General features: G+C 37.3%; 6 protein-coding genes and 1 long non-coding RNA gene across 9 annotated transcripts; 3 read left to right on the top strand and 4 right to left on the bottom strand.

Annotated features, from left to right (window-relative positions):
* Window positions 1-13,569: 13,569 nt before the first annotated feature.
* LOC145058222 (uncharacterized) lies at window positions 13,570-17,862 on the bottom strand. Its single transcript, XR_013686274.1, has 3 exons — window positions 17,593-17,862; window positions 14,144-14,289; window positions 13,570-14,011 (listed from the first exon to the last, which is right to left on the bottom strand). It is a non-coding gene; the product is annotated as an uncharacterized LOC145058222 (long non-coding RNA).
* Window positions 17,863-18,225: 363 nt separating this feature from the next.
* On the top strand, window positions 18,226-21,795 carry HMA5 (heavy metal atpase 5). The gene is made up of 4 exons (XM_079006487.1): window positions 18,226-18,609; window positions 18,858-20,501; window positions 20,587-20,709; window positions 20,784-21,795. Exons 1-4 carry the CDS (start codon window positions 18,301-18,303, stop codon window positions 21,678-21,680), a joined length of 2,973 nt encoding a protein of 990 aa, XP_078862613.1. The 5' UTR covers window positions 18,226-18,300; the 3' UTR covers window positions 21,681-21,795.
* Window positions 21,796-23,624: 1,829 nt separating this feature from the next.
* Window positions 23,625-25,404, top strand: LOC145058608 (two-pore potassium channel 1-like). 2 transcript variants are annotated; one of them, XM_079006489.1, is made up of 3 exons: window positions 23,625-23,809; window positions 23,958-24,952; window positions 25,031-25,404. In XM_079006489.1, exons 2-3 carry the CDS (start codon window positions 24,054-24,056, stop codon window positions 25,176-25,178), a joined length of 1,047 nt encoding a protein of 348 aa, XP_078862615.1. In that variant the 5' UTR covers window positions 23,625-23,809; window positions 23,958-24,053; the 3' UTR covers window positions 25,179-25,404. The 2 variants fall into 2 exon arrangements, with proteins under 2 accessions (XP_078862615.1, XP_078862614.1); XM_079006488.1 differs by having other exon boundaries at window positions 23,626-23,809; window positions 24,047-24,952.
* Window positions 25,405-26,078: 674 nt separating this feature from the next.
* Window positions 26,079-27,886, bottom strand: LOC145058609 (glutathione S-transferase T1-like). 2 transcript variants are annotated; one of them, XM_079006490.1, is made up of 7 exons: window positions 27,737-27,886; window positions 27,310-27,383; window positions 27,182-27,242; window positions 26,984-27,037; window positions 26,770-26,849; window positions 26,468-26,676; window positions 26,079-26,365 (listed from the first exon to the last, which is right to left on the bottom strand). In XM_079006490.1, the coding sequence occupies exons 1-7, from the start codon at window positions 27,799-27,801 to the stop codon at window positions 26,174-26,176; spliced, it is 735 nt and encodes a 244-aa protein (XP_078862616.1). In that variant the 5' UTR covers window positions 27,802-27,886; the 3' UTR covers window positions 26,079-26,173. The 2 variants fall into 2 exon arrangements, with proteins under 2 accessions (XP_078862616.1, XP_078862617.1); XM_079006491.1 differs by having other exon boundaries at window positions 27,310-27,374; window positions 27,737-27,883.
* A 1,189-nt stretch (window positions 27,887-29,075) lies between these two features.
* Window positions 29,076-29,823, bottom strand: LOC145059496 (zinc finger BED domain-containing protein DAYSLEEPER-like). Its single transcript, XM_079007343.1, has 2 exons — window positions 29,217-29,823; window positions 29,076-29,140 (listed from the first exon to the last, which is right to left on the bottom strand). Exons 1-2 carry the CDS (start codon window positions 29,821-29,823, stop codon window positions 29,076-29,078), a joined length of 672 nt encoding a protein of 223 aa, XP_078863469.1.
* A 2,845-nt stretch (window positions 29,824-32,668) lies between these two features.
* LOC145059495 (two-pore potassium channel 1-like) lies at window positions 32,669-62,742 on the top strand. The gene is made up of 5 exons (XM_079007342.1): window positions 32,669-32,698; window positions 32,776-32,814; window positions 32,925-33,449; window positions 52,503-52,507; window positions 62,374-62,742. The coding sequence occupies exons 1-5, from the start codon at window positions 32,669-32,671 to the stop codon at window positions 62,519-62,521; spliced, it is 747 nt and encodes a 248-aa protein (XP_078863468.1). The 3' UTR covers window positions 62,522-62,742.
* Window positions 62,743-63,083: 341 nt separating this feature from the next.
* LOC145057906 (glutathione S-transferase T1-like) lies at window positions 63,084-65,383 on the bottom strand. The gene is made up of 7 exons (XM_079005817.1): window positions 64,677-65,383; window positions 64,324-64,397; window positions 64,157-64,220; window positions 64,010-64,063; window positions 63,773-63,852; window positions 63,492-63,694; window positions 63,084-63,408 (listed from the first exon to the last, which is right to left on the bottom strand). Exons 1-7 carry the CDS (start codon window positions 64,739-64,741, stop codon window positions 63,217-63,219), a joined length of 732 nt encoding a protein of 243 aa, XP_078861943.1. The 5' UTR covers window positions 64,742-65,383; the 3' UTR covers window positions 63,084-63,216.
* Window positions 65,384-105,242: the final 39,859 nt, after the last annotated feature.

The raw sequence follows: 105,242 nt of genomic DNA, 5'->3' as shown, positions 1-105,242 counted from the left end.
CATAAATTGGTTCATTTTTTCTCATGTATTCTTAGAATTTATGCATTGCCTCTTACTTGCATCTCAAATTATCACACTTGTGTTTTGGCTTCACATAAATCTTTACAAACTGAAGCAAGCATCTCCATCTTTTGACGATCTATACCATCATTTACCCTAATTAATATTGTTCATAATTTAACTCCCTTATTTATAGTTTTTGGCTTCAATATTCAAACCTGTTCAATTTTTTCTTTTTTAAAAAACTCATCTTTAAATATTATTAAAAGAGAACCTTTAGTTCACCAATCAAACAATCAGGGTCCTTGATTGTGTTTTAATCATATATTTTCCACCATTAGACCTACCGGTATACGTTGCACGAGAAGGTCCGTGGTCTAGGTGGCCACGAACCACGGCCGTGCACACCACCCCGGTGGTTCGTGGTGGGTCGTGGTCGTGGCCTTCCGTGTCCCGGACAACGGCCCTAAACGACCAATGAGGCTACGATGCAAAAATTCGACCGTTTCTTTTGTTTCTTTTTTGTGTAGCCGTTGTTGAACGGCTAGATTTAAAAAAAATAAAAATAAAAATAAACAATTTATTTACCTATAAATACTATATTTTTACTCCTTATTTTTTACACCATTCTTTTCTTTCTCTATACACAAACTACACACTACATCTTCACAACCAAAAATCATGGATCCCAACCAAAATACCCCTCCAAACTACCGAAATCGCAAACGCTTTTGCGTTAGATACAACACCTCGACAATTCCCGACTATGGAGTCACCTCAAGGCGGTTTTATCAATCTACTTTAAAGTGGTTCCCCTATCCAACAAACACCACTTTTCCAACAACAATATCAACCTTTTCCGGCTTTCCAACAACAACAAATGCAACAACAATACCAACAATTTCAACAATTCCAACAACTACAACAACTCCAACAACAATCGTCACAACAACAACAACCACCAAGCTCACAACCACCACTTTCGCCGGATTTTGTTCCGGAAACGCAACCTTCACCACCACCTCAACCAAAAAAGAAAAAAGGAAAAAAACGGCCCGACCCACTACCACCCAAGAAAGGGTCCCATGGACAAAAGAAGAAGAAGAAAAGTTAGCGGAGGCATGGGTGGCGGCTTCCGAAGATCCAATTGTAGGAGATAGCCAGACTTACGGAAGTTTTTGGGAAAAAGTCCGAGTCATTTTTTACGAGTTAATGGAAAGTCAAACTCGAAATGCCGATCAAATTACGTCGAAATGGCGAGATATTCGACTAAAATGCACCGATTTTGGAGGAATCTACAACAATCTCCTAAACATACGCAAAAGCGGCTCGAACGATTTTGATGTTTTCAAGGCGGCCATGGACCAATATGAAAAAACAACGCCTACACGCAAAACTTTTCCGTATATGAAACCGTGGCTAAAATTGAAAGACGCCCCAAAATGGAAAGAGCAAACGGAAGGAAGTTCCCAATTTTCCGGTTCAAAGCGTTCGAGAAACCCCGATGAAACTTCTCAACAATCGGACGACCGAACACACATCGACATCAACGACGATCCGATAGATCTTGAAAACGACCAACCTCTTCGTCGGCCCGTTGGAAGAAATAAAGCAAAAAAAGCGGCGTCAACATCTTCGAATTCTAGTGTTATGGATATGTTCGGCGATAAATTTGATCGATATGTGCAGCTTCAAGAAACGAAGGCCGAGGTGATGACTCGGATGGAACAAAAAATGATCGAAGCACAAACATCATTTCAAGAGGCACAAGAGACACTCCAAACAAAAACCGATATGAAAATCTTGAAAATGAAAGCGGACGACCTTGAGGGCGAAGACTTAGAACTTTTCCAAGCAATGAAAGAGTCGGTTCGAGCCCGATGTAGGCGTAGGGGGTAGTTTATTTTATGTATGGTTGAAATTTTTAGTTTTTTTTAATGTTTTTTTTTTAATTTTTTTAAAATTAACTAATGTAATTTTTATTTTGATTGTTATTTTTATTTTATTTTTTAATTTCAATTAATTTAGTTTTTATTTAATGTAATTTGGTATTTTAATTTAATGGAAAAACTAGTATTAAAAAAATGTTTTTAATGTATTTTTGAATTAAATTTAAATAAAAAAATGAGGTGGAGTGGTGTGTTTAGTGGTAAGTATCCCATGTATGTGGTAGTGGAATGTGGTGCTGATGTGACACCCACCACATATGTGGTATGTGGTAGGTATAACGGATGACCTTAGATCAAACTGCTGACATCATCTTACCCAAATAAAATTCAAACAAAATTACATTTAATTATAAAATTTATAATAATTATAACATCTTTAAATTCAATAATTATTTTATCAATTGAAACATATAATTCTATTTATATACATGATATCAGTTTCTCTAATTAATATTGTTCCTAATTTAACTCCTTTATTTATAGCTTTTGATTTCCAAATTCAAACCCGTTTATATTTTATTTTTTATTTATTTATTTTTTAAAAAACTCATTAAGCAAGAATATCAATAATTAAGTTATTAACCAATAAATCTAATATAATCCCATTAAATCAGCAAAATATTTAAGAGTCAAAATTAAAATCAATATTATTCATAATTTATCTTCCAGTATATCCCATATAAAATGAACAAAGCTAGTGGAACGGATCAAAAGCATGATAAAGAAGTTTTTTTTATTGTTACACTTCAACTTGCATGAACAAAGACGTATCTGTTGTTCCAAGGTTTTCAATAACTCTTTTATACATATTATTATAATCTTCGATTAAATTTTCAAATGTTATATTATGAATTTGTTTCTATCAATGGTTTTAGTTTCAAAATCACCATTATAGTACAAAACTTTTTTATCGGCGTGGTGTCACTTACGTTATTTGATCGTGACGCAAAGAAACTTCTGGAAAAAAAAAACACACTAGAGTTGCTTCAAAAGTTTAATGAGGTTATCGGTATTAACTTCATTTACAGAAAACTAATTCTTACTTTTTGTTTGTCTACTTTTATAATCGTTAATTTTTTTCATTTTTAGGAGGGTAATATAAAGATTTATCCGTCTGATTTAAAATTACTTTTGGATAAAAAGTTGTCGTTCAAAATTCAAATTTCTCATTATAATTTAAAGAACAATGTTGATGGTTATGCAATCTCAAACTTCAATGTTGATAATAAAATCACTTTTGACTTGGGAAAAAAAATTAACATCGAACAGGTAACATTCTTTTACGAAACATACTACAAACACTACACTTATTAGATTCGTTTTTTTTTATATTTTAGTTGATCAACTAACATATGTCTATGTACTACAATTATAGGCATCGTTATCTGATTCATTTAATGTTTTATCGGCGAAATTCGGATGTCAAGACACATTAAATTTAAAGGTTTTAAATATAATATAACTAAATCTAATATTTTAAATACTTTAAAATATTATTAACTTTTAGATTGACATATGAATTTATTTTCTATATTTAGGATGCATTTTCGTTTACTGGTGATAACGTCACACCGACTTTGAATTTTGATAAAAGTATTGTAACAAGTCCACTTACTAAGTGGACATCCTTTAAAAAAATGTCTAAACATGAAGAATTAAAACACAACTTGGAATGTGTTTACGATGTTGATAATATTAAGATAATGTCCTCAACCAAACGATCATTAACATCAATCGCAGATCGTACTTATGGAGAATGTAAACCAAAAGTGTTAATTCCAATTTCCAAATAAAGAAAAATAATATATGATTTTCGTGATTTTATCTGAGTAGTTGAGTGATTTGAGTACAATTGATTTCATATTATGTTTACATACCATTTGGTTTTTGGGTTTGTTTTTTGATTACTTTGTTTAATACTATTCGTTTTTTGGGTTAGAATTTTGATCATTTAAATACCTTTTGGGTTTTATGAAATGTTGAATTATTCATCTATTTGCCTTTTGAGTTTAAACTCATATGAATTTAGAATTTTAATTATTTTTTACTCTATTATTCCATTTGAATGTGAATTTGTCAACATTGTTACAATGTTATTCATTACAACTTCAATATAAATATTAACAAACTACAACTTTTTATGAAATTATAAACTTTTATAAATCTTTTAACCGTTCTAAAACAATGATTTACAATTTCTTGTGAATTTATTGAAAAATTTATTAGCAAACATTTACCATTGAAATATTATTATTTTTTAGATGTTGATGATATCCACAATTTTACAGATTTAAATAATAAAACCCATTACAATGACGCTAGAGAGAGGCAAAGACTAAGACTTTTACATTTTTTTGGAAAGGGAACTTCCCTAACGAGGGTTTCCGGGCCAGCTTTCATGCACCGACTAATCCCCCACTGCGAACATGAGGTTATGCCTCATGACACGGAGTCACTGCACGCGAAACTCTATGGCCACAGAGGTTGAGTAGTGCGATGATTTGAGCATGAGTCAATAGGTTATCCACCCTATCTTCCACATGTCTTACGAAGTCACCGCAACCCAAGTGTATGACATTTACATATACAAAATAGAAGATTGAGTTCTATGTCTAAAAGAGAATCTTTATTTCATCATCTAAAGCAATAAATATTTTTGATTGTATTTTACTTATACCTTTTCCACCCTTAGATCAAATTGTTTACGTCATCTTGACCAATGTTTGGTCAAACACGTTGTCCATCAATGTTTCTTCAAGAAACTTAGTTTTCTATTAATTTTAATAACAAATTTGTTGAATTAAGCATACTTTCATGATTATAAATTTGTCTATTTTCTATTGTTAAATCAAGTGTAAATGAATTTGAACAATCGTTAAATTTCATATTCTATGATGCAATTTATGCACTAATTAATCAAATAATAGTACATATCCAAGTGGTCGGGTACCTCCAAGACAATAAGTAAACATGTAAATTATATGCAATTTCACAATATTGTAATTTTTATATTGGATTTAAATGAATAATTACTTCTTTCACTTGATTTAAATTCTTGATTACTCATATAAGGTTGTAAAAAAATAAAATTCTGATAAATTGAATTTTTTTTTTCAACAAAACCTTAAAATTTTGAAATTTGTTGGAAATTTGGTTATATGCCAAGTTAGGCTTCTTTTTATGTTGTCATGTTTGCTAATTTGGCTATGTAGAGTTTATTTGAAGTTCAATTTCTCTACAAGAATATTAATGTTCAGATCCAAGTGAAACAATCACAACTGGTAAACATTCTAAATGGATGCACTTCTTGAATCAAACATCTAAATCAAATTTCATTTGTTAGTTGGATGTACCGACCAAAATGTAAGATTTGTGAAAATTCATTATTATTTATTAGTGTTAACCTTTAGCAAATTATGAAACTAATATTATATTTTTGTTAATAACATTTTTTTGTAATAATTTATATGATCGGAAGATATGTATATGTGATTGGGTGTAGCCTAAAAAAATCATATTTTAATTTTTATAAGGAAAAATACTTTGAAATCGACCAAGTTACAATGTCTGAATTTGATGTTTATGGTTATGATAATTCATTTTATTTGTAATGTTTTTCCGAATTTCTTTGCAAAATTTAATGTTGCAGGTACATGTAACAACTTATTGTTGTTTTTGGTTTTACATGACCGATATGAGAAGAGCCATATCAGCCTCCATGAGGGTTGGTACGCCGAACACACTCAATTCATAAAGCAACTACACAACATGTTTTAATCAAGAAGTCGCATTATGTTGTGATAAAACAAAGATCACATAGATTATTTATGTCAAAAATTACTGTATTAAAAAACCAAATTGCTTTAATATAAATATTAAATATTTTTATCTATTAAGTTTGGTTCAAAAACTCTAACAATGAATCTAACTAACATTTTTTTTTATTAAAATTCAACTAAGACAAAATCACCTATTAATGTGATATGTATTTAATCATTGCCCGCGTTTAACGCGGGTCATAATCTAGTTTTATTATATAACTAGGTTATAACCCGTGTACTACACGGGTGATAAATTTAAATAACACAACCATTATAATAGGTTATAACCCGTGTACCACACGAGTGATAAATTTAAATAACACAACCATTATAAAAACGTAGTCTTAATCACAAATAATCATGATTTAATTAATAACATTTTACTTCAATTTTTGTTAATAGCATTGCACTTCTATCTATTGAATTTTTTTGTTAATTTTAAAACATAAAATAGCATTGTAATTTCATTTATTATGCATGTTAGCATTCTAATTTCGTTTCATATTAAAAAAATAATAATAAAAGACAAAGCCATGTAATTTTTTTAAAGATATTATTTATTGTTTATTATAAAACAAAATATTTAAAATCATACAATGTAAAAAAGATGACTTTATATATAATAATTATGGTTTATAGTTTATACTTTATGCTATAATTATATTATTAAAAGATTATATAAGACTTATTATGATATGATTATATATTTATAATAAGCTAAAAATAATAATAAAAAAATTATTATTTTCATCTACAAGAATGTGACCACCTTTCATAATATTCATGACTTTCTCAAAATTCAAAAATAAAAAAAATCATTATTTTCATCTAAGGTGAGTCATTTTCACTTGCAACCCAATACTGTTTGCCTACAAACATCATCTTTTTTAAATAAGTGGACCCTCTTCATGATCAACCATTTATTTGTTCCATCTTATTCTAGAAAAAAATCTTTTTAAACTTCAACACTCAAATCTCATCATCACAAATTATTATAACAACTTCATGTCGTAAAATCTTATCCATTTATAGAAGAATATGTTCATTGCTACGCCTGCTTTAGACTACGTATAAAAAAAGTAAATTAAGTATGTTGTTATTTCCTGTAACTTCTCCCACTTAGAAAGCAACTTACTTGTGTCTATACAAACTGAAAATACCATGAGCATGAATTAGGTCATATGTCCTAGTGTATATGGAGAAGGCTTCACACCTAAAAAAAAGGAAACCAACTTCATTTTTTGATAAGAGAATGACGTTTCATTTACCTGTCATGATTGATACCAGTCAAACCTCTCATAAAGGACACCAAAAGTGTCTTTCTTGGCTACTATTGGAACTACCACCATTCCATTATAATTTCTTGGAATAATGTCTTTTGTTAGTTTGATTTACTGAAATAATGTCATCAATATGATTAACTTGTTGGAAAAAAAATCTATTCTCCAAGAATCATCTTGTCCAAGATCTACACACATAATCCAAACACACAAATGAACATATACACAATCAAGATTCCTCAAATTAAAATTAGATTCTCTGATCAACATACATTATTTTTTTTTGCTTTTTAATAAACATAATAAAATATTGACTATTAACTTCTAACAACGACAATTAACAATGAACAAATAATTTTCAATAAACCTCAATTTACAATTAACATTCACCCAACCAAAAACCCAAGAAATTAAAAAATAACAATTACTTATAAAAAAATGTAGAGTAAAGATTTTTATTTCTTGACCTGTTCATCACACTTTATGATATTTTTTACTTACTCATAGGATGTAATAACAAATAAAAAATAGAAGAGGGGATTTATAACAAACAAATTTTGAAAGTTTTCTATTTATTACATTTAGCCCAAATTTAAAAATCCTAGAAATAGAAAAAAAATACCTTGAGAGATTTAGATATCATATCGATGTCAGACACAAGTACTTCCATGAACTTATTTGGATTGGACAAATTACTCATACAAAAAGCCACTAAACAAAAAAAATAAAAATAAATTAAATGGCATGATTAAGCTGTGAAAAAAAACAAATTTCATTAGCTCTAATTCTTTTACAATGTAACTTGACTTGGATTTATCAGCAAAGCCACTGGGCTAACTTCCTACAATTTGTATTATACCAACCTATAAGTTGCAAAAAAAAAAAAAAAAACAACAACAACAACTAATTAGTCTCCAAAGTGTGATGCAAACCAATTCCAAATGTTCATCAACAGAGGATACCCATTTGGATTATAGCAAAACAATTCCAAATTATTCGATGTAATACACAATATATATATATATATATATATATATATATATATATATATATATATATATATATATATATTTCATGAGTGGTAAAGAAAGAGGAATGTATAGATATTTCTTTAGGCAGGCATGTAAAAACAGAAAGTTGGAAAAACCTTATAACCCCTAGGCAGCCTCCCCTTCAATTGCTTCATACCACTGTTGTAAAAATCTCGACTAGGTCCCGATTAATCCCTAGACGCTACTTAACCGATTAGAGGGCGCCTAGCGATTAATCCCTGCATACATAATAAGTGAAACATTATAAAACGATGAAATTTTAGCATTTTGAAGAAGTTTTATTTCAATGGAAACAATCTGAGGCATGATTAGTGTTATATTAATCATATTAACCTATATTGTTATCATATTAGTGATATTTATGAAGTTTGATATGATATTATTCATATTTAATTTTTTAAAATTCAACAATTTAGCAATTAATGGGCCCCGATTAATCTCCGCCTAGCCGATTAATCCCTTGACCCCAGTCCACCGACTAGCTAACATCGAGCGTTTTTTACAACCTTGCTTCATACTGGTTGGTATATGGCTTGGACGGTTCGATCTGTCATTAGAAAACACATATCAAACATGGAATCAAGATTTAAGAAGTTTAAAAAAAATTCATTGAGTTTTGAAGCCAAACAATCCATACCAAAGATCTAGGGTTTCTAGATATAGGCACCAAGAGTGCGATGGTGGTGTGGTGTCTCTGGATGGCGTCGACCGGTGGTTAGTTCCTAGTGGTCATGGTGAAGGATAATGGTGGTGGATGAGATTAGTGCTTTTCTTAGAGATAGAGAGAAGGAGAATTGTAGACGCTCGATCTATAAGCCATTAGAGGGCTAGAAAATAAAAGGGCTAATGTGAAGTGTCGTTGTCGGATCCTTAAACCGATCATTGGGATGGGAAGGTGGCCGGAAAGTTGACTGTAACTGGCGTATGGAGGCAAGCCATCGAGGCGACCAAAACATGGAACCCTTTGCATATAGGTATAGGTATATTAGAATCAATATGAGAGATAAATTGATCAGTAGGATTTCAAAAATGGCGAATGAGATTTTGAACTGAAAATATTGAATCCCAAAATTCAGGGGATCGGTAAGGAAAGAGGGGAAAAAGTCGCATAATCATGCTACAATCACGAATACGCAAAATCAATTTCAAATTGTGAGGGACGGATCTCGGTGAAAAAATAAGCGGGGAAATAAGTGATAAGATAGCTACAGGAGTGACACGTGGAAACAATGAGCTCTATAAGAGGGACATATGGCGTTTAAGGGAGGTTTTTATTAATTACTAGGCGAATGCCCGTGTGTTACGCAGAAACACCTATATAGTTAAAGTCTTTACAAATATATGACTTTTTAAATATAACAAACGTTGTTGTTAAATTTGATATAATAATTTGTATATACTAAATTGATATAATATATTGATTATTTTGAATTATATGATAATGTATATATTTATTATAACTTCATAATCTCAATCATTTGAATGACTTCTACCCGCGAGTTACAAATGAATAAAATTAAATATAATATATGGTTTGATGTTATTTATAGTTGTTTTATTGTTAATTAATTTTTTAAAACTTATTTGCTTAATGTTTTAATTTCTATCATTATAATTATTTAAAACATCAAACATTGTTTTTTTATTTTAAAGCTAACAATATAATCATTTATATAGAGTTGTTTTTAACTATTGTTATTGTAAGTTATTTTAAGCTACTTATTTGGAAACTTTTAACGATTATAAAAATATATTTAAGAAATATTTTAGTTAAATTGAAATTACAATTTAGTTTTTGCTTTTATCACTACAATTTATCACTTTTAACTATTTACAAAATATTCTTTAGTTTTTTTAAATGGAACTGAAATTTATATTTGAGTTAACATTGTAATGCGCAGAAACACCTATATAGTTGAAGTCTTTATATATATATATATATATATATATATATATATATATATATATATATATATATATATATATATATATATATATATATATGACATTAACGTTGTTGTTAAATTTGATATAATAATTCGTATATTAATTTGATATAATATATTGATTATTTTGAATTATATGATAATATATAAATCTATCATAACGTTATAATCTCAATCGTTTGAATGACTTCTACTTGCGAGTTACACATCAATAAAATTAAATATTATATATGGTTTAATATTATTTATAGTTGTTATTTTTAACTAATATTTTAAATTTGCTTATTGTTTTAGTTTCTATTATTATAATTATTTAAAACATCAAACATTATTTTTTGATTTTAAAGGTAACAATATAATCATTTATATAGAGTTATTTTTAACTATTGTTATTATAAGTTATTTTAAGCTACTTATTTGAAAAGTTTTAACGATTATATAAATATATTTAGGAAATATTTTAGCTAAACTAATATTACAATTTAGTTTTTGCATTTATCACTATAATTTATCACTTTTAACTATTTACAAAATATTATTTGGTTTTTTTAGTGGAATTGAACATTATATTTAAGTTGACACTGTAATGTTATATTTAAATTAACAATTTAAGTATTTTGTCCAAACTATTCAAAAATTACAGCTTTAAACTGATAATGGTTTACATGCAACAACATTTTAAATCTAATAAATTAAGCATAATATGTTAAAATTTAAAGACATAACTTTATAAATAGAAGTAAAGATATTATTTTAAAATTGAAATTTAGTCTATTTATGATTACACTTTAGGTTTGATATTTATTTAACATTATTAACCAACTTACAATCATTATTAGAAATAGGCTACAATTTATCACTTTTAACTATTTATAAAATAATCTTTGGGTTGTTTAAGTTAAATAAAATTTATATTTAAGTTGAGCCTATAATGTTATATTTTAATTAATAACTTAAGTATTTTATACAAATTGTTCAAATGTTATACCTTTAAAATGATAATGGTTTACATCCAACAATATATGAAAAACTAATAAATTAAGTATAATATGTTAAAAGTTAAAAAACATAATTTTATAAGTAGAGTTAAAGATATTATTTTAATATTGAAATTTAGTTTATATATGAATACACTTTAGATTTGATATTTATTTAACCTAATTACCAAATTATAATAATTATTATAAAGAAATTGAAAAGCCATGGGAGTTTCAAATGAATGTGGTGAAAGGAAAAAAGAATGGGGGTTTCAAATGCATGAGATTCAAGAAAAAAATGCTAGGTTTATAAGTATGTATGATGTATGATGGAGATTAACAATATTATTATGATTTGTAATGCAGTTTCTTATAATCGGCGAATCATAAAGAATATAAGAATTTTGTTTTCAAAAGATCTTATGATGTTAGCTTCTTTTTTTACCTTTATTTTAAACTCGTAATTCCTTCCCAATTTCACAGTAAAAACTTGTTAATTAACAAGTATTGAGGGGTGTCAAGCCTTACAAATAAGGGGTATAAAAGTATCCTACAATTCAATGTTAAACTGCACTAAAGCGAAGTATAGGACAAATAGGATCGAACCACGAAGACACAAGACAATTGTTTATATATTTTTGTGTAAGGTACTTTGCTCACAAGGGGATGGACGGTATTGCTAAATGTAAAAAAACAATCAAATACGAAAAAAATGTAGAAAATTAAGTAAATTGTAAACAATGGGTTGAAACAGTTCTACTTTCAGTTCTTAATGTTGTCATTTAACTAGATTATGCCTTGATGCGATTTATAATTACTATTCAATGTTGATAGTGGAAGATATTAACACATTCTAATACCTCTTGCTTGTCAAATTATTTAACCAAAATACGCTCTTTGATTAAATCTAACTTTACTACTTACCAAAGGGCCTTTGACCTAGCGGTATCAAAAGTTGACGGATAGATGCCCCTCAGCTAAATGTTGAGGGTTCAAGCCTCGCTTGAGATGAAAGATGTAGAATATGAGTAGTGTAGTGGGTGCATGTGTAGTTGTTCTTTAAATAAAAACATGACTTTCCTAATTCAACCTAAACAAACTCTTAACACGCTCTTAGATTGTACTGAAAAACCACATTAAGTTTTGTACAACGTTCCCAATAATGTTCATTTCTTCTCATACGCTCAGAAGTGTGAAAACATTTGATTAACGTTGGATAATAAGAAAACATATTGCTTGTTACCTCACATTAACTTTACAAAGCAATTATGTGCCCCTAAATTTCAAAGTCAATAAACTACACATGAATTCAATTTATCTAAGTGGCCTATCAAAAACAAATTAAATTCAAGGATTCTGGTTAGAATAAGAATAAAATTATAAACCAAATATCAAATCATATCCTTCAAATCAATCGAACAACATGTAGTGAACAGAAACTGAAAACCAAAGTTTTTAGCAAGACATGGCTAAAAACGAATCAAACAAAAGTACTGAATTGCAAATGTCTAATGCTTACAAATGATTAGACCAAATGTTTGTAATTGTTTCCAAGCCTTCAAAACCATCAAAAAAATCGCCTTCTTTTTGCCCATAAACCGTTTGACTGAAAAATGAGGTGATTCCCTCTGTTTTAGCAAAGTTGATAACTGCTCTGTCTGCTCAAAAAATATCCAGGAGAAAAACATGGTCATATTTAATAAACATGGGACGTGTTTTTTACAAAACTCATTTGCCTTCGTTTATTTTGCATGTCGGGTCCAGAAAATGTCGAAAATGGAAAAACACGCTGACCTTAAAAACACGACCGTGTCAAATTGTCACAACCAGGAAATTCTATGCTTTTGTAATCATTATCAAGGACAATATTGTAAACAAAATCTGGAAGCATGCATGATATTTATTCAATGACAACAAACTTACATCAAAAACTCTATGCAAACACTTCAAATGGTCAATGAAAGATTGGAAACCCTAAAAATCCTGGTTTAACTCTATTATGGACTAGGATTTCCTTATTGGGCCTAATGGGCCAATAAGCTTCCAATTTGACTATTTTGGACTTGGAACCCTTAAATAGGCTCTAATTTAACCCGCCTTCATGAGATTTAACATTTTGGGCCATATTGGGCCTAAAATGGAATAAACTACTCCAATAAGCCTTATTGGGCCATAACTAACCTAATTAGCTTTAATGGGCCATAAAATCCATTCCCTCATGCTAATTGGGTCGTGAACCATCCAAAGAAGCCCAATGGGTCGAAAAGTAATTATGGGCCTAAGAAATTCGATCAAAGTTAAGAGGTTAAGCCCAACATCATTCTCTTCATATCTTTAGGCCCATTCTCGGCCTAATGAGTAAAAAAAATGTATAATGCAAGAGTACTTAGTAAGGTGCCACCTCACTAATAACCATTAGTCCTCTATGCAAAATACACAACATGATAAACAACATACTTCAAATATATAAGAGTCTTTAGGCTTAAGAAGTGAAAACAAAGCCTAAAATCTTTATAAGTGTCATTTTTGCAATAATAACAAAGATTTGGGTAAAATATGATATTGGGTCTTTGTGGCCCAATATAATGATAATTGGGCCCAATATATTCAAACATGTTTATTGGGTCTTGGTGATCCAATTACATGCCCAATGGGGCTTTATCAGCTTTAACATGTCATTAAGTCTTAGTGGCCCATTTGCATTGCTAATAAGACCCTAAATGTTCATCTTCTCCAACCAAAGAACATGATTACAACCCCAAAACATTAATTATGTTCATAAAACAAAAATGATGGAGGCCTTAATCAAATTGATTAGATAAATCCAAGATTTTTAACTGGGTACTACTCATGGATAATACTTTAACTCCGCAAACCAACTTCTGGTTCTTAACAACAAACCCCTTATAGCTTTGAATTCGAAGGAAAAATCAGATCTTGGTTATGCACAGATAACGAAGGCAAAACGGAGTCCTCACAAAGTAGCCTAACAACAATAACAACAGTAGACGACATCAGAGGATGTATAGTCAAAATCAGAGACCAGTTCTTCCTCATCCAAGACTGTTGATCGATCAAAAAGGAAAACGAAAATAATGAGGGGGAAAATCGGACATACATGGTCGCAAGAGGTGACGGGGCTGGTCGGAGATGACCGACAGAAGCAACAGTTGACGATGACAATGGTTCACATCAGTGGCGACGATGGTGGCAGGGGCTGCTCTGGCGGCTTCTGCTACTTCATTTTCTTGTTTTTCCAGTGAGCTCGATGAGAGGGAGAGATAGAGAGAGAGGGAGAGAGAGAGAGTGAGACCCATTTTATTATTAATAAAACATTAAATTAAATAGAATAAATATAAAAAAGTATATCAAGAGGGCAATTTAGTCATTTTAATTTTCACAGGGACCATTTTTACATACAAACTAGTCCAAAAGGACCACTAATCCAAAAAAATTGGGGTTTGGACTAAAACCCCAAAAAAATGAATACCACAGGGACCATTTTTGCAATCTTGTCTTATAAAAGCCTTAGGTTTGAAAATGCTCATTGAATACTTTTTCTTTTTTTAAAGACAAAACTTCAAAAATGGTCTCTGTGGTTTCACAAAATCTGAAGTTTGGTCCCTAGTTTACAAAAACCTCATGGATGGTCCATGTGGTTTCAATACTTTTAATGTTTAGTCCTTCAGCCTAACTCCATCAGCCTTCTACTGTTAAGTGAGGGACATTTTCGTCATTTCAATACCTAGGGACCATTGATGAGGTTTTCTCTATTTAAAAAAAAGAAAAAAATATAATTATTTAATTAAAGGGCCCACCCTCTCTCTCTCTCTCTCTCTCTCTCTCTCGCTCTCTCTCTCTCGCTCTCTCTTTTTCTCTGTTGGAAAACCCAAGCAGAAAACGGAGACTGCTACCCTATGTTCCAACCATGTTTCTTTATTCTTTCTCAATGACAAGCAAGCTAAACAACCACCGATACTTGCTGTTGTTGCCCCCCCTTCTTCTTATTCCTCTTCAATTTTAATCGAGAAAACCTCCATCAGAGGTGGGGTTTTCCGGCAGTTAAGAGGGTAGCATCCCCTCCCATCTTCCTTATGCTTATCGTCGACTTCTTAGCAACCCAAACGCCCCCTGTTGTTGTTCTATCTCCGATCTGCCTTGCCCCTTCCCTTCACGTTTGTTTGATGATCAAAATAGGGCCCAATGCCCTCATCACCTTTTTTTTCACTTCTTTGTACTTGGAGGAATCCTCTTCACCACCGGTCATGCACATCGTTTGCATAAAAACCCACCACTCTGTTGTTTCTTCCTTGAGACCACCTCTCCTCGTAGGTCACTACAACATCTCCATCGAGAAAAGTCCCTGAACGATGAAGACCACCATCAACCCATTGTGAATCAGAGTGACCACCACCATCGATGAAGTTAATCAAGGTATTGAAGTCAAAAATCATTTTATGAAATCGATATGTTGTAGAGATCGATGACTGTTTTAGAAATCCCACATTTTATTTGGATTTCTATTTCGTAGACAAGTGGTCAGTTCCTCCTGTTTGATTTTGAATTTTGACTTTGGTTTTGATTTTGGAATCTATGGTTGCTTTGGATTTGGGTTTGGTATATTTTTGATTACAAGGTAACAAATTTAATTTTGATTTGGTTTGGTTTTGTTTTGATTCTATTTGATTTTCATTAAGTTCATCACTTGTAAATTGTAGAAGCAAGCATTATGTTACAAGTTATTTGAGTGGCTATGGTGGATGCTGAAGACGAGGGTGGCTTTCGGGGACGATGGTGGCCCTTTTGGCTGTCGGAGACGATGATGATGACGATGGGGATGGGAATAAAGAGAAGGAAAAACGAATCTCATATATGTGACAGTAATACTGATGATGGTGGCCCTTTTGGCTGTCGGAGACGATGATGATGAAGATGGACGATGGGGTTCCTTTTTCTACATTTTAATGGTGGTCTGGCTTTTATGCATTTCAATGTGAACGAGAACAAAATGAAGATGAGAGAGAGAGAGAGAGAGAGAGAGAGAGAGAGAGAGAGAGAGAGAGAGAGAGAGAGAGAGAGAGAGAGAGAAAGGATGGGGCCCTTTAATTAAATAATTATATTTTTTTCTTTTTTTTTTTAAATAGAGAAACCCTCATAAATGGTCCCTGGGTATTGAAATGACAAAAAATGCCCCTCACTTAACGGTAGAAAGCTGACGGAGTTAGGCAGAAGGACTAAACATTAAGGTGGTGTTTGTTTTGGAAGTGGTAAAATGTCTTTAGTCTTTTTCCGTGTCTGCGACAGAAGATGTGGACCAAAAGTATTTTTCTATGCCTTCATACAAGAAGTCTTTATACAAAAGATTGTTTGTTTTTAATGTCTTTTTTCAAATGACCCAAGTTTACCAATATATGTGAAGTCTTTTTTTTTTTTTTTTTTTTTTTTTTTTTTTTAAACCCAAATTTTGTTTTTATTTTTGTAGCCATTAATTGCCATCATGGGAGTTACACCCAAGGGTTATCTTTTTTGTCATTTTATCAAAGGGCATATTCGTCAAAACACCAAAACTACACTAGGGAGAAACCAAAAACCAGAAATGATACTACAACTAAGACACTAGAAGCAACAGTAGGCACCTGTAACACAAAATAAAACCAAGGGCAAAAAGGTCAATGTTTGACATGAGTTTTGAAAACACCAGCAAAGTAATAAGAAAGGGCATGTAATTGAGATAACATGTGATCAACCCACTCAAATCTCAAGGCAACCAGCAACATGAGAGATAAAAAACAAAGTAAAATTGTACTTAACAAAAAAAAGTAAACAACAAATTGAGTTTGGAATCAATGATTCTGATGTTGGTTTCAAGAAGAACCAAGTGCTTTGAAGTGAGAGCACAGTAGACAAGTTGAGCTTAAAGATGAGAAAAGGGTATCAAAAAATTACTAGCCCTGTAGTAATTAATGCTTGTTTATGGATTTATGCGTCTTGTGTGAGATGATAAATCATAAATCTTGTTTTGCAATATCCTAGCTTGCTTTGAAAAATTGAATCAGTGACATTTTCATGTACAGATGTAGCTGATGAAAAGAAAAAACCCCACATACAATAATAAGAAGTTCCTAAATCTTAATTCAAAGCAATTATTCATTATGATTCAACTGAAGGAGTAGATTCACATCTAAATTACAGATTGGACACTACAAATTTTGGACAACAATACCCCTGATGGCCAGATTTGGTGCCAAAGGGATTTCAAAGAAGAAACAAAAAAATTACTTGTTCAAACAGAAAACAACTTATGCTTTTTTGGTATAAGAGCAGTAAACAACAAGAAAATTACATTTTAAAAAAAGCATAATTAATTAGATCCGGTAGAAAACAAAACAAAATCAAACAAATAATCAGGAACTTATTCGAGAAATCAACAACATTAAGGTTTTTAATTGACAAAATGGTAGATGGGATTTCACCATTAATGGAGTTTAAAGTAATAATACAAGTTGAGAGGGAGATAAGAAAAGAGAAACGAAAGAGGAGAACGAAGAGTGACGAAACATATTGTACCTGATGACCCGCCGGCGGCGGCGGCAATGTGTAGTGACGGAGGCAGAGAAAGAAGCGTTGAAGGCGGATCAAGGACCGATGTCCGCCGGAGGTATGACCGGTGTGCAGAGATCGAGGATGCAATCGTGAAAGGAAAAGAGCCAATGGAGGCGATAAATGTATTCTACAATTAGAAGCATTATTTAGGTCTTTCCCGAAAAGAAAAAGTCTTTTTTGAGTTTTTTTTGTCCTCTAGAAAACAAACACTCTAAAGTCTTTTTGTCAAAAACAAACGAGGCCTAAAAGTTTTAAAACCACAAGACTATCCTTGATGTGTTTTAAAACCACAAGACTATCCTTGATGTTTTTGTAAATTAGGGACCAAACTTCAGATTTTGTGAAACACATAGACCATTTTTGAAGTTTTGTCATTTTTTTTTTTTTAAATGGTTTGGAAAAAGGTAATATATAACTTTATGGTTTATTCGTAAAAGCAAATATAAATACGTAGCTGAAAAGATAAAGTCAAATTCATATGAAACCCGCGCAAAAAGAGTGCGCATATGGGGCCACGTAGTTGGCGTTAGCATGCCACATAGATCATCGATTACGCAATCACCGTTTACATTTTCATTTCTTCAGACTTATATATTCATTTGCTTTTACACAAAAGGAATGATGGTTGTTGGTGAAGAAATTTTCGAATTTTGAGTAGAGATTAAGCTTAAAATGGCGACCAAGTTTTTATCACTGGCGTGTATACGTGGCACCGGTGCCGGTGATGGCTATTCTCGAGGATTGTCACCGCGGCCGCACTATCCGTCTATGCCAAAGTACCCAAAGGGGATTTCGGCAGATATGGAGAGTAGTATGGATAGATCGGAGCGTAGGGCTTTGTTTTCTGTCACCGGAATGACCTGTTCCGCTTGTGCCGGATCGGTGGAGAAGGCCGTTAAGCGGTTGCCGGGAATCAAGGAGGCTGTTATTGATGTGTTGAATAATCGAGCTCAAGTCATGTTTTACCCTAGCTTCGTCAATGTAAGTTTCATCGTTCCTGATAATTAGATACAGTCAATCAGTTGTACCCTAGCTAGCCTTTTTCTCAGACTTCAATTACTGAATTCTGATGATGATCGTTGCTTTTTCTACTAATTTGCAATTTTACTCCAGATCTATGGAATTAGAGTGTATTAGTCTCATGAAGAATATCAATATTTTTGATTTCGAGTGGTTGATTCATCATTTTACCAAAAGTTTATGGTTGTTTCTCCTTTTGCTATTCATAGGAGGAGACTATTCGTGAAACCATTGAAGATGTAGGGTTCGAAGCTGCACTGATCATGGAGGAAACAAATGAAAAATCGACTCAAGTATGTCGAATCCTCATCAAAGGAATGACTTGCACAACTTGTTCAAGTACAGTCGAGTCTGCTCTGGGATCTGTACATGGAGTACAGAGAGCCCAAGTTGCATTAGCAACAGAAGAAGCCGAAATCCACTATGATCCCATGACTGTAAGCCATGACCATCTCTTAAACACCATAGAAGACACTGGATTCGAAGCCATATTGATTAGCACAGGAGAAGACGTGAGCAAAATACATTTACAAATCGATGGACCATGGAATGATGGTTCCATGCGAATCATCCAAGAATCTCTTCAAGCACTTCCTGGAGTTGAAAAGATTGAATTTGACACCAATCTCAAAAAGTGTTCCCTCTCTTACAAACCAGATTTAACAGGACCTAGAAACTTCATTCAGGTAATCGAATCAACAGGATCCGGATTCAAGGCGAAGATATTTCCTAAAGGAAACGGAAGGGATTCTCATAGACAAGAAGAAATCAATCAATACTACAAATCTTTCAAATGGAGTTTGGTTTTCACAATTCCAGTGTTCCTAACCTCCATGGTGTTCATGTACATCCCTGGACTCAAACACGGACTTGACACCAAGATTGTCAACATGATGACTGTAGGCCATCTTTTAAGATGGATATTATCCACCCCTGTTCAGTTTTTCATTGGTAGAAGATTCTACACAGGTTCCTACAAATCATTGCGCCATGGTTCTGCGAATATGGATGTTCTGATTGCATTGGGAACAAACGCAGCCTACTTCTATTCAGTCTACTCTGTATTAAGAGCTGCAGCTTCACCACATTTTGAAGCAACCGACTTCTTTGAAACAAGTGCAATGTTAATCTCATTCATTCTACTTGGAAAATATCTGGAAGTTAAAGCAAAGGGAAAGACATCTGAAGCAATTGCAAAGCTCATGGACCTGACTCCTGATACAGCAACACTGTTGACTTTTGACACTGAAGGGAATGTTGTAAATGAAGAAGAGATAGACAGCAGATTGATTCAAAGACACGATGTGATCAAAATCATCCCTGGTGCAAAAGTAGCTTCAGATGGATTTGTTACATGGGGACAAAGCCATGTGAATGAGAGCATGATCACAGGTGAAGCAAGACCTGTTGGAAAAAGGAAAGGAGATACAGTTATTGGAGGGACAGTGAATGAAAATGGGGTTTTGTATATTAAAGCGACACGTGTCGGATCAGAAAGTGCACTTTCACAAATAGTTCAACTTGTTGAGTCAGCACAGATGGCAAAAGCTCCAGTTCAAAAGTTAGCTGATAGAATTTCCAAATTCTTTGTTCCTCTCGTAATTCTTCTTTCTTTTTCCACTTTTCTTGCATGGTTTGTTGCTGGAAAGTTTGATGGGTATCCGGAATCTTGGATTCCATCCTCCATGGATAGTTTTCAGCTTGCTTTACAGTTTGGAATCTCTGTTATGGTTATAGCTTGCCCATGTGCTTTAGGGTTGGCAACTCCAACAGCTGTGATGGTTGGGACTGGAGTTGGGGCTTCTCAAGGTGTTCTTATAAAAGGAGGGCAAGCGTTAGAAAGTGCACATAAGGTCAGTTATTATTATTTTTTTTAACACTTACATTTTAAAAAAAATCAAACTTTTTTCTGATTGTTTTGGAGTAAATTATGCACAGGTGAATTGTATTGTGTTTGATAAGACTGGGACTCTTACAATTGGGAAGCCACTGGTTGTTAACACAAGACTCTTGAAGAACATGGTGCTTAGAGAGTTCTATGAATTGATTGCTGCAGCTGAGGTACCTTTTCTATATAATGTTGATAATATTTTTTCCTTTTTTGGAAAATTATATATTTTTGTTAATTGTTGCAGGTGAACAGTGAACACCCTTTAGCCAAGGCAATTGTAGAATATGCCAAAAAATTTAGAGACGATGAAGAGAATCCAATTTGGGCAGAAGCACACAACTTTGAATCCATAACTGGACATGGTGTGAAAGCCATTGTCCACAACAAACAAATAATAGTTGGAAACAAGAGCTTAATCTTAAACAACGGAATCCCTATTTCCATTGACGCACAAGAAATACTAACAGAAATCGAAGGGTTAGCCCAGACCGGAATCCTCGTTTCCATAGACAACCACCTCACTGGAATTCTAGCCATTTCCGATCCGTTAAAACCCGGTGCTCGTGAAGTCATCTCCATCCTCAAATCCATGAAAATCAAAAGTCTATTGGTCACTGGAGACAACTGGGGAACCGCCAATTCCATTGCAAGGGAAGTCGGAATCAGCGATGTAACCGCCGAAGCCAAACCGGAGGACAAAGCAGAGAAAGTGAAAGAGCTACAAGGTTCGGGACTTGTGGTGGCGATGGTGGGAGACGGAATCAATGATTCCCCCGCTCTAGTTGCTGCGGATGTCGGAATGGCGATAGGTGCTGGAACGGATATAGCGATTGAAGCGGCTGATATTGTTCTTATGAAAAGTAATCTAGAAGATGTGATCACTGCGATTGATCTTTCGAGAAAAACGTTTACTAGAATCCGGTTGAATTACATTTGGGCTTTGGGGTATAACCTTCTTGGGATTCCGATTGCGGCCGGAGTTGTGTTTCCGTTCACAGGATTCCGATTGCCACCGTGGATTGCCGGAGCTGCTATGGCTGCGTCTTCTGTGAGTGTTGTTTGTTGCTCTTTGTTGTTGAGGAATTATAGAAGGCCTAGGATTCTTGAGACTTTGGAGATTCAAGGAATAACAACTGTTTGAACTTTGAATGTAAATATCTTCGTGTTTTTGTTTACATGTATATATGTAGGATAAAAATAGTTTTATCTGTTTAAGGGTGGTATATTGTTTGATTCAAGTACTACAAGTTGAAATATGTTACATGAAATAGCAACAAACTTTACTCTAGGGACGCCATAAGATTGTGACTAAAAACATTTTTATATGGTTATCACAAGTTGCTATAATTTCCTCAACAAAGTTAATAATGTGGAATTATGAAAAAGACATCATCTGTTTGTAATTAAACCTCCACCACTTTGGAGTCGACCAAATACGACATCCTTGTCTTTAGTCTATTACTTACTTTTTTTTTCTTATTTTTTCCAATTCTTATTTTTTTTTTGTATAACTGGGAAATAAATTAAAATTAAAAGGAAAATTAGATGGGTCTGGTCATGGAACCCACCTGCACTCTACTTAAACTCGTCCATGCATTTATTATCATTCAAAGAACATCCAAAAAAAACTATAAAAAAAGAATTTCGACAAGTACTCTATTTTTAGTTTCTTACTTATATTATTATTATTGTGGATTTAACTTTTAGAGATAATGATTTGATAGGGTAAGATACTTTTTGAAATGTATATATTTAGTCCTTATTCTTTTTTTTCTTGTAAAATAAACCCTTATACTTTATTAATATGTACACATTAGGTCATTTTCACCAGATTCTACAGGTTTTGCTGACGTGGAAAAGTTTATTTTACAAAATAAAAAGAATAAGGATTAAATGTGTACATTTCAAAAAGTATCTTACCTTATCAAGTCATTTTCTATTTATTTTATTTTGTTGAAATGAAATAGACAGGTGACATCCACATATCCACAACGAGATTTTTCCAACTTTTATTCATCATGAAAAAGAGGGAGAACCCCGATCTCCGATGACTCATTTGTGTGTTCCTACACATCACTGGTAGCAAGGAGGAATGATGGCAAAAACAAGAAGGTCGAAGGGGGAGGCAGGAGGGAGTAGAGACGGTAGTTGGCGGCGAGGAGCTGCTCTGGTAGCCCTCTCGTCGATTCTTTCTTCTTTTTCAGGAAACATATCTCAAAAATGGAGGCAAAGAGAGACAAATCAGAGAAACACAATAGGTAAAGGGTGTTTGGCTGTTGCTGTTCGACCGGAAGAAAGAGACACGAGAAAGAGAAGGGTCGCTGCCCTTTTCTTGTTGCTGGAGGTAGGCCTGGCAATTCGTGTATTCGTGTCATGAAAACGTGTCGGCCACGAATTTGACATGATACGATTACACGACGAGAAATAAGCTTTATCTCAAATTTTCAGATGTATTTGTGTCGTGTATTCGTGTCGTGTCGTGTCTCTCACAGATTCGTGTCTTCGTGTCTGAAATTGACAGGTCTAGCTGGAGGATCACCTACCTGCGGTGACTAAGCTAATTAATTGCTATTTGGTGCCACTTGTGCTTCCACATCAGCAAAACCTGTAAAATCCGATGAAAAGGACCTAATGTGTACATATTAATATAATATAAGGGTTTATTTTATAGAAAATAAGAATAATGACTAAATGTGTACAAATCAAAAAGTATATTACCCTATCAACTCATTTTCCCTAAAAGAAAATTCGTATATAACCGGTAAACCGGGTATAGCCGGTCACAAGGATTGCATTGTTACAAAAAATAAAATATAAGGGTTTATTTTACAAGAAAAAATGAATAAGGACTAAATGTATACATTTCAAAAAGTATCTTACCCTATCAAGTCATTTTCCCTAACTTTTAAACTTAAATTATTATAGTTTATAAAAATTCAATCTACCTATATAAATGATAAATATATTAAAATATGAACCCTGACAAGGTTACACGATACAAAGCAAAGTTAATGTTTATTTGTCATGTTATCATTTTATTGTTGTGATTGCGTTATCATTTTTAATAATAATTAATACACACCCCCACCACGCACACACTCACACACAATTTGCCATAAAGTTTGACAAATGCTCATATGAAACACGGTATTGCCCCAAATCCGCCATTGACAAACATCAATACCTGGTTCCAACATTGCTGCAATTGACCAACTCCGATCTCTACAGGAATCTGTCAGCAAAATTCAGTTCACAGTCTCCAATTAACAGGTTAGCTACACTATTCCTTGATTTTTCGGAATTCCAATTCCATGGCTTACATCTGGAGTCTGGACTGGAATAGATCTGAATTTCATGTCACTGTAAATTCAACGTCTTTGATTTTTTACTCTCCACTTTCGATTTATGCTTGAAGTAGTATCATCTGCTGAATTTCGGTCTTCCGGTGGAAAATTAACTGATTCTCAACAACTTTGTCTTGATTATCCTTTTCTTACTTGTTTGAAGCACTACAATGGCTTCCGATGGTGAAAACGAGCCATTTCTAACACTCGAACACGAACCTAAACCTCAGCCGGATTGTTTTGCTTCAACCAAAAGCAGAAAGTTAAAACGCTGCAGAAGCGCCCCCATGGTCGAACTTCCACAAGGATCCAAAATCGAACGCCTTTTAGAAAACCCAAAATCCATCTTCGATCAACTCAACCCACATCTCACAAGGGTAGCCATCTACTTATTCATATACCTAAGCATAAGCACACTCTGCTTTTACCTCTTGAGAAACCAGATTTCCGGAGATAAAACAAACGGCATTCTTGATTCGATCTACTTCTGCATCGTAACAATGACCACCGTCGGATACGGTGACCTTCTTCCAAACAGTGCCACCACAAAACTACTCGCCTGTGCTTTTGTATTCACCGGAATGGCACTCGTCGGAATCATTCTCAGTAAAGCCGCTGACAGTTTGGTTGAAAATCAAGAAATCTTGCTAGTGAAAGCATTTCATCTGCGTAAAAAAGCTGGAGCATTGGAGACCCTAAGAGAAATGGAAACCAACAGAGTGAGATACAGATGTCTAATCTTGTCCATCTTGCTTATCGTCCTCATAGCTTCCGGGACAATCTTTTTAACCACAGTTGAGAAAATGGAGTTTGTCGATGCGCTTTACTGTGTTTGTTCCACCATTACAACTTTAGGATATGGAGATAAGAGCTTTTCAACAATATATGGACGTGTTTTTGCTATATTTTGGATCTTGATGAGTACCATATGTTTAGCTCAATTGTTGTTTGCTTTTGCTGAGTTGTATACTGAAACTAGACAGAGGTCATTGGTGAAATGGGTTCTTACAAGAAGAACAACAGCTGCTGATCTTGAAGCAGCTGATCTTGATGATGATGGTGTTGTAGGGTATGTTCTAATTTCATCTAATGATTCTGTTTTTTTTTTATAACTTGTTCATTGAGTTTATTTTGGAAAAAATTGTAGGGCTGCTGAATTTGCGATTTTTAAGTTGAAAGAAATGGGAAAAATTACTCAAGAAGACGTTTTGGTTATTTTGGAAGAGTTCAAGAGTCTTGATGTGGATGACTCTGGGACTTTGTCCGCTTCTGATATTTATCTTGCCCAATCATAAAGATGAACAAGTTTAAAAAGGAATCATGAAACTCCTACTCACCTTGTTTCAATTTCATGTATTTTTGGAGCCAAAAATTGTAAACATATTTGTTTCTTCTATAAATGTTGTAAAAAGCAAGTAAGATCTTGCATTTTCTTTGGAAATTTGTAAAAAGGAATATACAAGGTTGTTTGGACATGTTTTGATTCTATGTAAATCTTAAATGTTTGATCTTTTACACAAAGCAGTTTGAATTTTTATGGTTAACTAAAGTCATCTGTTTTGGCTTTTATTTTCACTCGTTTTTATCCCAATAGATCATCAATTCATATGTTACATGTTGGACACAATTAATGCACATTTGTTAGGCTACTTATAAACGGTTTGAAAATTCTAACATTGTCTTGGAATAGATTTCATCATTGTAATCTCATTCGAATCACCAATAGATTATCAATTAATCATAATGGGTATATCAGTGAGATTCATATGAGGCAAAAGAACATTAAAAGACAATGTAGTTCTAGTCCTTATTGGTAGATGATTTATGGTTTTATGCGCTGCTACATGCATGATAGCTTCATTTTGATATATAAATATAATACTCCAAAATGGGAGTTAGTGTGAATGAGAGATATTGTTCTTCAAAATTTATATAGCAAGGTATAAATCGATTAAAATTGTATCTTTTTAGTTGTTGGAGTATAATCCGAATTCCATTATTGGAATCTTTTTCGGGAGTTGATTACTTGATTTCCAAGTTTATTAATTCTATGTGATATGTGATTATTTATTTTAGGATTTTTAAGATATTAATTAAAATCCTCTTTAAAAGGCTATAAATAAAACCTTTCTAGTCATAGTTTTTTTAATCATTCATTTATCTACCAAGTAGCTAAAGAATCTAAGATGTGTGTGTTTGCGCTTAATAATAATTAATCTAGCTAATTAAATTTTAATGATGGTTACATAATCTTGAAATTTTTTATTGAAGGAATAAAGGTTAAGTGATGTCACATCTTGGCCCTCACTTTATTTTTCCCTGATTGTGTTGCCATTTGCTCTCGAATTCTTTTTTGGTATTCAAAGAGATACTCATGAATTTCATCAAAATAAGGTGTAGTCGCATTCCTTACGTCTTCAATCCACTTTTTCACTTTCTTGTAAGGGCTTAATATACGATGGTAATCCTCCTCACTCAAAAGCTAAACACAAAAACTATTTAGTTACTTACACAGTTAACAACATAACATAATTAATAAAGCTTTTTGTAACATTAACTTATAATAATAAGATTAATTATATACCTCAAGTTGCATGACTTCACATGATAAACTGAGATCCGCAATTGATGGTTGAGAGCTTCCACCCAAAAAGCTTCCATCTCCTAATTTTAACCAAACATTTTCTAATTCAGACAAAGATCTCAGGAGTATCTCTTCAGCTTGAATCACTATCTGAAGGAACGAACGGAGCTCATTTAAAGGTGCCAGGATGGTGGTGTATACAAGTCCAGCTGGCGAACCAAATTATGATTAAAAATCTTGTCTTCTTAATTAATTTCCTACAATTATTATTATTAATTATAAAAATATATAGTACGTATCACCTGCACCACGACGTAAATGGGAATGATGCCAATCTAAAATGGAATGGATCTTAGCTCTTTTTTGTGGATCACCAGGATACCTATTCATGCATGAAATTAAATTAAATAAGCTTATATATATATATATATATATATATATATATATATATATATATATATATATATATATATATTCGTAGTTTAATTAAGAAGAAAACATTAAAAACATACTCACCAGTGGCTAGCCACTCCAGGAAATGAACAACATAAGTGGATAAGAATCGCATGACTACAAAATCACAAAACTTAAAACAAACGAATCCATAGATAGATATTGAGGAGTTGAATATATATATATATATATATATATATATATATATATATATATATATATATATATATATATATATATATCATGAGATGCAAAGACAACCTTTCAATCAACTTCAAATGTCCATCAACTATTGCTGGAATTTGGCGCATGGGAGTTATTGCTACATACAAAACAAGATAGTTTTGTCAGGTTTTTAAATAATCACTTATGTTGTTACAAAGACAAACCTCCATATTCTTTGGAGAATTGCTGGCCTTTCAAGACCTCTACTTGAATTTCCTCAAAATCTATCCTGTTTATCCTTCAAATAAAGCCCAAAAATGATTATTATATAAATGATATTTGCAGATATACAAGTAAAGTTATAAGAAATGACTGAAACTAACGAAGCAAAGTCTTATACGACCAATAATTTTCAAAAAGCCGAGTTAAAAAGGTAACTGAAATTGCGCAAATTGATACAAAAAAGGTTTTTTTTTTTCTAGTATAAATGTCAGTGAAACTATAGCGGCAATTTCAGAAATATAACCCAACATGGTTGATTCATCTTAAAAGGAATGGTTGCCTCAATCTATTAAGTGCTTCAGAAAGGGAATTTCATGGAAATAGTACGTAATTAGCAGAAATTAAGAGGAAAGAAAATAAATTACTTACTTGCAGAAGATGATAACAGCACGAGATGGTTCAGAAATTCGATGACCATATACTTTCAACGCCATGTTAGTTTCTCTCTTTCTCAGAATCAATGGCGCATGCACAGATCAAATCAAATGTTTGGAGCTTCATTTATCGAAGTCGAAGCCGATTTAATAATTAATATGCATGGATCCAGTTGCAATTAAAATGTTCAACAGTAGTGGAAGATCTTTGATGTCTTATGTGGCACGACACCAATGAGTCAGCTTTGGAACGTGGGACTCATTCTTCAAGAAATGGATACAGAGACTCTTATTACTTATTAATGAAAAAAATATTATTTTTAGTAAGATTTGCCTCAGTTTGTGAGTAAACATTTTAATCGACAAGAAATGAAAAATAAAACTTGCAGATTTGGTGCTGTACTGATTCCTATTGCGGATAGCAATTAAAACTAGGGAACATGGTTGTTAATTAATTAACACGCATAGGTTTATGTGCTTCAATACTGGCAGAGTTTTTTTATGGTTTGTGATTTAGGGACTCTTTGGTAATTAATTAACAAGGACCTTTTTATCTGGTTTGTCCCGGACATTTGAGAATATTTAAATCCTCAAAATCGGCTTTGATTGTAGGGTTATATATATATATATATATATATATATATATATATATATATATATATATATATATATATATATATATATATATATATGTTATTTTGTTTTCACTATCTATTGTGTGCATGTATGATTGATTATGGACCAATCATTTTGGTTATTTTAAGAAAGTAATTAATGCATATTACATATTAAATATATAATAGGTATTAATTACATCTTCAGCATTTAATATACATTAATTACCTTTTTAAAATAATTAAAATGATTGGTCCAGAATCAATCATACATGTAGGGATCATTTTAGACCAAATAATTCAAAAATAATTCATTAAATAAATAAGATATTATTCCTAATCAAATCCCATGTAGGGATGTCAACGGGGGCAAACGGGACGGGGAGTACATCCCCCACCCCCGCCCCCGAAATTTTTAGCATTGTCATCCCCGCCCCCGCCCCCGAATTCCTTGTTTACCCCCGTCCCCACCCTCGTTTCCCCGCCCCCGAAAAAAAAAACACTATAAATTCAAAGTTACAACTTACAAACCAAAAAAAATCAAAGAAACAAGAATGATTACGATAAAGTTCCAAAAACCACAATATATCCAAATCTATCGACTCGACTGATTAAAGTTCCAAAAAAAGCTCAATAAATCCAAAGTTACAAACCAAAAACTAATGTACGATTATGATAAATTCAAAGAAACATCAATGATTACTATAACACAAAATCATTCTACTTTCCATCTTTCTCTTCATCTTCATCAACATTTAAGTCATCGCCACCATCCACAAGACTACCTATAAAAATGTTATAGTAAGCAACAATTAATATGGAAATGATATAACAAACAACAAATAACAACAAAATGCATACCTTTTTTCCCGCCAGATAACCAATTTTGGGTGCATATGATAGCTTCAATTGTTTTTGGAAGAAGTTTACTACGATGTGGGCCAACAATTCTACCACTAGTAGAAAAGGAAGACTCTGAAGCAACGGTAGAGATGGGAATAGCCAATATGTCTCTTGCAATCACACTCAAAGTAGGATATTTAATAGCATTTAGCTTCCACCAACCTAAAATATCAAAATCATGACTCTTCGGTAAAGTTTTTTCTTCTAAATACAATTTTAGCTCTGTTTTTCCACAAAAAACACTACTAGAAGAATTCCATGAAAAAAAAGCATCTAACGATTCTGTCTCAACACTGGAAGTTGCATTTTGAGTACTAGAAGTGGGGACACTATCATCATTGCTTGTTTGGCTTACACATCTTGAATCATATTGTTGATATATACCCTCACAAATTGTTTTCACATTCAATAGATGAACTTTTGCTTTATCATCTCCATAGATAAGAGGGAAAAAGTACTCTAGGATTTTCATCTTAAACCTAGGATCCAAGATAGTAGCCATAGACATCACCCCATAACTGTCTTCCCAATACTTATCAAATTTTGTAACCATACTTGATGCCATTGTACTAACTTCAATGAACTTGGAGTCATCCCATTTCTTTAAAGCTAACTTTATTTCGCAAATTTTAGGGAAAAAATGTTAGTGGTAGGATATTTTGTTCCCAAAAACAATTCTGTAACACTATAAAAGATCTTCAGTCTGTCGCAAAGTTCATTAGCCAAATCCCAATCACTTTCATTAGGTAAGCTCTTATATTGGGGCTCACGATTTTTTAACCTGGAGAAGACTTTTTTGTATTTCACGGCAGTAGCAAGCATCAAGTATGTAGAATTCCAACGTGTTTTGCAGTCAAGGGCGATTTTTTTCCACAAATAACACCTGATTGTTTTGCATTTTGTTCAAATGTCTCCATTCTTTTTGGTGTTGCTGTCCAAAAAGAAACACTCTCACGAACTTTCTCAATCCCCTTAAAGGAATCCAACCCACTTCTCACAATTAAGTTTAAAATATGCGCCGCACATCGCATATGGAACAACTCTCGACCTAAAATCAACCCATCAGAAGGCATTTTTTCTATCATCAGTTCAATCATGCAATCATTTGTTGAACAATTATCAACAGTTAAAGTTGATAATTTTCTATCTAAATTCCATTCCATCAAACAATCTAACAACACCTCTGATAGCTTCTCTGCAGTGTGAGGACACGACACATATATAAACCTACCAATCAGCAAAATAAATTCAATTTAATAATGAAAACATATTATATTAAGCATATATAGCTATAAATTAGTAATTACCTCAAAAGCCGACTTTGCAATTTCCATGAATCATCAATGAAATGGGACGTCACGGTCATGTATCCTTTTCTTTGGTTGTTGCAAGTCCACATATCGGTAGTTATTGCAATACGACCTTGAATACTCCCCAAGAATTGCATTAGCTTTTCCTTTTCTTCATCGTACAATTTCAAGACGTCACTCCTAGCCGTGTTTCTACAAATAGACTTAAATAATGGTTGAAGCCCTTGACAAAAAACTCTAAAGCCTTCATGTTCAACAATACGGAGTGGGTAGTCATGATGTGCTATCATCCTAGCAAGATCCATTCGTCAATCCTCATAATTAAAACAATGGGTTGCTAATACCGATCCCTCACTTTCGTCTATCTTAGACTTTTTTCCAACTAAACGGCTTTGAAAATCGTCAATTCTTTTTTGATATTTCCCTGCTTTACATGTGTTTTGGTGACCCAACAAACCTTTTGTTCCGGTGTTGCTATTGTAAGTTAACGCCTTTTTGCAATAAATGCAAACTGCCTTTTCGATTTCTTTAATTTTTTTCAATTCGTAATGAGCCCATACTGGGGATCTTAGTTTTCTTTTTTTATCATTTTCTGCAGCCTGATCAGTAGCGTTAGCAGTACCATGAAACGTATTTGAATCATGTGGTTGAGTTTGATCAGCTAAAGACATGATATTTGAATCCTGGAATTGATTTCACAACATCAGAAAACATTCAACAAATTAAACACAACTAACACTAAAACCAACAAACTTCAAGAACATATTATAGGAACACAATAACACTAATAAATTAATTGTATTTGAATGAGAAAAATGAACAGATTACTGGAACATACTAACACATAATTAAACATTAACAAATTAACCACTACTTACACTAACACTAACAAAGTTCAAGAACAAATTACAGGAACACACTAATACTAACAAATTAACTGCATTTAAATTAAAAAGATGATCAGGACCATACTAACACCAACAAATTTCAAGAATTTAAAAGAAAGTAATGTTTATATTCAATGAAATAGATGATCTGGTGAACATATGAATCATATATCGAGCAACTAATTTTAAAATAATAAATTTTCAGAAGATGTTGTGTTCAATCACAAAGAACCGATGTTTCATGTCTACTGAAGTAAATAACAATTGATGAGATGAACTGATAAGACAAGATCAGAAGATGATATACGATGTTATACGAACCTGACTTGAGTGAGACGAGAAATAAATTGCACGCTAAGGACGCGCTGATGAAGGGATCGATGGCTAAGGAGTCGACGGCTAAAGAGTCGGCGACGACTGGTGGGCTTACGACGACCGACGAAGACGTGAAGGTGAAGCACTGAAGTGATGATGAACGATTGAAGGTCCACGGTCGCTTGGAGTCTCGAGAGAACGGGAGGCAGAGTGACGAAGTCTGAACTCAGAAGCGGGAACTGGCCACTCTGAAGGATCGATCAACAAAGAAAAGAAATTGAAGCGTCATTACATGATTTACGTGATTTACCCTAAATGGATTGACAACTACAAAACAGTAAATACAGTAAGTCAAATAGTCAATATCTATGTAAATATGTAATTAATATATATATATATATATATATATATATATATATATATATATATATATATATATATATATATATATATAACATATTAACGGGGACCCCACAGGGTATTCGGGACGGGACTACCCACCCCCGCCCCCGCCCCCGAAATCAAAACGGGGTTAACTTTACCCCCGTCCCCGCCCCCGTCCCCAAATTTTTTAATCAACTAACCCTCATACGGGTTCGGGGCCCCACGGGATCGGGGTCCCACAGGACTTTTTGACATCCCTAATCCTATGTTTCTAGGCTAACTAAATAAACAAGATATAATTTTAAATTGATTTCATTTGTACATCATTCTCCTTGGTTTTTTTCTTTTTTTTGGGTTTTGTTTTGTTTTGTTTTTGTGTGAGATTGAAATGCATCATCCTCACAATAATCAAGATCAGGTACACATGAATTGCAGTTTTTATTTATATAATTAACAAATTCGATACAAAAGGTGTTAGTTTCAACAACAATCAAACAACTATTTCAAGGTACAAATGGAGCCTCCTCCCAATAATCAAGAGCAGGTACATATGATGAATATATAAATTTGTTTTTTTGTTTAAACAATATGAATGTGTTATTATCAATTTCCTTTCAACAGGAACAATCCAACACCGAACAACATGGTGAAGAATCGAATGTTTCCTTAATATGTTAAGTCATTTGAGTTCCAAAGGAATCAATTGACATAAAAATGTTTGAAGCACTACAATGGTGTCTGATGGTGAAGCAAAACAATCGTAACAATGAAATCTTGCTAGTGCTTTTGCTTGTGCTTTTGTATTCACTGAAATGGCACTTGTCGGAATCATTCTCAGTAAAGCCGCTGACAGTTTGGTTGAAAATCAAGAAATCTTGCTAGTGAAAGTATTTCATTTGCGTAAAAAAGCTGGAGCATTGGAAACCCTAAAAGAAATGGAAACCAACATAGTGAGATACAGATGTCTAATCTTGTCCATCTTGCTTATCGTCCTCATAGCTTCCGGGACAATCTTTTTAACCACAGTTGAGACAATGGAGTTTGTCAATGTGCTTTACTGTGTTTGTTCCACCATTACAACTTTAGGATATGGAGATAAGAGTTTTTCAACAGCATATGGATGCGTTTTTGCTATATTTTGGATCTTGATGAGTACCATATGTTTAGCTCAATTGTTATTTGCTTTTGCTGAGTTGTATACTGAAACTAGACAGACGTCATTGGTGAAATGGGTTCTTACAAGAAGAACAACAACTGCTGATCTTGAAGCAGCTGATCTTGATGATGATGGGGTTGTATGTAAAAACAAGATGACCAGAATTCAAGAGCAGACTAATGAAACTACACATAGACAATTTATGGCAAGTGCCGTTTTTTGATATTCAAGGGAAAATAAAGAAAACCAAAGTGCTTACAACTTGACTGCATACTAAAATAAAGGGAATGCTAGTGACTAAATAACCCAAAGAAAACTTAACTAACATACCACTACTTTACTGCCACTAAATAAGGAGACCACTACTCACTAAAATGACCAAGTAAATAAACATGTGGACTAAACAACAAAATAAGAAAATGGATTTGCACACTCATGTGACAAGATGGACTTTAATACTCCCTCTCATCATTCACTTGAGTTAGACCAATGCTTTTACAAAACTTCACCATCTTTACCTGAGACAAATTCTTCGTGAGCACATCTGCAATTTGACCTTCTGTGTCGATCCATTTCATATCTATTTTGCCCTTCAAAACCTTTTCTCGTATGAAATGATAATGAACTTCTATGTGCTTTGTGCGGGCATGGAACACCGGGTTTTCAAATAGTTTTATAGCTGATTGATTGTCGTACATCAGTTGAACTTTGTAGCTCGTTTCTTGATTCATCTCCCCCAAAAGTAAAACTAACCATACACATTCTTGTGCAGCCACTGCAGCAGCCCTATACTCAGCTTCTGTTGTTGACAACGACACAGTTGGTTGCAGTTTACTTAGCCATGTAACTGGGCTTGATCCGTACTTGAACACATATCTGGGGGTTGATCGTCTTCCGTCTAAATATCTAGCGTAATTAGTATCACAAAAACCCATCAGTTTTGGGTTCGACTCCCTCTTAAACAGAACTCCTTTCCCCACACTTCCCTTTACATAACAGAGCACTCTACGAATGACATTAAGGTGAGGTTGTTTGGGATTTTGCATGTAACGACTCAAGACTCCAACAACAAAGGAGATATCAGGGCGAGTGAGAGTCAAGTAAATTAAGCTTCCCACCATTTTCCTGTATGTGGTTGGGTCTTCTACATACTTACCCAAATGAGCGTACACCTTTGTACCAGAATCCATAGGTGTTGGCGCTGGTTTGTTGTTCAGCATACCAAACTTGTGTACAACATCAGTAGCATATTTCTTTTGATGCAACAATATTCCATCGCTAGAATATTCTAGTTCTAGACCAAGGAAACGGGAGAGCCTACCCAGATCTTGTTGGATTAGTGTCTAAGTCCATAACTATTTTGGTATGTACTTGACCCGATGGTGCATGGTCCTTTTGGGTTGCCTTCACCAAAGCAACTTGATAGGATGAATTATGGAGAGAAAGGATTAAATATGATTTATTAATATATTATGAGAATAATATATTAAAGGAGAAATCATATTGTTTAATTAATATCAGTCAAGAATTAATAAGAATTAAATTTGTGACTAAAAGAGATTAATTAAACTTAAGGGACTGGAATTGTAATTATAAGATAATTACAATTTGGGCTATGGATTGCCTTATATTAAGGAGTGGACTAATTCTATGGGGAAACCCATTAGAAATCGTCCAAGGCCTTTAAGGAAAGGAGTCCATGGGTTGCTTAGGGCTTAAGCATCCAAATTAGGGTTTCCTTGTTAGATAACCCTAATAGCCTCACTATATATAGAGACCTTATGCCCCAAAAACGTGGACAAGCTTTCTTCTAGGGTTTCCACACGTTTTGGGCAGCCTCCTTCTCTTCTACTCTTCATCCTCTTGCTCTTGGTGTTTGTGAACCATTAGAGGAGTGACATTTGTGACTCTAAGCTTTCTAAAGTCATTACAAGAAGGAATTGCGATTGTTATTGCTACATAACAATCAAGGTAATATCTTAAACCCATTCTTATGTTAATATGATTAATTGTATGCTAGAATTAGGGTTTATAGTCTTGGATAACTTGCATGTACAATAGAGAAACCTAGATCTAAGCATTAGGGTTTGTGTGAGCACGTAGGATGTTCTTATGACCAAAACCCATCAGTGGTATCAGAGCCTTGATTGGTTTCTCGTGTATTGATGCCTTGTATGTTTGTTCAAGTTGAAAAATTCTATTTTTGTGAATCTGCCTGATGAACTCGGCGAGTCCCATAGTGGACTCGGTGAGTAGGCTCGACTCGGCGAGTCCATTGGGGTACTTGGCGAGTCCAAGCGTCAGAAAGAGCATATATCGGGATTTCTTGCTGTTTATCTTTGAGATACTTGCCTTTGTCATATTAGATCAATATAAATCCGATTTTATGATATATATGAGTATATTCTTGATCTAATTGAAGATATTTATCAATTAATAAAATATTTACTTCCTTATATGATTAAAGTTAATTATTTGTATTAATTGTGTAACTTATTTGGCAAGAAATTGAAATTAGGTCAAATATAGATAATGACAAAATTAATTGTTTAATTTATATTATTTGTTATTTGATCCTTGTGATATGAAAAGTTTCAATTTTTCCCCTTTAGGTTTTATAGTTTAAATTTAAACTCAAAAAGTTTAGTTTTGAAATTTAAATAGTTGAAACCCTAATGTTTTGAAAAGGTTTCAAAACTTGTCCTCAAGTTTTGGAATTTAAATTTTGATTAAAAGTTTAATTTTTATGTATATTTAAATTCTAAACCTAATGTCTTGAAATGTTTCAAAACTTGCCCTCAAGTTTTGGAATTTAAAAGTTGATTAAAAAGGTTTAATTTAGGAATGTTAAATTCTAAAACCCTAATATTGTTTTGAAAAGTTCAAATCACACCCTTATGGTTTTATTAGTTAATTAAGGTGTATAATTAAAAGAGGTTTAATAAATCCATAAAGTTTTGGTTTACAATTTAATTGAATTAAAAGTATAATTGTTAAATTTGACCACCTAGTATTTTAAAAGTGTAAAATACACCCTATACTATATATAACATTAAAAGTCTAACAATATATATATGTATGAGTAAAAGTCAGTCTTACCGTTAGTAGGCCTCATTCACAAAGCTGGTCTATAAGGGGTGTTTAAGGAAATTGCCTATAAAATGGCGATTGAATGGGTATCCACTCTTACCCACCGCACTCTTGACTAGTGGAGGGTCGTTAGCCGAACGGGTAGGATAGGACAAAACCTTCCATTATAAGTAAATGAAGTACGAAAGTAACTAAATGTTTTACAAATTCCCAATCTTAGTTACTTTAGGCAAAAGTGAATTGATGCAATTCCATGAAATTACACTTTGTGCCCTTGCGAAGACGTTAGTGGAGCGTGTGTGGTTTATCGGCACACTAAATGGTTCTAAGCAAAGGTAGCAAAGGGTGACTCAATGTTTGTCATAGTTCGGTGGAGCGTGTGTGGTTTACCGGCACATCGAATAGGTGACTGTAACATGTGAGGGCACCATGTAAGTTTGCATGGTTATTCACACCCGCTTTGTGATCCTCGGCACGCCAGTCACAAACAAGAGGGGCATATCGAGATTTAAACATGCCATTGAAATGTTCAATGAATCTCAAAGGATCTAGGAGTTTTCATAGATTTAAAACTCAAATTTGTTTTTCGTTTTTCGTGGTGGAAATTAGTGAATCGTCATTCACTTACCTTCAAATATTCTGCAACTAGATTATGGCATCCCTTTTCTAGGTTGTAGCGTATTGTGTTGGGTCCTAGCCTTAATATCTCATTTGGGTGATTTATTAAGGACTCAATCAATCAACTAACTTGAATTTGTTTTCTCCCGTTTTATAGATGTCAAAGTATGACAACTATGGTCTTCCTAAATCCCGTGGAACAAGCATTCCGCATGAAGATGATATTCCACGATTCGATCGAGGAACAAGAGATCATACTTCTCTTCCTCCACCTCCTCCAATTATTCTCCCTAACCCACAAGTTCGAAGGCATGAAAAGTTCAAGCTCACTCAAGCCCTTTTGGCAAGCAAACATAAAGAAGGAAAGTCAGTGCGTGCACACGTCCTAGAGATGAAGTCACACATTGATAGGTTAAGAATGTTGGGATCCGTTGTCTGTGAGGAGATGGCTGTTGATTGGGTTCTTCAGTCACTTCCTAACTCATATAGTGAGTTCGTAAGAGAGTACTATATGATGAACTGCGACGTGACCCTTATAGATCTCACCTATATGCTTATTGCCGCTGAATCAACAATGGCTTGGCGCAATAGAAAAGCAAAGTTGATTGGTGAATCTGCCTTCAAGACCTCTATGGATATAGACAATGGAAACGAAAGACATGCTATGATCGAAAAGTTTGATCATAAGAGATAGGCAATGTCTGAAGTAGTTCCATGTCCTGTTCCAAAAGAGTCAATTTGCTTTTATTGCCAAGAGAAGGGGCATTGGAGACGAAGCTGTCCTATTTACCTAAGAGATCTAAGAGATGGGAGAGTCAAAACGTATGGCTCTGCTTTAGGTAAAATCCGTTGACTAACTCTTTTAAGCTTCTATTCTAGATTCTTAATACATAATGTGATAAGATTACAATTGATGTTTTGTAGGATCGAAGAAAAGAAAGGAAGCTTAAGGGAAGAAGTGAACAGAATCTAACCGTGAAGGAATGGATTTCGATCGCATTACTTGAAGATTAGATTCTTGAGCTACTACTTAGAGTTAGAATTAGATTGCCAAGAAAGATGTATTAGCATAGTTTTTCAAAGAATTGCATTGTAAGGACAAATTTTTTCCGCAATAAAATAAATTTTGATTTTATATCCTTGCAATGGCGTGTGTGAAAAATTGATGTTAGGATGTTTCTATTATTAGCAATAATGGATTTGATTCTTAATTATGGAAATGTCGAAAATTTACCAAATAAGGAGAGTTTCTCATCGCCCAAGTTTCAATTGGACAGAAACTTGGAATCATGCAACATGGTTGCACGATGAATGAGAAATTTCATATTTGGAAATTGGACTAATTCATTGACAAAGTGTCAAGTGAAGGACTAGGAGATCGAGTACACAAAGTTGCGTGTTGATCAAGTCCACCATAAGAGTAACAAAGATATTCGTCATGATTTACAAAAGGTTTAGTAAATATGATTATACTTATAAGATTAAGTGTAATTCTGAATTGATTGAAAAAGTTTAAATCAATAGCAGAACGAATAAGAAGAATCAAGTAGGCAGAAAGATAAAAGTTTCTCCATTCTAAGAAGAAGGGAGAGTACCTTTTATGCTTTATGATAGGTCTTAATGATTAAGAACCATATCTCAATTGATCCTCTAAGTGAGTCTTAGTACAATTGTATGTCTGAGAAGAGGAATCAAGTATTGAAGAAATGGTTAAATCAAGAAGTCAATCACACTTTGTTCCAAAACAAGTCTTAGAGTTAAGATTGTGACATTAAGTGACAAGTCTTAGAAAGGTTTATAACATTCATCAAATGTGGGAAGTTGTGATGTCTAGGATAAGACAAAGACCAACTAGGACCAATTTATGAAGTGTTTTGATAAAAACTACACTAACTCTTGAATATTTGTTTGTCAAGAAATGTTTATTGACAAGAGAATCTTATATGTCAAGGAGTCAGTGGGAGTCTTAATGGTCTTGAAAGGTTTCAAGAACAAATCAAAATAAACCTTATCGATCATCACTAGCACACGAGTTGAGGTTTACAACCTATCGTGTTGACACTATTTTGTTTCTGTGCCGTTCCAATTAAGTTAATTATGCATGTGAGTTCTATGAGTACTCACTTGAATGCATAAAAGGCAAGGACCTTGATCAATGAAAAGTACATTGATAGGAAAAGGTGAGCTGCTTAACTACTTGGAAGACATGGTGGGCAGCTGTGTTACCATAAGGCAAGAAATCAAGATTAAGAAAGTTCGGTCCATATGAGTTTGAATTTGTCGTAAACTTTGGTTTTGAAAAATTCACATGGATAGGAACACATACACCATTAAAATCTAAGTTTCATAAGATTCCCTCCTTCATGAAAATGACTGTGAGGAAATGCTTTCACTAAGAGAGATTTTAAAAAGGATAGTGATTGTGAAAATTGTATTCTCGAACTCGATTATGGTTACGGTATCCCTTTCCATGATTCGAATTGTGAGGTCTGAATCGTTTAGACACACATATGAGCTATCTAAGGCAAAGGTGTATAAGCTTAGATAAAGGATTATCAAAGCATTAGGTATTAGAAACATGAACTTAAGAAATTCAATAAGTATTGTTTTTCTGGAAGTTAAGCTGGTTTTTGAATACATGTCAAAGCTAGTGGGAGCATAAGTGTTATGTTTATAATAATCATCATGATAGTGGGAGCATAAATGTTATGATTGTATGATTATTATGGAAAGTATTGCAAGTTAGCAATATTAATTATAGAAAAACAAGGTTATACCTTGCAAAGTCGTAAGAGTTGAAAAGTTGTTTTGCTATAATTAAGGGAGAGGATATTATGCTTCATTTCAAATCTAAAGGCTTAGGTTGTGGAATGTTAATAATTTAGTCAAGGAAACATAGTGTGTTCTCAAATTTCAATTATGATTACGGCATTCCTCTTCATAGTTCGAATATTGAGAACGTAGCACATAAAAAATTATGGCAGAAGATTGATAAAGTATCAAATCCTTATGTAAGACATTATGCATCGTGTCCCATACGCTTCGGGTATAGGATCGATTGCAAAAGCTATAATATTTGACCATTCTAAAATTTTCCAAATGTCTAGCGCATTTAGAGGGAAAAAGGAAAAGAATCGATTTTGACTAAGATAATTAAACAACTATCAAAGGACAATCCAAAGTTCGCCTAGGATTGGTCGCTTGTGAGTAGTTGGAAGTATAGTATTGGATGGACCATATCGACATTATTATGAATAGAAAAGGTTCTATTAATAATGAATTGTCATATGGTAAGTATGGAAAGTTTTCCATATTGGGAATTGAATATTGAAAAACTATGTCTAGATTAGAAACTTTTATGCAAAAGGATGTTCAAAGGAATGTACTTTGAGTGAGAGACATCATATCTAAGGAATTGTATTGTAACAATCTCCGATAGAGGACTTTGTAATTTCATTAGCAATAGTCATTGTGACTTTAGTGCAATGACATTACAAAAGGATCATTGCATAAAATGTTAGAATCTAGCATATTCCATAAGTGGCAAGAATTTGATATTCTTTCACTTGTGAAAAGGATTAGGAGTTGTGAAATGAGTATGATTGGAAATGTGTTCATTTGATCTATTTCACAAATTAAGAACCATAGGTAAACATTGTGTGCATGCTAGGAGCATGGGACAAGTGTAGTAATAATTCAAGTAAGAATTTGATTACCCGAAACAACAAATAATGAGTAATCGATATGGTGATAAATAAAAGGTGTTTTATTTATGCTCAAAGGCTTGAGGCCATATGGGATTAGTATTATTCTTGTGTTTCACTTTGCATGTTTTGACTTCCTGAATAATTTAATTGGTTAAGAACAGTCAAATTATTCGAACGGGCCACAGTCGTTCATATGTTGGAAGTAGGTATGAATAAAGACTGTCGTGAATTGGTGTGTGGATTGTCTAAAGAGAATTAGACATAAGCAAATGTTTGCTGCAACGTTTATGAGTGCTTATGAATGTGATTTGAGCATTGGATTAAACCCACGCTCACTTGGATCACTCCATGAATTGTATCACGAGTGATTGGTGAGACGATAACATCTTATATTCTTGAAACCAAGATGTGTGAGTTGTATCTTGCAAATCGGTTGCACATTGATAATATGTAAACACACCAGTAACTTGGTGTTATAAAACATATTGTTGTGTGTGATTCGGTGAGTAAGTGCAAGCGAGCATTGAATCAAAGTTTATCCGTTCCTTTTATCCAAAGTAGGATCAAAGCGATATCTTTGGGCCCCTCGATGATTTAATGATGACAAACGTAAATGCTCGGCCGGGCTAGGGCTAATTTGATTTGTTCAATTAGTCAGTCGTCATAAATCAGAAGTCGAGAAATAGTACAGAGAGAATGATTAGAAATCATGTCTTACGATATCTAGAATGGAGGAATATATGATCCCTTATCTAAAGGACACGCGTATCTGATAGGATCATAGTTGACAGCGACTTTGGAAACTATGATTGCAGATCAGGATCTGAAGTCATACGCAGAATAGTTATTAGACTTATCCAAATGGGAGACTGTTGGATTAGTGTCTAAGTCCATAACTATTTTGGTATGTACTTGACCCGATGGTGCATGGTCCTTTTGGGTTGCCTTCACCAAAGCAACTTGATAGGATGAATTATGGAGAGAAAGGATTAAATATGATTTATTAATATATTATGAGAATAATATATTAAAGGAGAAATCATATTGTTTCATTAATATTAGTCAAGAATCAATAAGAATTAAATTTGTGACTAAAAGAGATTAATTAAACTTAAGGGACTGGAATTGTAATTATAAGATAATTGCAATTTGGGCTATGGATTGCCTTATATTAAGGAGTGGACGAATTCTATGGGGAAACCCATTAGAAATTGTCCAAGGCCTTTAAGGAAAGGAGTCCATGGGTTGCTTAGGGCTTAAGCATCCAAATTAGGGTTTCCTTGTTAGATAACCCTAATAGCCTCACTATATATAGAGCCCTTATGCCCCAAAAACTTGGACAAGCTTTCTTTTAGGGTTTCCAAACGTTTTGGGCAGCCTCTTTCTCTTCTACTCTTCATCCTCTTGCTCTTGGTGTTTGTGAACCATTAGAGAAGTGACATTTGTGACTCTAAGCTTTCTAAAGTCATTACAAGAAGGAATTGTGATTGTTATTGCTACATAACAATCAAGGTAATATCTTAAACCCATTCTTATGTTAATATGATTACTTGTATGCTAGAATTAGGGTTTATAGTCTTGGATAACTTGCATGTACAATAGAGAAACCTAGATCCAAGCATTAGGGTTTGTATGAGCACATAGGATGTTCTTATGACCAAAACCCATCAGATCTTTCATCCGAAAACGAATACCTAGGTTACTCTTTAGTTGAGTAATTTCCTCCGGCACATCACCTGTAATAATTAGATCGTCCACGTACACTAGAACCACCACAACTTTATCACTGATATGTTTCACAAACAGACTTGCATCTGCATTCGTTATCTTAAACCCATTTAGCTCTAAAAATTCAGCTATTTTCCCGAACCAGGCCCTTGGGGACTGTTTTAGACCATAGATAGCTTTCTTTAGCTTGCACACATAATCCGGGTACACTTCACTTTCGAACCCCTTAGGTTGCTCCCTATGGATGACGTGATCCAAGTCCCCTTATAGAAATGCATTGTTAACGTCCATTTGCCAAAGATCCCAATGCTTACTTGATGAAATCGCAAGTAGAACCCGAATTGTAGTTAGCTTTGCCACCGGACTAAACGTATCTTCATAGTTGATTTTGTGTTCTTGAGAGAACCCACGTGCCACGAGCCTTTCCTTCAACCTTTTAACAGAACCATCGACTCACTGTTTTAAATTATAAACCCACTTATAAGTTACCGACTTCACCTTATCAGGTTTTGGGACAAGAACCCACGTCTCATTCCTGGTCAAAGCATCCATCTCCTCCTTCATGGCTACCCACCATTCGTCTTTTATACTTGCTTCTTCAAAACAGCTTGGTTCTTTCCAAAGATCTTCTACAATGACTACATTAGCATATTTTGGGTTAGGCCTGCGTTCTCTTTGGTACCTCCTTAGTTCATGATTCAGATCCACTTCTGGCTCTATGGTTGGTTGCTCTAAGACTTCACTTTCTTTATCCATCGGTTCTTGACTTTCAAATTCAAGATTTACTTGAGATGCTTCGAGGCTAGACTTGAGTTACTGAGTTTCAGGTAGAATTTCATTGTTTGAGGACCACCAAGATGAATTCTCATCAAATATCATGTTTCTAGACACATACACCTTCCCAGTGCCAGGATTGCAACAACGCCACCCTTTCCTTTGCGTGTTATAACCTACGAAAACACAACGAATAGCCTTCTTTTCCATTTTATGGCGAAGATGACTTAGTACAAACATGTAACAGACACAGCCAAACACATGAAAGTAACTTACACTTGGTTTAGTTCCGGTCATCTTCTCATATGGTGACATATACTTGAGACTTTGAGATGGTACCCGGTTGACAATGTAAGCAGCTGTATACATAGTTTCTACCTAGAATCAACGAGGCGTATTCTTGTCATGCATTGAACTTCCAGCTATTAGTGTATGTTTTATAGTCTTGTGTTTGTATTCTTATTTGGCCCTTTTGTATTTGGCCCATTTTTGATGTAATCGTGTATACATACATATATATATATATATATATATATATCTCAATCAATGAAAGGTGATTTTAATGAGAAATACCAAGATTTCATGGTATCAGAGCGTATCAAACTTTCCTGAAATCTCTCTAAATCTAGGCGTCGCCTTCTGTTCTGTCGACTGCCTCCTTTGATTCTTCTTCTATTCTGTTCTATTTCTTCACCAGCCACCTTGGCAAGGTGCCTGTTTTTGCGTTCCGAAACGCCATTTTGTTGGGGCATATTCAAACAAGTAAACTGTCTTTTAACTCGCTTTTGCTTGAGATATTCTCCAAAATCAGCCGACGTGTACTCACCACCATTGTCGGATCTCAAGCACTTGACATGATTTCCGGTGGCTATTTCTGCTTCAGTCTCTAATTCTTTGAATTTTGAGAATACCTCAGACTTCTCCTTAATAAAGTAGAGCCATAAAAATCGTGAAAAATCATCAATAAACGTCACCATGTATTTCATACCTGACATTGATGATTGCTTGATTGGGCCAAACACATTTGAGTGTATAAGTTCCAATGGGGCCTTGGAACAATAATTCGACTTTTCAAAAGGTAATTGTTTACCTTTTCCAAATTGACATCCAGAACATACAGAGACATTATTCACGTCAATTTTTGGTAGCCCAATAACCCAATTCTTATCCACCATAAGGCCCAATTTGTCAAACCCTATGTGACCCATCCTTTGGTGTCAAAGATCAGCCGTCTGCTTTCCTTTAGTTCTTTCAACATAGGGGGATTCTGCATTGAGCACGTACACAGTTTCAGTCTTTTGACCTTGAAGAATTGGTACCGATGAAGTTTCAAATTCTTTGAAGACTCTCATGTCTTTAGGGCCAAATAACACATAAAGACCATCATACGCCATTTGAGGAACATAAATCAAGTTCTTTTTCATTCTCGGAACATGATAGACGTCTTTTAATACCAACTCGCATTTGCTTCTATCCGAAGGAAATACAACATCACCCATATTCGCTATTGAATGCTTCGAGTTATCAGCAATGGTGACCACCCGACTTCCACTATACTTTATAGGATTTTGAAGTCGATTCTTGTCACCGGTGAGATGGTTGGAGCACCCGGAATCAACGATCCAATCATCTAACTTATTTTTATGTTATTCGGTTGTTACTGCACACACCATCACCTCTTCTTTTTGATCTACTAGGGCTTCAAAGTCCCTGTAACGACCCAAAAATCCATACCAATTTTTTTTTTAATTTAATAAACTAGCCACAAGTGTTAATTGTTCATACAAAACATATCACATCAGAGTATCATGCCCAAAACATTATATTGTTTTATCAGAGTAAATCATCCCAGGCTGAATAAAATAATGGTGTGTGCCATGCAATCACCCCGCACTCTTCCCTCCGCTACTGGAAGTAACTGAAATCGAAACTGAAAACCCTAATCACGAAGCTTAGTGAGTTTCCCCCAACCTACCACATACCATACACATAACCACATACTGCAAGTACTGGGCCCCGCTCGTCTCCAGGCCCCGCCTGATTATGAGCCCCGCTCGGTGTACATATCTGTATCTCTCAGGCCCTGCCTATCTATGGGCCCCGCCCGCCTTTATGCCCCACCTACTAACATATACCAACATATAACATATAGCATAACACATAAGCTATAACTACTCTACTACATTCCTGTGCTAAGGCCTCGCCTGTCTTAGGCCTCGCCCCTGTCCCGCTATATATGAGTGTTGGAACCCCGTCCATACTCCTAATGATAGTGAGATACGAGCCCCCGCCCACACTCACTATTCTCCTATCTCGGGCCTCGTCCCTGCCATACTGCTACTGAGATACATAACTCCATCCGTACTCTGCTAGTGATGAGATACGGGACCTCGCCCATACTCACCTCCCTACCAGGCACATACAAGTATCACACAGACAACAAGTATACTCTATCATACAAACATTCCTTGGGCATCTGCCCGACCTTGGACCTTGGTTCGAAATATCATACTAGCATACAATGCCTAGGGCTAACCCCCGGGTCTTCCTACTCATAACTTCATGGGCCGACATTGTGGCCGTAGACCCATCCACACAAAGGGAAACTCACCTTGCACTGTTGTTGTCCTTCTTAAATCCCTCGACTGCTATCTGACAAATCCCTGGCCCGCTGATCCTTCGACTCTCCGAGCTATCCATACCACAATACACTTAGTCAAATCCAATAATCCATCATAGGGTAGAATGACCATTCTACCCCTAGTCCAACCTAGTCCATAACTAAGGCCCAACACTAAACAAACTCCCCAAGTCCATTAGTGGCCCACTAATGGCCCAATTTGCTACATTGGGCCTAATCCCTTTACTGGGCCTTATCCTAAGCCCAAACATATCCTCGACCCAAAATAACCTAACTTCTGCTGACCCACTAAGGCCCAAAGTCCCAAGCACAACCCACACCGAGGCCCAAAATCACCATAAGCCCACTCTGATGAGTATGCTGGGCGTACTCCCATGTACGCTAAGCGTACATGCCAAGTGGCGAGTACGTTGGGCGTACCTGCACGTATGCTCGACGTAGTTCCCTCTATTAAGACACTTTTCCATTAAGTGCTAATTACTCCATTTCAGAAGCTACAATCACAGATCCTGGTCCATTTCCACGTCTTAATCCATAAAGTCACTAACTTGGTGACTTGCAATCCACTAAACAAACCTAAACTCAAAATGTGGCAACAAACTTCCATAACAAAGGCTAGATCTCATACAATAACTCATAGGGACCATTAAAATCGAGACTTTACTGCTCATGGGACATTTTTAGCTCTAAAGGTGGAAATCCCAAGCTTGGAGACGAAGTTATACCATAAAGGTCCAATCTTTGGACCTAGAAAGATCCCAAAACTTCCTACATCTAGATATAAGCTTCTATAAGGATAGTTAGAAGCTTTATACCTTCTGGGGCTTGCAAATGGGCTAGAGAACTTGGATCCAAAATCTCTTCCTCAATCTATGGGACTTCAAGACGATCAATCCACCCCAAGAACACTCAGATGCACTCAAAATGACCTTACAAGCTTCAAGAACACTCAAGAGGATTAGGGTTTCTGTGGGAGTTGTCCAGGGGTGAAACGGATGCTGAGTCTTGGGGCATAATGTTCCTTATATTGTGGAAAACCCTAAAAATAGGGTCTTTGGACACTGGACGTACGCTGGGCGTACATCCTGTATGCTGGGAGTACGCCCCCGCGCCCCCGCGACTAAGCGACCCACTATGCTGGGCATACCACGCGTCTCATTTTGCATGCATGGCTCTTTTTGCCAGCTTTTCCCATTAAGGGATCATTTATGTCAATATCTTCAAATTGCCCTAACTCCTTCATTCTAAGTCCGTTTTCGACGAACTTTATATCCACGGAAAGGTGACGAGAAGCCCTATGCTTCTAGCAGCATATCTCAGCCCCAAAACCTTCTGTAAATAATTCCAATCCCATAAATGACCAAAACTCCCCTAGCTTTGGTTTCTGAAATCCACGAACGGATACTTTTAGAACAGGGCGTTACAACTCTTCCCCACTTAAACTAGACTTCATCCTTGAAGTCTGCTATGGCCCACTATTCTATACCCTGCTCGCCACATCCCTACCTGATGCATACGTCACCTGTTGGGTTCGATCCCTGAAGGACCACTTCCATTAACCTTCCATCCGGTCATTCCGACAAAATTAATCCCGAGTACATGGCTCTTACTCATCTGACGATCCTTTTGGTACTCCCCGAGTACCCATGCTGAACATCCTAGGGGCTCGCCCCCTTTCCTTGTGCGTCTACTGGCCTTCTCAAGGCAACTTCCTCTACCTCTGTGAAGGACTTACCCTTCCCGATATCCATTATTCCAGCCACTTCCAGTGCTGGTCACTATTGCTGATACATATTGAATGCTTTTTCCTCTCATATACTCCGATGCTGAAAACCCATCCCAGTAAATGGATCTGATAATCCTTCGAGTAAAAGGTTCATCCCCGCAACGGTTAGACTCATACGAGAGCTGCGCAACAGGGTCAAACCATTCCCTCTGAGATTATTTAACCCTGCTGTGAGAGGCGTAGCATCCTCGATCAGCTAGCTATCCCACAACAACTTCTCTTATCATTATTGCCCCTTTCAGTCGATTCTGTTGTCCCTTATCTGCCTTCCGGATGAACCGAGACCACCCTGGTCCCAACAAGTCCTGGGATCCTCGATCCTCTATCCTGATCCTACGGTCTCTACCAGGTCCCACCTGTACTACTATAATCATACGGGCCTCGCCCATGGGTCTCACCCGACTATATCCTAGAGCGGTCTCTCCCTCTAGTCTCACCTGTACTGCTACTAACATACGGGCCTCACCCACGGGTCCCACCTAACTGTATCTTGGAGCGGCCTCTCCCAAGGTCTCACCTATGTAGGCCAACTCCATACTAACCTAAACAAACTACCCTTTCCTGATCCCTACCTTGCTAACTAGGAGATACGCGCCCCTGCCCACACTCCTTTAGCTAAACTGCTAATGAATGCTACGGCTACACCCGCAGACTTACAACACTCTATCACTATCTGCTATTCTGAGGGCATCTTGACTCACCCGAGTCCTGCTAGTGATCCTCCAACCTGATTTCGAAAGCCATCCCTCAGTCATCAAATGCTACAACTACCTTGTAGTCTTACATCCTTGCTATAATCGTGTTCTGTCGAGAAATTCTTCAGCTTGTTTTCCCAAACCAATTTTATACTAATCCTAAATACATGAATCCGATGTTGGGAAGTTTTCCAAACTCCCAACTCCTGTACTCCTAAACCCACTCAACCATTCAGGCTGCTTTCCCTTCCTACTCGAAGATTACTAACCCTTTCTAAATTTAGCATGCTACCGACCCTGACTACTTGAAGGGTTCTCCCCCACTTTGATCCGGCTAATCTCTCACAACTCACAGCTTGAATAGGATTCCCCATCCTTCCTATCTTCTAAAGGGTTGATCTGTTGACAACCAGCGTTTACTTCCTCCGGCGCTCCGATAGCTCTTTACCAGACCTGAACCAATCTTGCCAACTAATTGGGCACCTTTCAATCCCCAATTGCATTTGCTACAGTGATTGCATCCTGAGAACCTGCGCTTAAGGTAAACATCTACGAACTACTGCCCTATCGTCCATGACATGCAGATGGCATATAACTCAATTACAAGTAGGTAATATAATACTCCAATACATATGCTTACTAATATCGATGCAGTACCATAACAATAAAATCATAGCATAAGATGATAGAGAGAGAAAGATTCATACCTGTAACCTGCCCTAAAGAACCCTCGAATCCTCCCTCCTTCCAAAGCCTGCGATGGTAACGAGACTGCCCCAACCGTTGAGCGGGGCGATTCGCCCTGACATGACCAGGCTGATGGAAATGATGACATAACTCTACTTCTATTGTACAATCTTGGCGCCTATGCCCCTTCCATCCGTATCTGTCGCACTTAGACTTGCTGCGCACATCATCCCGCATTCCCTTCTTTCTTGTGCAACCATTTCGACCCCGTAGGTCTCTGGCACCAGCCACGACAGCGTCTAACTGTACAGCTTGCCGAGCTAGATCGGAAGCCCGCTTCCTCTTCCTCAGCTGACTATCTGAACCAATCTCCTGTTCCCGGGTTACTCTGACCATTTCACTCATCGCCTGTATAGCTGAGGCCCGCCTCTCGATCCCAACGACCACCCTATCGGTGACACGCCCAATGGTGTCGGGTAACTCTTTGCGGAGGGCCAGCAAAACCTCTGTAGCAATCCACTTATGTAATTGACTCCCCTGAAACATGGTACACCCTTTACACTTGATCCCAGACTATAAAAGCTAAAGGTAGGATCCTCCTTCCAGAAGGATCCTCGGGGTCCACAAACTTCGGGCTCCAAATGAGCCCCCACCTGCTTTGCTACAATCTCGGCCCGAAAGGCCTCAAGACGACTATCCAAAAGCTCCACAATGGCCTCCTTGACCGAACCGAATACCATAGGAGTCTGATCAATGACGTTACGCATAATTTCCGCTGCATACACTCTCTTATCCACTCACCAAACTGCCCGACTCCAGCGCCTGAGCCAGACCCCTCCCCGACACCTGAACTGCCAACTGGTATCTCTCGTAGCGTCACCAGAATGAAAACATGCCGCAACAACCATCAAGACACAAATAACTATAACTATCAGAATATACATCACTGCTGGGGAATCACAAACATACTCTACAAGTTCCTTAGTTTTGCCTTGGCCCCTCTTAAATCGAGTACGGATCCTCCGCTTTCAGTAGTACGGGCCTATACTACCTTCCACATCTATCCATACTTTCCTCAAGAGTTACCTCGACTCCACCAAGTCCCTTTCACTACTACTATTGCTCCCAGTACTAAACTCATCCTAGGCTTACCCTAGGGAAATCTCTGACCCCAACCCAGTCCTCAGCTGCTGAAGGTCTCCTCGTAATGCCAATTAGCCATCACCTGAATACCATCACATGTAACGAGGCTCAGATAATCCTTCGAGTAGAGGACTCGTCCCTACAACAGTTAGACTCAAACGAGAGATGCGCAGTAGGGTCAAATCCAGAACTCTGAGTTTAGTTAACCCAGATCACATGTGCCCTAACGTATTCACCTAATGGCTAAATCCCATCACTCAGAGTCCCACAAAGCACAAAGCAAGTATCATTCAGACAAAAGGAAAATTTAACCATAACATAATCAAGCAACCATATTCACATAACAAGAATCTGCACTAGCATGTGACATAAGCTCATAAATTCAGGCATAACCTAAATAGACTATCCTACTACTGTCTAAACAATACTATCATGTAGCTCAAAAGCACATATAACAGGCACATAAGGCATCCTTCCTAGATCCTTAGTCCTAATCTAGCATGCGGTTCTACTAAACTGATAGTCATAACATAACTTGTATGGGTATTTTGGGAGAAATTACTTGAGCTTCGCTGATTGCATGCACCACACCCTTTTTCTCTTTTCAAAATTCTTTTCCTCTTTTCTAAAACTCTCTCTTTTCCTAAAAATCCATCTTTACAAAAATCGATTTTCGTTTTGGAATTTTCTATACAGATTCCGTAGTTTGAGTTCAGACAAACCCGAAAGTGTGTCCAAATCCCTCAAACCTAGGCTCTGATACCAACTTGTAACGACCCAAAAATCCATACCAAAAATTTCGTTTTTAATTTAATAAACCAACCACAAGTGTCAACTATTCATACAAAACATATCACATAAGAGTATCATGACCAAAACATTATTTTGTTTTATCAGAGTAAATCAACCCAGGCTGAATAAAACAATGGTGTGTGCCATGCAATCACCCTGAGCTTTTCCGTCCGCTACGGGAAGTACCTGAAACCGAAGCTGAAAACTGTAAGCACGAAGCTTAGTGAGTTTCCCCCAACCTACTGTTGGATTAGTGTCTAAGTCCATAACTATTTTGGTATGTACTTGACCCGATGGTGCATGGTCCTTTTGGGTTGTCTTCACCAAAGCAACTTGATAGGATGAATTATGGAGAGAAAGGATTAATTATGATTTATTAATATATTATGAGAATAATATAGTAAAGGAGAAATCATATTGTTTAATTAATATTAGTCAAGAATTAATTGATAATTAATTTTGTGGCTAATAGAGATTAATTAAACTTAAGGGACTAGAACTGTAATTATAAGATAATTGCAATTGGGCTATGGATTACTTAATAATATATATGTTGGACGAATTCTATGGGGAAGCCCATTAGAAATCGTCCAAGGGATATGCTAAAGGAATCCATGGGCTGCTTAGGACTTAAGCAGTCAGATTAGGGTTTCCTAGTAGAAAACCCTAATAGCCTACATGTATATATAGCACCCTTAAGCCCCAAAAACGTGGATAAGAGTTCCTCTAGGGTTTCTGGACGTTTTGGGCAGCCTGCACTCTCCTTATTCTTCATCCTCTTGCTCTTGGTGTTTGTGAACCATTAGAGGAGTGACAATTGTAACTCTAAGCTTTCTAAAGTCATTATAAGGAGGAATTGAGATTGTTATTGCTACATAACAATCAAAGGTAATTCTCTAAACCCTAATTTCAGTTTATAATATGTTAGATCTAAGATTGTAAGTCTTGGATACATTGCATGTACAATAGAGAAACCTATATCCAAGTATTAGGGTTTGCATGAGCACATAGGATGTTCTTATGGCTAAAACCCATCAGTGGTATCAAAGCCTTGATTGGTTTCTATTGTATGTGATGCTATGTTGAATTATTAACTGAAAATCGATTTCTGGCCTTCTGTTCGAACTGACTCGGCGAGTCACTTCATGGACTCGGCGAGTTCCAATGTGTGACTCGGCGACTCGGAGCGTCAGATAGAGGGAATTTCGGATTTTGTTGCTGTTTTGCTTAAGGATAATTACCATATTCGTTTTAAACTTATAAAATATGATTTTTAATGTTTCTAAAAGATTATCCTTGCCAAAACACAAGATAATTACCAATTGATTAGATAATAACTTCCTTATATGATTAAAGATTGATTATTTGTATTAATTGGGTAACTTATCTTGCAAGGAATTGAAATTAGGTCAAATATAGATAATGACAAAATTAATTGTTTAATTTCTATTATTTGTTATTTGATCCTTGTGTTGTGAAAAAGTTTCAATTGTGCCCATGTAAGTTTTATTGTTTAAATTTGAACTTAAAGGTTTTGTTTTGAAATTTAAATAGTTAAAACCCTAATGTTTTTGAAATGTTCAAAACTTGCCCTCAAGTTTTTGAATTTAAAAGTTGATTAAAAGTTAATTTAGAAATGTTAAATTCTAAAACCCTAGTATTGTTTTGAAAAGTTCAAATCACACCCTTATGGTTTTATTAATTAATTAAAGTGTATAATTAAAGGAGGTTTAATAAATCCATAAAGTTTTGGTCTACAATTTAATTTAATTAAAAGTATAATTATTAAATTTGACCACCTAGTATTTTAAAAGTGTAAAATACACCCTATACTATATATAACATTAAAAGTCTAATATTATATATATGTATGAGTAAAAGTCAGTCTTACCGTTAGTAGGCCTCATTCACGAAGCTGGTCTATAAGGGGTGTTTAAGAAAATTGCCTATAAAATGGCGATTGAATGGGTATCCACTCTTACCCATCGCACTCTTGACTAGTGGAGGGTCGTTAGCCGAACGGGTAGGATAGGACATAAACCTTCCATTTTAAGTAGAATGAAGTACACAAGTAACTAAATGTTTTTACAAATTCCCAATCTTAGTTACTTTAGGAAAAAGTGATTTGATGCAATTCCATGAAATTACACTTTGTACCCTTGCGAAGACGTTAGTGGAGCGTGTGTGGTTAACCGGCACACTAAATGGTTCTAAGCAAAGGTAGCAAAGGGTGACTCAATGTTTGTCATAGTTCGGTGGAGCGTGTGTGGTTAACCGGCATATCGAATAGGTGACTGTAACATGTGGGGGCACCATGTAAGTTTGCATGGTTATTCACACCCTGTTTTGTGATCCTCGGCATCCCAGTCACAAATCGAGGGGCATATCGAGATTTAAACATGCCATTGAAAGGTTCAATGAATCTCAAAGGATCTAGGAGTTTTCAAAGCATTTAAAACTTAAACTATTTTTCGTTTTCTCATGGTGGAAAATTAGTGAATCGTCATTCACTTACCTTCAAATGTTCTGCAATTTGGGTTACGGTATCCCTCTCCCAAAGTTGTAGAGTATTGTGTTGGGTCCTAGCCTTAGTATCTCATTTGAGTGATTTACTAAGGACTCAATCAATCAACTAACTTGAATTTATTTTTCTCCCGTTTTGTAGATGTCAAAGTATGACAACTATGGTCTTCCCAAATCCCGTGGAACAAGCTTTCCACATAAAGATGATATTCCACGATTCGATCGAGGAACAAGAGATCATGCTTTACTTCCTCCACCACCTCCAATTATTCTCCCTAACCCACAAGTTCGAAGGCTTGAAAAGTTCAAGCTCACTGAAGCCCTTTTGGCAAGTAAACATGAAGAAGGAAAGTCGGTGTGTGCACACATCCTAAAGATGAAGTCACACATTGATAAGTTAAGAATGTTGGGATCCGTTGTCCGTGAGAAGGTAGCTGTTGACTGGGTTCTTCAGTCACTTACTAACTCATATAGTGAGTTCGTAAGAGAAAGTACTATATGATGAACCACGACATGACCCTTATAGATCTCACCTACATGCTTATTGCTGCTGAATCAGCAATGGTTTGGCACACTGGAAAAGCAAAGTTGATTGGTGAATTTGCCTTCCAGACCTCTATGGATATAGGCAATGGAAACGAAAGGCATGCCATGATCGAAAAGTTTGATCATAAGAGAAAGGCAAAATCTGAAGTAGTTCCATGTGCTGTTCCAAAAGAGTCAATTTGCTTTTATTGCCAAGAGAAGGGGCATTGGAGACGAAGCTGTCCTATTTACCTAAGAGATCTAAGAGATGGGAGAGTCAAAACGTATGGCTCTGCTTTAGGTAAAATCCATTAACTAACTCTTTTAAGTTCCTATTCTAGATTCTAAATACATAATGTGATAAGATTACATTTGATGTTTTGTAGGATCGAAGAAAAGAGAGGAAGCTTAAGGGAAGAAGTGAGCGGAATCTAATCGTGAAGAAATGGATTTCGATCGCATTGCTTGAAGATTGGATTCTTAAGCTACTACTTGGAGTTAGAATAGATTGCTATGAAATATGTATTAACATATTTTTTCAATGAATTGCATTGTAAGGACAAATTTTTCCGCAATAAAATAAATTTCGATTTTATATTATTTATTTATCCTTGCAATGGCGTATATGAAAAATTGATGTTTGAAGCAATAATGTATTTGATTCTTAATTATGTTGTTTGTGGAAATGTCGAGAATTTACCGAATAAGGAGAGTTTCTCATCGCCCAAGTTTCAATTGGACATAAACTTGGAATCATCCAACTTGGTTGCACAATGAATCAGAAATTTCATATTTAGAAATTAGACTAATTCATTGACAAAGTGTCAAGTGAAGGACTAAGAGATCTAGTACACAAAGTTGTGTGTTGATCAAGTCCGCCATAAGAGTGACAAAGATATTCGTCATGATTTACTAAAGGTTTAGTAAATATGATTATACTTATAAGATTAAGTGTAATTCTAAATTGATTGAAAGAGTTTAAATCAATGGCAAAACGAATAAGAAGAATCAAGTAGGCAGAAAGATAAAAGTTTCTCTATTCTAAGAAGAAGGGAGAGTACCTTTTATTATGTTTTATGATAGGTCTTACTGATTAAGAACCATATCACAATTGATCCTCTAAGTGAGTCTTAGTACAATTGTATGTCTGAGAAGAGGAATCAAGTATTGAAGAAATGGTTAAATCAAGAAGTCAATCACACTTTGTTCCAAAACAAGTCTTAGAGTTAAGATTGTGACATTAAGTGACAAGTCTTAAGAAGGTTTATAACATTCATCAAATGTAGAATTTGGAAAAGGGTTTTCTTATTCTTGCACATTTGAAATTGGTAAGTTGTGATGTCTTGGATAAGACAAAGACCAACTAGGACCAATTTGTGAAGTGTTTTGTCTTGATAAAAGCAACACTAACTCTTGAATATTTGTTTGTCGAGAAATGTTTATTGACGAGAGAATCTTATATGTCAAGGAGTCAGTGGGAGTCTTAATGGTCTTGAAAAGTTTCAAGAACTAATCAAGAATAAACCTTATCGATCATCACTAGCACACGAGTTGAGGTTTACAACCTATCGTGTCGACACTATCTTGTTTCTGTGCCGTTCCAATTGAGTTAATTATGCATGTGAGTTCTACGAGTTCTCATTTGAACGCATAAAATGCAAGTACCTTGATCAATGGAAAGTACATTGATAGGAAAGGGTGAGCTGCTTAACTACTTGGAAGACATGGTGGGCACTCGTGTTACCATAAGGCAAGAAATCAAGATTCAGAAAGTTTGGTCCATATGAGTTAGGATTTGTCGCAAACTTTGGTTTTGACAAATTCGCATGGATAGGAACACATACACCGTTAAAATCTAAGTGTCATAAGATTCCATCCTTCATGAAAATGACTGTGAGGAAATGCTTTCACTAAGAGAGATTTTAAGAAGATAGTGATTGTGAAAATTGTATTCTCGAATTCGATTATGGTTACGGTATCCCTTTCCATGATTCGAATTGTGAGATTTGGCAATTAGTCTGAATTGTTTAGACACACATATGAACTATCTAAGTCAAAGGTGTATAAGTTTGAGAAGCTTAGATAAAGGATTATCAAAGCATTAGGTATTAGAAATATAAACTTAAGAAATTCAATAGGTATTGTTTTCCGGAAGTTAAGCTGTTTCTGAATACATGTCAAAGCTAGTGGGAGCATAAGAGTTATGCTTATATGATAATAATCATCATAGTGGGAGCATAAATGTTATGCTTGTATGATTATTAAGGCAAGTATTGCAAGTTAGCAATATTAATTATAGAAAACAAGAGTTATACTTTGCAAAGTCGTAAGGGTTGAAAAGTTGTTTTGCTATAATTAAGGGAGAGAATATCATGCTTCATTTCAAATCTAAAGGCTTAGGTTGTGGAATGTTCATAAATTTAGTCAAGGATACATAGTGCGTTCTCAAATTTCGATTATGATCATGGCATCCCTCTTCATAGTTCGAATTGTGAGAACGTGACACATAAAATATTATGGCAAAAGATTGATAAAGTATCGTATCTTTATGTAAGACATTATGCATCGTGTCCCATACGCTTCGGGTAAAGGATCGATTGCAAGTGCTATAATATTTGACCATTCTAAAATTTTCCTAATGTCTAGCACATTAAGAGGGAAAAAGGACAAGAATCGGTTTTGACTAAGATAATTAAACAACTATCAAAGGACGATCCAAAGCTCGCTGAGGATTGGTCGCTTGTGAGTAGTTGGAAGTATAGTATTGGATGGACCATATCGACATTATTATGAATAGATAAGATTCTATTAAGAATGAGTTGTCATATGGTAAATATGGAAATGGTTCCATATTGGGAGTTGGATATTGAGAGTCTATGTCTAGATTAGAAATTTTATGCAAAAGGATGTTCAAAGGAATGTACTTTGAGTGAGAGACATCACGTCTATGGAATTGTATTGTAACAATCTCAAATAGAGGACTTTGAAATTTCATTAGCAATAGTCATTGTGACTTTTGTGCTATGACATTACGAAAGGATCATTGCATAAAATGTTAGAATCTAGCATATTCTATGAGTGGCAAGAATTGGATATTCTTATATTTGTGATAAGGATTGGGAGTTGTGAAATGAGTATGATTGGAAATGTGTTCATTTGATCTATTTCACAAAGTAAGGACCGTAGGTAAACATTGTGTGCATGCTAAGAGCATGGGACAAGTGTAGTAATAATTCAAGTAAGAAGTTGATTACCCGAAACAACAAATAATGAGTAATCAATATGGTGATTAAATAAAATGTTTATTTATACCCAGAGTTTGGGGCCATATGGGATTAGTATTATTCTTGTGTTTCACTTTGCATGTTTTGACTTCCTGAATAATTAATTATTTCAGAACAGTCAAATTATTCGAACGGACCACAGTCGTTCATATGTTGGAAGTAGGTATGAATGAAGACTGTCGTGAATTGGTGTGTGGATTGTCTAAAGTGTATTAGACATAAGCAATTGTTTGCTGCAACGTTCATGAGTGCTTATGAATATGATTTGAGCATTGGATTAAACCCACGCTCACTTGGATCACTTCATGAATTGTATCACGAGTGATTGGTGAGACAATAACATCTTATATATATTCTTGAAACCGAGATGTGTGAGTTGTATCTTGCGAGTCGGTTGCACATTGATAATATGTAAACGCACCAGTAACTTGGTGTTATAAAACATATTGTTGTGTGTAATTCGGTAAGTGAGTGCAAGCGAGCATTGAGTCAAAGTTTATCCGTTCCTTTTATCCAAAGTAGGATAAAAGAGATATCTTTGGGCCCCTCGATGATTTAGTGATGGAACCTAAGCGCTTGGCCAAGCCGAGACTAATTTGATGTGATCAATTGTAGTCTGTTGTCAGTCGTCATAAATCGGAAGTCGGGAAACAGTATAGAGAGAATGATTCGAATTCATGTCTCACGTCTATACGATATCTAGAATGGAGGAATATATGATCCCTTATCTAAAGGACAAGCTTCTGATAAGATCAGAGTTGACAACGGCTTTTGAAAGCTACGATTGCAGATCAGGATCTGAAGTCATACGCAGAATAGTTATTAGACTTGTCTAAGTGGGAGACTGTTGGATTAGTGTCTAAGTCCATAACTATTTTGGTATGTAGTTGACCCGATGGTGCATGGTCCTTTTGGGTTGCCTTCACCAAAGCAACTTGATAGGATGAATTATGGAGAGAAAGGATTAATTATGATTTATTAATATATTATGAGAATAATATATTAAAGGAGAAATCATATTGTTTAATTAATATTAGTCAAGAATTAATTGATAATTAATTTTGTGGCTAAAAGAGATTAATTAAACTTAAGGGATTGGAACTGTAATTATAAGATAATTGCAATTGGGCTATGGATTACTTAATAATATATATGTTGGACGAATTCTATGGGGAAGCCCATTAGAAATCGTCCAAGGGATATGCTAAAGGAATCCATGGGCTGCTTAGGGCTTAAGCAGTCAGATTAGGGTTTCCTAGTTGAAAACCCTAATATCCTACATGTATATATAGCACCCTTAAGCCCCAAAAACGTGGATAAGAGTTCCTCTAGGGTTTCTGGACGCTTTGGGCAGCCTCCACTCTCCTTATTCTTCATCCTCTTGCTCTTGGTGTTTGTGAACCATTAGAGGAGTGACAACTGTGACTCTAAGCTTTCTAAAGTCATTATAAGGAGGAATTGAGATTGTTATTGCTACATAACAATCAAAGGTAATTCTCTAAACCCTAATTTCAGTTTATAATATGTTAGATCTAAGATTGTAAGTCTTGGATACATTGCATGTACAATAGAGAAACCTAGATCCAAGCATTAGGGTTTGCATGAGCACATAGGATGTTCTTATGGCTAAAACCCATCACCTACCACATACCAAACACATAACTACATACTGTAAGTACAGGGCCACGCCCGCTACCTTGGGTCCCGCCTGACTATGAGCCCAGCTCGGTGTATAGATCTGTATCTCTCAGGCCCCGTATGTCTATGGGCCCCACCCGCCTTTGGTCCCTGCCCACTAACATATAACATATAACATTACACATAATCTATAACTACTCTACTGCATTCCTGTGCTAAGGCCTCGCCTGTCTTGGGCCTCGCTCCTGTCCTGCTATTGATGATTGCTGGAACCCCGTCCATACTCCTACTGATAGTGAGATACGGGCCCCCGCCCGCACTCACTATTCTCCTATCTCGGGCCTCGCCCCTGCCATACTACTACTGAGATACAGAACTTCATCCGTACTCTGCTAGTGATGAGATACGGTACCTCGCCCACACTCATCTCCCTACCAGGCACATACAAGTATCAGACAGACAATAAATATACTCTATCATACAAACATTCCTTGGGCACCCTCCCGACCTCGGATCTTGTTCCGGAATATCATACTTGCATATAGTGCCAAGGGCTAACCCCCGGGTCTTCCTACTCATAACTTCATGGTCCGACATTGTGGCCGTAGACCCATCCACACAAAGGGAAACTAACCTTGCACTATTGTTTTCCTGCTAAAATCCCTCGGCTGCTATCTGACAAATCCCCGGGTTGTTGATCCTTCGGCTCTCCAAGCTATCCATAACACAATACACTTAGTCGAATCCAATAATCCATCATAGGGTAGAATGGCCATTCTACCCCTGGGCCAACCTGGTCCATAGCTAAGGCCCAACACTAAACAAACTCCCCAAGTCCATTAGTGGCCCACTAATGGCCCAATTTGCTACATTGGGCCTAATCCCTTTATTGGGCCTTATCCTAAGCCCAAATATATCCTTGGCCCAAAATAACCTGACTTCTGCCAACCCACTAAGGCCCAAAGGTCCAAAGTCCCAAGCACACCCCACACCGAGGCCCAAAATCACCATAAGCCCACTTTGATGAGTACGTTGGGCGTACTCACATGTATGCTAAGCGTACATGCCAAGTTGCGAGTACGATGGGCGTACCTGCACGTACGCTCATCGTAATTCCCTCTATTAAGACACTTTTCCATTAAGTGCTTATTATTCCATTTCAGAAGCTACAATCATAGGTCTTGTTCCATTTCCACGTCTTAATCCATAAAGTCACTAACTTGGTGACTTGCAATCCACCAAACAAACCTAAACTCAAAATGTGGCAACAAACTTCCATAAAAAAGGCTAGATCTCATGCAATAACTCATAAGGACCATTAAAATCGAGACTTTACTGCTCATGGGACATTTTTAGCTCTAAAGGTGGAAATCCCAAGCTTGGAGACGAAGTTATACCATAAAGGTCCAATCTTTGGACTTAGAAAGATCCCAAAACTTCCTACATCTAGATCTAAGCTTCTATAAGGATAGTTAGAAGCATTATACCTTCCGGGGCTTGCAAATGGGCTAGAGAACTTGGATCCAAAAGCTCTTCCTCGATCTATGGGACTTCAAGATGATCCCTCCACTCCAAGAACACTAAGATGCACTCAAAATGACCTTACAAGCTTCAAGAACACTCAAGAGGATTAGGGTTTTTGTGGGAGTTGTCTAGGGGTGAAATGGAGGCTGAGGCTTGGGGCATAATGTTCCTTATATAGTGGCAAACCCTAAAAATAGGGTCTTTGGACACTGGACGTATGTTGGGCGTACATCCTGTACGCTAGGCGTACGCCCCCGCGCACCCGCGACTAAGCGACCCACTACGCTGGGCGTACCCACGCGTCTCATTTTGCATGCATGGCTCTTCTTGCCTGCTTTTCCCATTAAGGGACCATTTATGTCAATATTTTCAAAGTGCCCTAACTCCTTCATTCTAAGTCCGTTTTCAACGAACTTTATATCCACGAAAAGGTGGCAAGAAGCCCTACGCTTCTAGCTGCATATGTCAGCCCCAAAACTTTCTCTAAATAACTCCAATCCCATAAATGACCAAAACGCCCCTAGCTTTGGTTTCTGAAATCGACGAACGAATACTTTTAGAACAGGGTGTTACAGTCCCACCCTTCTTCTTGCTCTACAGTGGCAATGTTTCCTTCATCGACTTGTTTCATCGGGCAGTTCTTGGCCATGTGACCCTTACGTCCACATCTGTGACATTTATAAGGAAAGTACTTTCCATTAGTATGTAGTTTTCGGTCACCATATACTTCCTCGTGTCCCTGGTTACTTGGCTTCTTGTCACCATGATCATTATGCTTGTTTTTGTTGTCGTTCTTATTCCAACCTTTCTGCTTATTATCTGACTTATGTTTTCCTTTGCTTCTTTCTACATAGAGTGCTTCATCTTCTGTCTTAGATGTCGCACCCATGAACATGCTTCCAAACTGTTTGGCCTGGGCCTCTTGACTGGTCAAAAGATTCTCAAATTCACTCAAGGATGGTTGTGTAGGCCACCCTTGTATCGCAGCCACAAAGCTCCTGTATTCCGGCTTGAAACCATGGATGATGATACGTTTCATCCTAGGTTCTCTAATCTTTCCCTGTGGAGCAAGTTCACCAATTTCCCTTCACAACGTTTTGACTTTGTGGAATTACTAAGAGATTGTTAGATCTCGTTGTGATACCGAAAGCAATTCATTTTTAAGAAATTGCAATTTCGTGTCGTTCTTCTTTGAAAACAAAGTCTTCAACGCATCCCATGCCTTTTTTGGTGTAGTAAGGTCCCGTATATGTTCGAGCAACTCCTCTTCGATCGTTGTTTTAATGATAAACAACGCCTTCTCGGACTTGACTCTCCATTATTGCTCCATTGGTGTCAATCCTTGGTTCTGTGGTGTTGGCTCCGTCAACTACTTCCCATGGCCAAGAAGATACGAACTCATGCACGTAGACCACATGTTGTAATTTGAACTACCCAACCTCTTAACACCACCGATTGCTTGGAACTCCGACATATTTTAGCTGCAACAATTAACCAATCTCTGATATCGGTTGTAAAAACAAGATGACCAGAATTCAAGAGCAGACTAATGAAACTACACACAGACAATTTGTGGCAAGTGTCGTTTTCTGATATTCAAGGGAAAACAAAGAAAACCAAAGTGCTTACAACTTGACTACATACTAAAATAAAGGGAAAGCTAGTGACTAAATAACCCAAAGAAAACATAACTAACAGACCACTACTTTACCGCTACTAAATAAGGAGACCACTACTCACTAAAATGACCAAGTAAATAAACATGTGGAATAAACAACAAAATAAGAAAATGGATTTGCACACTCACGTGACATGATGGACTTTAATATTGTAGGGTATGTTCTAATTTCATCTAATGATTCTGTTTTTTATAATTGTTCATTGAGTTGATTTTTGAAAAAATTGTAGGGCTGCTGAATTTGCGATTTTTAAGTTGAAAGAAATGGGAAAGATTACTCAAGAAGACGTTTTGCTTATTTTGGAAGAGTTCAAGAGTCTTGATGTGGATGACTCTGGGACTTTGTCCGCTTCTGATATTTATCTTGCCCAATCATAAAGATGAACAAGTTTAAAAGGAATCATGAAACTCTTACTCACCTTGTTTCAATTTCATGTATTTTTGGCGCCAAAAGTTGTAAACATGTTTGTTTGTGTATCTTCTTCTATAAATGTTGTAAAAAGCAAGTAAGATCTTGCATTTTCTTCGGAAATTTGTAAAAAGGAATATACAAGGTTGTTTGGACATGTTTTGTTTCTATGTAAATCTTAAATGTTTGATGTTTTACACAAAGCAGTTTGAATTTTATGGTTAATTAAAGTCATCTGTTCTGCCTTTTATTTTCACTCCATGAGGAACATGTTTTTATCCCAATAGATCAATTCATATGTTACATGTTGGACACAATGCACATTTTAATACAATTTGAGGTCAATCCATTTTATCGACAATGAACTATACCAATTATGCATGGAATATATATATATATATATATATATATATATATATATATATATATATATATATATATATATATATATATATATATATATATATATATATATATATATATATATATATTAAAAAAAAACAAAAAAAAACGAAGTGCAAGTCTACACGATGTAAAATACTGCTCTACCATGTAGCTGAAGCATCTAAGATGATGTGTTTGTGTTTAATCTAGGTAATTAAATTTTAATGATGGTTACATAATCTTGAAAAGTTTTATTGAATGAATAAGGTTAAAAGTGATCTCAGATCTTGGCCCTTACTTTCTTTTTCCCCGATTGTGTTGCCATTAGCTCTCGAATTCCATTTTGGGATTCAAAAAGATACTCATGAATTTCATCAAAATAAGGTTTAGTCGTACTCCTAACGTCTTCAATCCACTTTTTCACTTTCTTGTAAGGGCTTAATATACGATGGTAATCCTCCTCACTCAAAAGCTAAACACAAAAAATATTTAGTTACAATTAACATAACATAATTGAAGCTTTTTGTAACATTAACTTATAATAAGATTATATACCTCAAGTTGCATGACTTGACATGCTAAACTGAGATCAGCAATTGATGGTTGAGTGCTTCCACCCAAAAACCTTTCATCTTTTAACCAAACATTTTCTAACTTAGACAAAGATCTCAAGAGTATCTCTTCAGCTTGAATTACTATATTAGGGTTTGAAGGGATGCCATTTAGTGGTAACAGGATACTGTTGGATACAAGTCCAGCTGACAACCAAATTATGAATTAATTTTTTTTTCTTACTATTTGCAAAAAATATTACTATAAAGAAAACTACTTATCACCTGCACCACGTCGAAGATATGAATGATGCCAATCTAAAATGGAATGAATCTTAGCTCTTTTGGATGGATCAACAGGATACCTATTTGTCTAATCAGTTTATATATATATATATATATATATATATATATATATATATATATATATATATATATATATATATATATATATATATATATATATATATATATATATACATGGAGTTAATTGAAGATTAAGATTTTTTTTTTTTGACTCACCAGTGACTAGCCACTCCAGGAAACGAAGAAGATAAATGGATAAGAATGGCGTGACTACAAAACACAACATAAAACAAATAAATCGAGATAGATAGATAATAAGAATTACTTGAATATATATATGAAATGAGATGCAAAGGAAAAAACCTTTCAAACAGCTTCAAATGTCCATCAACTATTGCCGGAATTTGGCGCATGGGACTTAATATTGCTATATATACATATATAAAAGAAGAACATTTTGTAAGGTTCTTAAAAAATTAAATCACTTATCTTGATAATGAATGCAAAAGATGTGCAACAAATTAACAAACCTCTATATTCAGGGGAGAAATGCTGGCCTTTCAAGACATCCACTTGAATTTCCTCAAAATCTATCCCGTTTATCCTTCAAATAACATCAAAAAGATTATTATATTATAAATTGTTATAGAAATAAATTTATATAACCCAACCCGAATTAAACTTAACATGTTTGGCTCATCTCAAGATAATCTATTAATTAATTGCTTCAATATATACTTGTAGTCAGTCACAAATCACAAGTCAAGAAGGAAAAGGTTGGTATTTACTATATATATTGAGGAAGATGACAGAAAGGGAATTTCATGTAAAGAGTAATTAGCAGAAAGTTAAGAGGAAAGAGGAAAGAAGATAGATTGATTACTTGCAGAAGATGAGAACTGCACGAGATGGTTCAGAAATTCTATGAACATATACTTTCAGCGCCATGTTAATTAGTTTCTCTCTTTCTCAGGAATCAATGGCGCATGCGCAGATCAAATCAGATGTTTGGAGCTTGATGTATCTAAGTTGAAGCTGATTTTGATAATTAATATGGATCCAGGAATTAATTTTTTTTAACACTGACATGATCTTTGATTATTTTATGTGCCACGAGACCCATGAGGCTAAAACTGTGAACGTTCTCACAAGTGTATAGAAAGTATAATGGGATTTATTCTTCAGCAAGTGGATACGACACTTGCAATTATTATTTCCAAGATTTGCCTCAGCTTTGTGATTAAATATTTGAACTGACACGATGGAGACGATCTCGTCGCTGGAAACGTTGAATTTGTTTCTTCTCCGTTCTTTGAATCCAAACCGTACATGGAGACACTGCCGGAAAAGGAGAAGAGGAGAGTCCAAATCAATTCCATTGCAGAGGATGATAGTTCGATCTGGGTTTAAGTTTTCGATTTTGGTTCGATTTAAATCTGCTTCAATTCTTCTCCGATCTGAATCTACTCTCTAGTAACCTCTACTGCGGTAGTCTATGGGTGCGAGTTTCAGTTGTAAATACAAATCTGAATGGGGTTTTGATTAGTGCTAACGTAATACCTTCATGATCAAATTTCTCGGATGGGTTTTTGATTTCTTTGAAGATTTTTATGGGCTTGATTCGATTTTTGTTGTTTTCAAATATGGAATTTAGTATTGAAAATGAACTTTTTTATATACCATGAATAAGAGATGTACATGTATTTTTACAAGAGAAACAGAGACCGCCTAATATATATCCACACAATAAGGAAACAATATATACACATGAATATATCAGCTAAAGATTAGGACTACGACTCCAAGACTCATTCTCTTTGACCGAGTATATTGTTGGTTATTACCCCCGGCAAGCTCAAGTGGAGGGGAAACTTGAAGCTTGGATCTGATTGTAGCAATGCATTCTTTTGCCAAAGGTTTAGTGAATATGTTTGCTAGCTGGTCAACAAAAGAGACTCAGACTTGAAGATTGCCACTATCAACCTGTTCTCGAACAAAGGGAAAGTCCAAAGCTATGTGTTTGGATCTAGAGTTGATTACACGATTTTTGCACATGAAGGAAGCACCTACATTATCACAGAGAATGATAGGGGGCTTAGGGAGAGTGGCATGAAGATCACAGAGAAGATGTTGGATCCATAATAATTCTGCTGCAGTATATGCCAAAACCCTGTATTCTGCCTCTGTACTTGATCTAGCTACAACTTGTTGCTTGCAAGAGGTCCAACTAATTAAGTTCGAGCCATGAAAAACGGCAAACCCATATGTGATCTACTATCATCTTTGTCAGACATCCGTCCATAATCAGAATAAGCTAATAATGAGGGTGCCTTGTTAGGGTGAAAGTGTAGACCATGGTGTAGAGTTCCATTGAGATACCTTAAGATGCGCTTGACAGCTTGCTAGTGAAGAATAGTGGGTGCGTGCATGAACTGGCAAACCCGGTTAACAGCAAAGGTAATGTCGGGACGAGTTATGGTTGCATATTGGAGTGACCCGACAGTTTGTCTGTATAGTTTAGGTTCAAGAAAAGGATCACCATGAAGTTGAAATGGAGTAGAAGGATCAACTGGTGTGGTATTGGGCTTGGAGTCTAGCATCTTGGTACAAGTTAGGATATCCTTAATATATTGGTGTTGAGAAAGGTGTAGACCAGAAGCTAATTTTGTAATGTGGACGCCAAGGAAATATGTGAGAATACCAAGATCTTTTAATGCAAATGTTTAATTAAGGTCATGGATAACTTATGGGTTATTTCCTGTGATAATAAAGTCATCAACATATACCAATATGTAGATGACAGCAGCATCAGAAGTATAAGTATGAACAAAAAGGGAGGTATCCGAATGACAAGCTCGAAAACCATGGGTGACAAGGTGATGCTTGAGGCAATTAAACCAGGCTCTAGGAGCCTGTTTTAGTCCATATAACACTTTGTGGAGTTTGAATACTGCAGTGGGATGAGATGGGTGTTGGAAACCACTGGGTTGCTCCATGTAAACACCTTCTGTTAAGACCCCGTTTAATAAGGCATTATTGATATCCAACTGTCGAATGGTCCAACTTTTAGATAAAGCAATAGATATGACTAACCGAATGGTAGTAGGTTTGATGATTGGACTAAATGTTTCAAAGTAATCGACACCCTCTTTTTGGCCGACTCCCTTAGCTACGAGTCTCACTTTGTACCTTGCAATCGAGCCATCTGAATGTCTCTTGATTCTGAAAAGCCATTTACAACCAAGAATGTTAGCATTAGTTGGACGAGAAACTAGGGTCCATGTCTTATTGCGAATTAAGGCATCATGTTCATTTTTCATTGCATTTAACCAATAAGTATTTTGAAGGGCTTGAGAAAGATTATGAGGTTCAGTAGTGGGTAGATTTGAGACGGTTGAGAGAAAGGCTTTTGGTTTTAGGGAATTTGTATGAGCACATGTAACCATTTGATGTTGGGTATTAGTGGCAGGTCGAAAGATGGTTGGAGGAGTGTGTTTAGCTTGAGAGCTGATTGCGGGACGCTGATGAGAGGGAGTATTGGGAATAGAGGGTGATGGTGAAGGGGTGGAGAATGATGTTGAAGTCGAGGAATCGGAAGGATTTTGAGTTAGCTCAGAAGGTGGGTATTGAAGCAATTGTGCTTGTTCAAGAAGCGAATTGAACGAGGTTTCTGTTGTCGAGGTGGGAGAGTTGGGCGGGTCACGAATTATGGAAGGAGTAGCAAATGGAAAAATATCCTCGTTAAATACAACATGTCATGAGATATAGATCGTGAACTAGGGCAATGAAGACATATGTATCCTTTATGTGATGTGTTGTAGCCTAATAAAACACAGGGTAGAGAACGAAAGTCCATTTTATGAGAGTTGTAGGGTCTTAGATAGGGAAAATATAGACAACCAAAGGTTCGTAGGAAGGCACAGTCAGTTGTTTTAATTTTTATGATAGAGTTTGAAGTAAGGAGAGTTGTAGTGAAGGGTGGGGGTGATGGTGCGATTATGGACATATGTGGCAGTTTTGTAAAGCATGTTCCCAATATTCTTGAGGAAGGCTTGAGTGTGCAAGTAAGGATAGCCCTTTTTCAACAATAACAGGATTTCAACGTTCGACAACGCCGTTTTGGGCTGAAGTTTGAGGACAAGTGATACGATGATTAATGCCACAGTTTTGAAGATAGGTAGAGACATTTCTAAATTCACCTCCCTAGTCAGATTGTAAGTTTTTGATTTCAGAATCAAATTGGGTTTTGATCATTTTGTGGAATTGGAGAAATGTTGATAGAACTTGAGATTTAGAGGGAAGAAATTAGATCCAAACAAACTTTATGAAGTCATCAACAAATAAAAGAAAATATTTATTGCCATTTATTGATAAAGATGGAGATGGACCCATGCATCAGAGTACATTAATTCAAATGGTTTGGAGCATGAAGCGTTAGTACTAGACAAATGGAATCTATGACTTTTGCCTAATTGGCATGGTTCACAAACAGAAGACAAAGAAGTGGTGGAAACAGGAAGTTGAAAACTAGAAACTAAACGCCTTAAAATGGCTTCATGAGGGTGAGCAAGCCGATTATGCCAGTCGGTCATTGACATGCGCACACAGGAGAGAGCCATGTTAGAGTGAGATTTATTTGATGGAAGCTCCAATCGATAGATACCATTGTCAACATGGCCTCTGAGGAGGGATTTGCCCTGCAAATTCTTAACACGACAATGATTAGCCCAAAATTCCATAGAGACATTGTTCTCTTTAGTGAGTTGGGAAACACTTAGAAGATTTTTGGTTAACTTGCAGCCGCCACCTTATGCCATCAGATCGTCCAAGCTGCCAACTGCTCTCCTCTATTCTCCGGTGCCACCACCATATCACCCCTCCAATCGTTAGCTGTCATCGCCACCTCTAAATCGACGTCGTGAGCTTCCATTTGAGTGCATTGTCGCCGCTGCCCGCTGTCATCGAAGCTGTGAACCACAGGGACCGACGAACCCGTGGTGGAGCCACCGTTCTTCTCTCCAGTGAAACGCCCCACCCCCTTCGCCATTTCTTCTTCGTCTGTGGCAGTGTGATGCCGCTGTGCCACATCCGCCAAAGGATTGGACGCTGTCATCATCTCCGGTCGTGGTTTCCGCCCTGAAGGGTGGTCGCGGACGTCACTATCATCATCCCGGTCGGAGACCGAGAACCTTTATCTTCTCCGTCCCCTTCTGTTGATGCTCCATGGTCACCGCCGCTCAGTGCGGCTGTGGAGTTTTGCTGCTGTCAATAGCCGCTGCTGCTGCCCGCCACTCCGAGTCACCGCCATTGCCATACGCCACCAGTTGGGTGGCTGGGTTCCGTTTATGAGCAGAAGACGTGTGGGTGTGTGTTATACTGTTAGTGTGTGCCATGTGTGTGGTTATCTTGGTTGGATTTCACAAGAGGGCCACCACCACCACCGTGAGGTGGTGGCTGCCACCATCTACCACTGCCGGCCACCACAAGGGTGGCTTTGTGTGTGTATTTTATTAGTATGTGTGTGTGTGTGTTTTATTAGTGTGCGTATATGTGTTATTTGGATTGTGTTGTAAATTGTAATTGGTGCTAGTATAATCAAAAGAAGCTCATATCCACCACCATGAGGTGGTGGCTTCCACCACTAACCACCGTGTTGGGTGGCGGTATATCTTGTTTGCGTTTTGACTCGTTTGGGATGCTTGGACAAAATGGGCCTAATGAAACCCTAGTGGGCCCAATGAAACCCTAATGGGCCCAATGCATCCCTAATTGACCTAAAAGCCCAACCATGTGACTAATGGGTTAGTATTGGGTTGGAAACCCTAATGAGGGTTTGGAAAACCCTAATGTCATGAAACCCTAATTTTGTGATTGATCGGGACTGCATGGGAATTATTTATTAAACTTAAAATATTAATTAATAATCATTTGCAAATTAACCTGTAACATCCTGTTTCGGATCGTCTGTGATTTAGGGTTCGTGGGCTGCAAATCGAGCATGAGGAAGCCTCGGGGCTGCGACGAGTTGCTAGAAGCGTAGGGCTTCCCGTCACCTTTCCGTGGATATGAGGTTCATTGGAAACAACCATATAACAAGGAAGTTATGACAGTTTGAAGTTTTGACAGGATAAGTCCCTTATTTGAGAAAGGTGGCAGCTGAGTACGCTGGGCGTACGTGTGTGTACGCTTAGCGTACTTACGTGCGTGAAATTGAAGCGGAGCCACCTAGTACGCTGGGCGTACCCAAGGGTACGCTGGGTGTACTAGGCACAATGTGAAAAACCCTAAATGAGGGGGTGTCCCTATATAAAGAATAAGATGACCTCGTTCCTGGCCACCATCCTCAGACAATCAACCCTCTCAAACCCTAAACACTCGTCCATTAAGCTTGTGTGTCCATTTGTGAGCTATTGAGTGATCTTGTGTTTCTTTGGAGTGAAGAAGGAGCCTTGAAGAAGAAGGAGTGGGATTACAGGCTTTGGATCTGAGCTTATCTGAGTTGGAAGCTTCATGTTGAGGTATAAAGCTCAAAGCTTTCTCACTCTTTTAATTTGTGCATCATTTTAGTGTATTTTAGGGTTACAGTCCCAAAGTTGGAGACTTTATGAGATATGGAGCTCCAGATTTTATTATCAGCTCCTTTGAGTATCTTAAGTGGTGTAGAGTCATAAAAATCGAGACTTGGACGTTTGAATCAACCTATGCATGAGATATGAGCATTTTGAGATAATAAAGTGAGAGTTTTGGGTGTTTGTGACTTTATCAGCCATGCAAAGGCTTAAAGTCATAGACTTTATGGAGTAAGAGCCTCTAGGGAGTCCATATCTATGATATGAGCTAAGGTCTTAACGGGTTAAGACCAAGAGAGTGAGAAAAGCCATACTGGACATACGCCGAGCGTAATCCTAGTACGCCCCATATACTGGGTTGGTGTCCCCGATCAGGTTTAGTGCATGTTTGTGTACGCTGATTGTACCAAGGGAGGTACTCCCCACATAACCTCATTGTGGGCTTTTTGGGCTAAATCTTATATTGGGCCTGAATCTTTGGGCTTGTGTACTAGAGATTTTGAACAGAGAAATATTATATATATGTGCCTTGGGCCTTGTGTTGGGCTTGTCACTTGGACTTGAGAGTTTGGCCTCGGGAAAGCCCATTCATTATTGGGCCTTGGTAGGCCCAATGAGTTTAGGTTATTGATGGGCTAGTTAGTGGACTACCTTTAGACCTAAAGAGTGAGGATTTGGACTTAGATCTTAATTAGGTAATTGTGGATTTTGGTCCAGTGTTAGAGGTCGGTGTAGCAGCAGCATCTATAGGAGCTGTTCATCATCCAAGGTGAGTCTTCTCACTATACTTTACCTAGAGTGGTAGCCTTTGTGTGACCGGAGGGTCTTATGTGCTTATATTGAGTAATTTGATATCATGCATTATGTCTTTGTGATTTATGATGTGTATTATTGTGAGCTTACTGATTTAGGACCGAAGGGTCCATCCTAGTTGTGGGACCGGAGGGTCCCACAGAGACACATTGATCGGAGGGTCTTATCTGAGTATAGCCATGAGAGGATAATGAGATATGTGTGGTATTTTTGGGGAACTCACTAAGCTTCTTGCTTATCGTGTTATGTGATATGTGTTTCCGGTTCTTCTCAGGATCACAGGAAGGCGCCGACTTGATTGTACACACAAGAGAAAGAGTTATGTTTTGAGGATCCTGGATTATTAATCAAACAATTATGGAGTTTCATTTTGTAAATTAAATAATTGGGATTTTTGTGAAATGTGTTATGAGAATTATGTGATTTAAAATGAAAATTTTGTTTGAAAATCTACGGTGTTACAAGTTGGTATCAGAGCCTTGGTTTGAGGGACTCTGATGTACCTTCGGGTGTGTCTGGACTCAATCTAAGGATTTGAGAAAAAATTTTCAAAAGAAATGACTTTTCTTAAATAAGAAAGAGCTTTAAGAGAAAACGAGTTAAAGCAGTGTGTACAATCAACCAGAGCCCGAACGGTGATTTCCCAAAATACCCTTACTTATTTGTGTTATGAGTTATCATTGAGATATTAGTGATGCATGCTAGAGGATAGGCTAGGTATTTCATATTTTAGGGCTAGAGTTGCCTGATTTGTGATGCCTTAGCCTAGGAATTTTTGCTATCCGTGATGTGCCTTGAGTATGTGCAGAGTAAGAGTATCCAACATGAATCTTTTCGAGAGAGCTTTGAGTAGAGGAGTAATCTAGGAGAGATACCTAGATGATCATTGGAGGAACCTACTGAGAGAGTAGTTAGATACCCATGAGGGGTAGGGTTGCTTGAGTTCGGTGATACATTTTGAGTGCGAATAGAGAAAGTGGAGTTGTAACCTAGATTGATTTTACGTGTTGGTGGAGATTATTCGATGCCCGAATGCTGCTTGCTTTGTTATTTGTGGAACTCTTCATGATGAGAGTCAGCTACTAAGTGAATATGCCGATATTCAGGAAGTAGATGGATGGCATCATAAGGAGTTCTTCAGCAGCTGATGGCAGAGAAGTGTGAGAACCTAGGAAGAGCCTAGGGAGTGACTTTAGTTAGGAGATTACGCTGATAGAGGAGGGTATTCGATGGGTAGCGACCAGGTGTATCGAGATTGGTGATCTAGAAGGTTGATCAGCTACTTAGAAAATCTGGGACGATCCGTGTGGAAAGTATGGGTAGATGTGGCAGGTAGTATGGGCCCGTACTACTGAAAGCAGAGGACCCATAATCGAAACATGGAGAATTCCAGAGGTTCTAAGTAGTAGATTGAGAGGTGATAACATGGTTCGAGTACCATGATTCGTAGCAAATTGAGAGGTGATAACATTGTTCGAGTACCATAACAAGGTTTGAGTACCATGATTCGTGGCGGTTAGTGCTTCAGAGTTTACCAGTTATCCCATTGTGATTGATTGGACTGAGAACATATATGATAGAGTGTGGGGCCACAGGGCTATGAAGAACAAGTTTCAATGGAGCATACCTTGAGAGGGAAATCGAGTTAGTTTCTGAGAGATTTTATTGGTGAGATATCAGTTGGAGTCCCAAGACTCGGGGATGAGTAGAGATGATGCTTATTAGAGGATCGCGGTCTGAGTCGAGAAATCGACTGATAGATGAGACATCACCTTCTGTGACCAGAGTTGCGCTATCCCTATTTCCTGGGAGAAGCAAAAGAGATAACGAGCTTTTGGTTTTAGAGTTTGGAGGTAAACCCCGTGGGCTGGCATAGGGTTGCAACCTTTTCACCAGAGTATTTGGGTAGTATGTCTATTGTGAGGTATTTCTTATACCATGAAGGAGTCATTAGTGGGGACTGAGATGGAAGAGACTAAGGAAAGTGCCTTTATGAGTAAGGCATGCTTTTAGCAGCAGTTTCAGGAGATTAAGAGGAGTATACCGGGGCAGTGGCCCTCGTTGATTGCATTGAGTATCGACTGTGAGAGTGAAGTCTATAGTTTCTATGATGATCCACATGCTGGAATGTGGGATGAGGGATCGGAGACGAGGTGTATGATAGTGCATTAATCCTGGATTGAGAACCATGACTAATTTGGGATAGTTGGGATACCCGGTGGTGTGTCGGTACGAGGTTTTGGGATGACTAGAGATAGTCACGTGGGGAAGATTTCGAGGATTTAATCTGAGATTCAGGATATTTGGAGTTGCTTGGTCTTTATCGAGAAGATCTGTAACAACCCAAAAATCACGACTAAAAATTTCATTTTTAAAACGTTACTTAAACCACAATTGTCAATCCATTACATAAATCTTAACATAAAACGAGTGTGTTAATTAAAAACATGTTCTTATTATCAGAGTAAAACATCCCAGGCCGACTAACTATAGTGTGTGCCATGCGATCATCCTGAGCTCTTCCCTCCGCTACCGGAAGTACTGGAAACCAAAACTATAAACTGTAAGCACGAAGCTTAGTGAGTTCCCCAACCTACCACATACCATACACATAACTGCATACTGCAAATACTGGGCCTTACCCATTTCCTCGGGCCTCGCCCGCTACAACAGGCCCCGCCCAACTTCGAGCCCCGCTCAGTGTACATATTTGTTTCTCTTAGGCCCTGCCTGTCTCTGGGCCCCGCCCGCTAAACATATACAAACATATAACATATTGCATAACACATAAACCATAACTACACTACTGCATTCCTGTACTAAGGCCTCGCCTGTCTTGGGCCCTGCCCCTGTCCTGCTACTGATGAGTCATGGAACCCCGTCCACACTCCTGCTGATAGTGCGATATAGGCCCAACCCACACTCACTCCCTTCCTAACTTGGTCCTCGCCCCTGCTTGGTTATTGATGAAATATGGAACCCCATCCATACTCTACTAATGGTGAGATACGAGACCTCGCCCACACTCACCTCCCTACCAGGCACATACAAGTATCACACAGACAACAAGTATACTCTATCATGCAAACTATTCCTTGGGCACCCGCCCGACATTGGACCTTGGTCCTGAATATCATACTAGCAAACAGTGCCTAGGGCTAACCCCCAGGTCTTCCTACTCATAACTACATGGGCCGGCATTGTGGCCGTAGACCCATTCACACATAGGGAAACTCACCTCAAACTGCTGAAGCTGCTGATAACCTTCTGGATGCTATCTGACAACCCTATGAACCACTGCTCCTCTAGCTCCCCGAGCTACCAATACTAATAATAACATTTAACCTAACTGTCCTCCAGAAGTCAACTAGGTCAACTCTGGTCAAGGTCCTTCTTAAGGTCAAAGTCAACGATTGAGTCAACTTCCAATTGAATCGACTCGCTGAGTTGTTCTACCAGCTCGTCGAGTCCATGCTCCTCAAATCCCAAAACAACCTCGACTCTACTCTTTGAGTCTAGCAACAACTCGACGGGTTCTCCATAAACTAACCATTTGGGACTATCTTCAACCGACTCGCCGAGTTGTTCTTCAACTCATCAAGTCCATCTTCATAAGCTAAGGAAATTGCCTTGGACTCGCCGAGTTCCTCCTTGAACTCGTCGAGTACCATGATCTTCATGTCCAAAATGGACACAGACTGGCTGAGTCCTTCTTTAACCCCACTCACTGATCCGACTCATCAACAGAAGGGTTTGGGTTTGCGGCCTAACTCGTCGAGTCCATGAACCGACTCGCCGAGTCCATCTTGTGACATCTCTATTTTGTCGATTACAGTCCATCCCAACACATCTAACTCATAGATCTGGACTCCTTATGCTAGCATTGCACATAAAGTTGCTAACTTTACGTGCATGCTAGGTGTTATGGGGCTAAAACACTTAATCCAAGCTTCAAAGAAAACCTAGGTCATGAAATGGGACTTTAGTTGGATAAAGCCAACTTTGAGCTTCTAAAGCTCAAGAGTGTCCAGATATGTGTCCAATCCATCCTCAAAGGCTTAATACTCAGATTAACCTTGGAAATGATTCCAAATGTGACCAAAAACAAGCTAGAAAGGGGATCTATCAATTGAAAGCTCAAGGTACAAACTTTTTAACTTCTAACAGTTTCCAAATCGATGTGAAGGATGGATCTACACCTCCTTCCTTGCTCTTTTCTTCCAAGCCTTCAAAATCCACTCCAATGGACCTTAATCTTCACCAAAAGCTCCAAAAATGAATTTGGTTGGCTAGGGTTTCGGGGTTCTGGACGAGAGACGCTGTAATGAACCCTAGGGAAGGGAATAAGATGCTTACATGGGGTACTAAGTCCCAGAATTAGGGCTTTCCCATCCCAGACCAAACTCGCCGATTCCACTCGCCGACTCGCCAAGTCGGCTACTTATTCTGCGACACGGAGTCCGCTTCGACTCGCCGAGTCATTCCTTGGACTCGACGAGTTGACCCCCTTTTGACTTAGGGTTTTCCTTTCCTTTCTTGGCCTTTTTGATTCTGGGTGTTACAAGATCATCGAGTGGTACGTGGTACGATTCAAAGAGTCAAGTATGATGTACCTAGTGAAATAGTCTATGGAGTAGATTTCTGGTATGCCAATTAGTGATGGTTCGAACCCTGAGTGGGGGAGAATTGGGTATTCTATTGAGAGGATCAACGATCCGTTCAAGTGCGGTTAGAGAACTGGTTATGGAGATCTGTGGTGTAGACACATGATACCTGGGTTATTGGTGGATGAGGCGAGGTGCAAGCCGACATGATGTATGCGTATGTGATTAAGAAAGGGTAAGTGAATCCACGGCAGGTGGCCGTTGGTTAGAGAATTTATTGTGGCCGGGGATTTTTCGGGTTTGCAAATGTTGTGTTCTAGGCGGTTGGGTCGCTGAGTTTAGGGTGCGATAGCTGAGATTTGCGGGTATAGGTATAGGTTGTGATCTATACTCCTGGAGGGGGAAACAGTTGATTTGTCAACCAATTTCAGAGTCTGTTGGAGTAGTTTTGTATGGTGGTGATCAGTAGAGCATGGAGCTTCGGATTTTCATCAACGTGTTTTCAGTCATTGAAGGTTCCTCCGTGTTTCAATTTGTGAGATGGCAGTATTTTGAGGTTTGAGTTATGTGAGTGGAAGATCAGTGGTTGAGGCAAGACATTGTGGGATGCTGTGATGGTGTACCGAGGTACCCGAGTATGATGTCCTAAACTTTGGTCATGCCGAGACTCGAGTTGTGAGATGGCGAGTGGAGTACCGAGTGACTTTTGTTCCAGTGGGAACCCATCAGTTAATTGTCGCTGGAGTGGGACTGTCTAAGGGTGTATTTGTGCTGAGAAAAGTGCCTTGACTATGAGAACTTACATCAGTAGTGGTGGTGCATAAGCTGGGTGGGTGTAAGCACCTATCTATATGGAGCTACGGAGCATGAGTCGGTGAACTCAGTGTAGTGATGACTTGATGATGAGATTATGGAGTGATAAGAGAGCAAGTGGATCCGAGTGGGTATAATCGCTTGGGGATTATCAGGAAAAACCATGGAGTGAGCCCATGGTGAGTAAGTGAGTGAGAGAGTGTTGTAAGACTACGGGGAGTCGTAGCATCCATAAGTCAGTGGGAGAGGGTATCGTGGTACTACAGAAAGCCGTAGTATTCCCTAGTCAGCGAGAGTGTTTTGACACTGCGGGGAGCCATAGTATTCACTAGATAGCGGGAGAGTGTTGTGACACTGTGGGGAGCCGTAGTACTCACTAGTCAGCGAGAGAGTGTCGTGGTACTGTGGGGAGCCGTAGTATTCACTGGTTAGCGAGAGAGTGTTGTGATACTGCAGGGAGTCGTAGCATTGACGAGTGTCGTAAGTCTTTGGGTATCTGTAGCATTTATGAGTCAATAAAGGAGCTTCTTAAGACTACGGGGGGAACCGTAGCACTCAAGAGAGAATATTGTTATACGGGGAGCTATAGTATTCACTAGTCATAATATGATTAGGGATGGCAAAAAAACCTGAACCCGATGGGAAAACCCGATCCCCGAAGTTTTCGGGCCGGGTCGGGTCGTTCTTATCGGGTTTCGGGTCGGGTATCGGGTCCTTATCGGGTATTTTTTCGGGTTCGGGGCAGGGAGTGGGGAGTGCCTACCCCGACCCGACCCGCCCCGTATATATATATATATATATATATATATATATATATATATATATATATATATATATAATTACACTATGTAACTTCTTAATTTATCATTGTATTTATAGTTTTTCTTTCTTTTTTTTCTGCCATATTTCGGGTTTTAGGGTCGGGTTCGGGGAAATTTTCAGTCCCGACGGGGCGCCCCGATAAGAAACCCGTCGGGTTTCGGGTCGGGTTCGAGTACACATTTAAAAATCGGGTTCGGGTTTGGGAAGCCATGCCCCGCCTCGAACCCGCCCCGTTGCCATTCCTAAATATGATGCAGAGGAGTTCTTAGGCTTGGGTAGCCTTACCACTCAAGTCTTCGGGAACCTGGTTGCCGGACTAGGGGAGAGACCGCGGTGTCTGTGACAGTCGGGAATCGTTATATCTCGGGTTGAGGAGGGATTATCGTAATCGGAAGGAATTAGAGAGATGGTGTGTGCATAAATTCGCGAATCACAGGTATGGGCTGAGTACCATATTGGAAATGAGTGGTTCCAATTCTGCTGTTGAATCATACTCTCGAGTTGAGTTTGGGACAATTCGTGTATTGAGTAGGTGAGATGAGGTTCTAGATTTGTAGATGGGTTTCATTTTGAGGGATATTGATCTCCATCTGATGTCTTAGATCGGAGTGGGTCAGTTTCGTTGGTTTGGGAAGAACCGCGAGACGCATGGAACCAGTAGGTGGTAAACAACAGAGGTCGGAGGTGAGGCGACTTCAGATGGGGTTGTAGTATTCTATTAGGGTAAAGCGAACTCCATGACTTGTGTTTCACGATGGCCGAGATAGTTATTGTTAGAAGGAAGCCGGTAACTCATGTTATTGGGTGTGCAATGGGTAACATTTTGAGGTTCAACTATTGGATCGGGAGTTGACCTGGTGCTAAGTGTTGGAAGGGATATTTAAGGGGAAGCTGGGGCTTATGATTATAGATGTCAGAGGATACTTTTGAGCATGCAAGATCATTTTCTTGTGTCTGAGGACAGATTTTAAGGATCATTCCTTCATAAGAATGCTGATAGGTTTTTAGGCGGTGGGTCCTTGGTGGGATATGGCCCTTCCGTTCCTTTTCGAGTACGCCTAGGATCGATTCGAGAATCAGAATTAGTAGAGTATTCTTAGAGCCTGTTATTCAATGAACGATTAACATGAAGATATCTTGCGAGGACGGTCTGTTAGGGAGACAGACCGCAAGAGTTTTCAAGTTCTGGAGAGACCAAACGAGTACCGTAGCGGCAAATGAGTATGTCCTTTTTCGGGATTGAGAGCTCCAGTTTGGATTCAAATGTCTTTGGAAGAGATTGTTGGATGATATGAGGTCCTTTTGGTGGTACTTCTCGGGTTAATGGGTTCGGTATTTGATTGATAAGGAGCGATTTCGGGGGCGAAAGCTAATTCAAGTGGGGGAGAACTGTAACATTCTGTTTCGGATTGTCCATGATTTAGGGTTCGTGGGATACAACCTGGGCATGAGGAAGCCTCGGGGCTGTGACGAGTTGCTAGAAGCGTAGGGCTTCCCGTCACCTTTTCGTGGATATGAGGTTCATTGGAAATGGACATATAACAAGGAAGTTATGACAGTTTGAAGTTTTGGCAGGATAAGTACCTTATTTGAGAAAGGTGGCAGCTGTGTACGCTGGGCGTACGTGTTTGTATGCTTAGCGTACTCGTGTACGTGAAATTAAGGCGGAGCCACCTAGTATGCTAGGCATATGTAACATCCGAATTTCCAGGTATATTATTTATTCATTCATTTTTGGAGATTTTGGGAGGGACTCGGCGAGTTGATGCTTAGACTCGGCGAGTAGTGTTGCGATTTTCCATCCGGGTTAATGAGCGGACTCGGCGAGTCCACGCTGTTTAATGAAACCCTAATTTCCAGGGTTTGAGACCTATTTAAAGGCCCTTATGGCCTTCGTTTGCGGCTACCAGTTGATAGAGAGAGACCCCAGAGTATGTGAACATTTTGAGAGAGAAAGGAAGCCATTTTTGATCCTTGTGTGGGTGATTTTGCAAGAAGAAGGTGACCAAGGCAAGAGGAAACTGAAGAGGGTGCTAATCTGTGGATTTTAGAGCTTAGGGACTTCATCTTGAGGTATATATCCGATCCCCTTTCAGTTTTGGTGTAAGTTTTGAGAGTTAAGGTTTCTAGCCCCTTTTTTAGTATGATTTGTGAAGCAATTGGTCCCTTTTTGGGTTGAGGCTTTGAATCTGGATCCAAAGAGGTCCAGAGACCTTAACTTCTTGATCTTTATGGGTGTCATGGAGAGTTATGAGCTTAGGGTGGCATATTGAGGCCATTTCTTCAAAATAGAGCCATTGGGTCTTTGCATGGGCATCAAGATCCAAACTTACGTAATTATTTTGCTTAAGGAGGCTAGATCTATGAGTTAGAGGAACGGATCTGACCTCAAGAGCTCATTTAAGCTCGAGCATGGCATAAACTCGCCGAGTACCAAGAGCAGACTCGGCGAGTAGGGTTAGGGTTTCCCCATAGTTCACTCAGCGAGTATTTGCCGAGTTGGGGGAATGACTCAGTGAGTCTGAAAGAATTAGAGGGCTGGAGTTCAAGGCGGAACTCGCCGAATTCATATTGGGACTCGGCGAATTGAGTCAGGGTGGCCCTGTGACTCATGCCAGGTGTGACCCGTCGAGCAGGGGAAAGACTCGACGTGTCATGTGAGACTAGAGGGATAGTGGACACGCGTAGACTCGCCGAGTCACCTAAGTGCACTCAGCGAGTCGGGTCAGAGTTTGACCATTGACTTTGTTGACTTTGAGGATTGGTCAACAATGGAGTCTTCGTGTCAAGAGAGGGTTAAGTCTAGTCTCTAGAGTTATATTTATGAGAGTATTTTACTTTATGTGATTAGGCGGGGGCTAGACCGTATTGCTACATAGTCAGAAATTTACCGAGACATCTGAGGTAAGTCTTCTCACTATACTTTACCTTGAGTGGTAAGTAGGGTTATGTGATAGAGTATCTTGTATGCTATGTATGTGATGTGTTGCACTGCATTATTTCTATGTGATTTATGCTGTGTGTAATCCAGAGTTTACAGAGTTAGGACCAGAAGGTCCACAGAGTTAGGACCAGAGGGTCCACAGAGTTAGGGTCAGTGGGCCCACAGAGTTATAGCCTCGAGTGGCTAACGGGTGTTATATGTGGTATTTTGGGGAACTCACTAAGCTTTATGCTTACAGTGTTATGTGTTATGTGTTTCAGGTACCAGTGATGATCGGGGGAAGGCGCCGGCATTATTCGTACACACACATGGGATTTTATGTATTTCGATCTTGGGAAATGTTTTTGTGAAACAAAGATATGATACAATGAGATTTTGTTAATAAATGTGTTTGGAAAATGCGTTTTGAAAATTAAAAATTGTTTTAATTTTTACGGTGTTACAACATACCGAAGGGTACGCTGTGCGTACTAGGCACATAATGAAAACCGTAAATGAGGGGGTGTCCCTATATGGAGAATAAGATGGCCTCAGTCCTGGCCACCATCCTCAGACAATAAACCCTCTCAAACCCTAAGTACTCTTCCATTGAGCTTGTGTTTCCATTTGTGAGCTATTGAGTGATCTTGTGTTTCTTTGGAGTGGAGAAGGAGCCTTGAAGAAGAAGGAGTGGGATTCCAGGCTTTGGATCTAAGCTTATCTGAGTTGGAAGCTTCATATTGAGGTATAATGCTCAAAGCTTTCTCACTCTTTTGATTTGTACATCATTTTAGTGTATTTTAGGGTTTTAGTCCCAAAGTTGGAGACTTTATGAGATATTGAGCTTCAGAGTTTATTATCAGCTCCTTTGAGTATCTTAAGTGTGATGGGTTTTGAGCATTCTAACACTTCCTAAGTGTACATGCAACCCTAATAAACCTTGGATCTATGTTTGTTTAAATACATGCAAAATATGATTTCCAAGGTTCATAATCCTATCTAGCATACATAGGGAACTTTATCCTAAAAGAATGGCTAGAATTACATACCTTGTAGTTGATTTTGATTCCTTGAAGCCTTGTGAGCCTAGCACCCCAAGTGTGATGCCTCAAATGCTTCACACAACACCAAATGCTTTTGGAATGACTTTTGAGAGAATACAAACACTCTAAAAATCGGCCTATCCCTCACTTGTACTTGTGTAGCCGATTTTGGTGGAGAAGGTGTTACTTATATAGTGTTGACACATCTAGGGTTAGACCATGTAAACCCTAATGTGTCATGACTCTTCATTTCCATGACCCATGGGTTTGTAACTCCCATGGAGCATCCATGGAGCATCCTATGGGTTTAACCCAACTTGATAATCCATGGAGCCTTTTAGCCCACTATACAAGTTATGGATGATTTACATAATCAACCCATATATTTAATTAGTTATCTTTTGATCACTTAATTAATTCTTGATCAATACTAATTAAATAATACTATTAATATATTAGAACTTATAATATATTAATAAACCATAAGTGTTATTTCTCTCATTTAGTCTATCCAAATGCATGATGCCATACAACCCAAATGGACCATGCCGGGTCGGGTCAAGTACATAGCAGAAATAGTTATGGACTTAGACACCTTGTCCAACAGTCTCCCACTTGGATAAGTCTAATATCTATGACTGCAAGTATGACTTAAGGAACCGATCAGCAATCGTAGCTCTTTCAAGGTCTCTTGGAACTGAGATGATGATGATACGCCATTTAAGATAAGTGATCATATAATCCTATGTTCTAGATATTAGCCGGACAAATACATGGAACAATGTCTTACTTATTGTCCAGCAGTTTGTTTCCCGATTTCCGATTTGTTTGACATAGAACTAAATTGAACACATCAATTCGGTTCTGAACGGGACTGGTACATAGGTCAAAACAAAATCATCGAGGGGCCTAGATATCAGCTTCTAATCCAAGAAGGAACAGATAAACTTTGACTCATATGTTTGCTCTACTACTTATTGAATTATACACAAGATCACGTTTTACAACATCGAGTTACCAATGCGTTTTCGTACAATCAATGCATAACCAACTCATAGGCACAAATCATATCTCTAGGTTTGAAGACTTATATGATATTACCGTCTCACGATCACTCGAGATAAATTCCATGAAGTGATTCCAGTGAGCGTGGGTTGAGTCCAATGCTCAGAACTTATGAGCACTCATGAGTGTTCTAGCCTTGTCGAGCAACTTAGACCTCTGCAACCAATCATGACAGTCTTAATTCATACCTACTTCCGACATATGACCGACTGTGGAGGTTTGAATAATATGATATACCAAACATAATTATTCTGGAAGTCAAAACATGCAAAAGAAATATAGTAAACGATTGACAAGAGATAGCAACACTTTACTCATAAATAAACACACCTTTTATTCATCATCTAATGTCAATTACACTTTACAAATTTCAAAAATTATCTAACTACTAAAACTAATATCATCCTTCAGCCCTATGCTCCAAGCATGCTGGAGATGCTTAACCCGAGTCAGTCCCTTCGTGAGGGGATCTGCTAGATTCTCATCCGATGATACCCTCTTTGCCACGAGGAGTCCTTCTATTCAATGTCTGATGAAATGGTATTTTCTGTCGATGTGTCTGGATCTCCCATGATCCCTTGGTTCCTTGGCTAAGGCAACTGCACTTTCACTATCGTATAAAATTTACATTGGCTCTTTAATAGCTGGTACAACTCCAAGGTCTCCAATGAAGTTCTTCATCCATATCGCCTCCTTTGCTGCCTCGCTAGCTACTATATACTCTGATTCGCAAGTTGAATCAGCCACTGTTTCTTGCTTGGAACTCTTCCAAGAAATTGCTCCTCCGTTTAAGGTAAAGACCCAGCCTGACTGAGAGCGGAAATTATCCCTATCAATCTGAAAGCTAGTATCACTATACCCTACAACTCTCAAAACATCACTCCCACCGAGGGTAAGGACCCAGTCCTTAGTCCTCCGTATGTACTTGAGGATATTCTTTACCGCAGTCCAATGTGCCTTGCCAGGGTTCCCATGATATCTGCTAACCATGCATAAAGCAAAGGCTACATCAGGTCGAGTACACGTCATAGCATACATGATCGAACCTACAGCAAAGCATAAGGTATTCGACTCATTTCTGTGATCTCAGCCTCAGTACTAGGGCTTTGTGTCTTACTCAATCTAGTGTTACTATGGATGGGTAACTCTCCTTTCTTGGAGTCCTGCATGCCGAACCTCTTCAGTACCTTATCCAAGTAGGTACTCTGACTAAGTCCAATTAGTCTTTTACTCCAGTCTCTCAAGATCCTTATCCCTAGAATATATGCAGCTTCTCCTAGGTCCTTCATAGAGAAACACTTCCCAAGCCAGGACTTAACTTCCTGCAGAGTTGGGATGTCATTTCCTATGAGTAGTATGTCATCCACATACAATACCAAAAAGCTAACTATACTCCCACTAGCCTTGACATATACACAAGATTCATCTTCACTCCTAGAAAAGCCAAACTCTTTGACTTTCTCATCAAAGCAAAGATTCCATCTGCGAGGTGCTTGCTTTAATCCATAAATGGATTTCTCAAGCTTACACACTCTATTAGGGTACTCTGTATTGCCAAAAACCTCTGGCTGATTCATGTAAACATCCTCAGCCAACTTTCCATTAAGGAAAGCGGTTTTGACATCCATTTGCCATATTTCATAGTCATGAAATGCAACTATGGCTAACAGAACCCTAATAGACTTAATCTTGGCCACTGGAGAAAAGGTCTCATCATAATCAACTCCCAGAGTTTGTGAGAAAACCTTTGCAACCAGTCGTGCCTTATAAGTGTGTACATTACCATCCATGTCGGTCTTCTTCTTGAAGATCCATTTGCACCCTACAATCTTACGACCTGGTACATTCTCAACCAAGTTCCAAACTTGATTGTCATACATGGACTGTATCTCGCTGTCCATTGCCTCTTTCCATTTGGCTGACTTGGGGCCTGCCATGGCTTCCGCGTAACTGTTAGGTTCATCCAGACCTATCAGTGTCTCATCATTGATAAGTGTATCACCTTCCGCAGTAATATGGAATCCATAGTAATGCTCAAGTGCATTCCTAACCCTTGTGGAACGCCTCAGAGGTACAGACTTGTCAATTGGCTCAATTGGAGTCTCCTCCTCAAGTTGAGTGCTAGGGTTTGAAGTTCCTTCACCACTTGACTCTTGAATTTCTTCAAGGTCAACTTGCCTCCCACTTTTTCCTTGGCTTATGAACTCTCTCTCTCGAAAGACAGCCCTCCTAGCTACAAAGACCACATTTTCACTAGGTCTGTAGAAGAGGTAACCAAAGGATTTATGTGGGTAGCCGATGAAAATACACCTCTCACTTCGAGGTTCGAGCTTATCACGAGTCTCGCGTCTCACGAAAGCCTCGCAACCCCAAATCTTGACGTGATCTGGTTTGAGTATTTTCCAGTCCACATCTCATGAGGAGTTTTGGCAACTTTCTTTGTAGGGACCATATTGAGGATATGGGCGGCAGTCTCTAAGGCATACCCCCAAAATGAGATTGGTAGAGAAGCTCGAATCATCATGGAATGAACCATATCCAACAAGTTTTGATTACGCCTCTCAGCCACATCATTCAACTGCGGTGTCCTGGGAGGTGTCAATTGTGAGACAATCCCACATTCCCTAAGATAATCGAGGAACTCTGAACTAAGATATTCACCACCTCGATCGGATCGAAGCATCTTAATGTTCCTGCCCAATTGATTCTCGACTTCCTGTTTAAACTCTTTAAACCTTTCAAAAGTCTCTGACTTATGCTTGATTAAGTAGACATATCCATATCTACTGTAATCATCAGTAAAAGTCAAATAATAACGATTAGCATCTCTTGTGGCATGTTTGAAGGGTCCACACACATCCGTGTGTAAAAGATCCAACAAACCTTCACCCCTCTCACAAGAACCTGTGAAGGATGACTTTGTCATTTTTTCAAGAAAGCATGATTCGCAACTATCATCTGACTTTAGGTCAAATGACTCCAAGAATCCATCCTTTTGGAGTTGGCCTATGCGTTTCTTTCTTATATGTCCAAGACGACAATGCCATAATGATGCTTTATCCAAGTTATTATCATTAACAGAATCAATACACAATACATTATTTCCTAAGTTATCAACCACAGATATAGTTTCATACACACCATCACAAGGAAATGCTTTAAAATAAAGAACATTATTAAAGAAAGCATTAATCGAACCAACTTCATTATCAAATGAAAAGGTGAAACCTTGTTTATACAATGCATGAAAGGAAATAATATTTCTTGCCCTTTCTGGCGAGTAACAACATTTATTCAAATCTAAATTAAACCCACTACTTAGCGATAAAGTATAAACTCCAATCTTGGTGACAGGTATAGCTTTCCTATTCCCCATGATTAATTTTATTCTTCCATGCTCCACATTATCACTTCTTCTTAGTCCCTGCAAATCAGAACATATATGAATATCACACCCGGTATCAAGGACCCCAAGAGTTAGAATAGGGTGAGTTATTAGATAAGATAGTGTAAATACCTGCATGGTTGGGTTTAACTTTCCCATCCTTCACATCTTGTTGGTACTTTAGGCAGTTCCTCTTCCAGTGCGACTTTTCATGGCAATAGAAGCATTCAGCCTCTTTTAGGTCAGAAGAAGGAGTGACAAAACCTTTCTTTGTTCCACTTGAAGAAGAGCCATCAAGGGTCCTAGCCTTGGTACCCTTCGAAGAGCTCTTCCTATTCTTCCCTCTACCTTTCCCGATTGCCAAGACAGGGGCGGAGTTTGGAGTAGGAGTGTTAACAACCGACTTACCTTTAAGACCTGTTTTTGCGGTCTTGAGGAGTCCCTGAAGTTTGCTGAGTGTGACCTCTTCCTTATTCATGTGATATGTCATGCGGAATTGATCATAGCACGAGGGTAAGGAGTGCAAAATGATATCTATTGCAAGCTCCTCAGGGAAGTTCACATTAAGCTTCATCAAACAATCCACATACCTTTGCATTTTCTGCATGTGGCTCGTGACGGAGTCTCCATCCTTCATCATGGTTGTTATCATGGAGCAGATGATTTAATACCTCTCTTGTCGTTCACTTTGATGGTATCTTTCCATCAAATCTTGGTGCATTTCAAAAGGGTATAAGTCCTCATAGGACTTTTGGAGTTCTGCTATCATGGTGGCCAACATGATGCATGCCACTTTTGTAGCATCCCTTTCATGTGACCGGCAGTCAGCGATCTCCTGGGGAGTTGCAGTGGTCTCATCAATCTCCTTAAGCTCCTTATCGATCGAGGACATATTCTTTGTCCTCGTAGCGGGTAATCATCCTGATGTTTCTGATCTATTCATTGAAGTTGGATCCATCAAAAGTGACTTTCCCACACAAGTTCATAAGGGTAAAGGAGCCATTAGGATTAGAGCCAGAAGCAGCATTGTTTGAAGACATCTGAAAGAAGAGAACAAGTTTACTTTAGATATAAAATAGTCCTTAATAAAACATCCAAATGTAATATTAAGGTTAGGATCCAATCATAATATATTATAACTTGGAAGAGGTATGCCGTAATCCAAGCTATAACATATTTGAAAAGTAGGTGAATGACGATTCACCAATTTCCACCATGAAAAACGAAATATAAATATTAGGTTTTTTAATTGGTTCTTAGAAATTCCTAGATTCTTTTGAGATTCAATGAACTTTTCAAAGGCATGTTTCAATCTCGAGTGTGCCCTCCAAGTTATGAGACTGGGATACCGAGGATCAGAAAACTAGGTGTGAAGTAACCATGCAAATCACTTGGTACCCTTAATGTTTATCACTCAATCGATGTGGCGGTTAACCAAACACACTCCACCGATACTATGATAAACCTTAAGTCACCCTTTACCTACCTTGTTAAGTCCAAGTTAGTGTGCCGGTTAACCACACACGCTCCACCAACGACTTAAACAAAATGTAAAGTGTAATTCCACGGGTTAGCACCTTATTCACATTTTTCCTAAAGTAACTAAGATTGGGAATTTAATAAAACATTTAGTTACTTTATAATATTCATCATACTTTTAATGAGAATTTATAAGTCCTTGTCCTACCCGTTCGGCTAACGACCCTCCACCGATCAAGGAAGCGGTGGGTGAGAGTGGACACCCATTAAGCTGCCATTTTATAGGCAACAACCTTATACCCCCCTTATAGACCAGCTTCGTGAATGAGGCATACTAGCGGTAAGACCACTTCATCTTATATATATATATATATATATATATATATATATATATATATATATATATATATATATATGTATATATATATATATATATATGTATATATATATATATATATATAACCTTATAATATTATAAAGTATAAGGGTTGAATTTTAACTTTTAAAATTCTAAGGGTTGGAACTAAAGTTTATTAAGTGACTTTACATGTTCCAAAATTTGAGGGCAAGTTTTATAACTTTACAAAACCATTCACATTCATAACTTATGAGTTATTAAAATGAAGACTCTTCATTTTATAACTTATGTGTTCTTTTAATGGCTATTAACACAAAGAGACTTTTGGTTATCCGTAACTTGAGGACAAGTTATGGACTCCATTAAAACACATAAAGATCCTGAATTAATCATATAAAAAAGTAACTCCTATGATCTATCAAGAACTCATAAGAACATGAACATTCATATCAAAATTTCAAGAACATATGAACACATATAATCATGAAAATTTGATATTAGCCATTGTAAATGGATTAGAACAATCATTACACCATCTAAAACAAGTTTTACAACACAAAAACAGTTTAGGGTAATGTTTCTAGTCCATTTACAACAGCCAAGCTCCAAAAACTGCTCACTGGATGACAAACTCATCAACTTCACCTGGGAACTCGTCGAGTTCATGCTATAACACATAAACTCGGCGAGTTTTTGGCCAGAACTCATCGAGTTATCCTGTCTGGACAGTTTTTGGCTTTTGAAAAACAAGTTTGCATCAAGTATTTAACAAACAAGCCTAGGCTCTGATACCACTAATGGGTTTTGAGCATTCTAACACTTCCTAAGTGTACATGTAACCCTAATAAACCTTGGATATATGTTTGTCTAAATACATGCAAAATATGATTTCCAAGGTTCATAATCCTATCTAGCATACATAGGGAACTTTATCCTAAAAGAATGGCTAGAATTACATACCTTGTAGTTGATTTTGATTCCTTGAAACCTTGTGAGCCTAGCACCCCAAGTGTGATGCCTCAAATGCTTTACACAACACCAAATTCTTTTGGAATGACTTTTGAGAGAATACAAACACTCTAAAAATCGGCCTAGCCCTCACTTGTACTTGTGTAGCCGATTTTGGTGGAGAAGGTGTTACTTATATAGTGTTGACACATCTAGGGTTACACCATGTAAAACCTAATGTGTCATGACTATTCATTTCCATGACCCATGGGTTTGTAACTCCCATGGAGCATCCTATGGGTTTAACCCAAATTGATAATCCATGGAGCCTTTTAGCCCACTATACAAGTTATGGATGATTTACATAATCAACCCATATATTTAATTAGTTATCTTTTGATCACTTAATTAATTCCAAATCAATTCTTGATCAATACTAATTAAATAATACTATTAATATATTAGAACTTATAATATATTAATAAACCACAAGTGTTATTTCTCTCATTTAGTCTATCCAAATGTATGATGCCATGCAACCCAAATGGACCATGTCGGGTCGGGTCAAGTACATAGCAAAAATAGTTATGGACTTAGACACCTTATCCAACAAAGTGGTGTAGAGTCATAACCGGTCACTATCGGTCTTTTCTAGCCGTGAAAATGGGGATGTCACCGATACAGACCTAACCGGTCACTAACATAGCATCATCCTATATACCAGGATACTAACCATAGGCTAAGAATGTGTGGTTTCTCTCTACTTCCTTTTCCTTGTTTGGATGTGGATATCGAGTAGTATCACATATTCGAAGGCCTATCGGACCTAAGTTATATATGATTTGTATACCCTATGTAATTGTAGCAGGACTCGATATGGACCACTCAGTGAAATGTTAATAATCTCTTAGGATTCTTTAGACATTTCCATTCTCGCACAAACCCTGTAGAAAACCCTATCCACTTCAGTGCTTGACAGAAGAGTTGATTCAGACCTAGAAGAGGTTCATTGAGAAGATTTCCGGTTCGGAAATAAATGAACTAGGTCGAGACTATTGAATTCACCAAGTGCCTATATCTTTTAGGGACATCGATGAAGAAATTCGCCTAAACTTCCGAGATTTCCAGTCATCCATCATGTAGTGATGACACCTAGAGTTGAATTCGGAAGTAAGGCGGAGTAGAAATTCAATATATCTATATGAGAAGAGAACCTTAGGTCACTACCCGAAGGAAACCAACGCCGGTCCCAGTCAAAGATACGAGGTAGAAAGAGGGAGCCAGTGCATGGAACCCGAGAAGTGTCTTTTCCTCGTGTTCGTCACGCTAATACACCCATAAAATAATACAATTTAGTGAGTTAGTGGTTACACTAATCACGCTATGTGTTGGGAAAATCGCCTTTTCCCGTTGCATGTAATACGCTTAGAGCGGATCCCCACACCTCTGTAGAGGACATTTAGCCATAAGTCTTCATGAGCTTTTCTTCCCGCAGACTTCGTTCTGAACTGTTCTCAAATCTTTCTAGGCTGGAGAGTGAAACCTTTCACAGTATAAAGGTAACTTAGTAGGAACGATTCCCATCTTATAGCTTTTTTTTCCAATACTCACACTCCTACCTTGTACACCAGGAATACATCATAGGGATGTAGGTCGACACTCAGATAGCCAATATCCTAGGCACGGAAAAAATTTATGCCTAATACAGTAAGGACAAATATGTCCAGGGTTAACCATCGTCTCTCATCCGCTTGAGTTCCTTTCCGTATAGGAAAAACCATGCTTCCGAGCAAGCATAACCAATCCACTAGCAAGAAACCTACTCTCCTACTCGATGAAGCTACCTTCCAGACTGCAGTCTCGGCAGCCGTTGTAGCTGCCATGACTCAACTGAATGCCAACAACGCCAATGATAGCAAGAGCCCTATCGGGAATTCCGATCCTATTGGTGGACAGCAGCAACCAACCCCTGTGTACGCAGCCACCCCAGGACCTCAGCCAACTCCACTAAAGAGAAAGCTCAAGATCGAGGAGGGGAGTACTCGGCTCAAGGACCTTCCGAAGGACAACGAGCTGAGACAGTCAATACCCATGCCAGCCCTCCCATCCTGACCTCCAGAAGATCATACCTAGGAAACCTTCCCCACTGCAGCAAGTGCAGTTACCACCATCATGATAGCTGTCAAGAACTCTTTTGTGCTAGGTGCAATATGAAGCGCCATGCTGCTCGCGTCTGCAGAATCCTGGTTGAGTTTATTACATCAACCACCAATGTGGCAGACAACCTAGATTACTGCCTATGTGGTAAGGATGGACACTTCAAGAAGAACTATCCAAACTGAAGGAAACAACAAAGACTCAGGAGAAGTCTGACTCTACTGCTTAGGGAGAAGCATCAAGGAACCCGGTAGATTTTTGGTACGTCTCTCAATTCAGATAATTAACCGAGAACATTAAAAGGCTAATCCTAAATGTAAATACTTTCCCGTTAAGGCGAAAGTCGCAGCACTGTTATAAAATTTAAAGTTTCATCAGGCAAAACTATAATGGCTAAATATATATGTTACGGCCATGTATAATTGAGATGGATAGACGTAGAGTGAGTGAAGGCCGCCTCATTTCCTGTTCCTCGTTTGGTTGTGGATTTAGGGCAGATTCACTCATTCAACAGTCGTCCCCACCTTAATTATACATGACTAGTATATGTGAGGCGATTATAGAAATGCCTCGTAAGAATCCATTCATGAAAAGGTACTCTACTCAGAAACACTCAGGACCCTCTATAGTTCCGCGTCGACTCTATCGGTCCAAGCATCCGCGACAGTGATACACGGGACGAAACCCAAGACGCCTAGAACTTGTGTGCATGTTCGGCACATGACTCTACCGACCCTCATTCTATATCATGTCGAAGTGTGCCAACTTCGACGCCTCTATCAATCATGGTTCGACTTCATGCAACCATGTGTAAATCCTTAGTGTTGTGTAAAAAGAACTTTCTCCATAGCCATTCGGCAAATAAAGGTTCTTCCGAACCTAAACAAAATAAAAATAATAAAGTCTAATGTGACCCGTCAGTCGTCACTCTTATCTCAAACCTTCCGAAGTACCCAGGAGAGGGGTACCGCGCGCTGTTACCCAACCCTCCTTAGACGGATAGAAACCGAAGCGAAAGACATTGTAGGTATTCCAGAAGACGATAACCACTCGAAGCATACCTCGTAGATCCCCCAGAAAGACCCTTCATCCTATCCCATGGAACGGGAGCTAGAGTCAAGAGAACCCTTGCGGATTGCGCTACTATAACGACCACAAATCCGGAATTTTTGTCATCCCGGTTAAGCCAACATAGTAGTTAACACCGTCGATTGGTAAAGAAATCTGAGTCGTAAGAGTCAAGGACATTGACTACGACCATCCATTCACGCTTAATTCTCCGAATTAAGCATCACAGCGAATATCCCGGAAATCCGAGAGCTGCGATAAATTAAACTCTGAGAAGAGTGGATGAGGAGATTAAAGTTCCGAGTGATGGAACCCTATACTCACTAGATTTGACCTAGACCGAGAAAACTCAGAACCTTCGGAAGAGTAGTTGCCGAAGATGTTCACGCTACTCAGGCACTTCGTCCACCCCGTTACAGACAAGTAGTGCCTAGGATCCTCTGCCCTCTCGCATGGAGGAAGTCACCGCCGCCTTATAGGCGATAGACTACATTCTCCGAAGCGAACAGTAGAATACCGAGAACCACAGGATAACCTTCGCAGCCAAGAATACTTGATCAAAGTGAAAAAGTAGTTGTGTTAAGCCTTATACCCCAGATCCCGAATAGATTATAGACTCGACACCAGTCTACGTGTTAGTCGAGGGGTTATACAAGAGCAACCGCTTTCCGCACTGAAATAAACGAACGTCTTAGAGATTCATTGGACTACCAGGTGTTCCACGAATACTATCTCGTGCAAAAATAGTAGAACAACCTCCCGTGATAGTCCAACACTCGTCTGGTGAAACCCTATCTCCCCGACCCTGAGGGTTTCCGTTGGAAATATCTCAAGAATCAGAAGTGCAGGTTCATTTTGCACAAGATTGAGATAGACACTCTACAACAAACAAGTACCCGTAGACACGCAACCCATCCGATGATCCAGAAAGTCTGTAAAAGCCAATTGACAGGAAACGCGAAACCAAGGACAACCCGAGCTACCTAAGAACCAACCTGAAGGACTACACTTCCAGTATGAGAGAGAACGTTAGGAACTTTGGAATGGCGATCATGCCAGTGATGATCTTGCCATAGAAGTACACTATGTTCTAAGTACTGAAAAGCTCTACCCTTCTGAGAGCTTAGGACCATCTGAGAATCCTCACAGAGATTGGTCCAACCCTCGTCAGACCACTACTACTTTCGGACATTCCACAGGCTTCATCCCAGATCGATCCACTTCTTAGACTTGATAAGTGCTTGCCCGATGTCACCCTTTGTATCCCACTCATCTAGATAGAAACCATTGAGAACCCGAACTTCGTAGACATACTTGTAGGAAATCGGTAACTGCACGAGACGGAATCCGCATCCCGTAGGTGAAAGTTTGTTGGAATGACAAACCTAGGCCAGAGTTCACTTGGGAGTGCGAGGACAAACCGAATAGGAAGTACCCTCCTGCCTCTACTCGGTCATTCATACCTACTTCCTTGCCTAAACCTGAATTTCGGGACGAAATTCCCTCTAACGGGGGGATGATGTGACAACCCGAAATTTATTCCGTCATTTTTAACCCCCTTCTTCCGTTAATAAGCCTCGTTTTATTTAACTGTCTGTTAACCTTGTGGAAGAGGTTAATTAATGTGGGACTTTTATAATGACTTGGTAAGGGTTGAAATAAATTAGAAACACTACAATATTCCCTTAAAAATGTTTAGTTTCAACCAAGTCAAAATACGACCACTAAATCGGGTGCGACCAAAAGCCCCGTTTAGCGGCAGCATCGGGTAGATTTCCACTGAGCCCCAACTCAAACCCCTATATAAGGGTGAGTGGAGTCCATTTGAGACTTTTTCACTCTCTCTCCTCTCTCTCTAACCTCTCTCCTCAATCCAAGATCTAGGTCCAAAAATCACACTTTTCAAGCTTCAAATCACTAAGGTAACTTCCCTAACTCATAGATTAGCATCTTAGACCTTCAAATTCATGGTTAAACAATCATTTCGGACCATTTTCATGTGTTTACGGCCCTGGAACATGCTTGGGCCGTAAACACACATATAAGGGGTTTTTGAGCCGTTAAACCCTTCCAATCAACCTTTGGAGCTTAGATATGCCTATATGACTTAATGTACTGGACTTAGAACACCTTGAAACGAGTTTTTCGAGAGTAAACATGAGTTTACTGCCTAAGAACATGCTTGGGCCGTAAACTCAACTTCATGGGGAGTAAACTCATATTTGAGTGTTTAAAAGCCACTTAAACACACCAATAGCCTTAGATTAAATTCTAGAATCAACCACCAACAAGTTAGGGACCTTAAACTTGATTAAAACAACTCCATAAGGAGTTCACAGCCGTAAACCCCTCATGAATGGGTTCCTGGGCCGTAAAATCCTATAAAGGGGTTAAATGGTGCCCTAAACTCACCCCTTAACTTGTAAAAATGAGTAGAACCACTTATGATTAACCTATGGCCTTCAAAACACAAAATGAATGTGTAGGTGAGAGTTTACGGCCGTAAACTCATGGTTTACTGCCATAAACTCATCAAATGGTCCATATGTTTGAGTTAGTCCATTTCTAATGCCCTAGAACAAAACCTAGCATCATCCCTCAATTGGTAAAAGGCCATTTAGCACTCAAGAACCTCATCCATGAGTTTACGCCCGTAAACTCATGGGTATGAGGTTTTTAGGGCTGAAATCTCTCCTAAGAGTTTACTCTTGAAGAGTAAACTCCTTACCCAAGCCATACATGTCCATAAATGTTACCCAGGACACTCCAAGCACTTAATCAAAGTGTTTTCCACACTTTAGGATGCGTATACATGTTTAATTAGTTTTATATTTACTAATTGTATGTAAACATATGTCATCATATGTTAATAGGTCACTAAGTGTGTTCAAGTCTTTACTTGACACCGAGCACCCAACCGGCACCTTCGTTCAATCCACTTACCACAGGTGAGTTCATACCCCCGAATTAACCTTTTAAATGTTTTTACATGCTTTTATGGAGGGGGGGGGAATACAAGTTAAACATGTCTGTTATCATATTAATCACATGTGATTGATAACCCGCATGCACAAGGATTTATTACACTGTCAACTGTTTTACCAAGTATGATACTGTAAATGGTTTTCTAAAACATCCTTACTTGTTCACAGCTTTTCTCAAATTGTCTCTCACGCTGTATGTGTTACTTCAAATCCAGTTTCAACAGCATTTTAAATAAAGGCTTTCTTTACTTATATTGTTTTCATCAAAGCTATAATCAAAACTCGTTTATGAAAGATTTTCAGAGGATTTCTAAAGGTTTTCAAACTTATTTTACAAAAGAATACCAAGTCATGATTTTCTTAAGTATAAAGGTTTTCCAAAGTTTTCACCGAAGTTTTCTTCCATGCTTTTACACTCCTAATTTTTAGATATTACTGTTTCGTTATACTTCCACTTAGTTAATGCTCTTACTTAGTTAAATACTACTACTTTGTTAACGCTTTTACTTCGTGATACACTTTTACTTCGTAATACGCTCCTACTTATTTACACTCTTACTTCACGATACGCTTATACTTCACGATACACTCCTACTTCACGATACGCTTATACTTCACGATACGCTCCTACCTCACGATACGCTTATACTTCACGATACACTCCTACTTCACGATACGCTTATACTTCACGATACGCTCCTACCTCACGATACGCTCCTACCTCACGATACGCTCCTACCTCACGATACGCTCCTACCTCACGATACGCTTATACTTCACGATACGCTCCTACTTGTTAACACTTATACTTTGTGAAACACTTCTACTTCGTTAAACACTTAAACTTCGTTAAATGCTTCTATTTAGTTAAATGTATGTCGGTGCTTGTATAAGTTATATAAATAATGTTCAAAGGACTTAGGAAGGCTAGTTCGCCCTATTTCCTTTTCTTCGTTGAGATGTGGTCTGGTGGGATCGGATGTTCGTCCGAAGGTCGTTTGATCATTATTTATATATTATGTATACAAGCATAGACATATAGGTTTACATTAGTTAGTTCAGTTGTGAGTCTCTATCATTGGTCCAGTATTTTACATCAGATCTCACTATACGAGATACATCTTCAGTACACGGCCTTCTCCGTTGTCAAGTTGGTAACCAAAGTCTCTTGTAGGGAGAGCGGACATTGTGTGTATAGATCTATACGGGATTGACACCCCCGCACCCTGACTGCTAGCTACAGTCCACGGCCTACCAAGCCAATGGGTGACAAATGTCATACTTACACCGACGCTTGCAGGGCGTCAAGTTCTCTAGTGTCTATCAGTATGGTTACGAGTATCTCGGGGTTACCTTATAATTCATGGCCTTAAGGTAACGGGTTTTAACACTGTATTCACTGTTTTTAGACCTTGTTAGACGTATCATTTAGTTGATACTGTCTGGGGTCTGTGTTCACTGTTTTTAGACCTTGCTAGACGTATCTTTCATTTGATACCGTTTGGGGTCTCTGTCTCCCTTTTGTTAGACTGAGCCAGGCGTACCGTTCATTCGATACTCTCCTGCAGTCTATGATTTCTTTTTGCCTTAGTCAGCAGTCTTTACTGTTGAGGAATATGTTATTTTCCCTGATATTCTCCTACTTTCTTTAAAAATCAATACCACATTTTGATAATGACAGTGTTTAAGGGGAAATTACTTTTTACAACATAACTCTATCGGGTCTTGGTAGAAGACTACTTTTATTTAAGAAAATATAGGATTTTTTGGAAAGGACTCTAAAACACCATTGATTCTAAACTACTACTACTTTTATACTAGTTTCTGTTATACTTTGATGCTTCTATTTAATGTAAACCATGTAAAACTATTACTATTAATGCAATGGTTGTTGTACTTTGATTACTATACTGCATATGTTGTGATACTTGACATGAAGTCATCCACCCCAGAACGTTTCCGCCGTTCCGGTTTTGGGGTGTGACACCCCGTCGGCTAATTCTTATTGTATCTCAGATTTACAAAACTGTATTCGAATTCGTCGCGCTCGAAAAGTAGAGACTAAGCTTCGTCCATACCTTTCGCACACGAGCTTTGTTTTCGACATTATTTATATCCACGTGTTGGTATTTATGAGTACTATAACTTTCATTTAGACACTGTTGGCTAATTCTCATTCTATCTCGGATTTACAAAACTGTATCGAATTCGCCGCGCTCGAAGAGTAGAGACTAAGCTTCGTCCATATCTTTCGCATACGAGCTCCGTTTTCGACTGTCTTTTTATCGTTTAACTCCTATTAACGATATCTTCATTTCTCGTTTAGATTATTTTGGCTGAAAATCGACCGATCTAAAATTTGAATTTTCGGGTTGTGCACCGTTATGCTAAATGTTAGAAAAATCATAACTTCCTCATACGAAGTCATATTTGGGCGTTCTTTTTATGGATGTTCTCGGTTTAACGTATACTAAAACTTTGGTTTAGATCACTAAGGCTAAAAAGTATTCTATCGTAAATTCACTATTTACGTCTCACGGTGTCGTGCCGGTTTTGCCGAAAAACTTCGGCGGGCCATAACTTATTCGTTGTAACTCGGATTTCGGCATTTTTTATATGTACGGAACCCTTGAGATATATTCTACAACTTGGTTAAGATTAATCCTTCTAAATAATCTTCCATTAAAAACTCATTTTTGACGCTCATTGTCTCTAAATTGGCTAGCCCGAATCTGCGGGCGTTACAGTATCCTGGTTATAGGATGTTGCTATGATTAGTGATCTGTTAGATCGGTTTGACTATTATATGATATGAGATAGCGTATGATATTTATATGTACGTGTTAGTTTGATTCGGGGTTGGGTTGAGGCGGTCCTGCTTTGTGTTGAAGGCCAACATACCCAGGGTGGTCTGGATAAACTGAAGACCTTGCAAAGGGATTCAGTCAGGCCGAAGGCACAGCGAGCGGTCCGGATAGGCTGAAGTCCCTAAGAGGCGGTCTAGACGTGCTGAAGGCTCTGAGAGCGGTCCAGATAGACTGAAGGCCTACGAGGCGGTCCAGTTAGGATGAAGGCTCATTATGCATGTTGTACTGTGTTGGTTATATGATATGATTATGATTATATGGCATTGGTATTTTGGGGTAAATCACTAAGCCTTCGAGCTTACAATTATCGATTATTGTTTCAGGTACTTTTGATGATCACGGGAAGGCGAAGGCGGGATCGTACAGCTCCTCATATTTCATGATTTTACGATTTGATTATGGGAATACTCTGATCCTTAAACTATTTTGAAAACAAATTGTAATGACTTAATGGTTTTAAATATTTTTAAAAAGTTTAAATTGGCTTGAATTTTTATGGATGTTACAACTTGGTTGGCCAAGGGGAACGATGAGGATGTGTCGGGCCCAGATGGTGTTGGTAGCTGTGTGAGCGTCTGGCGAGCCAAGTCTTGATCAATATTGGCTTATTCTCGGAGGAGTAATCCAACTAGGTCATCGACAGAAGTGGTGTCGGAATGCTTGAGGAACGCAGAGGTAAAGGAGTTGTAGGAAGAATCGAGTCCATTGAAGATATATCCAATTAGATCATCATTAGGTACATGAGTGAGATTTTCAGCCAACGAGTCTGCAGTTTGTCTCTTCCATTCAATGTAGTCGATCATGGTGAGAGACCCTTTCGAGAATGTCTGCAATTGAATCGTCATTGCCATTTTTTGGGCATGAGCGCGAGCCTGGAAGGTTCATTCAAGAGTTTGTCATGCGATTTGGGATGATGTTGACCTAGCGACAGTAGCAAGAGAGCGATCAGATAGGGTAGACTTCAGCCAGAGGAGGACAAGCGATCTATTTTTTTTCCAAGCAACATATTCTGGATTTGGTAGAGGAGCAGCAGCAGCAGATGAAGCACCATTAGGGCCGACTGGAGGGGTAATCATTTCAGGGGGTGGATCAGGATTGCGAATGAAAGAATCTAGCTAGGTCAAAGCATTCTAGGGCAGAAATGATTGTAATCCGCAACAAAGGGTAATTATCCCTGTCCAACTTGATGCTAATGGAGGGGATTTGAAAATTGAGATTAGTAGAGGCAACTTGAGCTGCAACAAGAAGTTGCTGATTGGTAGGGGTAGACATGGTGGAATCGCAAGGTATGAAGGGAAAACAGGAGAGACGAGAGAAAAAAGTATGAGTATCCTTACAGCTCTGATACCATATGTAATTTAGTATTGAAAATGAACTTTTTGTATATACCATGAATAAGAGATGTACATGTATTTATACAGAGAGAAACAGAGACTGCCTAATATATCTCCACACAATAAGGAAACAATATATACACATGAATATATCAACTAAAGACTAGGACTACAAGACTCATTTTCTTTGACTAAGTATATTGTTTGTTATTATCAAATGGGTTATTGACTGAAATTTTGTTGGCGTTGATTTTTGTTGACTGAGGTGCTGTTTGTTTTTTCTGAGGCAAAATGGTTGCGGTCTGCGGACCACATCTGTAGACCTCTGCAGTAGAAGAGGTGGACCAAACGTCTGCAGTCTGAAAAAACAAGACTGTTTGTTTTTTTAACTTCTGCGGGCTACTAAAATAAACTAAAATCTAAATAAACTGATTTTTTTAAACTTCAAACTGATATTTTTAAAAATATTTTTATGACTTTGTTATAAATAATTAACAAATCTATATCAACTTTTATGTATTATTGTATAAAAAATGAAAATAAAAATGATATGAATTAACATATATATTTGATAAAAACCAACAATTTTGGTTGTAAGGTTATACCAAAACATTATAATTAGGAATCAAATAATATATAAATAGATGGAAATAAACTTCGATTTTTCAATTAAACTAATTAAAAACGTACCATAAATATTTTCCTAAGAAATTGACGATACTACATTAAATAATGTTTTATAAAATTTTGCACAAAAAATATAAGAATATATTATGATTTTTTTTCATATTTATCTATACATTTCAACGACCATTATTGTAATAAATCTTTATTTATAAATTTGTCAAAAATATCATGTTTTTGTCGCCGAACGTTTTTCTTGAGTATTGTAATTTTTTTTTCAAAATTTTTATTATTAATAAGTTTGGAATAAATATAAATTAAAAAAAAAAAAAAAACCTTAAAAGAAAGATAAAGATAAATGTGTTTTTTAAGGCTAGAAGATGTTAGAAGACTCTGGTCCACATCTACGCCAAAAAGAGGACGCGCGGACATTTTTAGGTCTGCAATCTTCAAAAAAACAAACAGTCTGCAAAGGCTAATGTCTGCGCGTGATCTACACGTCGCAGACAGAAGAGGCCACGAAGATTTGCAGATACAAAACAAACAACACCTGAGTCTTTTAGAGTGTCTTGGGGGAGATGAGAGAGGTGATATAGATTAAAACCTGAGAGGGAGATATAGAAAGAGGGTCTATTTAATTTTTTAGAAAGCCATAATTAATTAAACCCTAATTAATAATGGATAAATTATTACAAAAAAAAAAGATAAACGAAAAAAGAAATTAGTAAGGGTAGTATAGTCATTTCATGTTGGCAGGGACTAAGCGCGTAAGAAAAAACAAACCCATGGTGGGTTCGAGTTAATTTTTAAAAGTAGGAACTGAACATTGATTTTTGATACCTTTACAAGGCACAATTGTTGTAATTTACCCTTTATTCTAACTACATGGACCATATTTGTAAATATTAAAAAAATTCAAACAAAAGCTTGGGTATCAATCTTGTCTACCATTGTCGGTTACCTAAATCTTAGCTGTAAACACACCACCTCCCACCTTAAGTCTGTAACTTTCACCTTATAAAAATTATTGTAATCGAGGCCCACCCAAATATCACACCTACATTTACTCTTGGTCTGAGGGTACCCAATATGATACTTGAGTGTCCCATTCCAAGCAAGAGTCTTATTCAATGTACGCCTAGCAACATAAACATCAGAAAAAAAAAACCCAACAAAAGAAGCAAGCTTCGAAGGATTATTCCCCATAATAATCTAGTAATGAACCAAACCCAACCTGGTCAAGAAAAACAACATATTTACCCTCTAAATCCACCAAAAAGAGAAACATCAAAAATTAATAATTCACAGTTATGAAAAAACATAATTCTTTTAAAAAACATACCTCATTATCAGTAGGAATAGAAGCTTCCGTATACCTAAAAAAAATACATACGGTGAAGGAACAATCAAATACCACCCAAAAACACCAAGAACTGCTTTCTCCATTACCAAAATCTGCTCCCTGGTATACGCATTATCTGATATCATGATCAAATCATTCACTTCAGGTGACCAAATTTCTTCATACTTACAAGCAATCAACATGTTCACTAATACCAACCAACTCAAGTTCTCTCCGGGGAACTGTTCGCATTGAGAAGTATCGGTCAATAACGTTGATCATGAGGTAAGGATTTCGAGCACGAGTTTGAATTTTCGATGGACTTTGAGTTGAATAAAATGGCTATCATTTTGGCGCTGAGGGTAAAATAGGATTCTTATTCATAAATAATCGAGCCCCACCTCAAGTCTGCAACTTTCACCTTCCAGAATGACATTTAGGGTATGTTTTTAATTTTGGAGTTTTATACAAATGTATTCCTTATGTTATATGTTTTTACTCATTTGGTGTGAGGGTAAAATATGCAGTTTAAAATATTTAACAATCAAAGGTTAGAGGTAATGGTCCAAGGGACCAATGGTGATATCAAACAGTGAAATAAGGACGAGTGGTGTTATTTTCCTTAAATAGGACCAACAAGTCCATTTAAGTTATATTCGTCTGCAGTTTGAGCCCAAGTTTTCAAAATTGGTGTGGTTATGGTTTCCAAAAAGTTGCACGTGTGGTGCTACCAACTAAGAAGCTACCACCATCACCATACATCATTCCACAACACCACCCACCCACCTACATGTCGCTGGAAAACCAACCACCAACCACCAATCATAATCATCGACATCACCATCAACATCATCAATACACTACGTTATCTCTGCACTCACTAACCACCATTAACCATCAAAAATTCTAACATAGGGCCCACCATCAATCATGTGACATCCCTTATTTTTCAGAACCAAAAAAACTTTTCATTACCCTTTAAAAATTATAATATCTTTGATTGCAAAAAATCTCAGTATAATAAAATATTTTGCAAAAACTACTTCATTTTATTAAAATATCTTTAAGTAAAGATGTTGTTTCAAAATACAAAACCCTAACGATGTCATATCAATACACAACATACTCATCCCAACCATTTCTCACAAATCCTAGTCCACAATTATAGGAAGAATCAACTCAAAATAAATATTATGCAATAGGAGTTATGAGTCGGTTTATGTCTAATCTAGGGAGAGAGCATTGGGAATAATTTAAATAGATGTTAGGCTACTTGAAGGGTACTTCTGACGCTGCTTTATCTTTCATAGGAAAAAGGGTAGTGTTGGAAGATTTTGTAGATGTAGACTTAGGGGTTGTATGGATTCTAGAAATAGAAAAAATCGGGTATGTGTTCATAATTGCGGGTACGAAAATCAGTTGGATATCCAAGTTATAGAAGAGTGTTTCTCTTTAAACCTTAGAATCAAAGTATTGCAAAACCAAGCAAGGAGCTTATATGGTTGAAAAACTTCCTATTACAACTTGGTATCCAACAAAAAGACTGTGTACTGCATTGTGACAACCATAATGAAGTTCATTTGGCAAAGAATATGGTGTTTCACGGTAGGATGAAACATATTCATATGAGATACCATTTTATCGGAAAATTGATAAGTGATTGTACTCTAAATCTGAAAAAAAAAAAAAAAAAATCATTGGTACAAATAATCAAGGAGATTTGCTTACCAAGATCGTTCCTATAGAGAACTTAAAGTTGTGTATGGCTTCAACCAGCCTTCGAGGTAATTGAACCGAAGGCGCAGAATAAAGAGGCGCATACTAAAGAGAGATAGTGGTTACATTGCTTGGGAGTTGATTACTTGTTTCCAAGTTTACTAATTATATGATATTAATTATTTATAGTTATGAGTTTTATGATATTTAGGATTAGTTTTCATGGCTAAAAATAAAGCCTTTTTAGTAAATGCTTTTTTTATCATTCATTTATCTCCTCTCTCTCTCTCTCTCTCTCATCAACTTTATACCCATGTAATCCCTTATTACAATTTTCAATTTTGTAATAACAAAATCGTGTGCCTAGTGTTTTTCCTGCAAGAGTTTCTACCTTATAGTTATGTTATTGGCTGGTTTTATTGCTTCCATTTATCATCATATTTTTCACATTAGTCGATCATGAGTAAGGCATGGCAATGACCTTCTCGAATATATTCGGTACCTACTGATGATTTTAATATAGAGTTTATACAATTACAAGGTATCAAAATAATGATTTTAATATAGAGTTTATACGATTACAAGGTATCAAAATAAATATGTTGAAAATTACTATTTATTTTGGACACTATCACAATTCAATTTAATCACTAATATGTGGTTAATTGTTACACCCCCCCCCCCCCCTTGCCGGCAAAAATGTCGAGGTGCACGGCGTAAATTAGTGATCGCGGTTATTGAACATACATTGAGTCGTTCTAATATTCTATTATTACCGAGATAGAAATTATATTGACAATGACTGTTACTAAATTACAACACACGCCTAACAATTCATCGTTTACAAATATATTGAAAAATAACGAAATTTTTTCTATGCAAACTCTTTTGACCTGTTAATAAACCTGAGAATACATGCATTAAGATATGTTAACAAAATATTGTTGGTGAGTTCTATAGGTTTTCACACGAAGTACTTTTATAACAAAAAATATTTTATAAAATTTTATCTGGTTGACCGCCTTTTATAAAGCCGTACTTTCTATCAAAAGTATAAAAATAGATGAGTTATAAAAGTGTTTCTAGACTCATATGACGTTTTTTTTTTGTTCAAATCCAAAAGTATAAAATTTGATAAATATATAAGTGAGTCCGACTTATATAAAAAAATTATGATTCCCATCACCAAAATGCATTTTTATATAAGGATTTTGAATAGAAAATTATATAAAAATCTCGTGCAAGCAATTTTATAGTTTATATGTAAAACTCATAGATTTTCAGTTTAACTTGTAGGGTCGTGTCGTAGTAGTTATAAGTGTTATCTTACTAAATTTGGGAACCGACACCAAAATAGTATAGCAAACTCTTCCCACATAGATGTTGAGTTTTTGTGAAAAAAATGCAGGGTTTATATAAATAACTTATTAAATGTAAGTTAATAAACATTAGTCAGTCATATCACGATGTTAATTACGGTGAAGCCGGAAGTTGTCACACCCTAAAATCGGAACGGCGGAAACGTTCGGGGGTGGAGGACGTCATGTACAGTATCATAACAATGCACAATAGTAAACAAGCAACAACATCATCCATTGCATTAATAATATATATAATTGAATACAAGTGTGTTCTGTGTATAGTAGTAAGACACCAAAAATAAGTAATCAAAATAAATACGAGTCTTGGATGTGCTCCGTCTTCTCAAAAACCTGGTCATCTGTACCTGTCTACTGTCGACGTGAGAATACAAGTTATTTTGAAAGAGTTGATCAGCATTTAAGTTGGTGAGTTCATAAGTATTTTAGTGTCAAATGTTTGTATATATTTGAAGAAAGTGTTTGTAAATGTTTGATGTAAACATTTGAATCACTTAGAAAATCCTATATTTTCTACGTATAATGAAATGTAGTCTTCTACCAAGACCCGACTGTTTTGTATGTTTGTTCTTTTGTAAAAGTGAGTGTTTTTCCCCAAGTATGACTATCATTTACTAAAATATAGTATACATTACCGTTTATGTGAGAAGATCACAATATGAATGTAATGGGAAAATGCATATGTACTGTAGTATTGTATATAATGACTACTGTATTACTAACTGCCTTAAACCAATTGTTTAATTAAGGTAAAATGTGATGAGATTGTAACCATACTTGATTGACTAGTAAACACGACGATCAAACCATACTTGATTGACTAGTAAACACGACGATCAAAACATCGAAATGGTATGACATTCGTCACCCTTAGACCTGCAGGTCCCACTGTAGCTAGCAGCAAGGTGTAGGATGGTCAATCCCGTATAGATCTATACATAAATTCACGCTCTCCCTCCAGGAGACTCTGGTTACAAAATGTGACATAGCAGTATATTGTCATGCCATGAAGTAGTGGCTCACATTAATGTTATAGTATTCTTGTAATTGTATAGTATGTTCTCTCTGTTCTAGTGTATAGTATGTTCTCCCTGTTTCTCTTTATAATATGTTCTTTCTTTTTTGTTGTTATAGTATATTCTTTCTGTTTCTCATT

This window comes from Lactuca serriola, chromosome 6, assembly GCF_051521515.1.
Source record: "Lactuca serriola cultivar US96UC23 chromosome 6, Lser_US96UC23_V15, whole genome shotgun sequence".
NCBI lineage: Eukaryota > Viridiplantae > Streptophyta > Magnoliopsida > Asterales > Asteraceae > Lactuca > Lactuca serriola.
This window is presented reverse-complemented; position numbering and strand designations above follow the sequence as displayed.

What these genes read in the sequence shown, in the direction of transcription:
- HMA5 (XM_079006487.1), top strand. Translation starts at nt 18,301, where the DNA reads ATGGCGACCAAGTTTTTATCACTGGCGTGTATACGTGGCACCGGTGCC. An exon ending in TTTACCCTAGCTTCGTCAAT is followed by an intron (nt 18,610 to 18,857) that starts GTAAGTTTCATC and finishes TGCTATTCATAG; the next exon opens with GAGGAGACTATTCGTGAAAC. An exon ending in CGTTAGAAAGTGCACATAAG is followed by an intron (nt 20,502 to 20,586) that starts GTCAGTTATTAT and finishes AATTATGCACAG; the next exon opens with GTGAATTGTATTGTGTTTGA.
- LOC145058608 (XM_079006489.1), top strand. Translation starts at nt 24,054, where the DNA reads ATGGCTTCCGATGGTGAAAACGAGCCATTTCTAACACTCGAACACGAA. An exon ending in GATGATGATGGTGTTGTAGG is followed by an intron (nt 24,953 to 25,030) that starts GTATGTTCTAAT and finishes AAAAAATTGTAG; the next exon opens with GGCTGCTGAATTTGCGATTT.
- LOC145058609 (XM_079006490.1), bottom strand. Translation starts at nt 27,801, where the DNA reads ATGGCGTTGAAAGTATATGGTCATCGAATTTCTGAACCATCTCGTGCT. An exon ending in GCTGTTATCATCTTCTGCAA is followed by an intron (nt 27,384 to 27,736) that starts GTAAGTAATTTA and finishes CTTTATTTGAAG; the next exon opens with GATAAACAGGATAGATTTTG. An exon ending in ATTCTCCAAAGAATATGGAG is followed by an intron (nt 27,243 to 27,309) that starts GTTTGTCTTTGT and finishes TTTTGTATGTAG; the next exon opens with CAATAACTCCCATGCGCCAA.
- LOC145059496 (XM_079007343.1), bottom strand. Translation starts at nt 29,823, where the DNA reads ATGGCATCAAGTATGGTTACAAAATTTGATAAGTATTGGGAAGACAGT. An exon ending in GTTATCTGGCGGGAAAAAAG is followed by an intron (nt 29,141 to 29,216) that starts GTATGCATTTTG and finishes ACATTTTTATAG; the next exon opens with GTAGTCTTGTGGATGGTGGC.
- LOC145059495 (XM_079007342.1), top strand. Translation starts at nt 32,669, where the DNA reads ATGGAGCCTCCTCCCAATAATCAAGAGCAG. An exon ending in CTCCCAATAATCAAGAGCAG is followed by an intron (nt 32,699 to 32,775) that starts GTACATATGATG and finishes TCCTTTCAACAG; the next exon opens with GAACAATCCAACACCGAACA. An exon ending in AACATGGTGAAGAATCGAAT is followed by an intron (nt 32,815 to 32,924) that starts GTTTCCTTAATA and finishes TCGTAACAATGA; the next exon opens with AATCTTGCTAGTGCTTTTGC.
- LOC145057906 (XM_079005817.1), bottom strand. Translation starts at nt 64,741, where the DNA reads ATGGCGCTGAAAGTATATGTTCATAGAATTTCTGAACCATCTCGTGCA. An exon ending in ATATCTTCGACGTGGTGCAG is followed by an intron (nt 63,695 to 63,772) that starts GTGATAAGTAGT and finishes TTTGGTTGTCAG; the next exon opens with CTGGACTTGTATCCAACAGT. An exon ending in GTCAAGTCATGCAACTTGAG is followed by an intron (nt 63,409 to 63,491) that starts GTATATAATCTT and finishes TTTTGTGTTTAG; the next exon opens with CTTTTGAGTGAGGAGGATTA.